Here is a 143,601-nt window from a genome sequence, read left to right as displayed (position 1 = left end):
ACTTTGGCAAACTGTTGCTCTGTTCAGTTCCAAGAGAACAGTCATATTTACGTTCCCGTGTGCCACCCAGTACACGTGGAGACCCTGGCAAACCCTAGGGGGAGAGAAACCAGCCATGGTAGAGAAATATGTTCTGTCTTAGATACGTATTGTCGGCATTGAAATTACCAGCTTTGTTCCTCTCTGTGAATCATATGAATTGGGATAAGGAAAATATCTTTTTATCATTTTTAGTGAAGCTAGAAGTTATCTTATTTTTAAGGCAAGATGCTTTTGAATATAGCTAGATATGAAGGTGGATAATGATAGTTTTGTCACAGCTGAAGAAGCCTTTTGAAGCCCAGACATTCTGCAATCCTCTTTATTCTAGAGAAATTTGAGAGGGTTGCCAGGGACTAGGGGTACAGAGGTGACTAAGATGCAATCCCTGTCCTCCTTGGTACCTCAAAAAATAGGGCTACAGAACCGTACTCAGGCTGTAATAAAACTTATCAAGTGTGGTGGTAGATGTGTGTGGGAATACAGAAGCAGTTTTGAGAAAGGATTGGGGTGTTTGAGCTGGGCCCTGGAAGATTATTTGATTTCAGCAGATAGCAAATGAGGAAGGAAGGACATTTTAGACGGGAAGAAGCACACGTGCGGGGAGCAGGGCACATCGGGCACAGAGAGCGGGGTGGGGGGGGGATGAAGCTGGAAGGGAGGCCATGGCCGCCTATTAAGGTCTTTATCCATCCGCCCGGATATTATCCTTCAGACAGAGCCTTCAAAGTGTGCTGAGCAAGACAATAATCTGATGAGATTTTATTTTAGGAAAATAACTGGCGCAGTTAGGATGATGGCTTTAGGGAGAGGCAAGGCTGGAGGTGGGAAGACAGGATTAAAATGTGTGTAGTCATCCAGAAGAGAGCTGATTTTTGTCAGTGGCCTGAAGTTTGTCAGTGGCTGTTGGGGTGGAAGGTGGAGGAGGACACACTTCCAAGGTCGGAGCCAAAGATCCTGGTGTCAGGAGTGGCAGTTGCTGATAACAGAACATGTGCCAGACCCTGTGCTGGGCACTTGTGCAAGTATCATCTTGATTAATTTTCACAATTCTGTAAGTACCGTCTTCATTCCCATTTTATGAATAAGGAAACTGACATTGAGGCGAGGAAAGAAACGTGCCCAAGGTTGCACAGCTAGGAGCGGCGCAGCTGAGAGACCCGAGCAGTCCGGGTCTAGATTGTCTCCGGTCACTGAGGCTGGGTTGAAAGGCAGCAGGGGGAGGTGGCGCTGGGGACTGAGCTTAGGGTGACGACGAGCTGGGTTCTGAGCCCCCCATCTCTGGAGTCTCTTTGGGACACCAGGCAGGACTGTCCAGGACCCAGCTGTGGAAGGACCTAGACTCACACAGGGAGTGGGAAGAGAAGAATGCCTGGGGAAGGCCACTGCTGAGGGGGTGGGTGGAGCCGAAGGGAAGAGTGTATGAGAGGTTTAAGACACCTGCTGACCTGTGACAGAGGGCTGGCCTGGTAGTCTGGGGCTCTTTCTGTTCCTGCCTCACCAGAAGCCTGTTTCACCTATCTGCTGCTACATAGAAAACACTCCACACTTAGCAGTGTGAGGCAACAACCGTGTTATTGTGCTCATGAATGTGATGCATCAGGAGTTCAGACAGAGTGGAGCAGGGGACTCTGGGACCTCAGCTGGGAGGACTTGGACAATTGGGAACTGAACTCTCTGGAGGGTTTTTTCACTTCCCTGGCATCTGGGCTGGGATGACTCAGAGGCTGGACTCCACAGACCTGAGCACCCACATGCGGCCTCCCTGCGCGCTTGGGGCTTCTCAGCGCGGCCACTGACTTCCAGGAGGGAGCTCCCGGGAGGGAGGAGCCGGAGAGCATATGTCAAGGGGCTTTGCCTTATTTAAGAGTGACTTTGTGTTTGGGCTTCCCTGGTGGCGCAGTGGTTGAGAGTCTGCCTGCCAATTCAGGGGACACGGGTTCGTGCCCCGGTCCGGGAAGATTCCACATGCCGCGGAGCAGCTGGGCCCGTGAGCCATGGCCGCTGAGCCTGCGCCTCCGGAGCCTGTGCTCCGCAACGGGAGAGGCCACAACAGTGAGAGGCCCGCATACCGCAAAAAAAAAAAAAGAGTGATTTTGCATTTTACCTTTGCAGCTGATATGAGTAGGTTCTAGGGAAGTGTAGTTAAGTACTCTGAATTGTGTCGGTAATTTACGTTCGTCATATATTCTGAGAGTGAGGAGGGCTCTCCTCTCAGGCAACCTTGGCGGTTGGTGTTGAATCTGCTCGAACCCTCCCAGGACGCCGTCTCATCAGATAGTCCTTTCTACAGTAGCTGTCACTGTTAGAGCCTCCTTCCAGGGAATGCAACAGAGTTCCTTCCTGAAACTTCTCCCCTTTGAGTCCGGAAGGTACAACTCATCTGCCTTTTGTGTGGGAAGATGACAGATGCCCGAGGACATCATCCAGAACTATCCCCCCAACCCTCCCAACTTCATTTTTCATTTGTTCCGGTCAAAATTAAAGGTGTCCTAAACTCTCAATTGGGAGCCGTGCTGGCATGTCTAGGCCCCGCCCAGGGTCATTGTCATGGAAGAGGAAAGCCTGTTCTGCAGGCCTCCACAGATGGGAGGCATTGGGCCGCCTTGGAGCCTTTAGTCACATCCCCAGCCCAGTGGACCTGCCCTCAAGGGGACTGATTGCTAAGCCTGTTAGTGTGGGCACATACGTTTATTAATTATTGAGAGATTGACTTGATTTTGCCCGTAGTCCAAGCTGCTTTGTAGGACACCAGCTGTCACACCCTCTCCCCCAGAGCTCTGTGTGTGGTGGTGTGACAGGTGGAGGCAGCCAGTCCTCCCCAGGGCGCCAGGCTGGAGCTGCCCCTCAGAAGCCTTCAGAGAAGGTGGGAGTTGATGAGGCTTGTCTCAGTGGGAAGGGTAGGGGATAAGAGCGAAGCTCATCCCTGGCTTTTTAGTCTTTTAGTCTTGTGTTCACATGTGTTCCTTTTTTTTTAACAGTTTAGAAACTTTTTCATAGTTTTTATGTGTGGATGTACTTTTAGGACATCAGGCAAGATCCCAGTTCTTTTTGGTGACAGTGAACTCAGAGAACTAAGGCTCGCTGAAGGTTCTGTCCACTTGTGTTTCTTCTCTTCTCAGACCCCTGACCAGGGGCAGCTCGAACCATCTCTGGAAGACGTGGAAAACATCAACGATTTCGAGCCCTTGTTTTCGGAGGAAACGCCCGAAGTGGAGAAGCCGGTGACCACGGTCCAGGTTGGCCTCCCGTAGCCTCCACCTTGCTTATGCTTTGAAGCTTAACATAAATGACCAGTCAGGTTTAGTCTGCTTCTTTAGGAATACTTTTCCCTAAAATACCAGTTGTATTTTCTAGAAGGGAGAGTCCCAGTACCGAAAACTTCCAAAGTCAGGGTTTTCCCCCGCGCCGTGGTGATTGTTTGGGGTTCCAGCACTAAGCTCCGTGAATCTGTGAGAAACAGTCTCCTCGGTGGAAGCATTTGGGCAACTAACTGGGGACTTTAGACCTGAAGACCAGCTTTTAATGATTTTATTTACATTTAAGCCAGTGTCATAATGCTTCATCCTCATTTGGGTCTGTGTTTCTGTCATTACGATGGCAGCCAGGTAGACTGGCGTGAGGCTGAGACACACCTGGGAGAAGGCCTTCTCGGCTCTGTGGGCACTGGGGACTGAGCCAGGCACTTGGTCTTCCAGTACCAGCCTTTCTCAGCTGCTCTTCACCAAGTCTCTTTCCCTGCATCTCAGGGACCATTTCATGAAGCAGATGTGTAGCGGTTTATAATCCAGAGGTTGAAGAAGGTAGAAAATTGAATGATCAAATCAAGAGAGTTGGGGAGAGGTTATTCTGTCACAAAGGACAGAAGCTATGTTGGACTAAGAAATGCAGTTAGAAGAAACTGGCAACTGGGATGTTTGTTCTCATGGCCTAAAAATACCTTCTAAACCTTGGGTTTTTAAAGCCCGTGTTTAACTTGGCAGCATATCATCAGCTGTTTGTTGGGACAGAAAGAATTCGAGCTCCAGAAATTATCTTCCAGCCGTCTCTCATCGGAGAGGAGCAGGCCGGCATAGCTGAGACCCTCCAGTACATTCTGGACAGGTGAGACTGACACTTCTTTCTGTTACTTCTATTTTCCTGAACCATTTCCTTGAATTTTGAATTGAACAGTGGATTTGTTGGCCGGGCATCTCCTTTTCATTGACTTGCTGCACTCAGATGGTATTCTTTCTCTCTCACCAAGCGTGGCACCGAGTTAGGGCTCTCTAATTCATTTCTGAACGTGTAAATGCTCAACGTGTAAATGCTCAACGTGTAAATGCTTGATTTGAGGAGCTTTAAGAGTTTCTTTCAAAAATTTGGGCAACGTGATATATGTGCATTGGCTTTCCTATAAATCTTCACATTATTGCAGACTAGTGATTCTAAATCACCCTAAAAACGTGCAGAACTTAGTTTTTTTCCCCACCTTGCATTTTATTTATTTAAGAGTTTGCATTTCTACAAGAACATGCCTCCCCCACACCCATTTATACAGGTATTTTCCTGCAGTGTGAGTTTTCCTAATACAAGTTGAACAGGTAGGGAACACGATTTTGTTGTACTCTGGTTGCTATTGGTTAAAACAGGGTGGAAACTTACACCTAGCAAGGAAGAAAAGCCATTGCAGCTACTTAGTTTGAGTGGCTTTGAGTTTTGTCTAGCAGTGGGTGGGAAAGTGAGCAAACACAAATAAGATAAAACTAGTAGTAAAAAAAAAAAAAAAAGCCCAAGTGGAGGGATGGGTCCTCAAAAGGAGAGGCAGAACTTCTGGGGGTGATAGAAATGTTCTGTATCTTGGTTGTGGTGATGGTTACTGTGTAATGGTTACTGCTGTTGATGGGTATATAAATTTGTCAGACTTCATCCAAATGTATTTAAAGTAATCCTCAATAAAGTCAATTTTTTAGAAAAACATGTATTAGAAAGACATAATATTTTAATCATGCTAAGGAAATGGATTGACCATTCAGATTAAGGTTTTGGCTAGCTATTTGGCATTCTGTAAAGACACAAATGAAAAATGGAAGGCTTTTTTTTTAACTTTTTGTGTAGACATTTTCTGTTTTGTACTGAGAGCTTGCATTTCCACATCCATATTCTCTTCCAATATTCAAGTTGGAGGGACTAGAGCAGAGGAATCGTCTTGTCCCCAGGTACCCAAAAGATGTTCAGGAGTTGCTGGTTCAGAACGTTTTCCTCACTGGCGGGAACATGATGTATCCTGGGATGAAGGTCAGAATCGAGAAGGAGCTGTTGGAGATGAGACCCTTTCAGTCTTCCTTTCAGGTACCAATTGTCCGTGTAACCAGCTGTTTCGAAAATAGCCTTATTTGTTTTCTGGTTACAAAAGTAGTAAAGTGTAAATGAGAAAAATTACTTGATAATTCCATCATCCAGAGATAGCCACTATTAACACGTTTGTGGCTTTCCTTCTGGTTTTCAATCTATGGTTTTTTTTTTTGTTTGTTTGTTTTTTTTGTGGTACGCGGGCCTCTCACTGTTGCGGCCTCTCCCGTTGCGGAGCACAGGCTCCGGACACGCAGGCTCAGTGGCCATGGCTCACGGGCCCAGCTGCTTCGTGGCATGTGGGATCTTCCCGGATCGGGGCACGAACACATATCCCCTGCATCGGCAGGCGGACTCTCAACCACTGTGCCACCAGGGAAGCCCTATGTTTTAATTTTTTTTTTTTTTTACTTTTATTTATGTATTTATTTATTTAATTTTGGCTGTGTTGGGTCTTCATTGCTGTTTGCGGGCTTTCTCTAGTTGTGGTGAGCGGGGGCTGCTCTTCGTTGCGGTGAGTGGGCTTCTCATTGAGGTGGCTTCTCTTGTTGTGGAGCATGGGCTCTAGGCGCACGGGCTTCAGTAGTTGTGGCGATGGGCTTAGTTGCTCCGCGACATGTGGGATCTTCCCGGACCAGGGATCGAAACCGTGTCCCCTGCATTGGCAGGCAGATTCTTAACCACTGAGCCAGCAGGGAAGCCCTATGTTTAACTGTTAAAGCAGAATGGAAATCGTATTTTAAGTATTTCTTTGTTTTAATTGACAAAGGAAGGCCTGCATATAGTAAAAATTCAGAGAGTACAAGAGTGTACATTGAGAACAAGGCATTCTTTAGGAGACTGGCTGGGGAGGTTTTTCTTTCTTTCACATATTTTCTGCACATTTGAGTGTATACTGCTTTGTAACCTGAATTTCTTAACCTGTCGTGAACATTTTCTCCCATGTCATTATTCTTCTAAAATACTTTAAAAAATGACTGTATGGTGTGGATGCCCCACAATTTATCTACCAAATTCCCGATCACCAAGAAACATGGTCTGAGCTCCTGTTGCGGACCAGGCACCTTGGGATGCTGAGATGTCCTAGACACCAGATGCCCTGGCCCCAAGGAGCTTGCTGTCCGAGGGAGCAGCAGTCAGATGAATAGGCCAGGATAACCCACAGCGTGAGGGGCATACAGACGTAGGCACCTAGGGAAGGCTTCTTGGAGGTGAGTCTTCTGAGGATGAGGAGGTGTTTGCCAGGTAGAGAGTGTGGAGGGCTGTGGGGTGGAGGGAGCACTCCGGACAGGGCCTAGCACGAGCAAGGGCTCGGGGGCCGCGAACTTGTTGAGTGGTGAGCAGCTGGGTGTGGCTGGGGCTCACGGCTGTGAAGAGGGGTGGGGGAGGGGAGTGTGCAGGGCACACGCGGTGCAGAGCTTCCGTGTCCTGCTGGGGGCTTGGCTGTGGCCCCCTGTGCCGCACGATGTGTTGTGCGCTCAGGGTGTGGTCTCTGGGCTTCGGTCCTGACTCCGGCCCCGCCGTCGCTGAATTCTGCCAGGCCTCGGTTTTCTCCGCAGTATGAAGGGCTTCGTCCGGGTGCGTGTTACCAGCACTCAGCGCATCTTGCCTGTCAGGTGCTCAGCACAGAGCCTGCGTGTGATAAACAGACATCAGCTGCTGTGCTGAGGGTTCCTCAGAGCACTCCAGGTTCCACAGTTCTCTCGAAGGACCCACAGGATTCAACACGTAGTCCTCATGATTTATCACAGTGAGCACTTCCCCGGTGCAAGGATCAGAGTGAGCGCCTTACACTCCTTCTGTCACCGACACTTGCTAAGCCAGAGCGGGCGGGGCTTTTGTGACCCTGATTTTGTTGATGGTCCCTTCTCGCAAGTCTCACCTCATCCTCCTCCATCTGTGCTGATTCCACCTGCCCTTTACTTCAGAAAGTTCCAAAACCACCATTCCATCCTGGGACTTCTATGGGTGGGGCAGGGAAGCGGGAGGTGGGAGGTCAGACAGGCGACTCCAGAGAAGAGGAGGCCCGATCTGAGTTGGAAAGCGGTCTGCCCAGTGCTCAGCTCAGCCTAGTTGAGGGACACTCACAGGACTGCTGACCCTGGCCTTGCTCCCCTAATAAGCCATGGAAACCGAGCGCTGGCAGTATCATGGAGAGCCCAGGTCAGCCTCTCTGCTCTCATTTCTCCTGAGGCTCCTTTGCCCTCGTGGCCAGAGCCACCTCGCATCAGCCTCTGCTTCCCTCTGTTGGCAGAGAAGGGATCAGGTCCAGGAAGGCCTTCCCTCCAGGTCTCTCCACGTGACGGCTTGTGGTCTACAGCACGGGGCAGGAGGCAGGGCAGCTGGTCCCTCTCCTGCCCAGAGTGGCAGGTCTGACGTTGGTAAAGTAGCTCATAACCACGTATCCGGTGAGGTCGTGTCCGGTGGGCTCTGCCTGTTTGCGTGATTTCTTGAAGAGTCTGGAACATTTCACTCAGCTCTCCTTGGAGGGTGCAGAGGTAGTCCTGCCCCGTCTTGGAATTAAAGGGGGCCCTCCTGCGTGTGGATAAAATGTAGGGGCTGTAGCTGGCCTTGCTGAACATTCAGCCCTCGGACCCTGATGGGAGATGCCTGTCCAGTGACTGCTCTGCTCACGTTTCAGGTTCAGCTGGCCTCGAACCCTGTGCTGGATGCCTGGTATGGTGCTCGCGACTGGGCCTTGGACCACCTGGACAACGAGGACGTCTGGATCACCAGGAAGGAATATGAAGAGAAGGGAGGAGGCTACCTCAAGGAGCACTGTGCTTCCAACGTGTACATCCCCATCCGCCTGCCCAAGCAGGCTTCGCGCTCCACAGAAGCCCAGGCATCCGGCAAGGGCTCGGGGGCCAGCGGAGGCGGGGCCGGCGAGCAGGCATAGCAGACGGGCCCCTCCAGGGACCTTGGGCCACGTCAGCCAGTGTGACAGGACGGTGACTCTGCCAGCTGTGTCCAGCCCGAGCCTGCTGGGAACATTTGGCTGCAAGATGGATTTCTCCTGGGGAGAACAGCTTAGCGCCACTGGGAGTTACCCTCTGCAACTGTGTTCTTTTGGGGGCGTTGGCGGTGAAGGGACTTTAGGTGGCCTGCTGTCTTTGCTGAGCCATGGATGAGCCGTGGCCTTCACTTCCCCCAGCAGTGAATGAAGACAGGATGGGGGACGGAGGTGTACAGTCTGCACAGGCTTCCTTACCACATTTTAAAGCCTTGTTTTTTTAAAAAAATCCTTTAAATTTTATATTGTCAGTGTAGATAGTCTTCTAAATTTATTACAAAATTGTGTGAATGCCCAGCAGGTGGAGTTCTTTCACATACAGGTAAAAAGGTAACATTTGTGTCCTAAGAACAATCAACCACGAACTCTCAGGGGCTAGAAATATTTCCCTCCTTCTTCTGTTTCTGCTTAGAAATAAGGAAAAGGGGGCCCAAAGAGGGGAACCGGATAGTACGAAGTCACTCCGTTAGGGCAGGTGCCCGGTGCCCACTTCTGAATGGGCAGGTGTGGGGCTAGTGGCCCGACTCTTCGTACTTTCTTTGCTGGAAACTTTTCCACGATGTGAGGCCTTCCTACAGTTTTTAAAACTTCTCTTCCTGTGACTGTGTTGGCTGCTTAACTTTTCAGCTCTTTCCGAAGAGAGAAACAGACTGGAAAAGGTGAGCTGTGGAGCCTTTTCAGTTTAGCCACAACCTCACATTCCCTGGACCTTTGCCGCCTCATTGTACACAGACAGATAACCCCTCTCTTATACGGAGATTGCTTGGTGAGAATTTTAACCCTCAAACACACCCAGTGCTTGAGCCCAGAAGGCTCCAGAGCTGCTAGCGTCCTTGTCACAGAATCCGTACGTTTAAATCCCAGGGGATGTCTGGCCCAGCCCTCTGAGGAGGCCACTTCAGAACCAGTCTGCTGCTGCAGTTCACCAAAGATGGTCACCTGCATCTCCAGCTCTCCGGGGCTTCGAAACTGAAGACTGGGAAGGGCCAGTGGTGGTGGAGGAGGAAGCACAAGATCCAGGCCAACTCAGGGCCCCCCACGGCCCTGCCGGGGAGCCCCAGGCCGTCCACAGCTGGGCCTGAGGCCGGGTGAGATGGTGAGAGCAAACAGGAGCTGCTGAGAAAGGACAGATATGAAGAAGGCAGGCCCCGCCTCCTGGGAGAGGTTTCCATGTCACGTTTCTGGGAAGAGGAGTTGTGCTGACTGCCGTAGGCCTGGGGAGACAGGGGTCTTTCTCCCACAGTCAACATTTTAAACAGCCAGAACAGCAGTGGTGAGGTGGAAGGATTGCCCTGGAAGTCCAGCCTTAGTGAGGAAGGACCATGGGTGGCCAGGTAAGCTGGGCTACAGCGTAGTCCAACAACAAGTGTGAAGCCGGGCCTAGTCGGGGTGCCCATAGCCTGGAACTGAGGAGGTTTGGGGCTGCAGTGAGGCTGGACCTTGAGCTCTCCTGCTTTATCTCGAAGCCCTCACACTGAGCTTGCCGTGACCTCTGCCGACACCTCTCGGCCCTTCCTCACGCAGACCACCAGCAGCACTCATCACGGTACCGAGAGCTTTTTCTCTGCCCCCAGATGGTCTCTTATAGACTGTAAAGCGTTCCCCAAGAGCAGGAAGAGGGTTTCATTCAGCTTGGAGTATCAACAGTCCAGTGCTGGGCCTGCAGGGTGCTGTGGCTCACAGGATTTTGAATGAATGAACAACTGGTTTTGTAGATAAGTGAATGACTAAATCTGTGAACAAAGGCGATTTGAGACTAACTCGTCTGCTCTGTTGAGAGGAACAAATCAGGGGTCCACACTGAGGGCTTCCCCTTAGCTGGGGAGCCCTACTCATTGAGACATCTCAAGTCTTCCCTGTGACCCTGCCAGGGCTGTTCGTGGGGAGAAGGTGGGTGTGACTGTAGCTGAGTGATCTGAGGGCAGCCGTGAAGGAATAGATTCCCATAGCCCAGCTTCGGGCTTCTGTCTGGGTTGTGGGAGGGAGAGATAGCCCAGGGGAGGGAGAGTCTGGCATGGGGGGTCAGCCCGGCTCTGGGTTTGAGTCAGAGCATCCCTGAAGGTTGGGTGGCCACCTAGGGCAATTAGGGCCTCTCTCCCCAGCTAAGATGTGGTAGGGGTGTCCCTCCTTTTGCCCCCACTGCCTTCCATTGGTATTTCTGGAAATAAAAAGTTTTACCAAAGTAACAAAGAAGGCAAAAAGGTAAAAAAATAGAAGTTAAGAGTAAAATAAGTGTTAAAATATAGGCAGAGAACACTAAACCAAGAAATGGAGAAACTGAATTCATACAAATACCATATGCAAAGATTATTTCATGCCTACCTAAGGGATTAAATGAATAAGATGAAGTTTATCATTACAGAACTTTGTAATTAAATCATTTCCAGATAATTAGAAAATGGTAGAACAGAGGATTAAAAAATGTAGGCAGAGAGACTGGCTGTTCACTAAATCCATTTCCCTTTCCTTTGGGTACACAGCTGCACTACATTTCCCAGCCTCCCTTGCAGTCAAACAGGTAGCCACTTGACTTACGGCTAGTAGGATATGGACAGAAGAGATATACACCATTTCCAGGGCTGGCTTCCATGAACCTCCCACAAGAGCCTCTCTTTCCATATCGTCTGGCTGAATAGAGAGCCGTCTAAGGCCCAAGAGGAGCACGAGGCCACAAGATGGAGGGAGCCGAATCCTTAAATGACTGCTTGGAGCAGAGACCCTGCAGATTCTTCAGTACGTGAGAAGTAACCTTACTGTGTTAAGCCACTGAGAGCTTTGGCCTAATCTGTTACAGCAGCTAGCATTATTCTAACTAAAAGTGTAGGTTAAAAATAAATAAAAATAAAACCCATTAACTTCTTGTTAATTGGGGATTTGTTAAGGAGGAAAATTTTTTAAATAATATGAAACAAAGAGAACAGTGTGACATAATTATCCCCTAATTTAGGAAATGGGAATAATTCCTTTTTTTCCTGTAGTAAAATTAAATGAGATAATGAAATCACCTAAGGATTTCAGGAAAGTGGCAGACAAAGCTCACTCAGAAAGACCCCCTTGCACCTGCTACAAAGCTATGCAAAAAGTGGGGATAAAATAGAACTTAAAAAGTTGTAATGCTGAACTTGGAATCATAGATATCACAGAAAACCTTGGAAATCAGAAATGAATATAAAAAATCATAGCCAGATTGGTAACCAAAAGTTGGCACTGAGGCAAGCCTGAGGTTTCAGGGATTATTTGAGAAGTAAGCCCTAAGGGCAGGTAGGGACTACAAGTTTTGAAATGCCTAACCAGGGATCAGATACGTAGCCTGGGCCCTCATGAAATGAGGAACCTGGGGTAAACTCCCTGAATAAATAATACTAATGCAGCAAGGGTAACCTCAGAGAGACTAGAAATAGAGCATGTAAATATAAACATTAGGGAAAGCCAAATCCAGTAGTAGAAGGAAAGTTTGGGAGTGGGTGGGGTGGGGAGAAGAGGTAGCCTAGTTAATAAGAAGTACAAAATAAAATGGTATAAATGAGTTCAAGTATTAATCATAAAGTAAATGGGCCTATCAAAAGAGAAACAAAAGAAATAGATTGGTTTTAAAATACACATATAGTTGTAAGCTGTTTGCAAAAGATGCTTTGAAAACTTGATACAAAGATAAAAGGTAGGGCTTCCCTGGTGGCGCAGTGGTTGAGGGTCTGCCTGCCGATGCAGGGGACACGGGTTTGTGCCCCGGTCCGGGAGGATCCCATATGCTGCGGAGCGGCTGGGCCTGTGGGCCATGGCCGCTGGGCCTGCACGTCCGGAGCCTGTGCTCCGCGATGGGAGAGGCCACAACAGTGAGAGGCCCGCGTACCGCAAAAAAAAAATTAAAAAAAGTTAAAAAAAAAAAAGATAAAAGGTAAAGGGATGGAAGGTAAACCAGGCAAATGAACACTGAGCAACTTATCTGCTATAGCAATAGTAACATCAGGAAAATAGTCTTTAGAGCAAAAAGTATTATTAGAAAGAGAAACTTTACTTAGTAATAAACAATTCGCAAAAAGAACGAGCCTGAACCTAACCTATATGCCCCTGATAAAATAGCCTCAAAGTGTATAAAGCACAAATCGACAGAATCATAAAGTGAAATTGACAAAGAGTGCCTGGCTTTTGGGAGATCATTATTTAGGAGCTGTGATGAAGATGAGATCCAGGAATGGGGTGGGTCTGGTACTTCTAGCCTCTGGGCTAAGTCCAGTACCTTGGCAGAGCAAAGGAGAACGTTAGGCTAGGCAGCTGTATCTGGACTCCTAGCCTCTCCCTAGGGCCCTCCCAAGGACTGGGCCCACTGAAATGCTGGGATGGGAGTTGATGGTCTTCGGAGTGGCTGTGCTCAGGAGGAAGGGAGGACCCTGAGCTGGAAGCCACATCCTTTCATCCTCTAGCAACAGGTTTACCTCTTCTCCCTCTGGCCTCTCTGCTGGCCCTTCTGGCCCTCAAAACCCTGTGAGTCATTCCTATAGAAGCAGGCATATGCAGAGGCTGCTGGATAAAACCCAATAGGAAAAACAGGCAAATAATTCCCTCAAGTGCCTTCTGGTAACTTGGGGATTTCTGGGACTTGAGCCTTCCCCTTCCCCCCACTTCATTCTTTCCATTGCTTCTCCTCATTCAGCCTCCTGCAGCCCTTGGCAACCAGGGCAGTCCCAGGATTTCCCCTTGCCCAGCAAACCTCTGTCCTCTTGTCACTCCTCTGCTTGGTGGCTAGGAGCCTCACCTTGGAGAGCAGCCAAGGTCAGGGAGGCCAGGTGAGCATCAGAACTCGACTAAGACAGCTGAGCCCTGGGAAGTCACAGACAGACTCTGGTGTTTTCCTTTCTGTTCCCTTGCTTCCACAAAGCCCTCTATTCTCCAGTTCAGCTTCTGTTTCTGAGCACCCACCGTGGCCCAGGCACGCTTCTCTCTGCCCCTCGCCCATCTGCTCCTTTTCCTTTCGGGCCCAGGGAGCCCCGTGGAATCCAATTGTCCTGGTGACTCAGGAGACATCTCCCACATTTTCGTTGACCAAAGTCACCATGAGTTCAAGATGAGTCTGTGCTATAGGGAAAGTCAGGGTGATGTATGTAGTCGTTTGAATTGTGTCCCCTTTTCCCCCAAATGATATGTCCAGGCCCTAAGCCTGTGAATGTGAGCTTATTTGGAAATAGACTCTTTGCAAATGTAATTAAGTAAGGGATCTTGATAACGATATCCTGGATATAGGGTGGGCCCCAGATCCAATGAATGGTGTCCTTATAAGAGGAAGGAGAGGGAGATTTGACAACAAAGGGACAAAGGCCATGTGAAGACAGAGGCAGAGATGGGAGTTACGCCGTCACAAGTCAAAGAATACCAGGAGCCACTAGAAGCTGGGAGAGGTGAGGATGGCTTCTTCCCTAGAGCCTTCATAGAGTGTGGTCCGATGACACCTGATCTGGTATCCAGAACTGTGAGAGAATAAGTCTCTGTTGTTTTAGGTACCAAGCTTGTGATAATTTGTTATGGCCTCCCTAGGAAACTAACAGAGATGGCCAGGTTGAGTCTGGGAATGAATCTTAGTATGGATGGGAAGTTGTTAAGCTATAAAGAAGCAAATAAGTTGCCCATAAGAGGGAGGAGTCCTAACAATATCAGAATCTGGATAACAACAAAGGTTTATTCCCCGGTAAGCACTGGCAATGACGGAGAAGAAGGGGGCTTGCAAAGTACACAGGACCAGAGCAGACAGTCTTGGAAAGGCACCCCTTCTGGGGGTGAGGGAGGCACTGTGGAAGCCAGAGGTGGCGTGAGGGGAAGCACAGAAGGGGCTGGCAATTCGAGACTTAATAAGGCAAGTTTGGATCAGAGGAAGCCTGACCACAAAAAGGTGCCAAGTAGTAAAGAATTTGTCTCTCCCTATAGCACCAGGAGGGGGAGCCCTCGAGGAAACCCAAACCCTCTCCCTGCCCCGCTCCTGGTCCGCATCCTCCTGCTAATAGCCGTTTAAGTAAATTTAACATGCCCAAATATGAACATTAATAAAACTGCGGCACTCTTATGGGGATACAGTAAGAAAAGACCAAAACTTTTTAGCAGATAGAACAAAAAAAAAAAAAAAAGAAAAAAAAAAGAAATAGCCACTACAGGCAAAAGAAAACTGTAATGCAACATTCCAGCATGAATTAAAGTTAGACAAGCCAGGGAATTCCTTGGCGGTTCAGTGATTAAGGCTTTGCCTTCCAATGCAGGGGGTGTGGGTTTGATCCCTGGTCAGGGAGCTAAGATCCCACATGCCTCACGGCCAAAAAAACCAAAACAGAAAAGAGGCAATATTGTAATAAATTCAATAAAGACTTTTAAAATGGTCCACATCAAAAAAAATCTTAAAAAAATATTAGACAAGCCAATGCAAATGAAGTCACAAAGCAAATGAAAAACTTTGAGCAGAGGTAGATGTGAAATGGGAACTGGAAGGACTCAGCAAAGAAACTGAATAAAACGGAAAAATTATCTCATAAACCTAAATTCAAGATGCACAAGGGTGAAGATATCCAACTGAAAAGAAAGGGGAAAAAATTAGAGAAAGTTATAGGTAAGGAAAAGAGGCAATGGAAATTGAATCAAACTGAATATAGTCGAAGAAGAAAATTCAACTATATTGACCTGTATTGAAGAGGAATTGAAGAAAAACAGTGGAACAAAATTAATATTTAAAATGGTAATTCAGGGACTTTCCTGGTGGCGCAGTGGTTAAGAATCCACCTGCCAATGCAGGGGACACAGGTTCGATCCCTGGTCCAGGAAGATCCCACAGGCCGCGGAGCACCTAAGCCTGTGAGCCACAACTACTGAGCCCGCCTGCCACAACTGCCGAAGCCTGTACGCCTAGAACCTGTGCTCCGCAACAAGAGAAGCCACCGCAATGAGAAGCCCATGCACCGCAACAAAGAGCAGCCTTCTCCTCGCCGCAACTAGAGAAAGCCCGCGCACAGCAACAAAGACCCAACGCAGCCAAAAATAAATTAATTAAATAAAATAGTAATTCAATAAAACTTTCCTCCCTCTGAAAGGAAAACTCCCTGAATATAAATACTGTAAAGACATACTATGTGCATGGCTGGGAAAACTGACTCAGAAATGTTAACTCTAAGAAAAATCCTAGCAAAATTATTATGTCAAACTCTAAGTGCTGGTAAAAAAAAGAAATCCTCTGGCCTCTAGAAAAAAAAAGACAAGATGACTTACACAATAAAGAAAAATTAAATGGCACCCAACTCTAACAGAAATGTATAAAACCAGAAAGTTGATAAAAGAAACTGAATAATTTAAAAACAAAAATGGTAAAATAAATCAGCTGTTATTTTTTTTTAATTCAACACAGTTTAAGAACTACTAGAAAACCTACTAGGAAAAGACCAACAAAATTTTAAAACTACTAGAAAGAATAGAGAAAGCACAAATACACAAAATAAAAAGAAACAATTATCAAAATAGGAAAAAAATATAACTACCTTGCACAAGTCTCAGCAAATACATTTGAAAATCTAAGTGATAGTTAATTTTTTAGAAAAATGTAATTGGTCCTAATAGAGATACATAACGTCCAAACAGACCTACTTCCATAGATAAAGAAAGTTACCCCAGAGCTACCCCCTGAAAGAAAACTCCAAGTCCAATTAAGTTCACAGAATTCTATTAACCTTTAAAGACTAGATATTTCCAATGTTCCTTAAACTTTTTCAGAATGCAGGAAACAGAAGAAACCATCTAAATTATTTTTATGTAGTGAGTATAACATTGTTATCAAAATCTGATACATTACCACCACCCCCCGGCCCCCAGTTCCACACACACACAAAGAAAATCATAGCCCAATCTCACTTAAAGATATGAATGAAGTAAGCACAAGTAAATTATTTACAAACAGAATCTACCAGCACATTAAAAAAAAATACTGTATGGTGACCAAATGGATTTTATTCCCGGAATGCAAGTGTATCCATCAAATATCAAAAATCTCAGAGGCTTAATACAAGGTTTATTTCCTATGTTGTGCGTTCAGTGAATGTCAGTGTGTGTGTAGGTTGGGGGGAATTGTTGCGCACAATCACTGCACACCATCTTTGGATCCTGCCATCTCAACACAAAGCAAGAAAAGAGAACATCCAGAGTCAAGTACCGGCTCCGAAATGCTTCCATCCAGAGGTAACACATGTCACACCTACTCAACTTTCATTGACCAAGACACATCATTTAGCCACGTGTAATTTCTCAGTATTCCATTTCATCTCTATCTAATTGTGCCTCTCTATATTATTTGTTTGGTAGTTCCAAAGATTACAGTCTACATCCTTAATTTGTTACAGTCTCCCATGAATTAATCTGTAACACTTCACATACAGTGTAAGAATGTTACCATGTATAACTCCTTTTGCCGCATTGGGAATTTGCCTTTGGTATCGTGTTTTACTATTACCTATGTTCTACTTATGTTTTACTATTACTTATATTTCTATTACTTATGTTCCACATTACATTGTTAATATCGTTTTATTTAGTCAATAGTCTTGGAGAAATCTAAAAAGATGGTCTTTTACGTTTACCTCCTCGTCAGCTCTTCCTGGGACAGGAAAGTTGGGACAGGAGGAGGACATTTCCTTGGCCACTAATCTCAGCCTGCACATTCTTCTCAGGAATGCGGAACAGGATGGGGGAGGGGGCTTCCCCTCTGGCTGGTGCCTAGCTGTTCCAGAGGAAATGCAGTGGGATTCTCCTGACAGCCATTCCTCGACCTGGACAGCAAGAATTGGGGGATGAATTCAGCTGCTTGGCACTCTCCAGCCTGCATAACGTTTTGATAAACATCTGACTGAGGGTGGGCTATATCTTATCATGCCAGACCTTTCCCAGCCGGGGCAACCATCTGGGGATTGCCTGGGAGTCGGGTTGATGGGCATTCCCCAGCCTGGACAGACTTCTGGAAACTCTTTACTTTTAATGGTGGAGGGAGGTAAAGCTCCTCTTTACGTGCTGGATCATTCCCCAGCTTGGGACACTTCAGCAGTAATTTGGATTGGATTTCATCATTGTTTTAAACCTGTAAGGCTTTATAGTCCAGCAGTATCCGTGCCCTGGTCATTATTCATAGTAAAGGGCATTCCAAGAGTATGAACTAATCCTTTTGTTGATAGCGATCCTGTCAGCTTTTGTCATAGTCTTTTAGCCATTGTGAGAAGGTACGCCCAAACGCTAAAACAGGCTGGGTGCGGAGGAGGATGACCTTCCCTTTTTCTTGGCAGCTTTTCCCACATTCTGGATCTGACAGTAGAAATCTCTTACAAGATTATTGAGATACACTGGGAAATCTGGGGATCTACCAACTACACCCAGTTAATCCTAGCATCCCCTCTGTGTGTGCCAAGGCATGGGTTATGAAACAGATTCTTTGGTACCACCTAGCAGCTTTCTGGGGAGCATCAACGATGACACAGATGCAAAATTTCCCAAAGGTTCTTTTCTGAATTGGGGCTGATTTTGGAGAAGGACCACATTTTTAAAAGTTTCCAGAGAAATCTGGTTGGATGAAGAAAGAGCAGAGGTGTATCTTGGGAACCTGAAATAACTTGGTTTTAGCTCTTTGTGAATTCTGGAGGCAGAATCTTAAAACTTTTCATTGCCCTTTTCTTTCACATATTCTGAGTTTGAGTTTGCTCTTTTCACTTCCTGCTATTTAATGGGATTCCAGGGCTTTGGCCTTGAGACTGGAGGTCCTCCTTATTGACAATTCCTAGTGAAGAGTATCTCAGATAAGAAAGATGTTCCCTTTTCCCCTGCCAGCTTGGAAAAACAGTCTCCTGAGAGCCGTAGAAAACTGGCCCAAAGAGCCTGTTCTGAAAAAATATGGGCTCTCATCCTGTTCCGAATTTGGTTGCAAATGTTAAATGTAACAAAGGATTCTTTTAAGTCACTTGGGTTTTAGAGAAATGTAACCATGTACTGTTTTTTAAAAATCCTAAAAAAATTGGTATCTATAAAAATTTTTTTAATCTTAAAAAAGATTGACAGCCTTGCTTAATTATATGTTGCCCTAGTAATAACATTTTATCTGACAGCTCTGTTTTTAAAAATGAAGGTACAGCTGTTTTTAAGTTGTCTGTATTGGCTAGAAGAGCTTTGCAATTTCCTTCTTTCTCCTATGACTATGATTTTAAATTAACAGTGCATGCTTTCTATATTTGGCTCTGTAATCATGTATATGTTATACACAATTATGAAACAAACCAATTTCAATTGAGATAAAAGCACAAGCCTTAAAAATCAGAAGCAAAGTAAAACAAATGAAGCTAATTATTAGATATCAAGTTGGTAGCTTACTCACACAGAGAGGTCTTATTTTAAGTCTTTAATTAGGTGACTTTAATTAGGTGACTTTACTTTAAGTGACTTTTAGAAAAAAGAGAAAAAAACCCAGTAGTTGAATGTACATCTTTAGTAGGGTATATATCTTTAGTAGGATATATTCTAAGAACAAAAAAGAACTGCAAAGAAATCTTACTGTTTTCAGTAATTATGTTGTTAGTAATAGCATTGGTATAGTTACTGTGAAGATATAAATATTTATGTATATATATGTAAATAATTATGTTAATGTGTTTAGGAACCAAGATTTTCAGCATAAGTTACAAGGCATAAAAATATAAAATCAATAAATTAAAGTCCTGTAATCCTAAATTTGAATCATGAATATCAGTAAGAACACATGATGTATTTTCTCTCTAAAACTATTAATTTCTTAGCTGAAATATGATCTAGAAATAGTGAACAGCCCAGTATCAAGGAATATCCCTCATGTGGCTTCTCAAATACCATTTCTCATTAAAAGGAACCAGGGCTCCTTGGAGAAATGGCTGATTCCAGTTCTGGGGCAGGAAATATACAAGATGAGCCTGGAATATCTTGTTGCATCGGAAAGTGAGGAAACGGGGCTTCCCTGGTGGCGCAGTGGTTGAGAGTCCACCTGCCGATGCAGGGGACACGGGTTTGAGCCCCGGTCTGGGAAGATCCCACATGCCGCGGAGCGGCTGGGCCCGTGAGCCATGGCCACTGAGCCTGCGCGTCCGGAGCCTGTGCTCCGCAACGGGAGAGGCCACAACAGTGAGAGACCCGCATACCGCAAAAAAAAAAAAAAAAAGAAACGATCAAAGACTCCTGAAGACTCCTGGGATCACATCAAAAGAACTCAGTGGCTCCCACCCACTGGCCAAAAAATGGGACAACTTGAACATCAGAAAGAACAAAAATGAAGGGTTAAAACATCAAATATTGAAATCCATGAATTCATCATCGGTTATCTTTGGAGGATCCAGCTCATCATTTGAAAACTGATAAAGAGAAAGAAGGGAAAGAAGCAGGCATGGATCCTGCCTTTCCTGTACAAACTGGACCCCATGGTAACCATGTAGATGGTAAGGGAATTTTTCATTATAGAGTTTTTCCAGCTAATGAATGAAGAAAGAATGATAGAATACCATTATTTTCTAACTCCTGGTAATGGCAAGAGACAGAGATCAACGACAGCTGAAAACCATTTGGCAGAAAGCTGACGGGGATCTTTGTAGTGGATGGATGTTGTGTGCCTTCTGATGTGATACGATGTAGCATATTGAACAACATCCATGAAGTATTCTTACAAAAAATGTTTAGTCTGAATCTGATCAAGCTTCCGACTTAACTGCCAGTTTACTGAAAATACTGGAGACAGAGAAACCTTGTATAAATGAGTCCCAACAGGATGCAGATGGTGCACTCAGGTTAGGAAAATGAGAAGAGGGTTTATTACAAAGGTGAAGGCAGAACGTGAAGGATAGCGCAGGATCCTGGCATGAGGGACAGAGAAGCCTTTGCCAGTAGGAGGGAGAAATTACCAGAACCTGGAAGGGGAGGCAGTTGTGTGGAACAGCTGTCTTGAGAGGAACAGTTACCTTCAGTCAAGAAGCACAGCCAACCCAAGGTGGCCTTGCACAGAGGGAGTCGGGGAAATAAACACTCTGACCTAATTCTTCTCCCTCCCTCCCATTCCTACCAGGGCTCCCTATTGGCCAAAGCCAACTGAAACCAGAGGGCAGGAAAGCCTGGATGATGAAGCCTACTGGGGCAGAGCAAGGTGAAGAAGGGTGGAAGGTGGACCTGAATGGGGCAAGTGAGCAAAATCTCACAAACATAATGATAACACCATAGGGTTGCCATCAGCAAAATCCAGAATGCAGAGAATTCGCCAGGATAAACAATCTTCTTCTTCTTCTTTTTTTGTTCCATCAAATTACTTGCACAGAAGGGAGGAAAGGGACAAAGTGGGAGAACCTATAAATTAAACATTTTTCCCCTTAGCAAATAAATTGCAAAGGGGATAAGAAGAAGGGGACCTGTGTATTAAAAGACATTTGAACCATAACACAGATACAAAGTGTAGACCTGCAGACCCCAGTGCTAATAAATCACCTGGTAAAGAAGATCAACTCCTGGCAAAATCTGGGAAGGCTGAACAGTGTAGGGATATTTGATTGTATGAAAGAATTATTGATAGGTTTTAATTTTTAGATATGACAGTGTATGGAGAGAGAGAGAGAGCGAGCTTATGGAGGTACATACTGAAGTATCTGCAGATGAAATGGTATGTCTGGGATTTGCTCCAAAATAATCAAGTGGGGTGGAGGGGAGTGGGAGGGAGGTATAGATGAAACAAGAATAGCCATGTGGTTTTTATCATGAATAGGGGGGATAGGTACATAATGGTGCACTATACTTCTCTCTCTACTTTTTGTATGTGCTTGAAGTTTTCCATTAAAAGAAACAAAAGTAACACTACTCTTGTCTAGCTTCTTTTGTTTGTCTGTAGCGGTTTGTTGTAGACATCACTCAATATCACTGCATGTGGAGTTGCTTCTCTTCCATCCTTTAAAAACATGTGCAAAAAAAAATGTGTGTATATCTGCCACAAACATGACAAAAAACACCAGGAGAATGCATCCAGGATATCCACATACACATACACTTTTTACACAAATATTAGCACACTATACAACAGTATACCTTGGAGATCACCCTACATCAATACAAAAACAGCTGCCACATTCTTTTTTCCCTGTCTGTATTTTTATGTTATGTTTAATGAATAATGCATTCACAAGATTCTGGAAAACCACCCTCTAATCCTCTGCTCTTCTATACTAAGAAATACGATATAATTGCAAACATTTTCCCATAATGGGTGTTTGTTGTTTGACTTTGTGGAGGCGTTTTTCCATGCAGAATTCGTTATGGGCTCAAATCAAGCAATCTTTTAAAATTGCTTTTGGGTTTCATGTTATCCTTAGAAAAGCCTTGCTCACACTGAGAAAACAAAAAACAAAACAAAAACAAAGTCCTACTTTTTCTTCCTGTATACTTAGTTATTGTAAACATTTTTATGTAAAAAATAAACTACATAATGGCATAAACATAAATGGGCAACCTAACAAGTTGTAAAATGAACAGTTGTGCCGTCACAATGGTCAAGAAACAGAACATTGCTACTCGCCTTCCCCACCAGGACACTCCAGTATGATCTTTCTCGATCAAAATCTCCTTTCCCCTTGTAGGAAACCACGATACCAATTTCTATAGTATTCCTTTCCGTGCCCTTTATAGTTTGACCACCCAATTATGCATCTCTAAACGTTGTCTTTACTATGCATCCATGTTGCACATAGCCATGGTTCATTCATTCCCATTGCTTATAGTATTTTGTTGTGTGCTCGTACCATGATTTATTTATCTGGTTGGAATTCATCTTTGTGCGGGTTTGTGGTAGGGCTCCAGTGGAATTTCTTTTCGGATGACTAGTCAATTGTACTGACAGTATTTATTGAGTAATCCATCTTTTCTCCACTGATTTAAATGCCATCTTTATTATTTATTAAATGACCTTATTTTTTCGGTCTACTTTCAGGCTCACTCATCTGTCCCATTCATCTCTCTGTCTATTCCTGAATTCATAATGAACTATTACTCTCACTTTATAATACACTTTGAGATGTGGCAGCGTTTATCTTTTCAAATATCTCTCTCTCTCTCCAGGACTTTTCTTGATTTTCCTGCATAATCTTTGGAGTCAGTTTGTTAAGTTCCAAAATAATCCTGTCAGACTACTTATTTGCATCCCATTAAAATTGTAGATTGAAAGATGAAAGATGGTGTCTTTTCTTTATTGAATCTTCTAACCAAAAATGGGAATGTACCTTTTTCCTTTATTCACATAATAGACTTCGAAAGTTGCATTCATATATTTCCATTCTTTGTGAAGCAACCCATTCATTTAAACATTTGAATGGTATTCCATTATGTTTCATGCCATAATTTATTTAATGATTCCACTTTTGAATGGCCTATTAATAAATGTTTCCAAGATTATTCTCTTACAAATAGTGCTGCAGCAAACATCCCTGCATACACACATATTCAGGAAGGATACACTACCACAAGTGAAACTCCCAGACCAAAGGAGATTTTGAATGTTGACAAATATTGCCAAATCACTGTACAAAAACAATATCAATTTACACTCTCCCTAAAGGTATCCACCCATTTTTTCACACTTTGACCAATCCTACATATTTACAATTTTAAGTGCTCTTTCTAATAATCAGTAAATTATATCACACTGTGGCTTTAGTGAATACTTCTTTGATTTCTGGTCATTTATATTTCTTTTGAACATTCCCCATTCACATCCTTTGCCTGGTTTGATAATGGGATATACATCTTCACATGGATTTTGTATATGTTCTTTATTTTGTGTACTTTCCTTTTATTAAATTATGAAACATTTAAGTTTCTTTTAATGTCTCACATTACAGTTTTCTAATTTTCCCCATAAAGATATCATGCAGGTTTATTCCTAGACACCTTGTAAGCTTTTATTGTTATTGTAAATGGCATCTTTTGTAAAAGGACATTTTCTAATTGTTTGTTACTGGTATGTAAGAACATAATTGATTTTTATCATTGGTGTTTGTTTATTGATGTTTTATCTAACAACCTTGAAGAACTCTTATTAGTTCTAATGACCTGAATGGAGAATCTATTGGATTTTTTAAAAATATTTTTTTCAAATTTATTTTGGCTGTGCCAGGTCTTAGTTGCAGCACATGGGATCTTCACTGTGGCATGTTAAGTTGCAGCTTGTGGGATCTTTTTAGTTGTGGTATGTGGACTTCTTAGTTGTGGCATGTGGATTCAGTTGCAGCATGTGGACTTCTTAGTTGCGGCATGCAGACTCTTAGTTGTGACATGCATGTGGGATCTAGTTCCCCAACCAGGGATTGAACCCAGGCCCCCTGAATTGGGAGCACAGAGTCTTACACACTGGACCACCAGAGAAGCCCCACTACTGGATTTTTTTTTTAATTTACTTATTTTTTTTGGCTGTGTTGGGTCTTTGTTGCTGTGTGCGGGCTTCTCATTGCAGTGGCTTCTCTTGTTTCAGAGCACAGGCTCTAGGCATGCGGGCTTCAGTAGTTGTGGCGCACAGGCTCAATAGCTGTGCTCACTGGCTCTAGAGCGCAGGCTCAGTAGTTGTGGCGCACGGGCTTAGCTGCTCCGCGGCATGTGGGATCTTCCCGGACCAGGGCTCGAACCCATGTCCTCTGCATTGGCAGGAGGATTCCCAACCACTGCGCCACCAGGGAAGCCCTGGATTTTTTCATGTATAAAATCACAGACATGTGTAATGTCATGTGGTCAACAAGTTATTAAGCAAGTCTTGTGACGCAGGAAATGGGGAGAGGGAGACAGAAGTGCAGACACTGGAAGAAAGTGGAAGAAGTTGGAAGGAAAAGAGAGAGACAGAGAGAGAGTCAGAGGAGAGAGAGGCAGGAGGTGGGCAGAGGGCAAGGACTTTGGGCATGTGAAGTAAGTGGACAGGGCAGAAAAGAGGGTTCAAGTAAGTTTCTGGGAATTTTGTATTTCCCTTCATGGTGTTTGAAAAAAAAGTCGAGTTGTAACATTTGGGGGTGGAGCGGGCTGGACTGTGCTTGCATGATCACAGCAGTGTTTTGAGGCTGGACCTCATGGATCTGGATTATACCTGCTACAGACATGCACAGACCAACCATAAGACTGGCTCTAGAGCAAAAGAACAAGAGAAAAAAGAAAACATGCAAAATACTGTATTGATATAATGGAACAGAGAACTGGACTGCAGAGAGGCAACATCATGGCCGTTCCAACCTAAAGAGAAAAACCAGGAAATTAAAGAATAGTTTACGATCATGAAAAACATAGAAAAGAATTTGGTGATAAAATTATAAAATACATTAAAATAAAGTTAAAATCTATAAAGTCCTTGATATACAGTACAGGATTAGAGCAAGAATGTGAAATAAAAATTATTGTTATTTTATAATAATTAATAAATAACATTATTTAATAATGACAATATTATTGTTGTTGTAGTTGTTATTATTATAGCTTTCTAGACAGATCTGGATTGAAATTCTGGATCCTCCACTCACAAGCTGTATGAATTTGGGCAAAGGAAGGCAATCCGTGAGATTGCGAGGCCAGTGAAGAAGGCAAATCTGTGATAAAAACACAGGCTTGTAAAAACAAGACAAAACATGCACACTGGCTTAAGACCATGGGACATCTAGGCCTCAGCTGGGATTCCTGGACCAGGAGGCGTGGCCACGGTGGGCTTGGTCTCTCATCCTCAATCTACCCCAGTTTTGTCCACAAGGTGGCAGTGTTCCAAGAGAGCCAGGCTCAGTACACAAGCACTTTTCAGGCTCCTGCTTTCATCGCATTTGCTGATGTCCCACTGACCACAGCGAGTCACACAGACAAACCCCAAGTCAGTGTGGGAGGGAGCTACACAAAGGTGTGGATATCGGCAGGTGTGGTTCCTTGGGAACCATTAGCGTAACCATGTAATGTAAATACACTGAAACGTGCAAGGCATGCTTGGCCCTCAGCCTGTTCATAAGCTCAGGTCAGACCTTCCCTGGAGCAGCCCAGGCATCAGCAGGTGAGACCAGCAGATGGGACCAGAGCTGGTGCGATGTGAATTATTGCAGGGGACTGATGCTTTGATGAGAGGGTTGAACCAGGGGTGGGAGCGGCACAGAGGAGGTAATCAAAGGTCCAATAAGGAAAGAGGTGACAAACACAGGCTCTGGAGCAGGCAGAACTGGGTTTGAGTCTTGACTGTGCCACTTACGAGTTCTGTGGCACTGGGCTAATAACGTCCTCACTCCAGCCATTGGTTTCTTCATCTGTAAAACCAACCTCACAGATGGTTGTTAAGAATTAAATAAGATCAGTAGAACTTAGCCTGGCACAAAGAAGCAGTCCATAAATGTCAGTGGTTGTGACAAGTGTGACAAGGCTGGTGGTAAAGATAATGGTGGTCAACTGGGGACAGGGTCAGGGATGCTCTGGATGGGTGAATAAGAGTGTGCATTAGAGAATGGCAGGTGAGGGTGTCCCAGGCAGAGAACACAGCGTATTCAAAGGCATGGGGGTAGGATGAGTACAAACTCTGATGCCATTGGAGTGCATGGGGCAACTGAAGAAGGGGTGCCAGGGCACACTGTGTTTCCCCAAGATACCTGTAGTAACATCTCCGACCCCACATAATCTTCTGACAGTGTGACTGTTATGGGCTGAACTGTGTTCCCCAAATTCATATGTTGAAGTCCTAACCCCAGTACCTCAGTGACTGCATTGAAGATAGGGTTTTAAAGAGGTGACTGGGCTTCCCTGGTGGCGCAGTGGTTGGGAGTCCGCCTGCCGATGCAGGGGACACGGGTTCCTGCCCCGGTCCGGGAGGATCCCACATGCCGTGGAGCGGCTGGGCCCGTGAGCCACGGCCGCTGAACCTGCGTGTCCCGAGCCTGTGCTCCGCAGCGGGAGAGGCCACAGCGGTGAGGGGCCTGCGTGCCGCAAAAAAAAAAAAAAAAAAAAAGAAGCCCACGCACCGCAACAAAGAGTGGCCCGCGCTCCAAGCAACTAGAGAAAGCCTGCGTGCAGCAACGAAGACCCAACGCAGACAAAAATAAATAAAAAAATTAAATAAATAAATTTATTAAAAACAAAACAAAAAAAAGAATTAATTAAAGAGGTGACTAAGTTAAAATGAGGCCATTAGGGATCAGAGCTCTAAACCCATCTGACTGTTGTGCTTATAAGAGGAGGAAATTTGGACAGACAGAGACACAGGGTGTGTGAGCACATGGGAAAGACTACGTGAGGACACAGCAAGAGGGCAGTCGTCTGCAAGCCAAGGAGAGAGGTCTCAGGAGAAAACAAACCTGCCGGCAACTTTTCTTGGACTTTTAGCCTCCAGAACTGTGAGAAATAAATTTCTATTGTTTAAGCGGTATTTTGTTATGGCAGCCTTAGCAAACTAATACAGTGACCTTGACATTCCTCCCATCCAGTGGAGGTCTATGTCCTCTCCCCTTGAAGCTGGGTGGAGACATGCATGCTTGAACCCAGCTGTCGTGCTGTGAGGAAGCCCAAGCTAGCCCACACAGAGGGACCGCATCGAGAGAGCCTATGTAGGGGCTCCTGCTGACCATCTAGCTGAGGTCCTAGCTCACAGCCAGCACCAATCGTGAGACATGTGAGTGAAGATGCCTCCAGATGATTCCAGCTCCCAACTGTTGAGTCCTTCCAGCTGATGCCCCAGACACGTGGAACAGAGACAGGCTGTCCCTGCCATGCCCTTTCCAAATTTGGAATTTGGCACAGAATTCATGGGTATGAGAAAACGGTTGTTTACCCCCCTAAATTTTGGGATAGTGTGTAACACAGCAACAGCAATTCCCAAACACTCTTCCAGAGCAGCTACCACGAGCCCGGCTTTCTCATATAAAAGCAAAGAGCACCATTCTCCATCCAGTACAACCCAACCCACCGCCCAGCCCCTCCACCAACTTTGCTTGAGAGCTATTGCTGCCTCCTGGTGGCCAATAGAAAACATGCACTGTTTTCTCTAAAGAGAAACATTTTCATTCATTCTACAAACATTTCACAATTCCTGCTGGTGGTGGGTCAAGTGTAGTGTAATCTAACGTTAGTGTTTTTTTTTATGCTTTCATCTTTGGTCATGAGATTTCATTTATAACTCCACAATTCCTTACATTCTCTTCCAAAATCCAAAATTCTCTGAAAACTGAAAGGTTTTTCATCGGTTTACAAAAGCTCACTGAGTAGCTAAACCTAATCTGAACTGACATAAGGCTATTTATATTCTTTCATTAACATTTCACAGCAGAAATATTAATGTTTGGTTATGGGGTGCTGACCTAGGGATGTTATATAGTAGATCGCATTAGTTCTCAAAGTGTAGTCCCCAGGCCAGCAGCAGCATCAGCTGGGAACTTGAAAAACATAGGAATTCTCAGGCCCCACCCTGGACCTATGGAATCAAAACTTCTGGGATGGGCCTCGGACTTCTGTGCTTCACCGAGCCCTCCTGGTGATTCTGATTAGTGTTCAAGTATGTGAATCATTGATATAAAGTACATGCAACACATTACATTTATAAAACCCCAATTCCAAAGCACATTTGGCTCCCTTGGTTTCAGATGAGAGATTTCTTGTGGACCTGTATTTTGAAATTTCAAGTCATATTAAAGGGAGCCATGAGAATTTTATGTTTAAAAAAGAGGGGGAAAAAAAAAGAAAGAGGGAAGATGTTCTTTGAAGGAATGGACAAAGGGTGTGATTAATAATAATCCAAGCTAACTTTTGCTGAGTGTTTATAACGTACCAGGCACTGTGCCAGGAGCCTACCCTCACCAGCTCCACACAATGACCTTAGGAGTAGGTATTTTTTTGTCATGCCCATTTTATGAATGCAAAAGCTGAGGCAAGGGGAGTGAGCAATTACCAAAGCTTGGAGGGGGCCACCACCAGGAGCCATGGTCTTCAGTAGAGGGAAACAGCCAACTCAGATGGTCTTGTTTCTTCTGCCCACTGATCTCCTGCTGGTGCCTCCCTTTGGCCAAACCCTAAAAGAAGCCAGAATACAAGGGAATCCCTACAGCTTAACCCCCAGTGATGCAGAGCAGAGTGAAGGATGGAGAATGGATCTGCAGCGGCCATTCTACCGCCTGTGTAATTTCATAATTGGATGCTATTTTGTTCTGCAAATATAAAAGTATCACACTGAAAGTATCCATTTGCAACTTGCCTTTTTTTTCCCACTCACATTTTGTTTTCCAGATTTATCTATATTGATACAGGTAGCTTTATTTCAGTTCATTTTCTCTGTTGTTTAGAATTCCGTCATATTAAAATACCCCTTAATTCACTGGTGTCCACTTCCTTATCGGCAGGCATTTAGAACGTTGCCAATCATTTGCGATTTCAGACAAAGCCGCCAAGAAATACCTGTTCCTACACAGGTGGGAGGCTTTCTCCAGGCCAAGTACCCTAAAAGTGGAGTTGCTGGGCCACCCTTCCTAAATAATGCTAAATTCCTCTCCAAGGCGGTGGTACCAGTGTTTTGGTCTCCTAACCCCAGAGGTTCCTTTTTTTTTTTTTTCTTTTTTGCGGTACGCGGGCCTCTCACTGCTGTGGCCTCTCCCGCTGTGGAGCACAGGCTCCGGACGCGCAGGCTCAGCGGCCATGGCTCACGGGCCCAGTCGCTCCGCGGCACGTGGGATCCTCCCGGACCGGGGCACGAACCCGTGTCCCCTGCATCGGCAGGCGGACTCTCAACCACTGCGCCACCAGGGAAGCCCAGAGGTTCCTGTTTCATAGTCCTAGCCTGTCCCAGTATGGAAAGATCTTTTTTGTGGCCATTTCTGACAGCTGTCAGCTTTTCTCTCCTGGATGTTTTCTTTGCATTTCCCTAATCATTCTGAAGTTGAGCATCTCTTCAACCAATCTGTCATTTGGGGATAGACATCTTGCCTTCTTCCTCAGGTTTTACGTCTTTATCTTCCAAGCCTAGATTTCGAGAATTCCGAAAGACCTTTCCTCTCTTGTCCAAGGCAGCAACATGTGAAAAGCGCATTGGCTTTCCAGTGACTGCCTGGGTTGTGAATATTACAGACTCCCTTTGCAATTCAGTCCTGAGGAACCACTTTTTTCCCTTTGGGTGTTGTCTGTCCTTCCCCAGAGGCAAAGAGTAACAAAACAACAATTGAGGGAAGACAAACTAAACCTGAGTTTATAATTTACAAAATATTATCTAGCTGCATTTTCAAGCGCTGTTTACTGAAGCCCTAGTGTAAGCCAGAACCCGTAATATGTTTTCCCTCAACAGCCTTGTAAAAGGTCACATCATTCATTCAACAAGTCCTTCCTGTGCTCCTCCCGTGTGCCGAGCTTTGTTAGGCCCCGGAAATTCAGCGGTAAACAAAACAGACATGGTTCCTGATCAGAGATGCTCACCATCTATATATGAGCTTGTTAGGGCTGCCATAACGGAAGACCACACACTGGGGGGCTTCAACAGCAGAAACTTATTTTCTCACGATGCTGCAGGTTAGAAGTCTGAGATCAAGGTATCAGAAGGGTTGATTTCTTCTAAGGCCTTTTTTCTTGGCTTGTAGATGACCATCTTCTTCCACTGTCTTCATGTGGTCTTTTCTCTGTGTCTAGTATCTTTTTTTTTTTTTTTTTGGCCTCACCACGTGGCTTGAAGGATCTCAGTTCCCCGACCAGGGATTGAACCCGGGTGCCGGCAGTGAAAGCCCAGAATCCTAACCATTAGGCAACCAGGGAACTCCCAAGTCTCCTCTTCTTATAAGGACACCAGTCATACTGGGTGAGAGCCCAACTCGAGGACTTTATTTCCCCTTCATCACCTCTTTAAAGGCCCCATCTCCAAATACGGTCACATGCTGAGGTACAGGGGGTTAGGACTGCAACATATGGATTGCATATGGGGTGGGGACACAGTTCAGCCTATAACATTGTCAGATGAGAGAAGCAGACATGAATCCAACAGTCACAACCCCGTGAACAATTACAGCTGTGGCTTCTGGGACCATGAGAACCCAAACCAGGGGATTTGACTGAGGGGCTTCTAGGAAGCCTCCTCTGAGGAAGTGACATTTGGGCTGAGACCTGCAAAAGGGGTGGAGGTTAAGCAGAGAACGAGGGGACGGCAGGCCAGGCTGAGGGAATAGACTGTGCCAAGAGATGGTAGCACCCGGCGGGGCATTGGAGGAACTGAAAGGCGGCTAGAGGAGGAGGTTGCTGGGGGCACATTTTGGGATGGTGAAGCCTTGGGCCAGATAAAAATCTGCCCCGCCTGACTCCCGGCCCGCCTTAAAAAATACAGATCCCAGGCCTCACTCTAGATCTACTGATACTAAACCAGAATCTCCAAGGGGAGGGCCTCAGGAACCTGCATTCCTCCCCACACCCTGAATTTTTTTATTTTGAAAAGATACCCCACTTGCAGAGAAATTGAAAGAAAAGTACAAGGAACCCTTGAATACCCTTCACCTAGATTCACCAATTGTTAACATCTTGGCCCATTTAGGCTTTTCTTTCTCCTTCCTTCACCCTCTCCTCAGCAGGCATCCCCTAAGAATATAAGAATAAGATAAGGACCTTTTCCTCCGTCACCACAATACCATTATCATGTCTCAGAATATTAACATTAATTCAGAAATGTCATCTAATCTACAAACAACAGTTCAATTCTCCATAGTCCAGAAAATTTCTTTTATAGCTATTTACTTTTTCAATCCAGGATCTAATCAAGGTCCACACATTATATATCTACTTTTGGTTATGTCTCTTTCATCTCTTTTAATCTAGAAGAACTCCCCACCTTAGAAAATATTAGCTTTTTAAGAGAGAGTCCAGGCTTGTGGAATGCCCCACATTCTAGATTTGTCTAAATTTTCCTCATGATTAAAATCAGGTTAAGTATTTTTGGCAAGAATATGACATAGAAGATGTCAAGTACATCTTATTGCATCACAAAGGGGCACACAATGTCAGGTCGATGCTAGGTTTGATCACTGGCTAAGGGGGAGACTGCTGGGTGTTTCTGTTGTGAAGGTACACTTTCCCCCTTTTTAATCAGTAAATGATCTGATTTTTGGAACCATGTGAATATTCTGTTACCCAACTTTCTACCCAATGGCTCTAGCATTTGTGGATGAATTGCCTCCTAAATCGATGATTAAGTGGTTGTAAAATGGCATCTGTATTTTTAATAAGTGCCCGAGGCAACTATTCTACTCAGGGAATTTGGGAAATCCTGGGGTGTTACTATCAAGGCAAATGGAGACTTTGACTAAGACAAATTGGTCACGAGAATCCATCAAATACACATCGCTAGGCCCCATCCTAAACTCAAGAGTGAGAGAGGGGTGCAACGGACAGGCCTAGGAATCAGCATTTAACACCCTCTTTCTTTCCTTCCGTGGGGTGATTCTGTGCTCCCCAAAGTTTGAGAAGCACAGGCCTAGAGGGTGATCCTCAGCCTGGCTGCATATTGCATTTTTAACAACCCTGGGGAGTATTTGTGATCTGTGTGTATGTTTAAAAGTTAGAGCCCCACCTCCAGAATCTGATTCAAACCGCCTGGGGGAGAGCCTGGGCATCGACATTTTTAAAAAGCTTCCTTATATATGGATAACTGAATCACTTTGCTGTACACCTGAAACTGATACAACATTGGAAATCAACTACACTCCAATATAGAATAAAAAATTGAATTAAAAAAAGAATAAATGTGAATCATTAGCCATTATGGAAAAAAATAATTGCACACTGTGATATATGGATTGTTAACCTGACTTTAAAGCTAAGTAAACAAATTTCTTTTTTTTTTTTACATCTTTATTGGAGTATAATTGCTTTACAATGGTGTGTTAGTTTCTGCTTTATAACAAAGTGAATCAGTTATACATATACATATGATTCCAACGTGCTGTCAAGTTGAGAGCTGCTGGGCTAAGACGGTTCTCTCTAAACGGAATATAAAAATGAAAACCCTGCTTCCCCTTCTCCTCATTCCCCTTGAACACACAGCAACACAGGACTGAGCTCACTTGCCAGCCGAAAACATCTGGTGTTCTCTCTACTCCACTTATGCGCTCTTTCTTTTGGGCGCTTACAAAACAGGTCAAAGAAAGGTCACTTCCCTCAAAAGCACGGGGACATGGGAAAAAAGACACACACAAAGACAAGCAAGTATTGTACAATCAGAGCTTCACAGACCAGGAAACCGACACTCTGGAAGGGGAAATGACTGCCCAGCGAGTTCACGGCAGAGCCTGGACTCCTAACCGGGATGCCTTTCTCCCACCTGGTCATCTTCGCTTGAGCCCACGGGGCACCCTCTGCACTTCCTGCACTTCGGTTGGTTGGGCCTGGCCTGGAGCCAACATCTTCACCAGCGGAATCAGCCACTTATCCAGGCTTACTCTGGGCCAGGCACTGGACAATTGAAGTATAGTTGATTTACGATGGGGTGTGTGTGTGTGTGTGTATTTGAGAATCATTTTGCTTTTTATTTATTTATTTATTTATTTATTTATTATTTTTCGCTGCGTTGGGTCTTCGCTTCTGTGCGTGGGCTTTCTCTAGTTGGCAGCGAGCGGGGGCTACTCTTCGTCGTGGTGCGCGGGCTTCTCATTGCGGTGGCTTCTCTTGTTGCTGAGCACGGGCCCTAGGCATGCGAGCTTCAGTAGTTGCAGCGCGTGGGCTCTAGAGCGCAAGCTCAGGAGTTGTGGAGCACGGGCTTAGTTGCTCCACGGCATGTGGGATCTTCCTGGACCAGGGCTCGAACCCGTGTCCCCTGCATTGGCAGGAGGCTTCTTAACCACTGTGACACCAGGGAAGTCCCCATTTTGCTTTTTAGATTCTTTTCCATTATAGGTTATTACAAGATATTGAGTATAGTTCTCTGTGCTATACTGTAGGTCCTTGTTGTTTATCGATTTTATATAGAGCGGTTTGTATCTGTTAATCCCAAACTCCTAATTTACCCCTCCCCCACTTTCTCCTTTCCCCTTTGGTAACCATAAATTTGTTTTCTATGTCTGTCAGTCTATTTCTGTTTTGTAAATAAGTTCAATGAACCATTGTTTTAGATTCCACATAAAAGTGACAGCATAAGATATTTGTCTTTCTCTGACTTACTTCACTTAGTATGATAACCTCTAGGTCCATCCATGTTGCTGCAAATGGCATTATTTCATTCTTTTTAATGGCTGAGTAATATTCCATTGTATATATGTACTACATCTTCTCTATCCATTCATCTGTTGATGGACATTTAGGTTGCTTCCATGTCTTGGCTATAATAAATAGTGCTGCTGTGAATATTGGGGCACATGTATCTTTTTGAATTAGAGTTTTTGTCTTTTCCAGATATATGCCCAGGAGTGGGATTGCTGGATCATATGGTAACTCTATTTTTAGTTTTTTAAGGAAACTCTATACTGTTCTCCACTGGATTAAGTATTTGTTGAGTGAATGAATGCAGCCAGCCCAGCACCTGCCCACCGGCTGACATTAAGAACCAGTGGATCAAATAACTATTAAAGTGAATCCCTTTGAGGCTGGATTAGCTCATTTTTTCACACTCAGAAATCTCTAGACCTTCCTTCTTCTGGAGACTTTGCGTCACATCACAGCAACCATATAATTCACCCCAATTCTATCTTCTGTATAATTTATATGTAACTATGAGTTGGCATGAGTTGCAGTTGACTGGTTGACCCAAAGTTGTGTAGATATTTAATTCTATATTTGTAAACATCAATGTTGTAGTTTTTTTGTTGTTTTTTTTTTTTGTGGTACGCGGGTCTCTCACTGTTGTGGCCTCTCCCGTTGCAGAGCACAAGCTCCGGACGCGCAGGCTCAGCGGCCATGGCTCACGGGCCCAGCCGCTCCGTGGCATGTGGGATATTCCCGGACTGGGGCCCGAACCCGTGTCCCCTGCATCGGCAGGCGGACTCTCAAACGCTGCGCCACCAGGGAAGCCCAATGTTTTAGATTTTATATGTTGGAGCCAATCCATTTATTTTCAGGTCCTCCAACATTTTTCATAGTCTGTTAGAATGTTCGTTGGCATTAGACCATACCCTAATGTCTAATGGACCAAAGATGGCCTCAAAATAAAAGGAGGGACTTTCCTACCTGGGGCAGAATAGAGAGGTTTAGACATGGTCAGTGTTGCTTTCAAGGACCAGAGTATAGTTTGACTTTTTTTGGGGGGGGGGCGGGGGTAAATACTTTATTGAGATGTAATTCACATACCATATAATTCACCCATTTAAAGTATACAATTTAATGGTTTTTAGTATGTTCATAGTCATGTAACTATCACTCCAATCAATTTTAGTACATTTTCATCACACCAAAAAGAAACTGGTTATATGTCAATTATATTTCACTTAAAAAAAAAAAAAGAAAACCCGTGCCCATTATCAGTCACTCTCCATTTGCCCCAATACCCCCTCCCAACTCTAGACAACTACGAATCTACTTTCTGTCTTTATAGGTTTGCCTCTTCTAGACATTTCATAGAAATGGTATCATACAATATGTGGTCTTGTGACTGGCTTCCTTCACTTGGCATGTTTTCAAGGTTGTGGCATGTATTGGTACTTCCCTCCTTTTGACTGTCAAATAACATTGCATTGTATGGATACACTATGTTTTCCAGATCCATTTATCATTTGATGGAGATTTGGGCTGTCACCCTTTTTTGGCTATTATGAATAATGCTGTCATGAACATTTGTGTACAAGTTTGTGTGGACATTGTTTTCACTTCTCTTGTGTATATACCTAGGAGTGGAATTGCTGGGTCAGCCAGAAACTCTATGTTTAACATTTGGGGGGAACTGCCAGACTGTTTTTCAAAGCAGCTATACTATCTTAGATTCCCACCAGCAATGTATGAAGTTTCCAATTTCTCCACATCCTTGTCAACATTTGTTATTTCCTGTCTTTTTGATTATAGCCATCCTAATGAGTTTGAAATTGTATCTCATTGTGGTTCTTTTGTTTTTGTTTTGTTTTTGTTTGGCCGCATGGCTTGTGGTATTTTAGTTCCCTGACCAGGGATTGAACCCGGCCCTGGCAGTGGAAGTGCCAAATCCTAACTACTGGACCCCCAGGGAATTCCCTCATTGTAGTTTTTTTTTTTTTTTTTTTCTTTTTTTTGCGGTACGCGGGCCTCTCACTGTTGTGGCCTCTCCCGTTGCAGAGCACAGGCTCCGGATGCGCAGGCTCAGCGGCCATGGCTCATGGGCCCCTCCGCGGCATGTGGGATCCTCCCGGACTGGGGCACGAACCCGTGTCCCCTGCATCGGCAGGCGGACTCTCAACCACTGTGCCACCAGGGAAGCCCTCTCATTGTAGTTTTGATTTGCATTTCCTTGATGGCTAATGATGTTGAGCATCTTCTCATGTACTTATTGGCCATTTGTACATCTGCTTTGGAGAAATGTTTATTCTGATTCCTTGCTCATTTTTTAAATTGTTATTTGCCTTTTTATTACTGAGTTGTAAGAGTTCCTCATATATTCTAGATACCAGTCAGATAAATGCTTTGCAAATATTTCCTCCCATTCTGTGGGTTATTGTATTTGTTTGCTAAGGCTGTCATATCAAAATGTCACAAACTGGGTGGCTTAAACAACAGAAATTTATTTCTCACAGTTCTGGAGGCTAGAAGTCCAAGATCAAGGTGTCTGCAGATTTGGTTTCTCCCAAGGCCTCTCTCTTGGACTTGTAGATGACCGTCTTCTTCCTGGGTCCTCACATGGTCTTTCCCCTGTGCAAGCATCCCTTGTGTCTCTTCCTCTTCTTATAAGGACACTAGGTATATTGGATTAGGACCCCACCCTCAGGGCCTTAGTTTGACTTAATCACTTCTTTAAAGACCTTATCTCCAAACAGAATTATTGATAGAGTCTGAGGTACTGAGGGTTAGGACTTCAGCCTGTGAATTTTGGGGGAACACAATTCAGCCCATTACAGTTATCTTTTCACTTTCTTGGTGGTGTCCTTTCAAGCACAAAAGTTTTTAATTTTAATGAAGTCCGACTTGTCTATTTTTTCCTCTGTTGCTGTTGCTTTAGGTGCCATAGCTAAGAAGCCACAACTTAATCCAGGGTCACAACTTATGTCTATGTTTTCTTCTGCGAATTTCATGGTTTTAGCTCTTATGTTTCAGCCTTATCTGTTTTAATTTTTGTATATGGTGTGAGGTAGGGGGGTCCAACCTCATTCTTTTGCATATGGAAATCCAGTTGTCCCAGCACCATTGGTTGAAAAGACTATTCTTTAAATTGTCTTGTCACTTTTGTTGAAAATCAATTAGTCATAAAGATAAGAGTTTATATCTGGATTCTCAGTTTTATTCTGCTGATCCATGTCTATCCTTATACCGTACTGCACTGTCTTGATTATTGTAGCTTTGTTGTGAAATCAGGAAATGTGAGTCTTCCACCTGATTCTGAGTATACTTGAACTTTGGATATCAAACATTGCGAGCAGTGTAAATGAACAGCACAGCATGGGGATTTGGGCCCATACTCAAGGCATCATTTCAGGAAGCAGGCTCCAAGTTCTGCGCATGCCTTGGAGAGATGGATTCCCGCCCTCTCAGCCCACAGCTCTTCACAATAAATCAATGGAAACATTCTGCAGCGAACAATGATCCCCTTGGGTTATTTTAAACATCACTTTAAGTCTTCCCTACCTGTCCTGCTCTCTAATTGCTCTTCTGAAACGGTGTCGTTCACAACTGGATTATTAATGATCTGAGAGGAAGCCAGGGGTCAAATTGGGGAGGAGCTTTCAGAGAAACTGGGGAGGTTGGGGGCCCAGAATAAGCCCAATCCAGAGGTTTCCACTCCCCCAAGAAAGGTCACAGAGTTTCCTCAGCAAACAGGAGATCACTAAACTCAGGTTATACTGTCAGCCTCAGAAGAACATTGCTATATAATAATAAGTAAGGGATTTCTTTGAACAAGAAATTGAATTAATTGGATATCACCCCGAAACTCCCCAAACTTAAACCTTCTCTGTGCCCCACTGGCTGGCCCTGGGGTGCCTAGGGTTCTAGTCTGGAGGCTGTGAAAGCTCAGGAAACAAGGCCCTTTGTGCAGAAGAGAACTCTATTGTTCTAAAGCCCCTGTTCAGTGAGTGTGGATTCCAGAGAATGTTTGGGGATGGATTTTTTCCCCTTTTGTTTGTTAACTTTCTCTCCTCTTCCTGGGGGGTGGGGGTGGGGTGGAGAGAAGGGTCTTCTCAACAGCAACTTAAAGACAGTTAAATCCACTGTCTTGTAAAGAAAAGATGGTGCTGAGTGGAGGGGTCTTCAGCCCAGGAAAGAGGATTGAATTCAATGATAGGAGCCACCGGGTGTGTATTACTTTTTATCTCAGGGAGGCAGCCCCCTTCTAGATCCTGTACCTCCCAAACAGTGGCAGACGTCAGTCAGTGGAGATACGACCACTTCCTTCCTCCTTCGCTTCACCTCCTTTCTTCCCAGAAAGAGTAAATGACGCGATTCTACGTCGCAGGCCACGGCCCCCATACTCCCACTAGTCTGGCTCTCGTCTCCCACCCCTCAGCTGGGGGACCTGATCCCACAAACCTGCCCCCAGGGCAAGGCCTGGTTGGGCTCCTTGACGTCCTAGGAAGCCTTCTGACTCAGGCTTCAAGGTAGGAGACTTGAATTGCTGGCACTTGTACTAATGCTGTGTGACCTTGGGTGGTGTACTGCGGCTCTCTGGGCTTCCTGATGCCCTTCCATCAAATGGGAGCACGAATCCAGTCCTGGGCTTCCCCCTTTCCAAGCTAGTAGTGTTGGAGGGTGGGAGGAAGCCCGTAAGGAAAACTCTTCCGAACCCTGGTCGCTTCTCATCTGCCTTCAATTTCCAGCTGCTCAAAGGGTAGGGTGGTGAAGGGGTGGGGAGCACACAGAGACGCGAGGACCCTTCCTGGAGCTGCCTTGTCGGCCAGGCAGAGTAGAGCGCGCCCACTCCCTTCCCACGAGCTCAGGCCCCGCCTCGGGGGAGGAGCCGAGGGGCGGGGTAGAGGCTCGCGGTTGTGCGGAGCAGGCTTCTGTCGCCGCACTGGCAGCTGCGGCTCGGGGACGGACGGACCGAGCCACGGCCGGGAGCCGCCCGGGGCAGGGCTCGGGAGAGCGGGTGAGTTCCCCCGCGGCGCCGCCTGCTTCCCTGCGTTCTGCAGCTCGACAGGGCGGGGGATGAGGATCGCGGTGAGGAGGCGGTTCCAGCCTCTGAGGGTCTGGCTGGGGGTGTGTGGGGAGCTTTGGCTAAGGGCTGGCGGCAGAAGGTAATTTGGGGGTGGGGGGAGCCTGGAAAGGCGGGTACCGGGAGCGCAGGACCCGAGAGTCGGGCTGGGATGGGGGCGTTCTCTCGGGTCTTGTGCGCCAGAGATGAGGCCGGGGTACGGGGCGCAGTGGCAGGTTGTTGGCTGGGGCCGCCGTGGCCGGATCTTGGGGCGGGCAGGGGTCTCCTCCGGGGGTTCTGGGCTCTTGGACCGCCGTCTGCCGGGGGGGCGCAAGGCCGGGCAGAAGGAGCCACAACCAGCACCAGACAGCCCCGGCGCCCAGCCTCGGGCCCGGCCCGGGGGCGCCGCCCCCTCGCGTGGCGGCGCTTGTTCCCCGCAGGCGGTGGCAGGGCGCCGGGAGGTCTCCTGCCTGGGCGGGAAAGGTCCCCAGGGCAGGCGCCCCCGCGTGCAGACCCGCCTCCTGCGGGATCCAGCTGACAGCGCTCCGCGGCCCCGGGGAGACCCCGCGCGTGGTTGTTCCCGGCCTCTCCGAAGGGCAGCCGTGCGCCCGCGGCTCGGTCCCCCGCACCTGGAGCGCTCCTCCCCTCCCGAGTCCCGCGCATCGACTCCTGCCGGAGGAGCGCCCCCGAGCGCCTAGGATGGGCAGAAACTGTGCAGCCCTCCCCGGAGAGGTCGCGCAGAGGGGTCTCCCCAAGGTCACCCGGAGCGCCCAGACTGAACTGCCCAGAGCGTCCCGAGTGGAGAGCCAGGGGTGGGTGGGGGGGCGTTCTCTGCCCGCCTCCTTCCCTGAGGCCGACTCCCCGCCTCCTCCTTCTCCAGTCCGGACCGGCTTAGCGGGAGATGCTGATGATGCAGCTCCCAGCCTCGGGCGGATAATTGGAGCTTTGAATCTGGCCCTCCCGGGAGGGCGGCGCGAAAAACCCGAGACCCGGTGCTCCCGGGCATCTCTGGAGCCCAAGGAGAGAGACGCGGCTCCATAAGCGCTTCTCAGAACCGAAAACCGAGCTGCTTGCGCGCCCATGTGACTGGATTCCACATAATGGGCCCCTGTTCTCACTGTCAGAAGCGCCCACCAGCTCTCAGCGGCCCCGGGCACCAGGTGCCGCCTCTGAATCGCCCTCTGTGGAGGACCCGGACCCCCGAGGTATCAGGCGCCCTTGCCCGCAGGGCGCCCCCGGGAAGGGGCCTGCCGTTGGCCACCTCGGCCAGCGGGGGTACTTCCCTGTGGGCCCTGCCATTGCCTGTGTCTGGTGAAGCACCGGAGGAAAACCCTCCATCAGGGAGGCCTCCTCCGAGACTGGTCATAAAGCTTAGCTTCTTAGCTCAGCCAGTGTGACTAGCTCTCTGCCCGAGAGCGAGGCCCTTGGCCTCGGAGCCTCAGTTGCCTCTAGGAAACGGGGCTAATCAGGCCGTGGGAGGATGGGGAGAGGACCGTGTGAGGTGCTGGGTGCAGCGGAGCTCGGCAGCGGGAGCGCTCCTCTGTTAATACCAGTGCCTCTCAGAACGGTTTGGAGTGGGGCGTGTCTCTTTTTAGGCAGGAGCTGAAGTGGAGCCCTGGTGGGTGGTTCTGCAGGGGCTGGGGGAGTTTCCACATCTTCCTCCCTCCGCTCTGTCATAAAGAGGCAGCTTGCGGGCGGCTGGTGGGCGCTGGTGAGCCCTTTCAGCTCTCAGCCTGCTCCCGGGCTTTCCCACACAGCCCCCCAACCCCTCATCTCCCACCTGCCGCCAGGATGTTGGAGGCAAGATGTCAGCCAGACACTTTGGACCTTCAACTTCGTACTCTGCTGTGAACTGGAGTCTACCCAGCAGCGTCCCCCTCCCTGGAACCTTCCTGACCCCTCTCCTGGTCCCAGCTCTCGCCAGCCTCTGAAATGTCTTCCTTCAGGAAGACCACTTGATCCTGCTCACCACTCTTTTGGTCTCGGCGGGCTCTGGGTCGGGGCTCCTTGCGTCCTTGCACCCTCTGAATCTTCCCTGGCGTGGAGGGACATGGCAGGCAAGACCCAGTGCATGCTCAGACTTCGTTCTCTTTGGTAATTGATGCTGGAGTGGAGGTTACATTTCTAATCCAGCTGTTAAGTCTGTTCGGGAACCTGAGCCACAGGGCTAAGAGGAGGCTGACGCAGAAAGGTGGGGTTTTCCCCAAGGCAGTAACCTTCTACAGAATTTATTTGGACTCTTTGGAAACTAGGGCCCCAGGTTCTTCTCAAAACCTGCTCCATACCCAGCGTCAACATTCCCTAACCACAGAGACTGCAGCCAGAATGGTTTTATGGATCACGGAAGGCACATACCTGGATTCCTGTGCTGTGTTTGGACCATCAGGAACCTCACCCAACCTTGACCCTTTTGCCAATCTAGCCACCCCCACCCCCGTGCCACCTGCACCCAGGACTTGAAGCACTTGGTGTACAGTGGGTCCCAAGTGGCATTCTTCCAGCAGAGGCTAGGATGACCTTCTTTATCCTGAGTACATCCTAGACACTGGGATTTAAGGAGGACTTGGACAAGCTTGCCTCCTACGGAAAGCCACAAAGTTGGAAGAGCAAGGGAGTCAGATAGGCCTAGTTCAAATTACAGGTCTCTACTTAAAAGCTCTGTGACCTGGGTAAATTATTTACTCTCTCTGACTCCTGGTTTTCTCACCTGTAAAATGGGTGTAATAGTGATGCCTGCTCTGTGGGGTTGTGAGGATTCTGTGAGCCCGTGATACACAGGAAGTGCTTAGCGCAGCACCTGGTATGGGCAGGGATGCAGGATATGATTATCACCACCATCACCACCATTTCCTCCTTTGCATTGGGCTCTCACATGTTCCCCCCTCTCACCCTCACTCCCCCACCCCCACCCACCCCGAATCTAGGGGAAGTCAGAACTCTTCTGCCTCTAGCTAACAGGACAGGGAAAGCCCCTCAGCCTGGAGGGGGTGGTGCTGATTTCTGGGAATCCAAGTCCAGCATGGGCCTGTCTCTAGGAAGTCTGTCATTTAGCTTTTCTCATCTGGCTGCCATTTTGCAGGATTTGTTGATTCATTCAACAGATGTTTACTCCATTCTAGCTATTGTGCTTAGCGAGGGATTTCAAGATGAATAAGGCAGCTCTCAGGTTTCTCAATCTAGGGGCAAAAGGTGATAGTGAGGACCCAGCTTCACTGGCAAGAAGAGGAATGAAGAGTAGAGGGATGGATGAACAGGTGGACTCAGCTAACGAACCCAGGTTTCATTCCTGAATCTGCCACCCTGTAGCTGGGTGGTGATGGACAGATGCATTCCCTCTAGGGTGGTGATGTGAGGAGAAAAGTGAGGCCACATGGGCAAAAACCTCAGCTCAGAGCCTTCTAGATATTAATCAGTGCTTGCAAATGTTGGCTGCTATTATTATTAGTCTGCAGTGACCAATTGCAGGTGGGCAAATTTTGCAGTAGGGATACATCTGAGCCCTTCAGAGACAGTTTTCCAGGTGGTGGCTAATAGGGGGGTGGGCAGCCTGAGCCAAGAGAACAGCTTGTGCAAAGGCACAGAGGCTTAAAAGTGCTTGGTGTCTCAGAGAGCAGTGAGCAGGAGTTACAGCTGGAGCACCGTTACCGTAGGGTGTGACTTAGGGAGGGGCAGGAGGCAAGGCCAGGGAGCAAGGCCATCCTGCCAAGGGGTCCCGAATGATTAAACGCTTGCTCACCCGAAGCAGGCCCCCGGCAGCTAACGGAGATGTCTGATTGCAGTCTAGAATTAACTTCTGCAGGCGAGGAAGGGCTGGTCTGTGCACGTTTGCCAGTACAGTAACTGTCCTTTCCTCTTCCTTCTACCTGGAAAGCACAGAGGTCCCCTCCTTCTTCCAGAGATGCTTTTGCTACTTCTGTGCCTGTTTCTCTCTTCCTGGGATGTTTCTCACTTGAAGGAAGGGGATGTGGGTGGAGGAAGCGTCACGATCTCGTTCCCTTGACCATAATAAGGTACCAAGTACTTTTCTGGATGCTGGTCACTGTCCAAGGTCTTTGCTCGTATTGCCATCGAATCCTCATAGTGATTTATTGAAGTAGATGCATTTATCCCCACTGAACAGAAGGGGAAGCTGAGGCACAGAGGATGAGGTGATTTGCTAAAGGGCACTCAGCTTGTAAGTGGCAGGAACTCATGTCTAGAGGTCTCCGAAGTTGCTCTGTGCTATGTGTACCACCTCACGCATGCCCTTGGTAAATATCTAAAGCTGACTGCAGAATGTCTGGCTGTACCCCTGGATGCTGGGCTGTAGGCATCTTGGAGATGGATCACAGTGGGGTGTGCTCCAGGTACCTGGGGACGGCCCCATTCTCTCCCAACCCTGATTTTTGGGAAGGCCCCGAGTGCAGGCACTTGGCAATGGGGAGCTGTTCTTGGATGTTTCAGAATTCAGGGCGTCCTTCCTTGGCCCGCTAGGCCCCACGGACGTGCCTTGATGCAGGCAGTTTGCAGCTTGATTGATGTAGCAGGTGGCAGTTGAGCTCCACGGTGACCCCAGGAAGGAATGAGTCTTTTAGGATGGCTGGTTAGAGCATCACGTGACCACACACCCTACCTGTTTACAGAAGACATCAAAACAAAGGCTCGAATTTCCTTTTCTACAGGAGGCAAAGTTCAGGGCCATGGTTCAAATCCTGCCCCTGCCTTTCACTAGCTTTTGGGTGTTGGCCAGTTTCTTCACTTCCTTGCACCTCAATTTCTTCAACTGGAAATACAGATCATACACACACACACACACACACTCACACATATACATATATATGTATATGTATATATATACAATTCAGAGTTGTCATAAGGATTTGTAATCATGCATAGAATTGACTTCCACATCATAAATATATTGGTATAATATCCACAAAATTTTCCTCCGTGGTACTTACCATGATTGTGATTATATGGCTATTTGTGGTCATTATTCTTTTACTCTGTCTCCCCCCACTAGGCCAGTGGTTCTCAAGTGGGGGCAGTTTGGCCCCCCAGGGGTCATTTGGCAACGTCTGGAGACATTTTTGGTTGTCACAAGTGGGAAAGTGCAGAGGGGGCGGGGAGCTACTGGCATCTGGTGGGTCAAGGCCAGGAATGCTGCCAGATACCCTACAGTGCCCAGGGCAGCCCCCCAGAACAAAGAATTGTCCCATCCCAAATGTCAATAGTGCCGAAATTGAGAAAGCTTACACCGGACATGAGGCCCCTAAGGTCAGTGACTGTGTCTGATTCATTCAGCCCTGTGTCCCCAGTTGCCCAGCATGATGGCCGGCACACAGGAGACAATCAATATGCATTAAAGGGATGAATGAGTACTTGGAAGGCCTTATGTCCCTTGGAATCCCAGAGGTTTGGCTTGCAGGACATTTTGAATGGACAGAAGCGATTCAGATGAACTTGAATGACGAACAGCCAACTGGTCATTCAGGCCAAAGAAATTCAGACCAAGCTATTTTCCTTCCCGAGCAGGTGCTAGGGGGCCCGAATTATCAGCTACAATCACCGCTGCATTTTGCTCATATAGACACAGGACCCACCTTTATCTGGACAAGCAGGCTGGGGCAGGGGAATGTAGGTGCTCATAAGGAACGCCCTGTCAGCTGGGCCCTTGGGATTTGCCAAGCTGGGGCGCAGCTGCTGTCAGCTTCCTGTTTTTTTCCCTTTCTGGTGGAATGAAGGAAACCCACTGAATGGCTATTTTTCCACTGACATTTACAGCAATGTGATAGGCCTTGGATTAATGAGGTCAAGCTCCAGTGTGAAATCTGCCTGATAACTTGAAGCTTGGCCAATAGGAAGACATGGCTTGTTTTCTTTGGGCATTTGATGTCTTTGGATGGCTTTGGCCAGGGAAGTAGGGGTCACGACTCTATACAAAAGAAGGGAACGTTTTACGCCCCAGAATCATAGAGGCCAGCGTTGTTGTCTCTTTTTCAATTTAGTGGGAAGGTTTATTTTCATGTGAGCTTTGAAATAATTCATTAAAGGCAAAGGTTCATCATGAACCCCAGGCTCCTGCTGAGCCTAGATCTGGGCTATTGAAAGGACCAGGCTGTTTTTCCAGAGCTCTCTGGGAGTTTGAAAGAAAAGATTGGCCCCAAAGGGTGTTTGGACAGGTTAGAGGTGCGCATGGATTAGAACTTATTCTGACGGGGGAAGGGATCTTGAGCACAGGCCTCAAACCTGCTCACAGCCTTTGGGTTTCTGTAAAATGCAGAATCTGATGCATTAGGTCTGGGGCCTGAGCATCTGCATTTATAACAAGCTCCCAGGGGGAGCCATTCTGCTGGTCTGTGAACTGCACTTTGGGGAGCAAGGGTCTGGGGAAGCCCAAGTCTACAGGTGAGGGGTCCCTGGTATCACCCACTCAAGCAAATTCAGCCTGTCGCGCCTGTTCGCCCAGCCATCTGCTCTGCAGGCTGGTTTGCAGGGGAGCAGACTTACTGCTTCTTTTCTCTGTGTGCCCAGACCTGGGACCAAGCCTGAAGGAAAGGCTGCTTGCCCGCAAGAAGCAACGGAAACAGCCAGAACAGGCGTGAGGGGCTTCTAGCCCTTCCAGAAATGTGTGTCAAGGGACACACTATTCCTGGGTCACCTGGTCACCTGGGGCTTGTTAAACACACAGATCCCTTGGCCCTAGCCCAGCCTACCTGAGTCAGAACCGGCCAAGGTGGGACCCTGGGAGTCTGTATTTTTAAAAAGTGTGCCAGGTGATTCTGATTCACAGCCAGGCTGGCAGAGGGGAAGCCAAGAGGAAGAGCTGGCAGCACGTGGAAGTTAATTGCTCAGGAGGCCCGGTGTAAAGTTGTAGCATTGTGTATAGCCTGGTGGCACACGGCTGAGGGAGAGACCTAAAGCTAGCCCGCTCCACTTGCCTAGCTCTGTACCCTGCAGGGTTGCATCTACCTGGAAGGCAGGGCATCTTTTTCTTAATATTAATAATAATGGTTAACATTTAGTACTTATTATGATCCAAGCACTATTTAACTTTTAGTTCTCCTAGCAACTCTAAGAGGTGACCCTACCACAACCCTGATTTTACGGCTGAGGAAAGTGAGGTTCAGTGACTTGCCCTTGTCACACAGCCAGTAAGTGGTGGAGTCAGGATTTGAATCCAGGACATCTAGCTTCCAAGTCCTTTAACTTAATCATGACGCTCTCGGACTTAGGGCAAAACATGCTGTTGCACTTCGTAAGCTGTCCCTGCCCTGAGGGAGTGCCTTCCTCTAGTTCTTCCCCAGATGGGGGAAAGGCTAGCCGTGACCTTGGCTGGCTCTGGAGTCAGACCTCAGTTGGATCCCTGCCTCTGCCACTTACTGTAACCTTGAGAAGCTATTTGCTAACTTTGCTGAGCCTCAATTTACCAATGTGTAAAATAGGCATAATAATCGTATGAGAGGCTATGATTATTTAGCCTGTGGCTGGCACATAGGATGTACTCGATACATACCAACAATGATTATTACATTAGTGTCAGTGAAGTCAGTCCCTGGGAGTCATAGCTTCAGAGCAGAGGGGATAGGCGAGCAGAGCCCTGGGTCCCTTACATTCCAGGGGACTGGGTCTGTTGTTTTGTTCACCCTGGTTACTTATGTCTATTACTTACCTAGGCATTCCTAGCCTTTGCTTCTTGGCGCTGGTTACAGGCCCCAGTGTCCGTGCCAGCCTGGTGAGTTCTCAGAATTTCTTGGCTCCCAGAATGTTTCAGAATCTCAGTCAGAACTGGCTTCATTTCCTGTCATCCAAGAGCAAGTAAAAGGCACACATTCTCACACTTACTTTCTTCAGGGCTCTTGGGTCTTCGTGGTGACTTTTCCTGTCCCCAGATTCCTTTCTGGAACTCTGTAGTCATCATCGGCCCCCCCATGAACTGGGCAGAGAAAAAACGCTTTAGAGTCATTGCCTATTGCCTTATTAAGAAACAGGGAAGGGCTTCCCTGGTGGCGCAGTGGTTGAGAGTCCGCCTCCCGATGCAGGGGACACGGGTTTGTGCCCCGGTCCGGGAGGATCCCACATGCCGCGGAGCGGCTGGGCCCCTGAGCCATGGCCGCTGAGCTGGCGCGTCTGGAGCCTGTGCTCCGCAACGGGAGAGGCCACAGCAGTGAGAGGCCCACGTACAGACAAAAAAAAAAAAAGGGAAGAGTTTCTCCAGAATTTCATTTTTTTTAACGTATGAAATCAAGCTTTTGTTTTCTTATTGCTGTATTTTATGCTTTTTAATTATAAAAAGAAGACAAACTCATTATTAAAATTCAAACCATACAGAAATGTGGGAAATGGAAAGGGAAATTTCCCCAATCATCATCCACTCATTTCTTTTTCCCCAGAAGAAATCCCTGAATGTTTTATGTCTTTCCATAAATTTCTTATGCATATACAAATCCACATGCATTTACATGTTTATCCTTTTTTCTTCTTTTTTCTCTTTTTTCGGTACGCGGGCCTCTCACCGCTGTGGCCTCTCCCGTTGCGGAGCACAGGCTCCTGACGCGCAGGCTCAGCGGCCATGGCTTAGGGGCCCAACCGCTCCGCGGCATGTGGGATCCTCCCGGACCAGGTCACGAACCCGTGTCCCCTGCATCGGCAGGCGGACTCTCAACCACTGCGCCACCAGGGAAGCCCCCTTTTTCCTTTTTAACACATCTGTACAACCCTTTTCTGAAACTTCCCTTTTCAGCTAATTTATCTTAGCATATGTCAACACATATAGATATACCTCAGTCCTAAAGGCTACATGATATTCCCGTAATAAAAATTTACCATAATTTGTTTTCTAGTCCCTTGCTGGCAGTGAAGATTATTATTATTTTTTTCCTACTACAAGTGTATGATGCTATGACATCCTTGCTTACACAGCATGTATCTTTGTACACTGGTATGATTTTATCTGTAAGGAAAATTCCCTTCAGTTTGAACTGTGACATTGTCAAACTGTCCTCCCAAGAGGCCAAACCAATTTCTTTTTTCTTTTTCTTTTTCTTGGCACGGCATGCAAGATCTTAGTTCTCTGACCAGGGATCAAACCCATGCCCCCTGCAGTGGAAGCGCGGCATCTTAACCACTGGACCTCCAGGGAAGTCCCAAAAACCAATTTCTATTCCCTCGACCATGTGTGTGAATGCCTATTGCCCCAACCCCTTCTCCAACACTGAGTAACTTTAATTTTTGCCAGTCAGAAAGGAATAAAATAGAAAGAATGTTTCTAGGTCAAGTTCCACAATACTTCAGATTTTATGACCCTTTAGACCGTGGCTACATAAAGATTGTTAAATATTCAAGAACTACATTTTACTTGGCTTGATGCTTGGAATTAGAGACATAAAATTAAATTAAACCAGCTCCTGCCCTTAGGTTGGTCCCTGTCTCCTGAAGGAAGCAGACAAGTGGGCAAATAAAATAAGAACAAAGCTGTGCTAGAGAAATGTATAAGCTAAGTTCTGTTTGATAAACTCTTCAGGACTATCATAAACGAATTTGTAAAATACAGCGTACACTATGTCCCGGTGGGAGGGGGGATACTTGAAATCCTCAGAAGAAAATGACTTGTTAGAAGCAGAAAAATCATGCTGCTTACCCCTAGTGGTGGCAGCAGAAGAGGTGGGCAGCTAGGAAGGGATAAGTAATTTTGAAATAGACTTTTTGGTGGTTTCCATGTTTACTAATGAGGTTTGTTTGAGGGAGGCTGTGCAGAAACCCAGCTGAGTTTGCAGCTGGTGCTGATTACCAATCACTCGTACCTGGGCAAATGTGTATGTTAGTCCAGAAAGAGTGAGAGCAAAGGAACAGAAGTCTGGCTTTAAAAATCCGCAACCTTGGAGCTCACAGAAGTTGGATGTGGGTGGCATGAATTGGCGGGTACTCCAGGGGTTACAAGGATGCATGCTCTGAACAGTGCCCACTGTAGATTGGGTGCACAGAATGGGCGTTCAATGAATGAGTAAGCATCAAAGATGTCTGTGTCTTGTGAAAGGGCCTCCTACTCATAAAGAATAGATACATTTAGAAAGGGGTTATGACCACCTGATCTTCCCACCTGCGGGAGCCACGCCTTAGCTATGCATTTTCTTTGGGCTACCTGTCTCGGATAGCTCTTCATTCACTGCGATACCTTAAGAACAACACACGGCAAGGAGCAGCTGAGAACATCTGAAACAGTGCTGTGGAATGAAACTAACCATCATTTTACAGCAAAGCTTCTAAGCCAGGATCTCTGGAGCCAATTGCAAAGCATGCAGAGTTGAAAAAAGACTGTGGAGCCAGAGACAGTCCTAACTCATCCTTTCATGGATGGCAAGGCAGGGGCCAGGTAAGGTACATCCTGGGTCTGGCCCCCACGTTCCTCCAGCAGCCAGGTCTATTTTGTCTGGTTTGATTCTATAGCTCTGGCTCCAAGCCAGAGGACCACTCCCTATGATACGGCTGATGGAATAATGTCAGTGAATTTCAGTCTCTTGGTCTCCCACCCTCCTGTCTACCCTCTTCCATTTATTGAAAATCTACCACATGCTGGGTGACTCTAGGGGGGGATGAAAAGGTGAATAACATCTATTCCTCGTCTTTCGAGAGCATCTAGTCCAATGGAAGAGGCAGTTCTGAAACTAACAGTTACTAGTTGAGAGCCACAACAGAGAAGTGGTCAAATGCTTTGGAACTAAAGAGGAGAGAGAAACCCATTGGGCACAAGGCAGATAAAGAACAATTCGGAGGGAATAAAAGGAGCATGGAGACGATATTGTGTAAATGGGACGAGGCAAGTCAAGTGCTGAGCAGGGTGCCTGGAAAGCACTTAAGACATGATAGATATTATCATTACAGCACTTGGGCTAGCTCTCAAAGAACAAGGAAAAGCTTGCCAGGTGGAGGGAAAGAAGGGTACTGCCGCTCCATGGAACAGCATGAATGAAGGTGAGGTGGTGAGTGAGGCAGAGAGAACACTCCATGGGCTTTTTGTAGAGGAGAAATCTAAATCTGTGTTCAAATTCTAGTTCTGCCACTCACTAGTTGTGACTTTGGGCATGTCAAGATGAGCCTCCATTTCCTACTCTGTCTACTGGAGATAATGAGACCTGTTTTTAAAGGCTCCTTATGGGGATTAAAGTTAATTTATGGGCAGTACCTGACACATAGCAGAGTCTCAGCAAATGGTGGGTACCATTGTGGGGTGTGAATCCACCAGACCTATTAAGTGTAGCTGGAAAATTGAGTGTTCAGTGGACTTGGGGGGTGGTGGTGGGAGGGAGGTTAGGACAACCAGAGGTAAAGCTAAACATGTCAAGGCCAGATACTGGATGGTCTGGTCTCTGAGAAGCTAAGAAGTTTAGACTTTACAGGCACTGGGGAGACATTATAGGCTTCCCTACAAGGGAAATACAGGATCAGACTTGGGTGCAGAATGAAAACTCTGCCAGTGGTGTGGATTGTGGGTTGGAAGGTGAGAGATGGAGGCAAGGAGACCATTTTGGGAAGTGTTGCCTCCCATGTTCCTGTCTGGACAACCCACAGCTCACATTAGCCAAGTGGAAGCTGTCTTAAGTTCTGCAGACAAGTGCTGCCTGGAGAGGCAAATCAGGGCAGTGGTTCAGAGCATGGGCTTCAGCGTCAAGGCCAATGTGGATTTGAATCCTAACCCCGTCACTTACTGGCTGTGTGACCTTGGGCAATTACTTAACCTCACTGAACTTTAGTTTACTCTTCTGTAAAATGAGGATTAATAGTACCTTTCTCATAGGCTTATTGTAGGATTAAATGAGATAGTGTAGATAAAGCAGCTAGCTTAGCTCCAGGAATGTAGTAAGCGTTCAATAAGAGTTAATCATTAAAAATTTAAAAATTGTTTATTTCACCACGGAACCCTTTTTCCATGTAACACCTGTTAACCTCCTCTGGAGCTACTAATGTTCTACAGAAAACATCCTGCTTTAAACTTTCTGGAGAAGCAGCAGCACTTTCTGCTCCAAGAAATAAATAGTCAAGAGGGTTGCCAGGTTCTAACACTGTGGTTCTTGGATGCATATTAGACCCACCTGGGGAGCTTTTTAAAAATTTCAATGCCTGGCTGCACCCCAGACCAACTAAACTGGAATCTCTTGAGATGGGACCCCGTATTTTTAAAATTTTAAGGGTTTATTAAGGTAAAACAAACACAGAAAAGTACTCACATCCTAAGTGAATGAATTTTCACAGCCCAGGTAAGCCATATCCTGCTCAAAAAACTGAATGTTACCAGCACTTCAGAAGCCCCTCTTCAGTCCCTTCCCAGTCACCCCCACTCCAAAACCACAATTCTGGTTGATAACAACATAGATTCCTTTGGCCTGTTGTTGAATTTTACATAAATGGAATCATGTAGTATGCATTTTTGTGTTGGGCTTATTTTGGTTAACAATGTGAGAGATCCAGATTGTCAAGTGTAACTGTATATTACTCATCCACGCTGCTGGACTATGTTCCATTGTGTGAGTACACCATAATTTTTTTTCCAAACTACTGTTGGTGGGCATTTTGGATAGTTTACACGTTGGGATTATTACAAATAGTGCTGTCAACATTCTTGTAAATGCCTTTTGGTAAATGTATATAGAAATTTCTGTTGAGTATATTCCTAGGAATGAAATTGCTAGATTATAGGGCATCATATGTTCAGCTTTAGAAGATAGTGCTTGAGCAGTTTTTTAAAGTGGCTGTACCAATTTATATTCCCACTCAGTTTATAAGAATTCTTGCCAACCACTGGTATTTTCTGTCTTTTTTTTTAAAAAAAGGCCACTCTGGTGGACATATAGTAGTCATGCTCTGTGATCTTAATATGTTCCCAGCATCTCCAGGTGATTCCAGCTTTGTAGCCAAGTTTGAGAACCTCTTTCCTGACAGGTTTTGAAAAAGCAAAACACGCATTAATGGAACGGTATAAAGAGGTGTTATAATGGCAAGTGCCTCCCCATTGACTCTCTTTGACGTCTGTACCCAGAGTTTTTTATAGATCTGATCTGTCTAATCAGCAGGGGAGGATGCTTTTGCTGTGGAAGGAGAATGTAGAGGTGTATTAAACCTGACAGCCTGTACCTCATTCATGTGTGCTTTATGTGGGCAAATGGTTCCATCAGGAGTGATCTGGAAGCTGGGAAGAGCCCATGACAGGACTTCAATCTCTTCTTCCAATTTAAGACCTGAAAGAGAAGGGAGGACATGAGAAGTGACAAGTAGTCTATACAGATGTCATCAGATGAAAATATCTGGTCTTCAGGATCAGGATTTAATATTTTATGTTGTATTTTTGCTCCCCAAAGCTCGCCCAAGACCTGGCACTTGGAAGGTGCTCCAAAAAAAAAAAAAAAGTCATTGCAGTCAATATTAGAACTATGTAACTGGCTCTAGTGAAAAGCACAACTCACATGGATGCAGAGAAAGGTGCTGGTGTGGATTAAGCTAATCTGATTAATAGTTTCACTTCTCTTCTTTGTGGTTTCTGTGTTGTGGCTGGTATTTCCTATTTGTTCATTTATTACAAGCATATTTTCCTTTATACCCTTAAAGGAAATAAGGGGTCATTTTGCGGATAGATCTCTATTGTGCCTTTCTTCTTGAGTTTGAGTCATATTTTCTGTTTTTGTTTTTGTCTTTTTTTTTGGCCATGCTGAGGCATGTGGAGCTTAGTTCCCCGACCAGGGACTGAACCCACACCCCATACAGTGGAAGCATGGAGTCTTAACCACTGGACCTCCAGGGAAGTCCCTTTCCTGTTTGCTTTAAAAAAAATTTTTTTTTTCTAGTAATTTTACGTTACATCTTGAACATCATGAATGAGACTTGAAGAGACTCTTGGTTCTATTATGTTCCTCAGAACAGTAATGACTTTTAAAAAAATCAGTCAGTTAACTTGACCAAACAAACTCTAAATTCAGTTTCCCCCTGGGTAGGCAGCAGCTGAAATCTTTCTTCACTTCTTTTAGCCTTAGTTGGGCTGCTTGGAACCTGCCCTGCAACATTCAGAGAGATTTGGACAGAATCTATACTCAGCATTTGGGGCTACCATCTGTGACTCTTTTCTGGGATGCTTTCTCCTCACTTCCCAACTGTAGTTACCTGAACTCTGTCCTTTAATTCCTCAAACGTAAGAGCAAAGGTTCTCATCCAGGTTGTAGCCAACAGGTACAACACTGACTGGGGCCTGCCCTTGGATAAAAAGCTACAAAAACATGGAATTCACCTAGTGCAAATTTCTTTCTTTCATGTGTTGACTCCCCTCTGGTTTCTGTCTGCTTGTGGTTGAACAACTTTAGTGCCTTCCAATAGGTTATGTGTGTGTGTGTGTGTGTGTGTGTGTGTGTGTGGTATGTAGAGTTCACAGTAGTTATATGTGAGGGGGTGGGTCCAATAAGAGCTACTCCGCCGTTACCAGAGCAGAACTTTTCTGATCAATAGTTTTGTTCATTAAGGGACCCTTAGGACCCCCATGCTTTATGACTTAGCACATAGTAGATGGTAATAAATATTTGTTGATTGGTTAAATGAATGCAGCTTTAAATTAAAAGTGGGAGTGAATTAGAGGAGGAAACTGCCAGAAGAAAATTGTGAAATTAGTTACTTGTTGATGACATCAGGCATAAAATAGAAAGTGTTTAGCAATTTGCTGGAGAAAATGATGAATGAGAGAATTGAAATTATATTAGGGCTCTGAGTGTAGACCAAAGTCTCTAACAAAGTGAACCTGAGATTTCAACATGAGGAGATAAGTTCAATTGTGATGGTAACATCACTTTCATGGGATTGAATCTATGGCTTATGGAGAATTTTCAATGGAATAAGGGGTCAGAGGGGAAGCAGAGGTATGCTTGGAGTTCTGTACACCCAAGAGGAGCCAAGAGGAGGGAATCAAAGTGAAGGGACTTTGGCTGGAGATCAAAGAGAGGAGGAACGAAAGCAATGTAAAGGCAGGTTACTACAGCTTGCTTCTCTCTGCATGGTGACCTGGAAGGTCACAGATCCCATACAGAGAGACTTCAAAGCCTGTGTATTGGATGGAAACTTCATTTACCCAAATGCAGAGGGTCTGGAAACTTCCTGATTTATTCTACTGACAGCTTCTTCTCCCAGAAAGTAGAGGAGAGAAGACAGTTGCTGTTATGAATCTGGTTTGGGAGCTGTTGGGTAAAGTGAAAATGAGAAAGTGCTCACCAAGAAAGGGAACAGTAGTCATAGGGGGCTGAGCTCATAGAGTTTGGAAGGCAGAGTTTTATGAAATTTAGGATGAGATACATATATTTCCTGCCTAAGCCTCCAAAGGTGATGACAGCTCCAATAGTAAGGGAAGTTATGACTGTAATCAGTTCTCCTCACTCTGCATAGATTTCATTTATCTTCCTGCGAAGAGTTCTCTTCTTGCTTCTAGTCGTGCTTTTGCGGGCCATCTTTCCTGTCTGACATTTTCTCTATTTTCAAGCAGGGGAGATGGTAAAAAATACTTAACCATCATGGCTTATGATTGAGCAATCAGAAAAGATGCCAGCTATAGACAACTGGAAGAGCCCTACTTATGGCTTCCTTAACCTCTCTGAGTCTCAGTTTTCTCCTCTTTGAAATGGGAACAACGCCTACCGCAGAGTTGGCACAATGATTCCAAGAGATGTTACCTGTAAAGAATTTGACCCATGGAAGATGTGCTGTGCACAGAAGCTGCTATTTTTACCCTGCATTCTTTATCTCTGGGTTCATTTCATCTACATATTTTATAGATTCTGAGATGCTTATGTTTTAGTTTTGCTTTTTTTTTTTAAGTGGATCGGTCTTTTTTTTTTTTTTTGAGGGGGGGCCCACACTATGCAGCATGTGGGAGCTTAGTTCCCTGACCAGGGATCGAACCCACGCCCCCTGCATTAGAAACGAGGAGTCTTAACCACTGGACTGCCAGGGAAGTGCCACTTATGTTTAGTTTCATTAAGCATGTTTTTACTCTATACTGATTTCAGCAAGTATTTGCTTTATTACCAATTGATCTGTCTGGTTTGTTAGTCGAAATGTCCTCTTATCTCCTTGATGATTAATACCTTGGATTTTCTGAAATCTTCTTGTGTTTCATGAGGAAGACGTTTTAAAGTACTTGTGGTTCTTTTAGAGTTTTCTCCTGGTTCCTTCTCCTTTAATATATGTAGACAATGAAATTAGATGGACCTGGGTTCGGATCCCAGCTGCACCACTTACTGGCTGTGCAGTTAATTGGTACCCATTGTCTGCATTGCTCTAGCCCTTTGTCTCCTCATTCTTTCTTCCTTCCTCCAGGGTAGGACTTTCTCCTTTGAGTCCAACTCTCTGTTTTTTATTATCCTTGTTTCCTTGGAATTATTCTCCAAACCTCCATGAACAAACTATATGAAAAGCTTTTTAAAATTCCCATCCCAGCTACTTCCTAACTGGCTAAGAACACCCCTGGCTCAAGGGAAGGAGATAGCTCGCTAGGGATATCTTTGAGGTTTCTGAAGTGGAGAGAGGGGCTTCCGCAGACCACAGTCGCCTTCCTCCTTTATGTTGGTAATGCTGTGAAACCCAGGATGCCTAGGATGGATGAGAGAGTGATCCCTGGCTGATAGTGATCCCTGCCCCTCCCTCTTTAACCCCATCCAGTTACCAGCAGGACACTTACCTCCCTACTTTCCAGGGTCAGGGTTGGGAGGGGTGACAATTCCACAGGGGCTGCCAACCTTTGCTTGAGTTGGCTCAGCATACTGCTTCCTAGAACCAGGATCCAGTCAATTTAAGGGGATGGAGTCATGGAGGACAGGTCTTCATTCTACCCCCTAGTGCAAGTTATTGGAGAAATTCTTACTAGAACCTGACATATTCTTTTTTTTTTTTTTTTTTTTTGCGGTATGCGGGCCTCTCACTGTTGTGGCCTCTCCCGTTGCGGAGCACAGGCTCCGGACGCGCAGGCTCAGCGGCCATGGCTCACGGGCCCAGCCGCTCCGCGGCATGTGGGATCCTCCCGGACCGGGGCATGAACCCGTGTCCCCTCCATCGGCAGGTGGACTCTCAACCACTGCGCCACCAGGGAAGCCCCCCTGACATATTCTTGATTCCTGTCTACCACTGAGGCCACAGTGACTTCTGTTCTTGGTTGAATGATATATTGATATTGAGGGGCCCTTCCACTCAATCTGATAATTTTCCAGATGTCTGTGTTTGAGACTAGAGGATTTTGAACAATGGGGCAAAGGCAAGTATTGAAATCCAAGTAGGCAAGCGTGATGCAGAACAGAGTTGCACGCTCAGTATGCATGCAGCCAATTCCCACTCCTTTATCTGTGGCAGACATTACTAATCAATCACAGCCCTCATTCCTCCTGTTATCACATGTGGCCTCATAACCTCTGTCCTCAAAGGGCTCCAAGAAGCCACCACCAACCAAAGAGTTGGCACAACAGAGGAAAGCTCGTCCAAGGATGTCATGCTGAGAGAGGGAGGCAGAGGTGGCAGAGGCCACTCCAGCCTTAGCCAGTGTGAATAACCATCCCCTATTTAATAAATGTGTAAACCAGGAGGGCATTCTGTGGCCACACGGAATGTGGCCTCCTTTTGAAAATGATCCCTCTAGCTGCAAAGGGAGTTTTTATCTCTCTGCAAGGGAGGGGGTGGACCACACTCCCCCAAGCCTGAAGAAGCAGTATGTGTAATTTGACTCCCGTTTCCCCGTGCTTAGCTCTTACATAAGCTTCTTTAGGAGACTGGCTGGTTTAGCACCGTGACTGTGACTGACTAATGTGTTCGTAGACATCATGTCATCTTTGCATGTGCCCCATCCTTGGCACCTTTGTTCTGTCCCCTGCAGCCTCCTCCACAGTGGCATTCTTACCCATAAGTAGGTGGGCCTCTCTGTGGGTTCAGGTTCACGGAGAGAAGCTCAGCATGGAAGATGGTTGTGTTCACGGGTTTTCCTTCACCCCTTCGAGCTGTGGCTTCCTTTGAAGTTTTCTCAGAGCAGAGTCTGAGACAGCTGCCTCACCTTCACAAGTAGAAATGAATCTGAAACATCGTCAATCAGTATCTACTTGCAATGGTTCTTCCACACTGTCTAGCCTGGTGGTTACCAAGTGCTGGGCTGCAAATATACATGATAGAGTCTTCCTGCTAATACAGATGATCTGTCTGCCAGGTTGGGATTGGGGTTCACTGAGCCAGTCCCACCTCCAACCCAAGGGACCTTCTCTCTCTGCAGCCTCATGAGTGACCACGGAGTTCCTGGTGGTGGGGACCCCAGCATCACACCATGGCTGGGCTTTGTTTTTTTTTTTTTTTTTTGCGGTACGCGGGCCTCTCACCGTTGTGGCCTCTCCCATTGCGGAGCACAGGCTCCGGATGCGCAGGTTAAGCGGCCATGGCTCACAGGCCCAGCCGCTCCACGGCATGTGGGATCCTCCCGGACCGGGGCACAAACCCGCGTCCCCTGCATCGGCAGGCGGACTCTCAACCACTGCGCCACCAGGGAAGCCCCATGGCTGGGCTTTGAATCACCAGTGTTAGACAGTTCTTCCTCATTCCAGGCTGATCCTACTTTTTTTTTTTTTTCCCCTGTGCCACGCAGCATGCAGGATCTTTAGTTCCCTGACCACGGATAGAACCCACGCCCCCTGCAGTGGAAGCATGGAGTCTTAACCACTTTCCACCAGGAAAGTGCTGGGCTGATCCTACTTCTTCATTTTGCCTGTTTATGATCCCAACTCTGCCCTCTAGAGAACAAAGCTAATCCTTTCATTCATGGCTTTCATTAAGGCCTGGTCCTATATTACCAAAATGGCCCAGCCAGTTCAGACAGAGGTCAACTGGGCTATTATCTCAATGCTGGACATGATTCTTTCCTGAGAGAACTCAAGATGCTTTCGTTGCTTGATCGATCACTCTGTTCTTGTTGAACTTGTGGTTTTCGAGTCCTGCCCCCCACCCCCCAAGGTCTTGCCAAATTGGGTTATAGTAAGTGGGCTTCGGAGAACAGTGACAAATCAAGGCCAAGCCCAGGGCCACCACTCAGAGGTCTGAATGAAGGAGCACAGCTGGGAGAGGCAGAGCTAAGGAGCAGACCCTCAGGGACCCGAGTCCCACAACAGATTTCAAACCAGGATGTCTGTCTAGGATGACTGTGCACGAAATCTAGAAGGTTCATTACAGCAGGGGTGGAACAGAAAGTCTACAAAATCCCATGAGAATGGAGTTGGTGGGGGGACAAGGCTAATTTCTAATTCAGATGTTGGAGCACCAAGGGCCCCAGAAGTCTCTTTGTTCATGAGTAAAGCATCTTTATACTGGGGGGTGGGGAGTGAGCAGGAAAGGGGAAATGACGCTATTATTCAAAGGAGCGTGCTGTGGGAGGGCGGAGGTGTGCATCCTTCAGGAGAGAAAGTGGGTCCCAAGTGAGCTCGGAGCAGGGAAAGCCGGTGCAGCGTTTTGTTTTGCTTTTTCCCTCATGCTCAATGGTACAGGAAGCACGAGGCGCAAGCACTCACGGCCTTCCTCCAGGGTGCTGCCAAGGTCCGGTGGAGAAGAATAGCTGAAGAACAAGAAAAAAAATCTTAACGTTTTCTGTTAACAGTGTGAACTTTGAGGCACTGTCTGACTCATGTTTTAAAGTCTCTTCAATTTGAATTCACCTTCCTTCGTGTTGTTTTTCTCAAGGCACTGGGCTCGAGCCCAAAGATGTGTCAACCAGCCGCTCCTCTGGGATGGAGGCGTCGCAAGGCCTGGGTCCCCTTCCCCCTATCTCAGGGGGCGGGGCTGCCGTGGAAACCTGGCTTTGGCCTTCCCACCCTTCTTCAAGGCTGGCCCTCAGCTTGGGCCTGGAGGGCCATAAGATGGCCATTCTAGGGGAAGTGGAGGTATCTGGTGATATGCCCCAGCAAGAGACCATTCATTCTGATTCAGGCAACACCTCCTTCTGGGGCTCCCCCATTCCTGCATCCCTAAAAGTAGCATAAATGTCTGTTAGGGTACTTTTGGCTACAAGTAACAAAATCAATTCAACTGGCTTAAATAATAAAGGAGATAAAGTCCAGAGGTCCCTAAATTAAAGGACCGTGTTTCCCTCCTCTGACTCCCGAGTATTGGCGTTATGCAAAGGCCGGCTTCCAGCCGCAACTAGGGTTCATGCTTCCGGTTCATGGGCGGTGGGAAGAGACAGCTTCTGACTGGTCCAGCTTAGGTCATGTGCCTCCCCCCAACCAATCACTCTGGCTGGGCTTAGGCCGTTGCTCATGGACTCTGGCCAATCAGCACAGAGTGATACTGAGGGAACTACACAGACCATCACCAGGCTGTGTGTTTCAATGGGCCCGTGCCTTTCTTCTTCTCGTTTCCTCAGAGACATACCATCCCCCAAACAACACTCTTATATAATAGCCTTCTTTTCATTTTGGGGAGGGGAGGGATTCTGTAGTGCACCCTGTCCAGCCCGCCTCCACCTCGTCCCCTGCTTCCCTACACTGCTTGTTTTCCCTTTTCTGCTTCAGCGAGGGTTAGTGGATACACCAACAGGAATCCAGTTCAGCTTTGTCAAACAGTAGTCAGAGGCTGAATCAAGGCTTACTCCAACTGCCTGTACCTGCCTCACTGAGGGTCAAGGGCGTTGGCCTCAGACTTGGGGCTGCCCAGAATCGGGCTACTTTGGTTCATCCACCCAGACCTGACACAGCCACTTGTTGGAAAAATTATCAAGTACCGTACTTTGTTTTCCCCTTGCTTCTGATTCCTCTTTTAAGAGCACACACACTTCCTGGATAACCTCGCCCCAACCTGGCCTCTGCGGACCCCTCCCCCACCCGCGTCTCTAGCCCAGCCATTCCATTATCTCGCGTCCCCACATCATGCCCAGTTCTCTTCAAGATGGTCCATCCGGATGCTCCCACAACACACTGGGCTCAGTATGTCTCCGTAGAGCTGGTTTTCCTCCAGTGAGGTCCTCCTTGGGGATCTCCTTTAAGAGTTAAGGATGCCTGGAATTCTCTGGGGGTCCTGTGGTTAGGGCTCCAGGACGCTTCCACTGCAGGGGGCATGGGTTCAATCCCTGGCAGGGGAACTAAGATCTCGCATGCCACGCGCAGCGGCCAATAAATACTAAATAAATAAAAACTCTCCTACCCTTAAAAGAGAGAGAAAAAAAAAAGAGTTGATAATGCCATTGCTCTCCTGGGTCCTGGCAGTTTGGGCTGTGTCCCCATCACCAACCAGGGCTATCTCTGGAACTACGGGCAGGGGCACCGGGTCTCACGAGGGAGCCAATCCACAGCTCCTAGGAGCCAGGACTTCTGTGGGCTGCCCCAGCACCCAGGCCAGTGCCCTGTCTTGGGGGCTGCCCAGCTGCTTTGTTAACAGCACTGATGATGGCAATTCTTTAATTAGACCAAGCAGGGTTTTCTTGGACGGGGGTGGGAGGAGGTGTGTGGGTCTATTGGGGGAAACTAGGTCACCTGAAAACCAGCAGTCAAGAGGGAGCTGTCCTGGAGCCCCAGCTCCAGGGAACCCAGAGGGGCGAGCAGGGTGGGGGCTGGCAGAGAGAGCAAAGTCAGAGAAAATGTGCTCTGGCCCCCTTTTTTGGCCCTTGGGAGGCATTGTTCTCACCTTTCTCCAGGGGGCTGGGCAACTGCCCTTAATTCCTTTACCCAAGCAAACTGTCCAAGCCAGGGAAGGCACAGCAGTGAGTGCCTTCTGTCTGCATGGGGCCCACCACCCTGAGGCCCAAGGAGGGAGCACTATACTGGGAGTCAGTCCCAGGGTTCAAGTTACTGCTCAGTCTCTGTATCCCGTGAGTGTGTCCTCCACTCCCTTGTGCCTCTGTTTTGTCATCCATCCAATGGGTAGGGACTGTACCTGTCTTTACCCTGCCGTATACCTAGCTCTCAGTGCAGTCCTGGCCATGTGATAGACGCCCAGTAAATATTTTACAGATGAAGTAATGAGCTCCTATGAGTGCTTCTTTTATAAGATTGTTGTCACTGAGCATCAGTGACCAGGACGGTTTCCCAAACGTCCATCACAATTTTTGCCAGCACGAAATACCATCATTATTTAATTTTTCCTTGCTACCACCTTGTAAGATTTCCAAATCTACTGAAGTAGATTTATTTAAAAAGGAAATTTTGGGGCTTCCCTGGTGGCGCAGTGGTTGAGAGTCCGCCTGCCGATGCAGGGGACGCGGGTTCGTGCCCCGGTCTGGGAAGATCCCACGTGCCGCGGAGCGGCTGGGCCCGTGAGCCATGGCTGCTGAGCCTGCACGTCCGAAGCCTGTGCTCCACAGCAGGAGAGGCCACAACAGTGAGAGGCCCGCATACTGCAAAAAAAAAAAAAAAAAAAGGAAATTTTATTTCACTACCGTAAATAAACACTAACTGTGAAACCAAATCCACAGGGGAAAAAAAATCATTGTTATTACATTCTGTCTTAGATACGGTTTCTTGCCCAAGGCTATTAGCCTGAGGCCTGCTTTCTCTTTGTTTTTGAGGGAAATTGACATGGTTCTAAACACGGTTATAAAGATGTCTATTAGCCACAAACTATTAGCTCTTTCTTCTGGAGACAATCTGGTAGACTGAAAAAGAAATGAAAAGGAGGTAACTTGGTGTCTCTGATTCCATGTTATATTAAGTCTTGTCCTGAACTTTTGAAAATTCCCTCGGTATGGGTTCTCTCTCTACACTTAGGGAAGCACCTGGCTGGGATGATGGCTGAGGAAGTTCTTGGAAAAGGATGAACGGCTTTAACAGGGTGATTGATATGATTATTCTTATCTTCAGTCTTAGCATGTTTTTTGGTACCTACCACTTAGTAGGTGATCAGTGAATACTTAATAATGAAGAAATGAGTAACCATCTGTGTACAGAATCTTAGGGCTGAAAGAAACTGTACAGAACACTTACTTAGGCTGATCTGTCATCAGTAGAAATTGTATTCTCCGGTGAGTGACGGAGAATTTGCCACCTCCAGAGACAGCCACTGGACCACAAGCCCTTGTTCAGTTGCTTGTTGGACAGCTCTGGAGGCCAGGTGCCTGTTTTTTTTTGGTGCACACCACTGTTCCCCTATGCCTTGGTCCTGTTCTGCACTGGGGAGGCTCACAGACTATCTTCTCTTTCTTGTGCAGATCGGACCTGTGGATATTTGTAGACCGCTATCTCATTCCGCCTAAGGCAGGGCTTGCAAACGGAAATGACCATAGGAGCAAGCAAGTGATGCCAGTTAGTGAAGGAGTTCAGGTGGGAGTAATGGGGGGTAGTGGGGACTATGGGAAATTAGATGGGCCCCATCTAAAGGGACAGTCCTACTCCAAACCTGCTGATAATTGCCACGTGGCCAGGTACTGAGATGTTCTAAGAAAAGCCGAAAATCTGACTTTGGATACAAAATCTTCATGTTTTAAAAGTTAGCAATGAATGACAATACTGTAAATCATGGTGTGGGCCAAAAACCAACCAAGCAAACACACAAACATGATGTGGACCACAGGGGACTTTCTGGTTGTCTGGCCTTGTACCACAGGTTGCTCACTGCTTCCCACAAGACTTCTGTTCCCATTGGACTGGGCAGTCCCATCCACTTCCAGCCATGTTTGTGCATGTTGGTTCCCAGAATTTCCTCCATGGTGTTCAGCCCCTCTCCATGCCTTTGTACATTGCCAAGCTCCCATGTCTGCCCTCTTCAACTGGTGGAGTACTCATCCTTGGAGATTCAAATCAGCTGCCTTCTACTCTGGAGAGCCTTTTCTGATAACCTTAGGCAGAAAAGGTCTTCCATTTTCTAGCTGTGTGATGTAGGGTAGTTTACTTAATCTCTCTGTGCCTCAGTTTTCTTATCTGTGAAATGGGGATGATAATAGTACCTATCTCATTAGGTCATCAGAAGGATTAGATTAGTTTACAGATAGATGACAGACAGGCAGACTTGGGTTTCCTAGAAGGCAGAGCTGTTATCCTCAATCCATCTCTGAACCAGGACTCATCACAGGGCAGATTTCACTGTTTGATTCCTTGAAGAAGTGGGGGAAAGTAAATATGTGGTCCACTAGCTCCCAGTGAGTTCTGACCATCATGATGATACAGCATGGTTGTGAATTCAACTCTTCTGAGCTCCTTAATTTAAAAAAGGAATATCTATCTAAATGACTAAAAAACAGTGAGCACGCCAAATTCTGGCAGAGAAACTGGATCACTCACACATGGCTGGTGGGAATGAAAAAATGGTACAGCCACTTTGGAAAATAGTTTGACAATTTCTTATGAAACTTGTACCCTTGGGTATTTACTCCAGAGAATTGAAAACTTATGTTCACACAAAAACCTGTACATGAATATATTAGCCCCAAACTAGAAACAACCCTGATGCTCTTCAATGAATGAATGGATAAACAAACTGGGGCACATCCATAAAGTGGGGGTACCACTCAGCAACCAAAGAGGAATGAACTACTGTTATGCAAAACAACTTGGATGAATCTCAAGGGATGTTGAGTGAAAAAAGTCAATCCCAAGAGGTTACCCACTGTCTGATTCTTTTATATAACATTTTTGAAGTGACAAAATTCAAGAGATGGGGAATAGATTAGTGATTGACAGGGGCAAGGACAGGAGTGCATTGGGAGAGGGGGATGAGGGACCCTTGTGTGATGGAACTGTTTGTATCTTGACTGTGGTGGTGGATACACAAACCTACACTTGTGACAAAATTGCTTAAAACTAAACACACACACATACAGATGAGTACATATAAAACTGGGGACATCTGAATAGATTGATAGGTTGTATCAATGTCAGGTTCTTGGTTTCAACACTGTACTTTAGTTTTGCAAGATGTTACCTTTGGGATAAACTAGGTAAAGTTTGCACGGGATCGTTCCACTTTACTTGTTACAACCGTATGTAAATTTATAATTATCTCAAAATAAAAAGTTTAACTAATTGAAAAAGCATTGCAAGATACTCAGAACAAAACAAAAGGCAACCAAGGGCAGTTTGCTTGTTTCCTGCTGAGCCTTGCCATTGGCTTATGTTTATCCTTTTTTTTAAAAAAATAAATTTATTTACTTATTTATTTTTGGCTGCGTTGGGTCTCCACTGCTATACGGGGGCTACTCTTCACTGCAGTGTGCAGGCTTCTCATTGCAGTGGCTTCTCTTGTTGTGGAGCTCGGGCTCTAGGCGCGAGGGCTTCAGTAGTTGTGGCGTGCAGGCTCAGTAGGTGTGGCGCACGGGCTCAGTTGCTCCATGGCGTGTGGGATCTTCCTGGACCAGGTCTCGAACTCGTGTCCTCTGCATTGGCAGGTGGATTCTTAACCACTGTGCCACCAGGGAAATCCCTGGCTTATGTTTATCCTTGAGATCAGGTCCACTCAGACCCCAGGAGCCTTTGCCCTCTGAATATTGCCAAGCCAACCCCTTTCCCAATCCTCCTGGGTATGCTCCAGTCTCTTCAGGGAGAGACCTGAAGAACATCCTGAGCTCCTGAGGGTCCAGCCGAAGGCTGAATCCTGGTCTTTAGCCTCCTGAGGACCAGCAGCTCCAGAGTGAAGCAGGGAACCCAGGAGATTAACAATCACTTGCTGAAGCCCAGTGCTATGCTGATCCCCTTTAGGACAGTGAGCATTTCCACAGCACATAAATGTAGACCTGTACCCAGCATCCTGCAGTCTTCCACCAGCCTTGCCCCCATGGGTTTCCAGATGTGCTGCGTTTACGTGTCCCTGCTTTTCTTCCTCCAGGCTGTTTCTCTTTGCTATAACTTGTTTCTCTTTGGTATAAATTTTTTGGTCAGCTCTTTCTTCCTTGAACATCCTGTAAATTCTAGGAGGTGGATACAAAATTATACAGGTGGGAAAACAGGCTTAGAAAGGCTCACGTTGTTCCAAGAACTTTTCCTTCTGCATCTGAGAGCCCATAGGGTCTGCGCTTACAGGAAGACAGCACCCACTTGGCTTCACACTGAAATTTTGTTGACCTCATGTCTCCCAAGAACTGATGAGAGCAAGAGGTGTGAATTTTTTTAAAAAAAGTCATCCAAAGAGGAAAACTTCAACTAAGGTTTTCTAGGTCCCAATAGCTCAGCAGCTATTTGTGGGTCTTAGGACCCCTTTATACTCTTAAGATTAAGGTTCCCAACGAGCTTTCGTTTATGTGGATTATATCTGTCAATATTAACCTATTTTGTAATTAATACAGAGACATTTAAAATATAATCCTCATTCCTTTAAAACTAACAATAAACCCCTTCTATGTTATAAAAATAAACCCCGTATGTGTTATAACAATAGAACAACCTTATATGAAATTACAATATGACCACTCGAAAGTAAGGATTATTATGTGACCATGATGGAGGTGTTAGCTAACAGTAGTAATCATACTGCAGTATATCAAATCAACATGTTGTACACTTGAAACTTACACAATGTCATAGGTCATTTATATCTCAATTAAAAAAATAAAAATAATAAAATAGGGGGAAAAAAGCATTTGGAACATGGGGCCGGGTGACATCATCAGATCGGAGTTTAAGCCTGACAAGCATGTCCATGTGTGTCTCTCCCCTTCCCCACCACAGGCTCCAGCATGCGGCCCCAGCCCCGCAGGAGCCCCCATGCTGCCCCGGCCCCCGGCATGCTGTGCTAGCCTCCAGCCAGGGCGCGGGGAGGCGCGGAGGCCATGGCCAGCCACGTGGACCTGCTGACCGAGCTGCAGCTGCTGGAGAAGGTGCCCACGTTGGAGCGGCTGCGCGCCGCCCAGAAGCGCCGGGCTCAGCAGCTGAAGAAGTGGGCGCAGTATGAGCAGGACCTGCAGCATCGCAAGCGCAAGCATGAACGGAAGCGCAGCACGGGCGGCCGGCGAAAGAAGGTGTCCTTCGAGGCCAGCGTGGCCCTGCTGGAGGCCTCGCTTAGGAACGACGCCGAGGAAGGTAGGTCACTCCTGGTCCTGGTTGGTGTGTGGCCACCTGGGCCCCTTGGATTCTGGGTTCTGTGCCAGTGGAGGGGAGAGCAGGGTCGGTCTGGCCCTCGCCCACGTTTGGGCAGCCCCACACACCTTAGGAGGTGGATGCTCCTAGGAAGGGCTCTGAAATCTGAGACTTCTTTTTGAAAACAAGAATACCGGCCTTTGGCTAATGAATACTCACTTTCCTTCCCTCCCTCTAATATTGACTGTCAACCTACATCTTGTGCATTACTATTCCAGATATGGTGGTGAACCAGTTGGATTTGGTTTCTCTCCTCCAGGAGCTCAGTACTCACAGGACTTTGCATTTCCTAAGCTCCTCCTCTGTACGGCAGAACTGTCTGCTGATCCCTTTTATTCGATCTTCACTTTAGAGGTAGACGGTTTAGAGGGGTGGAGAGCATAGGCTCTGAGATTAGATGACCCAGGTCTCAAGCTGGTTTTGTGAATTATCCCCTGGGTGACCCTGCCAAGTCTCTCCAGCTCCCTGTACCTTAGCTTCTGCCTCTGTAAAATGGGGATAATAATAGTATCCACCTCCAGGGCTTGCTGTGAACACGAAAATAGAGAATACCTGCAAGTCCTTGACATGGTCCCTCCTACTGTGTAAGTGATTAGTATGTTTTAGTTTATTATATTGTTACTATATTTTATTTCATTACATTTATATAAAATTATACTTGTATAAAATTATTTATTTAAAGAGTGTCCAGCAAGTCTAGAAACAGAGACGCATGTACACAATGTTGTCTAGGACATTTTCACTCTGTAAAACGGATGAATAAATAAATATGAACACATATATGCATTCATATAATCTGTTTCCAGATTTTATGGATACCCTGTACTTGTTATATTTTATTTAGTTATTGTTATTATGTGTCTTATGATCCAGAGATCATGATACCAAAGAGGCAGGTATAAAAATACCCATTTTACAGATGGGGAAACTGAGACCCAGCAAGGTTCAGAAACTTGACCAAGGGAGGAGAGCTGGAATCAGAACTCCCAGGATCCATGCTCTTGTCCCTGGCTTCATGGCCTCGTGGGTTTGCTCCCCATTATAAGAGTGAACAAAGGATCGGTGATTTGGCCAAAGCCCTCTTCGCTGAGCATGCTCTGAGGGGTCATGCCTGCTCACTGTCCAGCTGAGATGTGTCCATGCATCCCGTGTTCCCCTCAGCAGGCTCTGGTCCCTCCCTGTATATGAATCCCTTCTGCCTGTCCTTGGAGGGACCTAGCCATGTTTCCTGGGTCCCTCTGGCCTCCTGTCTCCACACCCGCCCCCCCCCACAACCAGACACTTGGTGCTAAAGCAGCCAATAAAAGAACTGAGGGGTGGAGGCATTTACCACTCCAAAGAGTCTTAGGGTTTACAAGAGTATTAGGGTCCTCAGGTTCTAGAACCCTCTGAGAAGCACACTTCCCTTTCTGCCCTGGTTACAGAGAGCTCTGGGAACTGAGTAGAGAGGCATTCCCATTCCCGGAACCACTCGGCTGCAAAAAGCGCAGCCAGAGCCTGGGGCTGCAGCCTGGGGTGAGCAGCCCCTGTGAGAGAGGCGTGAAATCTCAGGCTCCAGGGACGTGGCCCTGCGAGGCTACTTCCCACGTGTCATTTGCCGGGTGATGCGTCGGGTCCCTCCCACTCAGTGGGCGGCACGTCATGACGTCTGATTTTGTCGTGGGCGGCGCTGCATCAGCCCTCCTTTCACACTCATCTTCCACCCCCTTCTCCCCTGACGGAGGCCCCTTTCCCCTCGCTGAAGGGGCTTTTCGGAGGCTCTGTGAGCTGGACGACCGGCTGCTTCGGAGCATCCGTACCTCCTCCCGCAGCCTTCCGCTTCCCCACCCCAGGCCCCCGCCCCCTGGCCCGCACCGCGGTGCACTCCCACGGGTACAGGTTAGAAAGAGTGCTGGGCTTGGGTCCAAGGTCCAGGGGCCCCTCGGCCCTGCATGTGACCTTGAACAGCTTGTTTCACCTCTCCGTTTCCAGTTTCTTAATCTGTAAAAGGGGTTTTGAACGCTTGCCCTCAAGGGGGTGTAGCAAGAATTAGACAAGATCCTGGATGTCATAGGTCTCTGAAAAGTGACCCTGAACCCTGCACCAGCATGGTGATCATTTTAACACACTTTTCCCTCTGTTGTTTTTTTTTGTTTTTTTTTCAAGACTTTAATGTTTTTAAGAACCCAAATACATGCTTCTGGTAAAAATCAAACTACATAGAAATGTAAAAAGTCCCATCCATCCCTCCTCCCTTCCTCCCTCCCTCCCTCCCTCCCTTCCTCCCTCCCTTCCTTCCTCCCTCCCTCCCTCCCTTCCTTCCTCCCTTCCTCCCTTCCTCCTTTCCTCCCTCCCTTCCTCCTTCCCTTCCTCCCTCCTTTCCTCCCTTCCTCCCTCCCTTCCTCCCTCCCTTCCTCCCTCCCTTCCTCCCTCCTTCCTCCCTCCCTTCCTCCCTCCCTTCCTCCCTTCCTCCCTCCCTTCCTTCCTTCCTCCCTTCCTCCTTTCCTCCCTCCCTTCCTCCCTCCTTCCTCCCTCCTTCCTCCCTCCCTCCCTTCCTTCCTTCCTCCCTTCCTCCTTTCCTCTCTCCCTTCCTCCCTCCCTTCCTCCCTTCCTCCCTCCCTTCCTCCCTCCCTCCCTTCCTCCCTCCCTCCCTCCCTTCCTCCCTCCCTCCTTCCTCCCTCCCTTCCTCCCTCCCTTCCTTCCTTCCTCCCTCCCTCCCTTCCTCCCTCCCTTCCTTCCTCCCTCCCTCCCTTCCTCCCTCCCTCCTTCCTCCCTCCCTTCCTCCCTCCCTCCCTTCCTCCCTCCTTCCTCCCTCCCTCCCTCCCTTCCTCCCTCCTTCCTCCCTCCCTCCCTCCCTCCTTCCTCCCTCCCTCCCTCCTCCCTCCCTCCCTTCTGTGATTACTGCTGCTCTTAGTTTGATGTGTTTCCTTCTAGGCATTTTTCTTACTTACGTATTTGTAGACTTGGCGAAATAAAGAGCTAGTTTGTGATTTTTGTTTGTTTTGGTTTTTATGTAAGTGATGATATACTCGATACAGTATTCTGTAGGTATTTATTTTTACCCAACAGTGTATCTTGGAGGTGTTTTCATGCCTAGTACAATGGGATAATAGATCTGCATTCTTCTTTCTTATTGCTTCGTAGTATTCTGCAGTATGGATTCACCAGCATTTTTGAACTACTTCCTTTTTGTTAGTCATGCAAGTGTTTTCAGTAGTTTTGCTTTTTCCACAGTGAATGTTTTGTGCACACATGCAAATGGTTATCTGTGTATTAAATCTGAATAAGAAAAGTGATAGATCCCCCAGGCTGGTCCCCTGACAGCCAAGTGAGAGTGGAGGGCCAGAGCAGTGCGCCCCGTGGCAGGCAGTCGGAGTGCGGTGAGAGGTGCCCCTGGGGTCCACAGTTATCTGGGCTTTGAGCGGGGGTGTGGAAGCTGCCAGCCGCCAGCAGGCGCTCTCACCAGACTATGCTCAGCTTCCTGGCAGCATGACCAAGCCCGGTGCTCCCAGCTGGCTAGGGTGGCTTCTGCATGCTGGGGAGCTGGTGCTGGGGAGTTAGCTGACAGTGGGATGGGAACGTGGGGTAGCAGCTCCCCCGCTCCCCTGAGCTCACAGCAGTGGCTGAGTCAACCTCCTCCACCTGCCAGGGTGATGTGAGTCATTCCTGGAGTAAGGCAGTGCTGGGGAACTCACTGACTTTCCTTCTCTGGCTCCGCATCGTCTCAGGCTAATGTCCGGGCACCAGGGACCTTCTGTGGCCTTGGACTTGCCTGAGCCCCATGTTCCCACTGCTGGGTATCAGTTCCAGCCACCTCCACCTCCTCTGGCTTCCTGCCCAAGCCCTGCGTTCTCTTACCTTTCTACTTTTCCATATGCGGTTCCTTCTATCTGGAACACTCTTCCCCTGACTAAGTCCTACACCCTTTGGGTTTAGGTCCTGTGGTACCTTCTTGGGGAGCTGTCTCTGATCCTTTTCTGGACCTTTTCCCCCATCACTAGGTAGAGCAGTAACTCAGTACACAGCTGACGTTTACTGAGAGGCAGTGCAGGGTCGTGGAGAGAAGCATAGTCTCCGGAGCTAGTTATCCAGGACTCCCCATCCCAGCTCTGCTGTATACTAGCTGCGCAACCTGGGAAAGTTCATTAATTTCTTGGTGCCTCGGTTTCCCCCATCTGTAAAAACAAGGATGATATAGTACACCTGCCTTAAATTGGGTTGACACATGTGGGAGTGGTATGGTAAGAAGTACATATGCTATACATATGATATCACTTATATGTGGAATCTAAACTATGACACAGGTGAACTTACTTACAGAACAGAAACAGACTCACAGACATAGAAAACAAACTTATGGTTGCCAAAGGGGAAAAGGGAGGCAGAGGGATAAATTAGGAGTTTAGGATTAGCAGATACAAACTACTGTATATAAAATAGATAAACAACAAGGTCCTACTGTATAGCACAGGGAACTATATTCAATATCTTGTAATAAACTATAGTGGAAAAGAATATGAAAACATATATGTATAACTGAATCACTTTGCTGTATACCGGAAACTAACCCAACATTGTAAATTAACTATAATTTAAAAAATTTAAATGAGAAGTACATATGATATAAATTGTTGTTATCCTGCATTATCTATTATTCTACACTTACATAATCTATTATTAGTGTATATTCTGATTGTCATCATGATTATTATTTACCAAGGGCTTGCTTTGTACCAGGCTGCCTGCTTTACAGGCATTATCTCAGCTAATCCTTCCAGCAACCCTCTGAGGTAGAGAGTCAAACTCCATTTTTAAAAACAGCTCTATTGAGGTTTAATTTATATATCGTCAAATTTGCCCATTTTAAGTGTACAGTTCAATGATTTTCAGTAAATTTACAAACTTGGGAATCTATCACCACAGCCTAGTTTTAGAATATTCCATCGCCCCAAAAAGAAACTTTGAGTCCATTTGTAGTCATTCCCAGTTTCTACTCCAGCCCCTGCCCCAGGCAACCACAAATCTATTTTTTGCCTCTATATATTTGCCTTTTCTGGACATCTCATTTACATGGCCTTATACATTATGTGATCTTTTGTGATTGGCTTCTTTCATTTAGAGTAATGTTTTCAAGATGCATCTAGGCTGTGGCATGCATCAGGACTTTATTCCTTTTTATTGCCTTATAGTATTCTGTAGTATTGATGTGCCACATTTTGGGGACCCATTCACCAGTTGATGAACATTTGGATGGTTTCCATTTGGGGTTATGATGAGTAATGCTGCTAAGAACATTTGTATGCAAGTCCTTTTGGGGACATATGTTTTCATTTCTCTTGGGTAGTTACCTAGGAATGGAATTGTTGGGTCATGTGGTAAATTTATGTTTAACATTTAAGAAACTGCTAAACTGTTTTGCAAAATGGCTTCACAATTTTACATTCTCAGACTTCATTTTACAGGTGAAATTGTACATTGTATCCTTACATTGAAGCTGTGAGAGGCTATATCACTTGCCAAGATCTCATAGGTTTTAAGTGTCAGACCTGGGACTTGAACCCAGATCTGTTGTCCCTGAAGCCCATGCTTTTAACCACCAGGTCCTGGCACCTCTTGCTTTTTTTTTAAAGAAAATAAGAGAACCATTCACTTGTGGTTCTGATCTGTGTCTCTGTGGGCCTTAAGGACCCTGGTGTTTCTGCTGGCTTCTGCTGACCCCCCCTTAGTATTGGGGGGGTCCCTGGATAAGCTCTTCATCCCTATACTTTCTTTCCATGGCCACATGAGCCAGCCTCTCTTGAAACCACCAAACACTTATTAAGTTGTCAGGGTTTCTGTTCTTCCCTCAGAATGTGTAGGGTTTCCTTTATGGAAACTCTGTTCACATTGAGGAAAAAGTTTGAGTGATTCTTCTATAGCCTGATTTTAACTCTTCAACTGTTATTCGCATGATAAAGTCTTTCAAACTTTTTTTTAAGTGGAAACTTTTCTTTAAATGAAATATTATGCAGAAACCCAATATGTAAAGCACATGAAGGAACTATTCTGGCTGAGGTAGGCGGGGGGTGCTGGCTCCTCAGCCACCTCCCCTCCCCCACCCCACCCCCACAGACTTCTCCCCAGCTCCCAGGTGCGTTGGCGGACACCTGGGCTCTGCAAGCCAAGCTTCAACCATTGACTCATCTAAAGAAAACACAGCTCTAACTTTCACTTTTGATGGTTTTGAAAAGGGAAGTTTCTTTTCTCCTAATTATAAAAACAATGCATCCTTATTTGCAGAAAAAAATTAAAGTACAGAAAAGAAAACATTAAGAAGAAGATAAAATCATGTCCTCCTACTGAAGAGCAACAATCATTGATAATATTTTGGTGTCGTTCTATCAGTCAGAGTCCTGATCGGAAACAGAAGTTGCTCTCACGTGGGATAATTTGAGAAAAGCTTAATAAAGGAGCAATTTGCAGAGTTTAGGACAATAGTCTTCACACTTTTTGGTCTCAAAGCCCCTTTATATTATTAAAAACTGAGAACCCCTAAGAACTTTTGTTTAACTGGGTTCTATATCAATATTTACCATATTGGAAATTAAAACTGAGGAATTAAAATAAATGTGTATTCACTGACTAAAACATAAAAATAAATTCATTAACTGTTGTACTAGTTATCTATTGTTGCATAGCAGATGAGCTCAGAATTTAGAAACTTAAAACAATAAATATTTACTGTCTTACACAATTTCTGTGAGTCAAGAACCCCGGAACAGCTTAGCTTGGGTGATTCTAACTCAGGGTCTCTCATAAGTTTGCCATCACCTCAAGGTTTAACTGGGGCTGGAGAATCCACTTCCAAGATGCCTCACCCACATGGCTCTTGGCAGGAGGCCTCAGTTTCTTGCCATATGAGCCTCTCCCTAGGGCTGCTTGAGCATCCTCTCAACATGGCAGCTGGCTTCCTGCAGAGCCAGTGACCCAAGAGATAGAGCAAGGAGGGAACCACAGTGCCTTTTACGACCTAGGCTTCTAAGTCACATACCATTGCTTCTGACATGTTCTATTCATTAGAAATGATTCACTGAGTCCAACCTACACTCAAGGGGAAGGGAGTTAGGCTCTACCTCTTGAAGGGAGGAGAATTTGTGGACACGTTTGAAAACCACCACACATGTTGACATAAATCTTTTTATGAGAAATGATATTTTCTTTTTCTTTTTTTTTCTGGATTATCCATTTATTTTAAGGCAAAGGTTTCTTAAAACTGACTCAGACTTTGAATATATAATTTTAATCAAAATATTTAAAAAATTCTACTAAATATTCATATAAGAAAGTAAATTAGACTTTTTCACAAATAATCAAGAAATGATATTTTCAAAATGAAAAAAAATAGTGAGGAGAGTAGCCTTGTTTTATGCTTTTGCAAATCTTTTAAAGGTTTGGCTTAATAGAAGACAGCTGGATTCTCTCATCCACTTCTGAGTTCAATCTGTTGTGATATGTTATTTTGGTTGAAGTAAATGAAGAAAATCTTACCTCACACAGATATATAGTTGGAAAAGGGAGGAAATATTTTAATTGCTTTTTCAGATAAATGTGGATATTCTTTGAAATCTCAATCAAATGCAACAGGTATTAGTTTCTTGAAGGTTAATTGCAATGTGGAATCTGCAACTAGATCAATTTTTAGCATTTCTTATGCTATTACATTAAAATCCATTGGTTTGTCTTACATTCTGAATGGCTCTCTTTTATACATGCATACTTTTTCAACATAGCATATTGGACTGTAGAAAGTATTGGCTCACTTTTTTGGATATGACACCAAAAGCAAACAAAAGCAACAAAAGCAAAAGTAAACAAGTAGGACTACATCAAACTAAAAGGCTTCTGTACAGCAAAAGAAACGACTAATAAAATGAAGAGGCAACCTACAGAATGGGAGATAATATTCGCAAACCATATATCAGATAAGGAGTTGATATCCAAAGTATATAAAGAACTTATACAACTCAATAGCAAAAAAGCTAAATAATCCAATTAAAAAATGGGCAGAGGACCTGAATAGACATTTTTCCAAAGAAGATATACAAATAGCCAACAAGAACATGAAAAGATGCCCAATATACTAATCATCAGGGAAATGCCAGTCAAAACCACAATGGGATATCACCTCATACCTTTTAGATTGTCTGTTAATCAAAAAGATGAGATAATATGTGTTGGTGAGGGTGTGGAGAAAAGGGAGCTCTGTGCACTGTTGGTGGGAATGTAAATTGGTGAAGCCACTGTGGAAAATAGTATGGAGATTCCTTTAAGAATTAAAAATAGAACTACCATATGATCCAGCAATCCCACTTTTGAGTATATATCCAAAGGAAATGAAATCACTACCTTGTAGAGATATCTGCATTGCAATATTCATTGTAGCATTATTCACTACAACCTAAATGTCTATCAACGAATGAATGGATAAAAAAATGTGGTATACACACACACACACACACACACACACACACACACACACACACACGGAATATTATTTGGCCATAAAAGAGAAGGAAATACTGCCATTTAGGACAACATGGATGAAACTCGAGGGCGTTATGCTAAGCAAAATGTCAGAGAAAGACAAATATTGTATGATACCACTTTACATGTGGAAGTAAAACAGCCAAACTCATAGGAACAGAGTAGAATAGTTATTGCTAGGGGCTGGTAAGGGTCGGGGTCAAAGGGTATAAACTTCCAGTTATAAGACAAATAAGTTCTGGAGATCTAACGTACAGCACGCTGACTATAGTTAACAATAATATATTATATATTTGGAATTGCTAGGAGAGTAGATCTTAAATGTTCTCACCACACATATGCAAAAAGGGTAATTACCAGAGATAATGGAGGTGTTAACTAACCTTACTGTGGTAATTATTTTGCAATGTATATGTATCAAATCAACACGTTATACACCTTAAACTTTCACAATATTATATGTCAATTATATTGCAGTAAACCCGGAGGAAAAAATAAAGAATTTGTTGACTGAGTTATACAGATCTTCTAAATGTTGACACATTTCATTGTACAATATAAAAAATTTATACTTTCTAACCTATATGGAATATAATCTGCAAAATAAATAAATGAATAAATCACTGTGCTGTACACCAGAAACTAATACAATATAGTAAATAAACTATACTTCAATAAAAAACTTATATTTTCCACACTAATCTCACCAGAAAATTCTTCCAAGTACTGGGAAACTATAAGGTCATGGTGGTGAAACAAGTTTTTGCCTGAAAGCTCAAATTCTATCATTAGCAATAAACATTATCAGTGAGAGGATCTCTTTGTCCTTTTTAGAGAAAGAGACTGATAGCCATTGTTTGTCCGTGTTCTGGGGGGCACACACGGGGTGTACTCAACCCAGTTGTGTTCACTCTTGGTATCCGCATTCAAACACAGAGTGACTGTGTGTGTATTTACAAAATAACTTTCACCCTAACATTTGTCAATTCAACAAAATTAGTCATCTACTCTGTGCTTTGAAGAACCTAAGCAAAGTAGTGGTATAAATAAGGGCCGGGGTGGGAGGCCGTGGGTAAGCTATGACACCAGGGAGAGTGCCTCTGAGGAGGTGACTTGGGCTGACTTTGCATGTGGAGAAAGAGGCAGCCACCTGGGAATCTGGAGGAAAGGGATGAAGGCATGGCATGGGAATGAACTTGAGGATGGAAAGAAGATGGAGGCAGAGAGGTAGCCTGGGGGACATTGACCCCTGAAGACTGCGGTAGGACGTGTACATTTAATTGGGTTGAGATGAAAAGCCACTGGTGGGTTTTGAGATGGGTAAGCATGTGGTGAGACATAGATTGTTGGCTGCTGAGTGGAGAAGAGACAGTAGGAGTCTCTTCCTATGGGAGCATGAGTGGGAACAGGGAGGTCTTATCACAAGCTATCTCAGAGGCTTAGGTGAGAGCCTGAGTGTTGGCCGTGGAGATGGAGAAACAAAGAGGTAGAGCCGCCAGGGCTTGTGTGTCAGGTGACAAAGGGAAGGACTTAGAGATGACCCTTGGTTTTTGACTTGAGCACCTAAGTGGATGATGGTGCTGTATTTTGAGACTGGAGAGACTCGGGTGGGAGGGAGGTGGGAATCTGAAGAGAATCGAGAGTTCTGCAGGGCCATCCAAGTTGACGTGCCTTTTTAACATCCAAGGGGTGGTCTCAGGGACGGATTTCAAAATTTGAGAGTCATCAGCTTACAAATGCAACCTTTTTAAAGTGAAGGGACTGTCTGAGATCATGTAGGAAGTAAGACAGAGCAAAGAAGGGGCCCCAAGAGAAAGCCCTGGGCCACCTCAATAGCTACATGTTAAGCCAAGAAGAAGAGAACAAAGCGGACCAAGAACCATCTGCCAGGGAGGAAGAAAGAAAACTAGGATGGTGTGGCATCTCAGAAGCCTAGGGAAGGAGGTGTTTTTAGAAGAAAGGTCTGTCTGCTGAGTCAAATGTTGCTTAGAGGTTGACTATTTTATTCTGTCTTTATATAGTCTTCGGAAAAGAGATTTTAAATGACAACCTCATACAGCTCTGTCTGAGTGTACCATAATTTATGGAACCACTTTCCATACTATTGGATTTTGAGGTTGTTTCTAATTTTTGCTACTATAAATTATGCCATCGTGATTATCATTGTATAAAAGTATTTGTCCACAGCTTTGATGATTTACTTAGAGTAGATTCTCAAAGGTTCAATAGATCCAAGGATATAACATATGCAAAGCTTCAATATAAACTGCTTATTTGGTCACCAGAAAGGTTGCATCAGTTTACACCCCTATCAGCAGTGGGTACCAGGCCTGCCTGACCTCTGCCTTCCCCATCAACACTGGTCAGTGGCACTAAAAACACACTTTGCTGATATATTTGATATATAAAAAATAGTTCTGTGGTCCTAATATGCATATAATTGAGATGTTTGAGGTTGAATACCTATTTATAAGCTTACTGGTCATTTCTTCCTCTGTTTAGAGTTTTGTCCATTTTTTCTACTAGTGTGTTTCTTTTTCTTATTGATTTCAATGATTGTATATGTTTGTGTGTGAGGGGGAGAAGGAAAGGGGAAGGATGAAAACAGAGGGGGAGATGTTAACTTTGTTGTCATGTATGGTGCAAATACTTCCTTCATTATGTGTGTGTGTGTGTGTGTGTGTTTGCTTTAACATTTTGTTTATCGTATATATATATTTTATGCCCTGGAGTCCTTAATTTTTATGTAGCCAAACCTAATGATATTTGCTTTTTTTTCCCCAATTATTTTGTTCTTTGCTTTTATCCCTCTAAAACAGGGGTCAGGAAACTATGGCTGGAAAGCCAAATCTTCCCACCATCTGTTTTTGTAAATAAAGTCTTATTGACACACAGCCACAGCCATTTGTTGACATACTGTCTCTGCTTTCACAGCATAATGGCAGAGCTGAGTAGGTGCAACAGAGACCATAAGGCCTGCAAAGATGAAAATATTTACTCTCTGGCCCTTTACAGAAAAAGTTTGCTGACTCTTGCTCTAAAGTGTTTCCTCATCCAGTGATGTATATTAACCTTTATGTTCTAGATTTTTGGGACCTTATTTAAATAAATTAAGTATGTAATCCTTCTGGAATTCATTTGAATATAAAGTAATAACTGAAAAAACTGTCTCTCTCTATATTGTTTCCAAAGAATTATCAATTGTTCAGCATCTTTCCCTTCCCCATGAGTTTGTGATGCCACCCTCATACTCTAGACCCTTATCTGTGAAGAAGGGTAACTTTCCAAGCTGTTTATTCTGTTCTAACAATCTGTTTCTGTGCCAGTTTTGCACTGTTTTGATCCTTTTAGTTCTATATTGTGGCTTAATGTATGATAGAAAAGTCCTTCTTCATATGGCTCTTCCTTCTCAAAATGTTCCTGGTTATTTTTGGCTGTTCACATAATATTTAAGACCTTTTGGGTTAGTTTTCCCTGCAAAGCTCAAAAATAGATTCCTCCAAAATTGATCAGTATTATAAATGGACACAGGGCTTCGGCTTTTCAAAATGAAAGGAGTTCTGAAGGTGGATGGTGGTGATGGTGGTGAATATATTTAATACCAATGAACTGTACACTTTAAAATAGTTGAGATGGTAAATTTTATGTTATGTATGTTTTACCACAATAACAAAAATTGAAAAGAAATTTAAGCAGGGACTGATGGGAAGGGAGAAAGAGACATTATTTTCTAATGGGTACAGAGTTTCAGTTTGGGAAGATGAAAAAAGTTCTGAAGATGGATGATGGTGGTGATAGTTGCACAACAATGTGAATGTACATAATACCACTGAACTGGACACTAAAAGTTGTTAAAATGGTAAATTTTATGTTATGTGTATACATACATATATATATATATATATATTTATTTTATTTATTTTTTTTTTTGCGGTACACGGGCCTCTCACTGCTGTGGCCTCTCCCGTTGCGGAGCACAGGCTCCGGACGCGCAGGCTCAGCGGCCATGGCTCACGGGCCCAGCCGCTCCGCGGCACGTGGGATCTTCCCAGACCGGGGCACGAACCCGTGTCCCCTGCATCATCAGGCGGACTCAACCACTGCGCACCCAGGGAAGCCCTATGTTATATATATTTTATCACAATTTAAAAAGTTAATTTGGGCTAAACTGATCTTTGTCATAGTGAGTTTTTCTAAGTAGGTGAGTAGTACATGTCTCTATTGGGAAAGTATTCTTTTATGTCCTTTAGGAAAGCTCTAGGGTTTTCTTTTTCTTTTTTTTTCATGTAAGTTCTGCTTATTTCTTGAAAGGAGGGCTTTAAGTTTTTGTATATTAACTTTGTATCAGGCCACTGAGAGCCTTAGTCTCAGCTTTTCAGTAGGTTCCTTGGGGGTTTTCTGTGTAGAAAATAACATTATTTGCAGATCGTAGGGTTGTCTGTTTATTCAAACCCTGTTCATTCCAGGGTTTCATTCAGCCTGTCCTGCCTGTATCGTGTCCTCCCATCTCTTCTCCCCCTGACTATTATGAGATGTGACTTTGAGATTTGTGAACATGCTCTACTTTGTCTATATCTTTCCCCAAAGTCTTATCTGACCCACCCTAGGTTGAATGGCGCTGTCAGTTTCCTCGTTCAGGTTGAGTGTGTCTATTAGTATGACTAAGTTTCCATTGGCTTTTTGGGCAGCCACTGTTGACTCATATTGAGTTTATAAGAAACTAAAGCTCTCGGGTCAGTGTTCCATTAGTGGAGTTACATCTTCCTTATCTGGTCCTAATGCAGTTGATCTTTTTTTTAAAAAAAACTATTTGTTGAAGTGTATTATTCATACAGAAAAGGGAAAAACTGGTTGCACTTTCATATGCTGAGGATCCCCATGCAACCAGCACTCAGATCAAGAGGCAGAACATCAGCAGCACCCCAGCAGCCTTCCTGGACACACAGGTGATTTTCAACATTGAAGTCGAGGCTCTAAATTTATCTTGTTGAGTTTTGTTTTGTTTTGTTTTTTTGCCTGTGTTGTGCGGCTTGTGGGATGTTAGTTACCAGACCAGGGATTGAACCCGGGCCCTCAGCAGTGAAAGCGCAGGGTCCTAACCACTGGACTGCCAGGGAAGTTGCAATCTTGTTGAGTTTTGAGCCCATTATACACCTGCTCAAATAATTTGGATGTCTTGAATGATAAATTAAGACTGGTGACAGGAAATCCAACTCAAACTAACACATGTGTATACAGGGGACTACCAAAAAATGTCTCTGAGTAGATGACTGCCAGCAGTTTGAAGTATATATCCTATCTTTTTTGCAACACCAATAGGAATTATTTCTCCTCTCAATCATGTAGTAGGTTCAACAATCCCAGAACTGAGTCTCATTGGCTGAGATTGGCTATATACTTACCTCTCAGCCAATCACAGTGGCTAGAGCATGAGTACAAAGCTATGATTGGTCTGATCTGAGTCATATGTCCACACTTGGAGTCAGCTCCTCCCAAAATACATGGACTGGTGCTTGCAGGCATGTTGTACCTACCCCAGGGAAAATTGGGATGCTATTACCAGAAGGAGGGAAAATGGATGCTGGCCAGGCCATAGTTAAATATGTCTACTTCAAATGAAATATTCATCAACAGTTTCTACTCCATGTTGTTCATAAATGCAATGAACATTTGCCTTCTAGTTCAGAATTGTCCAGTAGAACTTTTTCTGATTATGGAAATGCGTTGTCCAGTATGGTAGCTGCTAGTCACATGTGGCTATTGAGCACTTAAAATGTGACTAGGGTGACTAAGGAACCAATATTTCGATTTTATTTAATTTAAAATAATTTAAGTAGTCAACTGTGGTTAGGCTGGAGGCTACTGTATAGGACACCACAGGCCTTGACCATTATTCAAATCCTTGACAAAAATGTTGAACATGGCCAAAGACAAGAGCTTGGGAGCACAACCTCAGAGACCGCCTTCATATTAAGGTATCACAGGCAATCATCACCCACTGGGGATATTTGTTCAACTGAAATGAACTTAAACTGTACTGTTATTTGTAGTTGGTATGTGGGAACACCTTCCTTTTCTACAGAAACTTGAAAGAAGAGTTCTCTCTGAGGATTAAATTATAACAAAACATGTCATGAATCAGAGTAGAGACTCTTGCACAGACATTCATAGAACACAGTCTGGACATCTTCAGACCAGCACTGGTGGTTCAATAGTGAATAAGAGACCAGGCCAGGCCAAGCTGGAGCTGAGTCTAGCAAAGTCATTTTGGAGAAAGCACAGTATTCACATGCTTCACAGTAGATAATGTTATAAAAAGAGCTTTGTCAAGAACAGATGCCTAGATTATTCTAAGTGAAATAAGTCAGACAGAGGAAGATAAATACAGTATGATATCACTTATATGTGGAATCTAAAACAACCAAACTCATAGAAACAAAGACTAGAAGAGTGATTACTAGGGACTGTGAGATGGGGGAAATGGGGGGAAGAAAAAAAAAGAAACCAGTTTTCTCTCACCTTTTATTTATTTATTTTTAATTTTTTTTAATGGTATTTATGTCAGGGAATTAGGATTATAGAGTTTTTTTTTTAATGACATAATTTCTCCCTCCCTCCCTCCCTCCTTCCTTTCTTTTTCTTTTTGGCTGCGTTGGGTCTTAGTTGCGGCATGCGGAATCTTTTCGTTGCAGCGCATAGGCTCTTCATTGCGATGCACAGGCTCCTCTCTAGTTGTGGCACAGGGGCTCCAGAGCACGTGGGCTCTGTAGTTGCAGCACGTGGCTCTCTAGTTGTGGTGCATGGGCTCAGTAGTTGTGGTGCGTGGGCTTCGTTGCCCTGCAGCATGTGGGGTCTTAGTTCCCAGACTAGGGATCGAACCCGCGTCCCCTGAATTGGAAGGCGGATTCTTAACCACTGGACCACCAGGGAAGCCCCTCTCTCACCTTTTAAAAAATGTAATTTGTACACTTTGATAGACAGACTTGCTTATTTGTCTGATTTTTAATAATATCAATACTTCTATGCAAAGAGAGAATTCAATGTGTTTTTCTACAGTAGAAAAAAATTGAAGAGCAAAAACTGAAGTTTCTACAGATTGTTACAATATATTCCCTTAGTTTTACAACAGTTATGAAAGAAGTTATGATCTTGATATGCTTCTGAGTTTGCTGAAGCCAGTTTGAAAGCTCTTATTCCATTCCCTTCAACATACCTCTGTTAAACTGATTGATATACTGAATGTCATTAGAACAAAACAAGGAAGCATCATAGGTAAAAGTTATGCCCTGCAATACTGTTGCTGTCAATTCAACTTAGGTAGATATGTTAATAAGCAAGAAGCAAGCTCATTTTTTACATTAAAAGCTTTAAATACAGATATAATAGTGTTTATTTTTTCAAAGAGTGTATATAGGCATTTAATATGGGGAATAACTTTTTGTTTTATTATAATTGCAAAAAGACAAAAAGTTCTAAGTATAACAGTGAATCTTTTTTTTTAATTTTAATTTTATACTGGGGTATCATTGATTAATAATGTGTTAGTTTCAGGTGTACAGCAAAGTGATTCAGTTATACATACACATTTATCTATTCTTTCTCGAATTCTGAGTATAACAGTGAATCTTTTAAATCAACATATATATACACACTTTCAACAATGTGTACAGTTTTGTCCTTTTTTCCTTTTTACCTCCATTGTTAGTTTGATTACATTTATTCAAGTGTAATTCTATGTCTATTGAATCCAATTATAAACATTAGGACTTAAAAAAAAAAAAAAACCCAGGGGCTTCCCTGGTGGCGCAGTGGTTGAGAGTCAGCCTGCCGATGCAGGGGACACGGGTTCGTTCCCTGGTCCGGGAAGATCCCACATGCCGCAGAGCGGCTGGGCCCGTGAGCCATGGCCGCTGAGCCTGCACGTCCGGAGCCTGTGCTCTGCAACGGGAGAGGCCACAACAGTGAGAGGCCCGTGTACCACAAAAAAAAAAAAAAAAACAAAAAAAAAACAAAAAAAAACCCCAGATGCCTAGAAAAAGGAGGCTAGGGGATCATTTATGAGCAGTGAGATCTAAATACTGTCCAAGGGAGAGGACAGTGTGACCAACAACTTTGAAGATTACCATCCAGTTGCTAAGGACAATCTGATTATGGAAAAGGAGACTTCAACCCATGTTGACGTAATGCCGTTAAATGGGATGATTATGTATCTCCTTGAAACCCTCTGATTATAATTTGGTGAGCCAGCCAGGTCTGCCTACAGATGCAGAATGAGTCGACCATGCTTAAATGAATTTCTGACGTGCAAGACAATTCTCTTTCTCACGTGAAACTGGCATTGTGGTTTTATTCAATAGCCTTATATGCTTGGATAGTGTGAGATTACTCTTGGGAGAAGAAACCACTTGTAATAGACTGATAAACCATGGTGATGCCATTCTGGGGGCTTCAACCAATTCGGTGCTCTCCTGGAACCTTCTTAAACCTGACACACCATGACACCAGCATTTCGCTGGGTGTTGATATGGAGATATATGAGAGGCTTGTCAAATGCTCACTGAAGTCTAGACACTTCCTAACATTGGCATTTGTCAGTCTAGTGACCCTGTGGAGGAGATAAATGAGGTATTTTTAGCATGATTTATTCTTGCTTGGCTTCTAGGAACCACTGTTTCTCTTCTAATGGAGTGAGAAAATGGTATTTCTGTCAAAGAAACTCAGAGACTCTTTAAATGCACAAACCCTAAGCCCTCTCAGCAATCACCAAAGCCAAGTCATCAACCATGGGGAAGCAGGTTGGGGTTTGAAAAATAGAAGAATGTTCCAGAATCTGCTCAGAGTATTGCATTGTCTGGTGCCTTCATCCCATGATTGTGCCAACAAACAGAGCTGGTCTCACTGCCCACCCTGTCTACCATATTTGATGGAGGAATTTGTGTCCAGAGCAGAGGGGAAGACTAAGAAAGGATAGATATGGAACCCACTAAGTCCAGGAGAGGGAAATGGAACTTTTGTCATTTACATGGAAAAAGCCAAATGAAACCTAAATCCTGATGGAGGAGTGAGGGTTCCCAGTCCCTCCAGAGAAACCCTAGGATACAGGCTTTGTGGCTTAATGACTCTTTCGGGTCCCTGGGCACCATGAAGATAGTAATGGCAGTCCTCTGGGTGAGTCATCATCAGGAACTATGCTGTACTGGTTGGTTGCCTATTATTGTATAACACACCCTGAAACAAACCACCTAGTGGCTTAAAACAGCTTATTATTTTTCCATGATTCTTTGGATTGACTGGGCAGTTCTTCCACCAGTCTTGGCTGGGTTCACTCATGAGGCTGCAGTTAGCTGCCAGGTAAACCAGTGTTTGGGCTTAGCTGGGATGGCTGGGCTGCTCTCTCCATGTGGTGCTTCATCCTGGACTTCATCTAGCATGGTGGTGTCAGGGTTTCAAGAAGGCAAGCTCTGATACACAAGCGTTTATCAAGCCTTTGCCTGCATCGTGTTTGCTGATGTCTCACTGGCCAAAGTAAGTCACATGGCCAAGCGCAGAGTCACTGTGGGAGGAGTCTATACAGCGTGTGGGCACTAATAAGGCATGATTCATTGGGGGCCGTTATTGTTACAATCTAAACACATTCTAGACTTTGCTTTGCCCTAGACTGGAATTCTAGCAACACAATGTGATTACCCTGGACAGGGATCAAACACTGTGATTGGCTGTTGACTTCCCTGGAAATGTCTGGGATGTATTGGGTGCACCAAACGCTGTTACCAGAGTCCTCTATCTGGGAACCCTGGGTCCTGGGTTGAGTATGCCAGGTATGTGATTGACATTGACTCTAAAACCATGTGGCAGTCAGAATTCAGTGCTGGGGAACAGTGCTTATGCTTATTTAATTTTATTGCTTATTAGCCACATAGCCATGACTGATTCATGTGATTTCATAATATTATGTTGAATCCCCAGTAATTGGGATTAAAGTTTGGATCAATGTTGAAACAGAAACAGGAACAGAAAAATAATCATCAGCCAGATGGAACAAATTATTAGTTCACAAATACAGTGTGCTCAATAGATAAAATCTTTCAAAATGTGGATGGCATAGGGGAACTGAATCAAGTGGGGGACCTTGGTGGAAAAGTTGGGAAGTTTTGCAGAGAGGTAGGTAGGCTTTGGAGCTTAAGAGCAAGGAGGCAGACAAAACTAAGTTTTCATCTCTATTTTGTGACCTTGGGTGAGTTACTTAATCTCTTTGTGCTCAAATTCCACATCTGTAAAGTGGAGAGAATAATAACTGTGGTGATGGGGCCGTGAAGTTTAAAGGCTGGACAGTGAACATAGCCAATGTGGCTGTGACTGTCATCTGCCACTAGCTTCATTCACAGTGGACCAGAGGCAAGGTTAATATCTCTTCCTTTTTCTTTCTAATCTTTCTTCTGCTCACCCTTACTGCTGTAATTACTCTCATTTTCTCTATCTCTGTTTACTCAGTGCCAGCCTCTTATCAGTGATTTACATGAGAATATTCTGGTTGTAGTCATTTACACTTTAGTGTAAAAGAGTTAAAAAAAATTTTTACATCAATTTTCATTGTAAGCCAGTGGAAAGTGAAAGGCTTTGGCCACCCCACATAATGTAACACTTAAAAACTGCCTGCATGAGGGAGCCCTTTTAGAGTCCCTAAAATGAAAGGACCTGCCCCCTGAAGAACTTCTGTCAGACTATTGACTGAAACCATAGGACTCAAGGTGCCCAGGACTTCCTGGTTTCCGTGTGTCATCTCTTAATTCGTTTTGCTTGGCTTGAGCCATTTAAGTGTTTAAAACCCATCTATAATTACAAAGCTCTTTGGAAGGACCTTAATTGGCTTCTATACATTGCTTTCTCTAACCCTTAGGAGTTAACATGATCTGTTCCTTTGTCATTAAAACAAAACAAAACAAGATGAAAACCTGTATATTATGTCACAAAAGTTCTCCCGAGTTATTTGGCATCTAACGTTTTGTCAAGGAGGCATGGTGGCCAACCTTCATCTGAATGGGCTCGGTTTCTACACAGTCATTTCTTCCAGCTCATGACTCTTCTCCATTTGCTGCCCACGGATGCTGAAAATAGCTTGCTTTCTGGCAAGCTTGGGATGAGATTCCTTATGATTTAATCAGATCCATAATGAAGCTCTCCCAGCTTTTAGGAGAGAGCATCCTGAACTGCAGGGATGGTTAGGGGCAGGGCCCTGGTGATGGGGAGGAGCCTCTTGCCTCAGCATCCCACCTGGAACCAGCAGAGCTGCTCCAAGGCTATGCCAACCAACCCGCCAGGTTCCTCCTGTGTGGTGGAGACTCCTGGCTCTGCCTGGCAATGTTCCATGACTTTGTACCATGTGGGCTCTGCTTTCCCACTCCCTGTCACCCAGACCAAAGGCCTCTAAGATAATAGGCAGGAAACATTCCATCTCTAAACATCAGCTGCTTGGTCCAGGAAGAGACAGTTTCCTGCAAAGATAAGTATATATAGACTAGGACAGATTTGTCCCAACAAAAGCCAAGATTCCCTTGATTGTTCCAAGTTTGTGTTAAGTTAGAAAAATATAACTCTAGATAATATGAGGGTGAGAGAGAAGCTGGGGAGTGGCAGAGTAACTGTGGGATGAGTGACCATGTGAGTGAGTGACAGAGAGTTCAATAATGAAGGAGCAGCTAAGGGAATGGGGAAGTAGCGGGAGAGAAGGGGAGTAACTGAGTGATGAGGGAGTAGCTGGAGGATGTAAGTAGATAATGAAGGTGAAGTACAAAGTGGGAGTTACTGCAGTGGGACAATAGAAGAGTCCCAGACCTGGAGTGGGAGCAAGTACTATTGGCAGTTCCATTTTACAGATGGATAAACTGAGGCTCAAAAAGGTCTAGTAACTTGCCCGGGTAAGAGGCAGAGCCAGGACTGTCTGACATCAGAACCTGCACTCTAAGCCTTATCCTGCAATCATGGATCACACCCCTGTGGAGTGTTTATCCCTCTTCAAGAGGCTAGTCCTCCCCATTCACCATTTAACAGCACTTAGCAAGGTCTGGGCCAGGAATGAGGCCTCAGGGAGAGCGCCCTGCTTGAGGAAGGAAACTAAGAAACAAAACAAGTGCCCATGGCCCCTACCTGCGAGTGGATGCAGCTGCCTAGCAGCCATGTTGCAAACTCATTCCTAACAAGTTCTGTCAGATGAAGGCACAATTAAGAACCAGTCTTGGGACTTCCCTGGTGGCACAGTGGTTGAGAGTCCTCCTGCCAATGCAGGGGACACAGGTTCAATCTCTGGTCCAGGAGGATCTCACATGCTGCAACTGGGCCTGTGTGCCACAACTGCTGAGCCTGTGCTCTAGAACCTGCGTGTGACAACCGCTGAAGCCCGCGTGCCCTAGAGGCTGCACGCCGCAACTACTGAGCCCGTGTGCTGCAGGTGATGAAGCCCGTGCGCCTAGAGCCCATGCTGCAAAACAGGAGAGGCCACCGCAATGAGAGGCCCGTGCACCACAGTGGGGAGTGGCCCCCGCTTGCCGCAACTGGAGGGAGGCCACGCACAGCAACGAAGACCCACCTCAGCCATAAATAAATAAATAAATAAATTAATTAATTAAAAAAAAAGAACCAGTCTTTCCCAGGGCACACCCACCACTGGCAATCAGACCTCATTTGCACTGAGACATTTATAGTCGATGGTGAATTTCCATCATCTGTATAGGATGAGACATAGGAAGAGAAAGCTCCCGGGCATGGAAAGTTTGTTCTTCTCTCTTCTGTCCTTTCTAGCACATCTTGAGACAGACACCCTGTCAAGGGTCATACCTAGCTGATGTTTTCAAAAGCATTTTGTGACACCAGGTGCCTGGAAAATATTATATGGCAATAATTCCAGGCCTCAGAAAAAAATTTTAATTCAAAATCTACATTTGGGTCCTAAAGAGCCTGTTCTTATTTCATGAAAGAATGCAATCATGCCATCTATGACATGGTGTCCTATTGCTGTCTCCAAGATAGGCCACTCACTCTGGGAAGCTCTTCGTTGGTAAAACTGTTTTTCTCTATAAAAAGCTTAAGGTTAAGCTCTAATTAATGGAAGGGGTTGGATTTTATACAGATAGATCGGTAGGTAAGTTTGGGGACGTCAAATATTACCATCTTTGTCTCTGTAGCTGAAAATATATTCATAAAGCCCACATAACTCTGTAGATTTCTTCAAACTATGTTTCTGGTCTTGGTGTGCTCTGGCTAATAAACAGGTTCTGACTAATGGCACTCAGTGACTGATCATGGCATTGACCTGGGTGTCTCCCAAGGCATAGCGGATGGGGGTCTCAAATCCCCCAAGTCATTTGAGCCCAGTCTCCTGGTGGCCATGGCTTGGGGACTCTGTCTTGTCAGCTCAGGATGCCATAGCACAATACCATAGACTGGATGGCTTAAACACCAAAAGTTTATTTTCTCAAAGTTCTAGAGGCTTGGAAGTCCAAGATCTGGGTGCCAGCATGGTTGGTTTCTGATGAGAATCCTTCTCCTGGCTTGCAGACGGCTGCCTTCTCACCGTGTCCTCACATGGCAGGGAGAGGGAGCGAGCAAGCTGTCTGGTGTGGCTTCTTGTAAGGGCACTAATCTCCTCATGACATGACCTCACCTAAACCTAACCATCTCCCAAGGGCACGACCTCCAAACACCATCACGTTGGGGTTTGGGGCTTCGACGTATGACTTTGATGGGGGGACACAGTTCAGTCCATAGCAAGCACTTTCAAGTTGTCAGGCCAGAGGGCTGGCTTCTTTGGTGCTGCCGAGGTTTCTTGCAATGCTGGAGAAGATGGTAGGGATTTCCCAAGGGGGGCCACAGAAATCACCCAAGGCTGGGTGGGGGTGGATTCCAGAGGGTCGGCCATGTTGGAAGAAAGCTCACTGCTGATTGGGAGAGCTCTGAGGTCCCTAGATCCTGGCAGACTCAGGATGCATCATTTTGAGGGGAGAATCCCAGTCAGAGGGAAAGACTTAAACCCAATTTATTGGGCAAATGAATGGGCCTGGTGGCCGACACCCTCTTTGGGTCATGAGATTTTGAGGAGGGGGATGTGATTCAGGTCCACAACACCATGGAGAGGGCAATGGGCTTGTTCATCAAATCTCTGAAGTTACCCAGAGGGGTGTCTGGCTCTCATTGGTCCCCTGGGGCTTAGAGACTGCCATGGCTCTGGGGTCATGAAGTAGAGACTGTTTCTGGACTCTCCAAGAGGTCGAGGACTAGAGCCTGCTAGCCACGGGGGCCCCTTGGAAGGCACCCCACCAAGGGGTCTCCCTGGATGTGAGTTGCCCCTCCTGTCCTTCCCCACCACAGCACAGAATGCAAAAGGTGTGGAAAAGGAGAAGTTCCCCGACTTCCTGGTCCTGAGGCAACCCTGGTCTGACCACAGAGCAACGATGTGCCTCTTATTTCCCCTCTGGCCTGTGGAGCATGACCTTGGCTGGTTTCCTTCTGCCTCAGCCTAAAGGTCCCTGTTGACAGGTTCAACTCCCTGCATGACTGTGGGCTCCTGCAGAGCAGGCCCCACTGCTCCAGGTGAAGGTGAGGGCGTGGGCTTCTCACGCTTCCATTTCTGTCTCCCTGCCCACCCCCCAGCCCCGGCCCCCTCCCCGTGCCCCCTTTGACTCTGATGATGGAAAGAACCAGAAGTTTTCCACGTTCTGTCGTGTTCTGTCTCCCCGATACATTATGTGCGTGACTCTGGGCCAGTTGCTTTTTCTGTCTACACCTCAGTTTTTGCATCTAGACAGTGGCTATAATAATAATAATAATAATAATAAAATTTCTCCCAATGAAATTGTGAGAATTAAATCCAGCTGTTCTTCCATAAGGAACCAGTAATTCCACTCTCAGGTATTTACCCAAGATAATTGAAAACATATGTCCCCACGAGTACATGTGCATAAACGTTCATAGCCACAGTATTTATAATAGCCCCAAAGTGGAAATAAGCCAAATGTCCATCAACTGATGAGTGGATAAACAAAATGTGGCCTATGCACACAATGGAATATTCTGCCTTAAAAAGAAATGATACATGCTATCATATGGATGAACCTTGAAAACATGCTAAGTGAAAGAAGCCAGACACAAAAGGCCATATATTGTATGATTCTACTTGTAGGAAATGCCCAGAAGAAGCAAATCTATAGTGACAGAAAGCAGATTAGTGGTTATCTGGGGCTTGGGGTGGCAGTGGGGAATGGGGGGTGGCTGTGATGGGTATGGGGTTTTGTTTCGGGGTGAGAAAATGTTCTAAGATTGATTATGGTGATGGTTGTACAACCCTGTAGACACAGGGGAAAAAAAATCATTGAATTGTACCTTCTAAATAGGTGGATTGTATGGTTGTGAATTATACCTCAAGAAAGCTTTTTAAATATGAAAAGTTGGGGCGAAAAAAGAAACTTACCAGCACTTGCTCTGTGCCAGAAACTTAAAGTGCTTCATAACTATTCACCCATTGAATCCTCATAACGATCTAGGAGAGGTATCGTTGTCAGCCCCCTTCCACAGTTGTGAAAACAGAAGCACAGAGAGGTAAAGTAACTTGCTCAAAGTCACACAGCTAGGTAGTGGCACATCTGGGGACTGAACGCAGGCATTCTGATATGTGCCCTCATTGCCACACCAAGCTGCCCCCCTTTTGCAGCAATCCCAGGTCAGACTGTGCATGGCAGAGGGGTTCACAGGCCCTCCTCAGCCTGGAAAGACCTCCAGGTTCCCACACACCTCTCACAAGGGACCTTCTGGGTGGGCTGTGGCCTGGGAGCAGTGCGGTAGGGGAGCTATCAGCTCGCACTCATTTTGCTGTTGCTGTTGTGCTTTCTCAGTGGGAAGACGTGCAGATTGTACTGCTGGTTTTGTGTGTGGGGGGGCAGCACCTGAGCAGAGCGATGCCCATTATTCGTCTCCAGTTTCCCTCTCCCGCTCTCCCAGACTTCGCTGTCAGCTCTCACTTTTGTTCTCACCCCTCCCACCTGCAGCCTCTTAGAATCTCCCCAACTGGCCAAGAAGAGCCAGCCTGTACCCTCAGCTTGCAACACCCCTCAGGCCAAACAGCCACCATTGCCCCCGGGTCAGCTGGTTGCCCTCCACTGAAAGTTCCAGCTTAGCCAGGTTCCTTTGACTTACTTATGAAGCCCTCCAAGTCCCCTTGGAGCCCGACTCCTTGTCACTGTCTCCTTTGGACACGCCCACACGCATGAGGCCCACCCTCGTTGCATCCCCGCTGGACAGGGCCCTGAGCCTTAGGGTATGTCCACAGGCTCCCGCAATGTGACTGTGTTGAGCGCTGACCCCAGAGGCTCGCCACACCGACTCAATTCAGAGTCACATCAGACTCCAAGGCTTGGTGAAGCCCTCGCAGACTGGTTGGCCACCGAGGATGCACTGTGAGATTTTTTCCATGAGCCAAGAGGCAGGACAGCACATGGAGGGAGGATTTGCGATTCAGCCAGGCCTGGGGTCCAACCCTGATTTTGCCGTGGCCTCAGGCAATTCACTCCATCTCTCTGGGCCTCAGTTTCACCATCTGTAAAATGGGGACACTAACAGGAAGCTGCGAGGTTTGAAGAAGGAAATGTATGTCATGTGCGTGGGCACACTTCCTGGCATACAGCAATCCCTGATAAACAGAATTTTTTATTACTATTAGGATGTCCCCAGCATATATCTGGACCATGGTCGATGGCTTCTGTTAAAGGCCTTGTGTAGCTCTGCCCTCAGCCTGGACCTTCCAGCTGGTAATTTTTAGCCCCCAAGATGCCACTTTTGGACTTTGTTTCAGGCTGGTGTGTTCTCTTCTCATTGGTGAACTCAGTGGGTTCTGCTGGGCCCTGTCCATGAGCTGGGCTCGAAGCCCCAGAGACCTTGACCCTGAACTGTCCATGACACATGGTCATGTCCCCCAAACCTTACCCCATCCCCCCACCAGCTGTGACTTTAAACTCACCCTGAGGGCTTCCCTGGTGGCGCAGTGGTTAAGAATCTGCCTGCCAACGCAGGGGACACGGGTTTGAGCCCTGCTCTGGGAAGATCCCACATGTCGTGGAGCAACTAAGCCCGTGTGCCACAACTACTGAGCCTGTGCACTAGAGCCCGCGAGCCACAACTACTGAGCCCGAGTGCCACAACTGCTGAAGCCCATGCGCCTGGAGCCTGTGCTCCGCAACAAGAGAAGCCACCCAATGAGAAGCCTGTGCACCGCAATGAAGAGTAGCCCCCGCTCGCCGCATCTAGAGAAAAGCCCACGCGCAGCAACGAAGATCCAAGGCAGCCAAAAATAAAAATAAATTAAACAAACAAAAAAACCCAGCTCACCCTGAACCTCTGAGCCCAGCTTTTTGGGGAGAACCGGGGGATCAGCCTCTCCGGAGAGGAAAGCAGTGCCCACTGGGGTGGGCTGGGCAGTTGGAGAGTCAGACCTCGGTCAGTGACCTGAACCCGGGCACCAGGGTGGGGAGGGTGTGGCGCCTAGATGTGTCTGCAGAGAGCCAGGCTCTGAGATGCAGGTAGGAAGTGGGCGTTTCCTAGCGATTCTGAGGGACTAACAGTCTCTGACCCACTTTGGGAGCTCCTGGCACGCAGAAATCGATTTACAGACTGGCACATTCCACTTAATTAGCCTGGCCTCCTTCTGGCTGGGAAAGCACCATTTAATGGGTTGGGTTGGCCTGAAATCATGCCGGTGGCCCCAGCCTCAGTCCCTCGGGGCTATCTGTCTCTCAGGCTCTGTCCCCTTAGCCAGGCTGGAATTCAGGACAGCCCGAGTTTCTGATTTGGAGCGTGAGACAAATTCTACCCTTGTATGACCCCAGGGAAACACCTACTTGAACCTGGCAAGTGTGAGACGGCCGTGGGTCCTGGGGTGTGAGGGGACCAGAGGAAGAAGTAGGAGCTTCGCCCCAGCACACCCTGTCTCCCCAGGCCCCTCCGCCTGCTCCCTGCCCTGGGACGCAGATCTCTGACCTCTGACAGACACCTACCCCGCGCCCTGCACGCTGCTGCATTCTTTGCAGCACCGTCTGTGTACCAAAGCCCTTTGACTTCGCAGATGAGGGGACCGAGACTCATCAGCGAGGGTGTCCGTTGCCTAGAATTCACACAGCCAGAAGTCAGTGTCTCTGTTCTTCCCTCCAGGGCTCCTGGCTTCTAGTGCAATTCCAACCTGCCCCTGCAGAGCCTGTCTGTATTTTGTCTGTATTTTGAGAGCAGCACTCGTGTTTCAGAAGCTTGTGAAGGCTTGATTCCTGCTTCTGGTTTTGGAGGGAGGGTGATCACTCAGGCTATGGGCCCCTGGGGAAGAGAGGAAGTTTCAGATCCTGGGTGTGCGGTCCTCTGTCGGCCGAGTGTGTGTGCAGTGGGAAGGGAGGTGCCCACGGGTTCTAGTACTTACTTGCTAGGTGAACTTCAGCAGTGAACTTGATTCCTCTGAGCCTCTTTCCCTCCTCTGTAAAAACGGAGTAACAGCAGCACATATCTCAGGCTTCTGGTGAGGATTAACTAAGATGACATACCCAGCGCCTTGTACTTAGTAAGTGTCCCCCAAACAGGCAGTGGCTCACCAGTGCTCTTATGGTGAGCTTCTGGGGACCTGGCACAAAGCAGGGCCGCTTGCTTTCCTCTCACCCCATGGACGTCTGAGGTGCAGGCCGAGTAAAATTCATATAACATAAAATTAACCATTTTTATTTTTAAATTTTTGGGGGGCCATGCCACGCGGCATGTAGGATCTTAGTTCCAAGACCAGGGGTAGAATGCATGCCCCCTGCAGTGGAAGTGTGGAGTCTTAACCACTTGACCACCAGGGAAGACCCTAAAATGAACCATTTTAAAGTGTACAAGTCAGTGGCATTTAGTGCAGTCACAATGTTGTGCTACCTAGTTCCAGAACATTTTCATCACCTCAAAACCCCATACCCCCCCAAAAAATCCCATACCCGTTAGTAGTTACTCCTCTGTGTCCCCCTCCCCCCAGCCCCTGGCAAACATCTGCGTTCTGTCTCCATGGATTTGCCTATACTGGACGTTTCGTGTAAATGGAGTCATACGATATGTGAGCTTTTGTGTCTGACTTTATTCACTTAGTGTGATGTTTTCAGGGTTCATCCATGCTGTGGTGTGTGTCAGCACTTCATTCCATTTTATGTTTGGATAGTAGTCCACTGAATGGATATGCCATGTTTTGTTTATCTGTTCATCACTTGATGGAGAAACTGCTGTTTTTAAAAGGGACTTGAGGAGAGGGCAAGGCTGGGCCCAGACACACACACACACACACACACACACTGCACACGAGCATGCACACACACAAGCTGCAGCCCACCCTAAGGCTGATGGTCAAAGTGCACTGTGGTCACAGCTCCTCTGGCCTCGTCAGCGCGTTAATGCTCAAACATTCAACCTGGTGCTGATGGGGATGACAGAGGAAGTGGTTCCAGGGGGTGGGGTTGGTTAAAAATCCACCAGGCACAGAGGACCAGCTTCCTGTGTGTTCCAGCCTGGGAGTCACCGAAGTGCATGGGTCAGACGCGGGGCTCTGGACCGAGACGTTCTGGGCTCAAATCCTGGCTCCGCTGCTTTCTGGGTGACCTTGGGCAAATCACTCAACCTCTTGTGCCTCAGTTTTTCTTTTGGTTAAATGGAAATAATAATACCTACTGAAAATAGTTGTACTGAGAACTAAATGAAGCCTGGCTTTAGCACGTGTCCACCACAGAGGGAGACTCCAGTACGTGTCAGCTCTCAGCCGTCATCATTCTTCGGTTATACCGGGAGATGTTAAGCCCTAAAGTTGCAGGCTTGTGGCCGTACTGAGCCCCTGACTGGGCTGGGTCCCTGCCATGCATCCTCATGGCATGGTTCCCTCTATTTGAATGGTTGTCTGGTTACCATGCATCCTGGTGACCCTCCGCAAGGCAAGGGCTGGGTCTGGTTTGGCTCAGCCCAGTGTGTACATCTGGCAAGTGCCTGTGACCAGCTGCATGCCCACGGCACTTCTGCCCCTGATCTCAGGAGTCCAAGGTCCCACCCCAGTGGATGAATCCCATGTCTTGTTATTCTGAAATAATTTAAAATTCACATGCAGACTGAAAAAATAACAAAGAGATCCCTTCTACCCTTCACCCAGTTTACCCCAATGGTAACTACATCTTACAAAACTATAATAGCACAAGCAGGAAATTGACATTGATACAATTCATCAAGCGGACTCAGTTTTTGCCAGTTTTCGTACCCTCATTGATGTGTGTGTGTGTGCGTGCGCACGTGTGTGTGTGTATTTAGCTCTCTGCAATCTCTTAAAATCACCGATGTAGACTTGTGTGACCGCTGCACACACAGTCAAGATACAGAATTTTAAAATATTGATGACACACTGAAATGATAATATTTTGGAGTGAGTGGGTTAAATAAAATATATTATCAAAATTTCACTTGTTTCTTTTTTAATGTTGCTACCAGAAAATTTTAAATTACATATGTGACCCACATCTTGTATTTCTACTGGACAGTGGTGGTCTAGAACATTACCATCACTCCAGAAAATTCTCTCATGCCCCTTCCCAGCTGGTTCTCTACTTCCTCCCAGGCAAGTACTGTTCTGACTTTTTTTTAACCATTACAGGTTAGTTGTATTTTTGGTTTTGGTTTGGGGTTTTTTGAAGTGAAATCCACATAACATAAAATGAACCATTTTAAGGTCAACAATTCAGTGGCATTTAGTACATTCACCGTGCTTTGCAACCACTTCTATCTAGCTCCAAACCCTTTTCATCCCCCCAAAAGGAAACTCCGTGCCCATTCAGCAGTCACCACTCATTCTCCCCTCCTTCTAGCCCCTGGCAACCACAAATCTGCGTTCTGTCTCTATGGGCTTACCTATTCTGGAAACTCCATCTAAGTAGAGTCATGCCATATGTAACCTTTCGAGTCTGGTGTCTTTCACTTAGCATCCTGTTTTCAGGGTTCGTCCACACTGTAGCATGTGTCAGTACCTCATTCCTTTCTGTGACCTAACGTATGTACACACTGGGGTTCTTACTACCTTTTGGCTATTTTTTGGGCCACTGCGAATAGTGCCGCTATGAACATGACTGTATATACATTTGTCTGAGTTCTTGGGGTTTATATTATTTGGGGTATATACCTAGGAGTGGAATAGCTAGGTCACCTGGTAATTCTACGTTTAACCTTTTGGGGAACCACCAGACTGTTTTCCACAGCAGCTGCACCATGTTATGTTCCTACCAGCAGTGTATGAGGGTTCCAATTCCTCCACATCCTTGTCAGCACTTATTACTGTCTGCTTTTTGATTATAGCCACTCTAGTGGGTGTGAAGTATACGGTTAGTTTTGCTTGTTCTAGAGCATCATGCAAACGGAATCACAGCCTGGACTCTTGTGTATGAGGCTTCTTTCTCTCAGCCTATACATGAGGAGACATGAGGTGTGCGGTTTAAGTGACTGAAAATTCCTGTCATGATCCATGGAGTATATTAAAGGGGAAGATAAGATTCTTTAAGGCCAAGGTGGCAATTCACTCCCCTACTATGAAATTCCCTGCTATGAAGGAACAGGTAAGGTTGCTCTGGTAAAGAAAAAAGGACTGTGACATGTTTAGTAAGGTCAGTCAGGGAAGTTCTCTCCAAGGAGATGACCTTTAGGAGACCTGAAGGATGAGAAGCAGCCAGCCATGTGGAAAGATCGAGGTGGAGCCAGAGGAGAGCATTCTAGGCAGAAATAATAGCATAAGCAAGGGCCCTGGGGCAGGGAACGCCTCCAGTGGTTCAGTGGGAGGTTGGGAAGGGTGTGAAACCAGTGGGAAGGCATCAGGGAGGTTGCTGCTGGCTGCTGGGCCATGGTGCAGTGGCCATGACCTTGTGTTAGCAGCAAGTGGGTCCCGGGGACACGAAAGGCCACGCACTGTGCCAGCCTTCTTGCCGCCTTCCCAGCTCCAAGGAGCAGCTCCTCCACAGTGACTCTTGTCCAGGGTCCAAAGCAGGCTTGAAGCCTGGGTCTTACTGACCCACATGTACCCTCACCCTCCCAGGCCCCTGGGGGCCGGTTGTGGTTGGGCAGGGTGCAGCGTTTGGCTCCACCTCTGCCCTCCCCTCCCTGGAGAACTTGGCACTAAAGCTCCAAGCCCAGATCCATGCCCTGGCCAGCCTCCTGGAGCTTCAAGAACAAAGTGTATTGCACTCAGAGTCCTGGCACTGGGACATGAGGGCACCTGAGCCCCAAATGCAAGAGGAAAGCTGACCCCAGCCCCGAGTTATGTAACGACCTCTTTGGAATTTGGCTGCTTTTGAAATGAAATGGGAAAACTACACCCAAACAAGCAGGTATGGGAATTAAATAGGAGAGAAACTCCCCCAGGGTCACCTGTTGGTCAGTCTGCATTCTGAGCATTGACTTACTCATTCAGCAGATGGCTTGGCACCTACTTCGTGGCAGGTCTCATGGTGGGAGTCTAGAGCAGATGTCCAATAAATGTTTGTGGAAGGGAGGAGGTGGAGGTTAGAATTCGAGGAAGGAAGGAAGGGAGAGAGGGAGGGAGGGAGGGCGGACAGAAGGAAGGGAGGAAAGATAGATGGACAGAAATGCCCCTGGAGCCCGTAGTCCTGGGACTAAATATTTACAACCCACTCAGTGCTGGTCGATAGAAAAAAAAATGTGAGCCACATACTTAATTTCAAATGTTCTAGTAGCACCTTCAAGTGGAAAAGAAACCGGTGAAATTAATTTGTATACTTTCTTTAACTCAATCTATTCTTTCAACATATAATCGGCACAAAAAAATTATTGAGACATTTTCCCCATCTTTTTTTGGTACTAAATCTTCCAAGTCCGGTGCGTGTGTTACAGTCACAGCACAAATATTTCAATCCGGGCTCTGCACATCTCGAGTGCTCCATGGGCCACCGTGAAGGGTGCCGGGCGCTCCGGTTGAGGTGCACACGGCCTGCTGAGGGCACTTAATTCAGGGTCGAGGAGGTGGTGCATTCAGTCACGTATTCATCGGCTCATTTAATGTTTGCCTCGTGATAGCTGAGCGTCTCCTGCACTGGCGTGAGGGCCTGGGTGGGGATCTGGCTGGTGGGAAGAGGGGAAGAATATTCCAGACTGAGAGCAGGGCGGATAGCAGGCTTGAGGAGAGCAGAGCTGGTGTCTGCCTTGTTCACTGCTGTGTGCTCACACCTGGCACAGAGTTGGTACCCAGTGAATATTTGTGGGTGGGGGAGGGGGAAGAGAAGTTGGGTGTTTCTAGAGCACAGAAGACACAGAAAGGAATGAGGGGAGAGGAGATGGAACGTCAGGATCGCCGGGAGCACGTGTTAAACCATTGATTGTCACACCTTCCCCCCCCAACTCCTGATTCAGTATTTCTGAGGTAGAGCCACAGGATTTATGCTTCTAGCAAATTCCCAGGTGCTGCCATTCCTGCTGGGACCGCACTGTGAGAACCACTGGGCTGGCTTCTGACAGCGTGGAGGCAGTGGGGAGCCATGAGAGGTTTTTGAGCAGGAGAGAAGCACATTCAGGTCTGTGAGTTAGGAAGCTGTATGTGGCCGCTGTCTCCTCCCCCACCTCTCTCCAGCCAGGTCCCTGATACCCTCAGCTCAGGAAGGTGCCTCGAGACCTGGTCCCATCCTCACACAGTGGGGAAGATGGGGTTGTGCCCCTAGGACAGGAAGGAAATCCAGGTGATGACTGACGTGTTTTCAGCACTGTGGGCAGAAATAGAAACCCTTAGTCAGCTGTACGGTTTAGCGAAGAATTTCCCTGGTTAACAGAAATTTGACTGACTCCGAGGGGAGAAGGCACAGGTTCTAGGGCATCTAGGAGGCCTGGGCTGGTAGCTGAGTGGTGCCCACTCAGGGTGCCTCCCGAAGTTGCCTTCAACATGTAACCCAGGTTCCCAGCATCCGAGGGCTTGTCTGCGGCTTGAAGCTCTTGATTCCACAATGGCTTCAACGTGGCTGTTGGCCAGAGGCCTCAGTTTCTCATGATGAGGTCTTTCGAAGGCCGCTTACGTGTCTTCACAACATGGCAGCTTCTTCTCTAGAGTGAGTGGTCCAAGGAGCAAGATGGGACCTGCAGTATCTTCTGTGACCCAGCCTCCCAGGTCACACGCCATCCTATAATGACCCATGTCAGTCAGTCCTGTTCAGTGTGGGAAGCAACTGCACAAGTGTGTGAAATCTTAGGAGGAAGGGATGCATCTTGGAGACTGGATGCCACACCCAGGATGCCCTTTGGCTCTACCTTGTGGTCAGCTCACAAGATCTCCAAAGGTGTCCACCACCTGGAACCACCATTCAGTGCCTTGGAGCTTGAAGACTGGGCTCCACGTCCCTGTGGGATGACTGCTGGGATGGGAAGAGCCAACTAGCTAAATACTACGACTACTATTGTTATTTACATCAGTACTCTATAATCTACTTCTCAGATGCCCTTATGAGGTTATGATTCCTCTTTTACAGGTGAGGGAACTGAGGCTCAGATAGAGGCAGTGACATGCCTGAGGTCAGATCACTGGGAAAAGGGGTCTGAATTCTTAGCCACTCCACCTGTGTTTTCATGCCAGGCGCAATGCTTAGGTAGATTGCCTGTCCCTCAGCGGTACATTCTGGTGGCTTCTCTCCAGGGTAAGAGTGATTGTAGCAAAGGACAGACTAGCCCTTTTATCTGTCTGGCTCAGAGCCTGGTGCTGGGTGTGATGGCAGAACAGGGATGCTCCGGGCTGCAGATCCCCAGCTCTTGAGACCCAGGGTCAGGTTTAGTTCTAAGACATGAAATCATCATGGTAGAGCAAGCCCAGAGTTCAAGTGTGGGGCTACTGGAGTCTCTTACCAGATGAGTGGCTCTGGGCAAGGTAATTAAACTCACTGTGCCTCAGTATCCCTGTTTGTAAAATAGCATCCATCAGAGCGGCTGCCTCCTTCCTGCCCAGGGCAGTGGTAGGGCTTCAGTGAGCTCATTCCTGCACGGTGCTAGGCACACAGTAAGTGCTCAATAACGTGAGCTCCTGCTATCACTAACTTGTTAGACACTGATGTATCTGCTCTCTGTTCCCCCATCTGGCTGAGTCCGGGGGACAGGAGGGTTGAAGGCAGTCCCTTTTTATCTATTGCTGGGAGCTCCAGCAAACGATCCCCAGGTCCCATGGGAGGACATTCCCAGCAAACGACTCCCAAGTCCCAAACTAACCACCTCCAGCAGCTGCCTTGGTCCTTCCGCACCCAGGCCTTGCTAAGGACAGTGGGTTCCAGAAGCTCTGGAAAACCTGCAGACTTGTTCCCCTCCTATAGCCCAGCCAGCTCTTCTCTGATAAGAGAATGGAGTTTTCCACTTCCTGCAGCAGAAATGCTCCTGTTTTCCCCCTGCCCATCCAGCTGCCCTGATTTCTGCTCCTGAGCAGGCAGAAGATGGGTATGTCAACATCACAGGAGATGGTGCAGCAGGAGGGGAGAGTACAAAGGACCAGGGACCCAGGGGGCAGGTGGGCCTGGTGGCAGGCAGCATACCCTATTGAGGACAGACATCTCTGTTCTGATGTGACAAGGGAGAGAGTCTGTATCAGAAACGACAAAACAGAACACCAGCAAATAAAACCCCCAGCCAGCAAACAGGAAGCAGGGTCCGGATAAAAATACCATCTTTTTTGCAGCTGCAGCCTTCACTATGCAGGTTTCAGAAGGTCACACTCTTGACAGGAAACGCGACTGCTTTTAGAGGGCAGAGGCGACTGAGTTGGGGCTGGGGGTGAGACGGTGGGGAGGAAGGTGAGTGACAGCTGGCTCTTGGGGGCTTGTGCCCCCTTCACTCCTTGGCAGGTGAAGACGTTGAGCCTGATCTGCTCACGCACCTCCTGGCCACGATCCCACGCTCCGCCTTGGACATTCATTGATTTCTTCCTCTCCTACCGGAGACTTTTATCGTGAGAATTAAGTGACTGTGGTTTTCAACCTGCTTTGTTAGCGGAAAAGCGTTGCACCAGAGATCAGCAAACTTCTTTTGCAAAGGGCCAGATAAGAAATATTGTAGGTTCTGTGGGTGGTACAGTCTGTTACCACAGAGAAAGCAGCCACAGGCAATATATAGAGTATGTGTTTCAATTACATTTCACTTATGGACACTGATATTTGACTGTCATGTAATTTTCATGAGTCACAAAATATTCTTCTTTGATTTTTTCCCCCAACTATTAAAAAACACAGAAAGCATTCCTAACATGTAAACCATTCCAAGTGGCAAGATTTGGCCATTGGACCATAGTTTGTGAACCTCTTTGCAATACCAACAAAGGGGTTATTATTATTGTTGGTTGACTTCCTGAAGCGGGAATCCCAGCTTCAGCATTTCCTTCATGGGGTCAGCCAGCTTGAGACCTCACTTCTGCCCTAGAAACTCCTAGCAAAAGTATAGTTCTTGGGCTTCCCTGGTGGCGCAGTGGTTGAGAGTCCGCCTGCCGATGCAGGGGACACGGGTTCGTGCCCCGGTCCGGGAAGATCCCACATGTCGCGGAGCGGCTGGGCCCGTGAGCCATGACCGCTGAGCCTGCGCGTCCGGAGCCTGTGCTCCGCAACGGGAGAGGCCACAACAGTGAGAGGCCCGCGTACCGCGCACACACACACACACACACACACACACACACACACAATATATATATATATATATATGTGTGTGTATATATATATATATATAGTTCTTACCATTTGCCTACCATTCTGTTTATGGTTTTAATTTTATAGTGAAATTAGAAAATCCTGATTATAAAGGTAGTCCATACATAGTTTTAAATGTTTGGAAAATTCTGGCAACCATAAATAAAAGTCACTGATAGCCACAGTTAATATCTTAATTTTTTTCCCAATGAGAAGTGTGTGTCTGTGTGGACACAATGCATTTTTCCTTTCCAATCGAGAGTGCATTGAATGTATAGTTTTGATTTTTTGTCTTTCCATTCTATGTTATATATCAAGCATTTTCCTATGTCATTAAAAATTCTTTAAGATACCAGCTGCAGAATATTCCATTATATGGATGTTCCATATTTTACCTAAGCAGTCTCAAATGTTTAAACATTTGGGTTGCTTCCAATATTTCTCAATTATAAGCAGTGTATATAATCAATGCTACTGTGAACATCCTTGTCAGTAAGTCTTCCCCTCCCGCCCCCCACCTGATCTTTTCTTTAGGGTGTCAAAATTGTGGTTTTGACTTATATACTGACAATTTGTGTTGCACTGAATTTTGCTTTACTGATTATGATTTCATAAGTTTTCCTAACTGATAACAACTTCGCTTTCCCCACCTCATCAATAGCCCCGGGCAACCACTGATCGGCTTTCTGTTTATGATTTTATTTTGAAGTATTTAAAAAAAATCAACCTAAAGTTAATTACCTCCTCTTCTTGCCCTGAATTCTATTCTGTATCACAGTGATGTCACCACCCCCGCATTCCTTGTGTTTGCATTTGCCTGTTTTATATTTGAGCATCCTTTTATTTTCAGTCTCTCTGTTATTTTGTTGGGATGTATCTCTGGTTAGCAGCACATAGTTGAAATTTTTTCTTTTAGGCAACGAAATCTCTACTGCTTTATAGAGGAGGATAAATGATTTTGTTTATTGTTATAATGTTTGTATTTTGGTCATCTAATTTCATGCTTTGTGGCATTTGTGTTTCTGTTGTTTCTTTCATTTTGTGACTTTCATGAATACCACGTTTATTTGCTTTTATCTTTTCCATTGATCTGGAAGATATAAATCCTGGTTTTAATTTCTCTGAAAAATGTTCAAAGATCTTATTTAATTTCTTCGGTCAGACAGGCGGAAGGAAGCCCAGATTGTGATTTGTCCCTCTCCTGTATAACTCTGTGTTGAGCGAGAGAAGCAAGACACAGCATCTTTAGGGAGAAATTGGGAACTGGGCAGACAGCCGTGGGAAGTGAGGGGCTTTGGGACAGCAGAGGGGGATCAGGGAAACCAGATGGAAGGTTCAAAGTGAGCAGATGGGAGCTAAAGGAATTTCCCCCTTCATAGGAAACTTGTTTTCTCTGCCTAAATATTGATAGGAATGGATTTTATTCTTGGTTATATTTGGGTGAGGATCTTTTGTCACTAGTTATGCCGGAACCACCAGTCGTGCCTGGAATCACCCAGACCAGAAATGAGTTTCAACACTTATTAGCTAAGTGAGCTTGAGCAAATCATAGTTTTCTTTTGAATCCGTTGATAATAGCACCTAAGTCATAGGGTTGTTGTGGGGATTAACTGGGGTGAGACATGTAATGTCTCAGCATAGCGCCTCACACGTGAAAAATATTCAACAAATGCTAGATATTGTTCTGATGGCTGTGAAGCCATTTTAGTGTTTATGTGTATGCAGCGCCTACCTGCAGGCCTGGAAATATTTCTTATCTATTGCTTCCCTGGAGATACGATATAATTGGGCTATTTAAAAAAATTAAGGAGAGAGAAGCAGAAAGAGCAATGAGGTGAGAGAGGTGGAGTTGGGGAAGCAACAGGAATTCAAGAAGAGGAGTGCAGGGCATTTGGGGAGAGGGGAATTGGGATCAAAGGTAATACCTTGGAGAGTTCCTGGGTGGCCAGGCTCTGCAGGGTGGAAGGGAGATGGGGTTCCTGGGTCTGCAGGGAAGCTGCAGGAGGAGCTGCTGGGAGAATTCTGGAAGCAGAATTAGTGAAGAACAGGGACCTGGCACAGCTGGGGTCTGATGTGCTCATGAATGCAATGGGGAAGTTCAGGGTCGTGCTTCTGGCCCAGCAGTATCCTTGTCTTGAGTCCCTGAGATAAATTCCTATGGGGGTGGGAGGGCGGGGAGGCCACAAGATACCTATGGGGTGAGGGAGCTGACAGAAGAGGAGGAAGAGAGAGGGACGGAGGGCAGTGTACACAGGCACAGTCTGGAGATTCGATGGAGAAACCTTGCAGACCCATGTCTTCTTCACATTAGATGAGTTAAATGTAGTTCTCCATCCCTTGGAGGAAATCTAGTACATAAATGTCTGCTCCTACATTATGAAGAGATTCCTTTCCCATCCTCACGTTTCAGAAAGACTATGCATTTTTCAAGAGGATTAACTGTAGCTTATCCCTGGTTTCTTTTTGTTTGCTTAGTTATTTACTTATTCTTCATTTTTAAGAGCAGTTGTAGTTTCACAGCAAAATTACGGGAAGGTACCGAGGTTTCCCATACACCCTCTGACCCCATACACACATAGCCCACCCCCATTATCAACAACACCCATCACAGTGGTACATTCGTTACCATTGATGAGACTACAAGGACACATCACAATCATCCAAAGACCATAGTTTACATTAGGGTTCACTCTTACGTTGTATATTCTGTGGATTTGGACAAATATGTAATGACATGTATCCATCATAAAGGTAACATACAGAGTATTTTCAGTGCCTCCCAAAGCCTCTGTGCTCTGCTTCATCCCTCCCCCTTCCCCAGCTCCTGGCAACCACGGATCCTTTTACTGTCTCCGTAGTTTTGCTTTTTCCAGAATGTCATACAGTTAGAATCATACAGTATGTAGCTTTTCACTTTCACTTAGTAATATGCATTTAAACTTGATGGCTTATTTATTTTTAGCACTGAATAGTATTCCATTGTCTGGATGTACCACAGTTTATCTATTTACTTACTGAAGGACATCTTGGTTACTTCCCAGTTTGGGTGATTATAAATAAAGCTGCCATAAATATCTGTATGTGGGTTTTTGTGTGGACATAGTTTTCACCTCCTTTGGGTAAAGACCAAGGAGTGTGATTGTTGGATTGTATGGTAAGAGTATGTTTAGTTTTGTAAGAAACCATCGAAAGTGACTATACCATTTTGCATTCCCACCAGCAATGGATGAGAGTTGTCTATATTTATGTGGGTCTATTTCTGGGCTCTCTATACTATTCCACTGATCTATTTGTCTATTATTTCACCAATATCACACTGTCTTGATTACTATAGCTTTATACTAAGTCTTAAAGTCAGGTAGTGTCAGTCCTTCAACTTTATTTTTCTCCTTCAATATTGTGTTGACTATCCTGGATCTTTTGCCTCTCCATATAAACTTTAGAATCAGTTTGTCAGTATTCATAAAATAACTCATTTTTGATTGGGATTGCATTGAATCTATAGATCCAGTTGGGAAAAACTGACATCTTGGTAATACTGAGTCTTCCTATCCATGAAAATGGAATACCTCTCCTTTTATTTAATTTTTAAAATTTCATCCATCAGAGTTTTGTAGTTTTCTTCATATAGATCTTGTACATATTTTGTTAAATTTCCCTGGTATCTTCAGTTTTATCTTCTTATAGAAGAAAAACAATTTTTCTTGTTCATTCTCTCAACAAATATTTGTTGAGCTCTTACTCTAGGTTCTGGATACCCCAGATAAGAAGACGGACAAGATTTGCCCACATAGAGTTTATATTCTAAAGGGTCTGAAATCATTTTTCTGGCACACACGTAATACTAGATATAAGTTACATATGTCCAGAGACATCTGGGTAGCTGATACGAGTCTCTGTCAAAAACTCCTGCCCAGCTCAGCCATGTGCCCTGGGCATGGAGGCTCTAGAAAAGAGAAGATTATAGCTTCATGTCTGGTGCACCCTTGGCCATCTTGTCCTCACAGTCTTGTGGACATCAGAGATGCTAAGACAGAAACTGGCCTCTTTGTATTATATAAGCCAAGGGATGAAGATTCTCTCTGAGATGGAAAAGTCTGTGGCCCAGCCCAGCCTGGGAGCCTTGTTGTCCAGAGGACAAAGCATAAAATATCCCAAGGGAGGATGCTCTGGCCAGTTCTGAGGATTGAGTAGGAGCCAGGCAGGCTCTCCTGACCCCTGTAATCCTCACATATTGACCAGGAGCCTATGTCACAGTAGCTAGAAAGTTTGTGGTTCCTACTCCTCCACCCCTCCATAGCTGATAGTCTAGTAAAGACCCAGACAAATCCATACACAACTACATTATGGTGTTAAGTGTTCTTGGGGAGGGAACAGAAAGCACATGAGAAGGGTACTTGGCCCAGCCTGGGGAGGCTTCGTGGAGGAAGTGACACTTAAGCTGAAACCTGGTTGAGAATTAGCCAAGTGAAGTGAAGGCAGAAAAAGACAGACAGAGGGAATAGCACACAAGAAGGCTTACAAATGCAAGAGAGAGAGTGGTGCATGGGTGGTCCTGAAAGGGTCCATGGTGGTGAGGACAGATGATGCCAGGAGAGGTGAGCAGAGGCCAGATCATATACAGCCCAGTGGCCAGTGGCCTCCTCCTTCCTTCCCTTCCATTAAGTAAAGGTTGAATACCTACTGTGTACTGGCTATCATCCTCGGCCCTATGGGTACAGTGATGAATGCAACAGGTGCCGTACGGACCTCACAGATCTCCCAGGCTGGCAGGGGAATGAGCTTACAGCAGGATGCTCAAGGTCAGCTTGGAGCCCCTTGCTCTCCTTTTAAAATTGAGGTATCATTCACATACTACACAATTCCCTCTTAAAAGTGTGCAATTTGTGGTCTTTAGTACATTCACAAGGTTGTACAACAATCACCACTAACTAATTCCAGAAAAATTTCATCAAAAGGATACCCTGTATTCATGAGCAGTCATTCCTCATTCCCTGCTCCCTTCAGCCCCTGACAACCACTGATCTACTTTCTATCTTTATGGATTTGCCTATTCCGAACATTTCTTGTAAATGGAATTACACAATATGTGGTCTTTCATTACTGGCTTCTTTCAGTTAGCATGATGTTTCAAAGGTACATCCATGGTGTAGCACATATCAGCATTTCATTCCTTTTTATGGCTACATAATATTCCACTGTGTGACTATACCACATTTCATTTATCCATTCCTCCATTGACGGATATTTGGCTTGTTTCCACTTTGGGGCTATTGTAAATAATGCTACTATAAAATCTGTGTACAAGTTTCTGTGTGGACGTACGTGTTCATTCCTCTTGGGTCTATACCTAGGAGTGGAGTCACTGGGTCACATGGTAACTCCATGTTTACATTTTGAGGAACTGCCAGACTGTTTTGCACAGCAGCTGCACCATTTTACATTCCCGCCAGCAATGTATGAGAGTTCCGATGTCCCCACATCCTTGCCAACACTTGTTATTGTCTGACCCCTCTTCTTGAATGGGCCCTGGAGGGGGGCTACCTAAGGAAGAGCAAGGCCTGGCTCCTGGGGCCTGGGCCTGCGGCTGTGACTTTGAGTCCACCCTCCACCATGGCTGAGTCATCGCCCGGGATCCAGGGGTGAACTTCCTGTGGGATGGGCTGCACCAGTTCCTGCAGAAACCATTAGACTTGACTCCACCCTCAGCCCAAGGTGGCTGGGCTTCCCTAGAAGCAGCTATTTCTGGCTCTTTCTGCTCCAGGGAGGAGCAGTGGTGGGTAGAAAGGTTGAAGTTGCTCAGTGGAATGATTTGGGAAGCGCAGTGCACTGAGGACCCGAGACAACCTTGACTTGGGAGGAGAGGAATGAGGCTGAGAGTGCCAGCCCTTCTGGCGTGTTTAAAGCAGTAGGCTGGGCCCCCTGCAGCCCTGACAGCACCCTGAGGAGGGGCAGAGGGGGAGGGAGGGCCAGAGGAGTTGGTTTGACCAGACCCCAGGTGCTGGACCCCATGAGACTGAGCAAAGCAGCCCTGGGATGTGAGGAAGGGGAGGAAACAGGGCCAGCAGGGGGCACGACTTTCCATGGAGGAGGTGCAGCCTAGTGGGTGGGGTGCAGCAGCTGGAGGCCGGCCATGAGGATGCTTGGCATCAGGGATGGGGTGGGGTCTGCCTAGAATGCAGAGGCAACAGGAAGACAAACAGAGGAAGTGGTGGAGCTCAGGCTCGAGTCAGCCCCCGAGTTGCCACTCATTTGTCACGAGACCTCAGGCTAAGTGTTTACCTCCTGCCCCAGTGTCCTGTCTGCAAACTGCTCTAACAAGAAGGTTCTGGGATGACTGTTAGCAATCACTGTCTTTATTATCACGTACTGAACACTGAAGTATTGGCAGTGGTCTTGACCTTTCTTCTAGCTTTTTGTCAATGGCTCTCTTCACGCTGACATCTGCATCCATCTTGCACATCTCTTTGCTGCCCACCTTCCCTTCCCCGTGTCCTTGTTTGACGCAGTTTTAGCAAAGTGGTTAAGTGTTCAGCCTTTGGAGGTGGCCAGACCTGGGTTAAAATCCCAGCTCTGCCATTCCCAGACACGTGCCCTTGTGCAAGTCATTTCACATGTTCAAGCCTGAGCCTCAGTTTTCCCATGTGTAAACTGGGGTGATGATAACAGGCTGTTAACTTATAATAGCAGGTCATTAGTCCTCATAACTGGCTTAGGAAGACTAATGGATTTGATAGACAAAGCGCTTGCTGTACAGTCAGTGCTGGGTTGTAGAAAGAACACCAAAGGTGCAGGACAGAGGGAGTGAGGACTGGGATCCTGGGTGGGAGGGTCATGATGGTGCCTGGGGCCTGGCCTGGAGGTGGGCTGAGGGACCCCTACGGTCAGCTGCCATGTCTGGCTGTATCGCCACTGGAGGCTTGGGGAGGGGTATTCGCTGCTTCATTTCTGTGCAAAATCCATGCCTGTTGCTTTTCAGTCCTCAAGTCACACTCTTTGTGTTGTGTCTGCAGGACTATGCACGTGTCCCCAGGGAGAGACAATGTCCCACCGTCCCAAGGCCCCCCTGAACAAGCAGCTTTGTGAACCCCCAGAGCTTTGAGCACTCCCTCCATTCCTTCCTACCTTTGTTCATTCACACAATAGATTTTTAAAAATAAAAATTGTATATATTTGGGCTTCCCTGGTGGCGCAGTGGTTGGGAATCCACCTGCCAATGCAGGGGACACGGGTTCGAGCCCTGGTCCAGGAAGATCCCACATGCCATGGAGCAACTAATCCCGTGAGCCACAACTACTGAGCCCACATGCCGCAACCACCAAAGCCCACGTGCCTAGAGCCTGTGCTCCGCAACAAGAGAAGCCACAGCAATGAGAAGCCCACGCACCGCAATGAAGAGTAGCCCCCGCTCTCCACAACTAGAGAAAGCCCATGCAGCAAAGATGCAACGCAGCCAAAAATAAATAAATTTTAAAAAATTAAAAAAATTGTACATATTTAAGGTACACAATGTGATGTTTATCTGATTAGTATAGTCAAGCTAATTAACATATCCATCTCCTCATAGAGTTACTTTTTTGGGGGGGAGATGTTGGCTAAAGGGTACAAAGTTGCCATTATGTAGGATGAATACATCTATAGACCTAATGTGAAGCATGATGATTATAGTTAATAATGGTGCTGTATTGAGTACTAGAAATTTGCTAAGAGAGTAGATTTCAGGTGCTCTCACTGCAATAGATGTTTCTTGAGCCCCTGCTCTGAGCCAGGCTCCATGCTAGACACTGGGGACACCAGTCAATGGGGTTCCCTGCCCTCATGGAGCCCCCAAAACTAAACAAATCACTATATAATTAATATATACTAACTAATGACCCTATAATTATAAATTGCCATAGGAGCTACTGTGAAGCAGAAATGCAGGGTATTATAGGAGAGAATAACTCAGGCAACTCGATTGAGATTGGGGTGATCACAGAAGGCCTCTCAGAGGAGGTGACATTTCAGCTGGAACTGGAAGGAAGAAGAGGAGTTTGCTGGCCCAAGTATGGGAAGAAAGAGGGCTCCAGGTGCAGGAAACTGTGTGTGTAAAGGCCTTGAGGAGCTCAATTTTTGTTTCGTTTTGCTTTAAGAAATGGAAGAAACCAGTGTGAGTGAATTGGTGAGGGTTTCGGGGAGGGGGGTTTGGAGGGTGGGACAAAGTAGGGGTGTGGAGGGTCAGAAACTAGATCTGACGTCCTAGGTCAGCGCCTAGGAGGTAGTGGGAGGATGAGGCTTCGTTCCTGGGTGTTGGGTGGGAAAGGAAGCGAGATGGGAAGGGAGGAGGGCTTGGTGAGTGGGTGTCCCGTGAACGTGATAGTGGAAGTCATGTGGCCAGGCGACAGCAGCTCAGCCCCAGGGCGCCCCCAGCAGGTGTAGATTGTCCAAGGTCCACCTCCAGGAAGCAGACACCTCTGCCTTGCTGTCCCTGATCCCCCAGGGCAGGAGCAGGACCCACACCTGTGGTTGCACATCATTCACCAGCCCGAGGTCAGGTGGTCTGCTCTGTGGGGTGGAGTGGGTCAGGTGGCAAAGAAAACACAAGCTTGTCAGCAGTGATTTCTCCCCAAAGGCAGACGCCACCAGCTTCCTGCCGAGATGGGCCGGTTCAGCCTCGCTCGCTACAGCTGGAGACGGAGGGGAACAGATGGCCCTGCTTGGCCCAGATTCCAGCCAGATTGCCAGGGAGGTGTGGGTGGAGCGACGGGCTTGGCGCCAGGAGCAGGAATACATAAGGGGAGGGCGGGAGCCACCTCTTTGCCATCACAGAGGGGTCTTGACTTCACGGGGGGTGGTGGGGACATTGGCTGTGGCCTCACTGTGGTCCTTGAACCAGCAGATGCTCGGAGCTCCCTGAAGAGAGATGACCTCTGTCTTTTAGGACCAGGCAAGGGCTCTTGGGAAATGCAAGATATCCATGATTACATCTCCAGCACCCAGCACAGCGTGGGACCAGGCAGGAGCTCAGTGGTTGTTTTTTATTTTTATTTTTATTTATTTATTTTTTTTGCGGTACGCGGGCCTCTCGCTGCTGTGGCCTCTCCCGTTGCGGAGCACAGACTCCGGACGCGCAGGCTCAGCGGCCATGGCTCACGGGCCCAGCCGCTCCACGGCATGTGGGATCCTCCCGGACCGGGGCACAAACCCATGTCCCCTGCATTGGCAGGCGGACCCTCAACCACTGAGCCACCAGGGAAGCCCTATTTTTAATATAAATGATAGTAGTATCTTTCAGGCATTGTCTTACTTAATCCTCACAGCATCCCCACAAAAAAGATGCTGTTGTGATCCCCATTTTACAGATGAGGACACTGAGGCACAGAGAGAAGGAATAACTTGCCTAAAGCCACAGCTAAAGAAATGTGTGAGGACAGAGGGTCACTTGGACAAACTGATGGGCAAGCCTAGTGTGGGTGCTTTGGGGGCAGACCTGAGGGTGGGCAATCAGGAAAAGTGGTGGACATGCCCAGCTGGAGAGGAGAGCATGCCCTTCTTGTCTTTGTCCTCTCTGAGCCCCAGCCAGCCCCTCAGATCCCCCCAAGCCAGTTACGTCCATTGTGCAAGGTGCTTGGAGAGCAAGAGGAGAGCCTGGAGGGCGAGGGACACAGGATGGCTAGGTCAGGTTGAGCAGGCTGCACACTGCACAACTCCAGAGCTAGCCATTCCCATAGACTATGCTGAGAACAGTGCCCCCCGGAATCGTGCAAGGTGGTAGCCCTGTAGGTGGACCACACCATGCAGGACCGTGAAGACCAGGGTCATCACATCTTTTCTGTAAAGGGCCAGATAGTAAATATTTTAGGTTGTGCGGGCCATACATCTCTGCTGTAAGTACTCAACTCTGGTGTTGTAGGGTAAAAGCATTCATGGGCAATATGTAAATCAATGAGTGCGGATGTGTTCCAAGAAATTTTAATTTATGGAAACAGGCTGCCTGCCAGATATGGCCCTTGCATCATAGTTTGCTGACCCCAGTGAAGGCCAAGGAAGGATTTTGAACTCTATTCTAAGAGCAATGTGGAACCACCAGAGGGTTTTAAGGAGGGAGTGAGAGAAGGCGACTTTGTGTTTAATTTGGCCCCTGAGATGTCTGACCATGACCCCGGGGCTGCCATGTTTCTTCTGTCCTGGTTGTGGATCCCTGAGCCCTTCTGTCTGCAAGAAGAGGCTTGGCCTGGGACTTGAGGGCCTCTGATGCTTGCCGAGCAGAGGTCACCTTGTCCACTCTCCTTTCCCCCTCCTCCCCATGCCAGCCCTCAGCCCGGCTCTGGTTACTCCAGCAATGCTTGTTCGCATTCCTGGCCTCAGGGGCAGAACAGAGCAGCCTTGTGGCTAAGAGCCTGGGCTTAGAAATCAGAGGGTCTGATTTCCTCCACTAGGTTGCACGTGGCTGTGAGCTGCACTTCCCTGACCCTCTGTCTCCTGTTCTCCGTAAGAGGAATAATTAGACATGAACCCATGAAAGAAAGTGGTTCTGCATTGACCTGGGCACATAGGAGTCATCCAGTAAGAACACACTGTTGACAGAAGAATCATTTTTCTTGCTGAGCCCCAGAGGCAGAAAAACATGGCCAGGCCCTGGGGGGTGGGGTCTTTGCTCCAATGAGTTGTGTCCAGAGCCAGGCTCCCAGCTAAAGCATTAGTAGAACCACGGAGGGGACCTTGACTCATGACTATTGACAGCTCCTTAGAGACAAGGATGACTTGTCCCACCTCTTGGGCTGAAAATAACTGCCCAACATTGGAGTAATTACATGTCTTAGGCTCCCGTGCCACACGGAGAACACCCCAGTAATTACTGCACACAAAGGCTGCTTTTGGCAGCTGATGCTCAATTTTTGCCTCAAAGAGTGTCTCCTGGACTGGAAGCCTGGTCCACCACCCACCCCCAAAGGAGAACCTTCCAGAAACCCATCCTGCACAGGGACATCATGGTCACTTCTACTCTCCCAAAGGCCAGCTGTCAGGCCCAGGACAACCCCACCAGCCCGTGGACAGGCTGGGCCACAGTGATCAGTGGCTTTGCCATAGTCTTCAAACATGGCCTTGAGGCTGAGAACAGCTACCATCCATCCTGGTAGGAGGACCCTGCAGGCAGCACTGCAGACTCCAGATGCGAGCCATACGGGTCAGCACTACAGGGTGGTCTGCCGTGCTCGGAGATGGAGAAGCTGTGTACTTGGACTGAGCTAAGGGGCTGCCAATTAGGTCAGGGTCCTGGAAAGGTTGTTGAAGATTTACCATGTGCCAGGCCTTAAGGAAAGAGCAGTAAGTGCCAGGTCACTGTCCTGCCCTACAGAGGCAGACCCAAAGTCTACTATAATTACTCAAATTGTTAAATAATTATGGTTGTGATAGGCTATATATGAGATGTATAGAAGCTCAGGGCATGCAGACCAGGGTGAGTGCCTTCGTCTGGAGAGTTTGAGGTGAGATGTACAGGATGAGGAGTGAGACAGGTGTGTGTGTGTGTGTGTGTGTGTGTGTGTGTGTGTGTGTGTATTAGAGATGGATGCATGGATGTGGGTGGATAGATGGTTGGTGGATGGGTGGAAGACTGGATGGATGCTTGGATGAGGGTGGGTAGATGGATGGTAGATGGGTGGATGGATGTATGGATGCGTGGATGAGGGTGGACGGATGGATGGATGGGTGGATGGATGGGTGGATGGGTGGATGGGTGGATGTATGGATGGATGATTGCATCTTCCAGGCAATGGGAACAGGCTATGCAAAACTCAGAGGCCAAAGGAAGTAAGGTGACTCTGTAGCTGACAAAAGACCATTGTGGAAGGTGTTTGGAGTTAAAGAAGTGAGACTGGAGAGGCAGGTAGGTTAGGAGTCCTGTGTACAGCTGAGCAAGCTGTGCACTGCTCTGCCCTGGGCTGGGGGGTGCCAGTCTCACAGACCACAGTGTGAATGGTTCCCCCTGGAATTGTGCAAGATGGAGGCCTGCAGGCAGGGAACACATTGTGCAGACCTATGCCATAGTAAGAGCTTTGGACGTTGTTCCCAGAGCAATGGAGAGCCACAGAAGGGTTTTAGCTCTTGGTGATGGGGCTAATTTCCATGTATAATGCCCCAAAGCAGCACTGTCCAATAGAAATTTCTGTGAAGATGGAAATGTTCTATTTCTGCACTTTCTAATATGGTAGCCACCTGTGTCTGTTGACCACTTGAAATGTGGCCAGAGCGACTGAGGAAGTTGAATTTTGAATTTTTATGAGTTAACATTTGAAAGCCATATGAGCTAGATGTCGCTAGTGGTTCCAGAGGACCCGACTGTATCTGGTATAAACTCCTGTCACTCTGACCCCCAGCAGCAATGAAAGCATCTAGGGCAAGTCTGCCGGAGATGTCACCTCTTGCCAGGAGGCTGGGTGGAGGCCTCAAGCTCCCCTTCACAGGGGCCTCTGTTCACACTCAGGCCAAGGGTGCCACTGGGGCTTTGGGTCTGGGAGCTGGGACTACTGAAGACGGCCCCCATCTCCGCTGCTCCAGAGACCTCATCTTCTTCCCCAGCACCCGCTGGGGGTGCGGAGCAGGTATTCAGCCTGCAGAATGGATGGCCTTCCCTCCGCCCTTCACAGGTCACTCGAGTTTGTTCCTCCACAGCAGAGGCAAATCTAGGAGGAAACCACTGCGTCCCTGCCCCATCGCGTGGGTGGTGGGCTGTAGTGTGGAGATAGCGCCCCCAGCGGGCATCAGGGGCTGTGCAGTTTGGCTCGTGCTTTGAGGAAGCCAAACTGGGTGGGAGTGGGAGGGGGCTCCGAGGGGCCAGGCCCAGCCTGCTTCTCCCATTTGCAGGACCCAGGCCTCAGTCCCTGGCATCATGAGGGCCTCACACACAAGCCAGCTCGTGTATTCATGTTCCTCCATTTGCTCTGCAAACAGCCACCCCTTGGTCACCCCTTCAGCCTAGAGGTGTATTTTCCCACTGCATGGTCCATCCTTGGGAAGGTGGATCTGGGGAAGAGACCTGTGCAGTCCCTACCTTCGGGCTTGGAGCCATTTGAACAGGGAAGGGTAAGATGGGTCAGAGGAGGAACCATGGGCTTCAATGGACTCATCCCATTGGCCCCATGGGTGCCTCACCCCATGGAAGCTGTGCAGCTGGAGGCTGGCCAGAGATGGGTATCCTAAAGCTTGGAGGCCAAGGCAGGGGCTCCTGCTGCTGGCTGGAAGGGGCCTGCAGGGCTGGTGGGTTCGCTCGTTTGATGTCAGTCTCCTGCTACCCAGACTCTGAGCCACACGAGGGCAGAGCCCATGTCTCTTGCTCCTTGGTGTATCCTAGCATCATTCCGCATGCTGGCATACAGTAGGTGCTTAATATGTGTGTACTGACTTAATGAATGAACGCACTGAAGACTCCCTGTGCTCTGGCCCAAGTTTCTGAGCAGGTGGACTTGAGTATATTGATATGATGATGTACTACCAGTATGTGTGTGCTGACCCTCCCTCTTTCCCTTTGCCCTTGGGTCCAGGATGGGAACTAGGGCTTGAATGGGTTGGGGAGGATGGAGAAGGAGGGAGGGTCCCCTTGGAAGAGGGGAGGGAGGGGTCCTAAGCAAGAGGGATTGGAGTCTGTGGCTAGAGTTCACTTTGCCCTCCCATGCCCCAGCTCCCTCCCCACTCCCACCATCCCTGAAAACACACACACACACACACACACACACACACACACACACACACACATTAGACAAAGGTCTCAGGATGGAGGGCAGTTCAAGCCTCTGCTTTAAAGCCTCAAGGCTCAGTAGGGCCAAAGCAGGGACATTTGACACTTATGGGTGCAGGGACCTGCAGTGTTAATAAAAATAATAACAACCTCCATAACAAGTGCTGACATTCAAACCATGTGCCAGACACTGTGCTAAGACCCTGCCACAGCTCACCTCAGTTATTCCACATGATGTCCTGGTGAGGTGGGATTAACATCATCCCCATTTTATAGAATAGAAAACTGAGGCACAGAGAGGGAAGTGTCTTTTTTTATTAATAAATTTATTTTTGTTTATTTATTTATTTTTGGCTGCATTGGGTCTTCGTTGCTCCGCATGGGCTTCCTCTAGTTGCAGTGAGCGGGGGCTACTCTTCATTGCAGTGCACGGGCTTCTCATTGTGGTGGTTTCTCTTGTTGCAGAGCACGAGCTCTAGGTGCACGGGCTTCAGTAGTGGCACACGGGCTCAGTAGCTGTGGCTCGTGGGCTCTAGAGCGCAGGCTCAGTAGTTGTGGCGCACGGGCTTAGTTGCTCCGCGGCATGTGGGATCTTCCCGGACCAGGGCTCGAACCCGTGTCCCCTGCATTGGCAGGCGGATTCTCAACCACTGCGCCACCAGGGAAGCCCCAGAGAGAAGGGTCTTGACTGAGATTGCACAGCCAATAAAAACAGCACTTACATTTGAACCCAAGCCATTGGACACCAGAGTGTATGCTTTCAGTGACTAGAATGTTCTCCCTCTGGACAACAAATGTAAATCGCTTAGCTCTGTGCCTGGCGCACAGGAAGTGCTCAATAACCATTAGCTCCTGTCATTATTATGCAGAGTAAGACAGGCAGTGCTCTCCACCTCTTGGAAATCCTGGACAAGAGATCTGTGTTCTGTGCCTCAGTTTCCTCATCTGTGAAATGGGGAGGTTTTGACACTTACCTCTCACCCCTGTTGTAAGAGGTAAACAAGACTGTTTGTGTCAGGACCTGGGGGAGAGCGGGTCTTACCTGGGTCCCCCGCATCCCTGCACACCTGAAGTGTGACAGGACAGTCACTCCTGTCCCCTCTGTTGCAGTGCGCTACTTCCTGAAGAATAAGATCAGCCCTGATTTGTGCAACGAGGATGGACTCACAGCCCTGCACCAGGTAAGGACCCGCTGGGGCCCTGGTTCCCTGCTCTCCACCTGGACAGGTACCCCATCTCCCTGCTTTTTCCTGCCCAGAGCCCTCAGGGAGGAGGGGGAGGGGAGCCGCAGCTACCACATCTGAAGGGCTCTTGTCTGCTTTGGAGACGAGTGTGTCTGTTACAGGCACGCCCACAGAGCCCTGTGCCCACATGCGCGGCACACACACAGCCTCCGCGGACAGGGAGCCTTTGTACGCTGCATCCTCACTGCCTGGCCAAGGGTTTGACAAACAAAGCAAGTTTGTCTGGAGCTTGACAGTTTACGAAGCACATTTGTTCACACCCACCAAGGCATCCATCCACCCCCGTGACAAAAGTGATTGACAGGGGGCTTATGTGACCTTCCTAAGGTCACACAGCCATGAACTCTGGCCAGGAATCATGTGCTATCAAAACACACATCCTTTTTAGGGCAGCGAGATGGGCCCGGGCCCCTTTGGTTAGGGAGGGGCTGCTCTGGCTGTCATTTGTCACCTGGATGCTGCAACAGCCCCCTAACTAGTCCCCAGCATTCAGGCAGCCCTGCCCCTGCTTCATCCTCCAAGCAGTGGCTGCAGGGATGCTCATACCCAACATTTGCTGATGCTACTCAAAGTGCTCTGGTGTCTTTCCATAACGCTGGGGGTAAGGAACGCCCCGTGCCCCTGCTGAGCCCACCATGTTTTCTGGCTGCCTGGCCTCCAGCCACTTGACTTTTCCGTCCCTTGTACACACGGTACTGCTCCCCGTCGCACTTCACCCAGCGCTCTGGTGCGTGCACAGCAAGAGCCTGAGAGCTCTGCTGCTATATCCATGTCCTTTCTTCTGAGCATCCCTTTGTCATTTCATCCATTAGCGTGACTATTTAATGCTGGTCTCCCGTTACCCAGACTCTGCGCTGCACAAGAGCAGAGCCCACGTCTCTTCTCATCGGTGTATCCCAGTCTTGCTTCCCATGCTGGCATACAGTAGGTTCTCAATATGTGTGTGCTGAGTTAACGAGTGAGCACGCTGAGCCTCCCCATGCTCTGGACCAAGTTTTTGATCAGGTGGACTTGAATGCAGCCTGGCGGGTGGGAGGCCAGGCTACTGGAACCCTGGGCTGGGGAGAGCCTCTCCATCTCCCTCTGAGGGCAGGAAGGGTGGGCAGAGACTGGCCATCCCCCTACCCATAAGCCCTGGGGACAAGTCTCCACCCTCAGCCATCAGCCCAGGGGCTCCCCATGTGTCCTCTTGGCTTCTCTTCCTGTCCCGCAGGGCTTCATGCATCTACAAATTCTAGCTGTGTGACCTTGGGCAAGTTCTTTAAGCTCTCTGTGCCTCACTTTCCTCATCTGTAAAAGAGGAGTAACAAGTATCCATCTCATTTGGTTGTTGTGAGGGTTAAATAAATACACATAAAAACCCTATAAGCATCACTTGACACTGGGTAAATATTAGTTATTATTATTATTAAAATGGGTCACATGTTCACTTCTCGGCAAAGCCACTTCACTTATGTGAAGTGTGGTTTGATCTGCCCAGCAATTCTTTGAAATATTATTATCCCCATTTTACAGCTCAGGAAACTGAGTCAGGGCAGCACTGTCCAATAGAACCTTTATGGTGATGGAATGTTCTGTGTAATGACACTGTCCGGTACGGTAGCCTCTAGCCCCACATGGCTAGGGAGCCCTGGAAGTGTTGTTCTGAGAATCAAATGAGGCAATGCATGGCTAGCAAGATGCGTGGCCATAGTAACGCCTCTAAAAGCATTAGCTCTTATTATTGACAGTGTGACATATTATTACTGCTCCTGCTGGGGCTGTTGTTATAGGTGTCATCATTATTGTCACTACTGCTCCAGTACAAAGAAGGAGCACAGTAGGGAGAGCTTTCTGTGGGTTTTCTGCTCTTGGCAACAGGGAGCCTTTCAGAGGTTTGTAAACTGAGAGCAACGTGGCTGGATTAACAAAGAAGCTCTCTCCGGCTGAGGTGTGTGGAAGGAGAGTGACAGGGAGGCAGAGAGAGATGATGAAGCCTCAGCCAAGGCAGTGGGGATGGGGACAGCGATGCAGGAGATGGAATCCACACCTGGTGCTAGATTGGACGTGGGAAGTGACGGGGTGGGAGGAGTCATCCAATGCCAGGTGTCATTGCCCACCTTGGGGAATGCAGGAGAGCAGGCCAGCCCACTCCATCACGTACCAGCCCCCATTTCACTCCCGCATCCAGGTCCCAACCCAGCCCTTGCTCAGGTACAGACTGGCCCAGCCCATGGGCATCCTTCTCACACGACTGCAATTCTGGATGCATAATCCCCCTGCCGCCCACCGCCCCGCCCATCCTCATGTTTTCTGCAGCCCTCAGGGTGGGATCTCTGGCCCTTCTGTCCCCTGATCCCAGGGGCTGGGCTGCTTCTCCTCCTATGAACCGGGCCATCCCAAACCCATCTCCCGGTGACAGCCTGGGGACCCACGCCTTTCCCCCGACGCCTCACTCTGGTGCCTTTGGTGCCCTCTGCCGGCGATGCTTTGTCACTGCATGGTTCTCCCGACTACCCGAGGCTCCACTGGGTCACACACGCCCCTGCTGTCCGGAGAGGTGCCCCCAGAGCCAGCCAACCCCAGATCGGCTGGTGCAGAAAGAGAACCTGGGTCCTTGGCACCATCTGTGCAAATGGCTTCTTCTTTCCCATCTGTCCCTCTGGCACTGGCCCCTGGTTCTGCTGAGAATAGGGGTGGAGGCCATGGTGCCGCCCCATCTCCATCCCCATCCCCATCCGCACACCCACCTGGGGCTGTGGGCTGCCACAGGTGCCCCCGCTCCTTCTGTTGGCATCCAGTCACCTCTCCACAGGCCTACGGTCACTTCTCTAGGTTGGACCACCATCATCTCTTACATGGGTGATTTCAGCATAATTCCTCACCATGCCTCTTCACCCCTGCAAAGCTTGTCATCGCAATCTCTTCTCCACATGCAGCCAGAGGAGGGATTTTTTAAAAAGCAAGCTTGACTGTTCTTCTCCTCCGAGTATAACTCTGCAACGTCTCCCATTGCACTGAGGGGTAAGCGCTTCCCTGGATGGGCAGTGCTGAGCGTTTTGTCCCCTGCTGGCTTCTCCAGAGGTCACCTGGGATGCATCCTGTAGTCTGTAAAGTGGTTTCCTGTCTTCTACTTCCTCTGTCCTCACTTTTCGCTGCTCATGGCCCTGGCTTGACGTCCCTCTGTCCGCTTGGAATCTTTCACCCTCCGTCCCTGGAGTTTGGGAGCTCCAATGGCTGTTGGAGCCCTGCATCTCTCTGGGGGCTGCCTTCTCCTTGGGGCTGCCCCACGTGTGGACAAGCAGAAGCACAGACATGGCTGTCTCCTCTCAGGGACTGTTTTAGGACCCCTTAGAGCTTCACACAGAGCTTGGTTTTGAGGGGCGAGGCTTGGTTACTTGGGACTTCCCCAAGAACTAGCTTCTGGGTCAGAAATTCTTAAGTCAGAGATTCCAAACTGTGATCTAGGAGGTCACTGCTGTCAAGGGGTGTCTCCCCCATCACCCCCATCCCCACCCAACCAACACATGCCCCTGCTTCAGCCCAAGCAGCCCTGCTTGAATTGATTGGTTATCTAAGTTAGAGTTCTCCACACAGTGTTGCTGGAAGGAAGCCCTCTGAAATTAAAAAGAAAAGGTTTTAAAGCCTCATTCCAAATTTCATCCCATTCCACCAACATTTGCAAAACATCTTATAGACGACTTTATTTTTGGATTGTCTTTATATTTTTATCTTGTATATTATTAACTTACTCACAAGGAAACAGACTCAGAAAGGTTAAGTGGCTTGCCCAAGACCACACAGCATGTATGTAATGGAGCTGGATTCAAACTCAGGCAGCTTGGCTCTGCTGTCCTTCTTGTGGCCTCTCGAGGGGGAACTTGGTGTGCCCTCGTCACGACCCAGGGCCCTGCTGGGAGCTGACCCTGCCTGTGTCCACCTTGCAGTGCTGCATTGACAACTTTGAGGAAATTGTCAAGTTGCTCCTTTCCCACGGTGCCAATGTGAACGCCAAGGACAACGAGCTGTGGACGCCCCTGCATGCCGCGGCCACCTGTGGCCATATCAACCTGGTGAAAATCCTCGTTCAGTAGTACGTGCCCCTCTCTCCCCCAAGAACCGCCTTCCCTCTGCCTTTGGTTTTTTCCAAGTTCTTTTTTTTTTTTTTTTTACTTTCATCTCCTCTCTCTCTTTTTTTTCTGTCTCGTTTGGTGCCTGCCACTCTTTCTCTTTCTCACCACATTCCCTTTCCATCCCTGTGTCTTTCTCTCTCGTTTTCTCTCCATCTCTGTCTCTTTCCTCCTTGGTATCACTCTGTCTTTTCCACTGTGTCTCTCTTAATTCTCTCTCTCTTTCCTTTCATTCTCTTTCTTTCTCCCGATATTCTTGGGTAAAATACACCTAACATAAAATTTACCATCCTTGGGACTTCCCTGGTGGTGCAGTGGTTAAGAATCCTCCTGCCAATTCAGGGGACACGGGTTCGAGCCCTGGTCCGGGAAGATCCCACATGCCATGGAGCAACTAAGCCCATGGGCCACAACTACTGAGCCTGTGCGCCTACCTGTGCTCCGCAGCACGAGAAGCCACCGCACTGAGAAGCCCACACTCCGCAACGAAGAATAGCCCCTGCTTGCTGCAACTAGAGAAAGCCCATGTGCAGCAACGAAGACCCAATGCAGCCAAAAATAAATAAATAAATTTATTTTAAAAAATTTACCATCCTTGTGTTACAGGCATACATCCCATTTGGCCACAGTGTATAATCCTTCCAATAGGCTGCTGAATTTGGTTTGCTGGTTTTTGTTTTTTGGGGTTTTTTTGCCCGTGTTGGGTTTTCACTGCTGCGCACAGGCTTTCTCTAGTTGCGGTGAGCGGGGGCTACCCTTCGTTGCGGTGCGCGGGCTTCTCATTGCAGTGGCTTCTCTTGTTGCGGAGCACGGGCTCTAGGCGTGCGGGCTTCAGTAATTGCAGGACACGGGCTCAGTAGTTGTGGCACGCGGGCTCAGTAGTTGTGGCTAGCAGGCTTAGTTGCTCCGAGGCATGTAGGATCTTCCTGGACCAGGGAACGAACCTGTGTCCCCTACATTGGCAGGCAGGTTCTTAACCACTGCACCACCTGGGAAGTCCCTGCTAGTATTTTCTTGAGGACTTTTGCATCAGTGTTCATAAGGGATATCAGTCTGTAGTTTTCTTGTGGTGTCTTCATCTGTCTTTGTATCAGGGTATCATTTTCTTTTTTCAATCTCTTTTTCTCTGTCTGTCCCCATGAGTCTGAATTCATCTCCTCCATGGTTATGTGTCGTTGCCATTTTTGTTTTTCTTGCTGTAAAATAAAAAGCAAGCATACTTCCTTGGCTCTGCCCGCCCCCACCCCGCCAAATCATGTCCACCTGCATTTCTTTGGGGCAGAATGGGCTTTGGGGGACACCACGTAACAATGCCTTTCCCAGGAATAAGGCCATTTCCCTCTATAGAGCTCTGACAGTCTCCTCCCATGCTGAAATTCCTTCTAGTCTGCTTAGTTTCTATAAACACACAGAAAAGGCACCATTCAATTTCAAGTGTATTTAATTGAATTCATCTAATGATTGGAGGGCAGTTAAGCTGGGCCAAGCCCTGTGCTGGGCACTGAGCACTCAGGGATGCTAAAGTCCTGAGGAACCACACAGGAAATCAGGTGATTTCAGTACCAGAGCCAAGACGGAGAGAGACCCATGGGTTGGGGTCCCAGGAGAGCATCTGAGTGCAAGGATTCAGGAATAGTGGCCGAGTGCAGGTGACCTTTGGCAGAGGTCTCAGCAGAGCAGCCAGGGCCCATGAGGTGGCTACTGGAGGGATAGAGATGCAGCCCTGGCTCAGAGAGGTGGATTAGCTTACCCAAGGGCACACAGGAGCTCAGAGAGGTCACAGTGGAGGGCTGTTAGGCCAAAGGACTGGCAGGTGGCCCATGCCCACACCTCCGATGAGAACCTGGGTGTGGTTAAGTCTACAGGAGCATCAGGTGGCCACAGTCCAATCTGGGATGGTGCGAGAGGAGAAGGGAGTGGTGCCAGCCTGGTACAGTGGGTCCCCAGCACCGATGTGTACCGGAATCATGGGTTTAAAATACGTAATCCTCAACCCCACCCACCCCACCCCCGAGAGACTCTGTTTCAGGAGGTCCAGAGTGGAGCCCAGGAAGCTGCATTTATTTCAGTGGTGCCCGGGTTATGCTGCCGCAGGGCATCCCAGAGCCATGCACGTAGGAGCCAGTGGCCCAAAAGGCAGATTCTGCCATGGAGCCTCAAGGCTCTGTCCTGTCCCTATCCTGGCCAGCCTTTTGGGCAGGGACTTAGAGGAGGAGGTAGGGGATAGCTGAGGGTACTTCTGCACTTGCTCCAAGACTGAAATAGGACAAGGAGAAGTGAAAAGAGCTGGCCCATGAAAGGGCCAGGTTTGAGTCTTGGCCCTCCCACGTCCTGGCTGTGTGACCTCAGACAAGTGACTGAACCTGTCTGAGTCTTTGTTTCCCTTTCATGAGATGGGGCCAATAATACTGAACCAAGAAGACTATTATGAGGATTATATCAAATGATGAGTGTAAAGGGCTTAGATCAAGCCTGGCTCTAAGCAGATGCCTGGGAAGCAGTGTTGCTGCCATTAATGTTGTATTTTCTTATTTGACATCTGTGCCCCAGTGCCTGCCTGCTGGTTCAACAGAGCGAGAAGCTGGGGGAAGTCTGCTGGCACAGCCCTTCTGGGATTTTCGTCCCTTCCCACCTGGGGCCCCTGAGATCCTGGAGATGCTATCCTTGCTGGGCTGCACCGTGGTCGGGTTGTGGACGTTGGGGTGCATAGTGGGGTGGGAGTGAGAGGCTGGGTGGTAGAGGCAGCCAGACCAACCCTCTGCGCATATAGCTGGCCCTCACCCTGGCCCTCTCTCTGCAGTGGGGCCGACTTGCTTGCCGTCAACTCCGATGGGAACATGCCCTATGACCTCTGCGAGGATGAGCCCACCCTGGATGTCATCGAGACGTGCATGGCGTACCAGGGTAAGGGCAGGGCCGCCTGCGGTGAAGTGGGGCTGCGGCTCTCTCACATCAATGCAGGTGAACAAGCTACCTAGCAATGTGCCCACCGCCTGCTCAGTGCTCAGGAACTGGGATGGGGCCCCACAATGGTGGTTACCCATGTGATGGGCAAGATGCGGACACAAGACAACCCTGGAAGACGTGCTGTGCACAAGGGGGGCGTTGCTCTCATCTGTGTCACCCCCACACACGGGTGGCCTCAGCTGGCCGGGTCTCTTCGTGAGCCGTGACAATTTCAATTCAATAAACATTCACAATAAAGATATATTCCCATTTGGGAAAAATAATACAAAGTCAAGAACATTCGCGGCTGCCTGCTCTGTGCCAGGCACCACGCGGGCTGCCAGGGACCTTGGATAAACAAGATGTGGCTGTTCTCAGCTTACAAATGAGCTTCAGAGAGGAAATGAATGCAGCAATCAGAGAGATCTGCCCACACTCGCCACCCCAGTGCATACCCCTGAAGGACCTCCTCTTTAGAAATAAATCTCAAATCCAGACCCTGGACTGTAGTCCAAGGTCCTGCCCAGGCTCTGTGCTTGTGTTTCTTCCCAGATGGCTGCGGGAACTGCCCTTTTGGCCTGCCCATTCCCTGGCCCTGGCACTTTCCTTGTTCACCTGCAGAACTTCCTAACAATTTTTGTGCCAATCTGGTGAGTCTATGGACCCTTCTCACAATATTTTTAAATGCAGTTATCAAAGCCATAGGATTATAAAGGAAACCACTTCTATTAAAGTAGAGCTCCCCAAATATTTTTAAATGTGTGAAACAGAAACGTTATTGATTCGTGAAACAATAAGATAACATGATATGAAAATACCTACAGTTTCTGTTGGTGACAAAGCCACAGGCACTGCCAATTCTACTGTGAATTTGGCGTACGTTCTAATGGAAGGAAATGCTACATTTCATTGAAACGTTAATGAAAATAAACAGGTCATTCTTTTTCTCTTTCAAGTTTATAGACCTCCCCTGAATTCTATCCAAGAATGCTTGATCTCATGGACCTTTTTTTCAGAGCAAATCCCTCTCTCCTTAAATACCATTAGCAGCTGCTAGTAACGCTTAAATTTTTAGCCAGAGATTCAGGCTTGAAAATGTGTTTCTGTGTCCCTCAACCTCGATTTCTTCAGCTCTCCATTCAAAAGCTGTATGTTCAGTAATTCAGTCATTGCCGTAATAAAGATTCATTGAGCATCGTGCCTGGTGCTGCAAACACAGCTGTAGACGAAATAGAAGAAATTAACAGAGACCTGGTCAAACAGAGTGGTCAGGGGAGGCCAGCTGAGGAGGTGGTCCAGGCTGGACCTGAAGGATGAGATGGAGCCAAGTATTTGAGCAGTTGGAGGCAGGTAGGTGGATGGTAGGAACAGAAGGACTGTGTGTGTACCAGTAATCGATATCACTACAATGCCGACTGGGTACCAGGCAGGAATGGACCTTGTTTGTGGCCCAACACGTGGTGTTTGTATTCACTGGGCCTGGGAGAAATGACCTCTGAGCATATCTATCTACCCCCTTGACTGGCAGACCCTCGGGGACAGGAGCCATGCCTCCCCAGTCTTCCCCCCCTCCCCTCCCCCTTGGGTTCTCTGCCTGGGAATGCTGACTCAATCCCCCCTTCCCCACTGCAGGCATCACCCAAGAGAAAATCAATGAGAAGCGGGCAGCTCCTGAGCAGCAGATGATTTCGGACATTCACTGTATGATTGCAGCCGGCCAGGACCTTGACTGGATAGATGCCCAGGGTGCCACACTGGTGAGGAGAGGGGCCAGGCTGGATTGGGCTGGGGGGTCAGGACCAGAACCCAGATCAGCTAGAACTGAACTGGGCCAGTGCCGGTGGAGGCCAAGCCTATACAGTTGGGGCCTGCCCATGGCTTTGGACCTCCCCCACCTCTTGGGGCCAGGGGTGCCCCTGGAATGTGGGAAGTTAGTAGAGCGGGGCTCAGTGGCTTTGAGAAGCTGGGGCTGGGAGTCGGGAGCCCTGGGTGGGAGGCTTGGCTCTGCCATTCGCCTCTTCTGTCTCTAAGTTTCTCCTTTACCTCAAGCTCCAGGTGTCCATCCTGAGTTCATTATTTCCGCCTCCTCCTGTGATGTCTCCTGCCTAAGGACTGGTGCCCTGTTCATCTGCTCACCCAGGCCATCTTGCTTTGCACTGTTCCTTCCCCTGCCTTAGTGTCCCCTCTCCCACCCCAGTGCTTTGCCTCGCTGGCTGTCCCTGATGTTGCTACAACAGCCTCTCCTCTGGGTTCCCTGACTTCAGAGCCCAGACACCCCCAGGCACCCATTCATCACTGGTTCACCCATCCCTCCATCGGTTCGCCCACCCATCGACGTCCTGTATGCCGCATGCGGGACTAGACCCTGGAGATGGAGAACAATGGAACCTTCTCTCTCTCTCTAATCTGCCTCGTTAGCTCCACTCACCCTTTCAGCTCAAGTGTCAGTGACTTGGGAAACCTTCTTGATCTTTCTTCATAGGCTCTCATAGCATGATACAGCTCGGTATTGCGGAAGGTCTGCTTCTGCAGCCTCTAAACTGAAAATTGGAGCATGGCCTTGGAAGCCCACGCCACCACTCCCAACCTTGCCCATGGCTGGGCCCTGCCCTAGGCTTGTGGTCTGTGTGACCATGAGAACTCAGGGGTTTCAGAATCTTCAGCTCACCAGGTAGAGCTCAGCAGTACCAGGTTCCCTCCCCGTCCCTCAGGCCTGACCTGGTGGCCCAGGTGTGACAACTGGGCTTCTCCTACCTGTTCCTGAGCCCTACCCTCTGCCTCATGCCCTTTTCTTTTTTTTTTTAATTAAAGTTTTTTTAATTTAAAATTTATTTATTTATTTTATAGTTAATTTACAATATTATATTAGTTTTGGGTGTATAACATAGTGTTTCAATATTTTTATAGATTATACTCCATTTAAAGTTCTGACAAAGCAATAGCCAATATTCCCTGTATTGTACAATACATCTTTGTTGCTTATTTATTTTATACATAATAGTTTGTATCTCTCAATCCTCTACCCCATCTTGCCCCTCCCCTGTCCCTCTCTATACTGGTGAGTCTGTTTCTGTTTTGTTATATACATTCATTTGTTTATTTTTTAGATTCCACATATAAGTGATAACATATTTGTCTTTCTCTGTCTGACTTATGTCACTTAAGCATAATACCCTCTAGGTCCATCCACATTGCTGCAAATGGCAGAATTTCATTCTTTTTTATGGCTGAGTAATATTCCATTGTCTGTATATACCACACCTTCTTTATTCATTCATCTTTGATGGACACTTAGTTTGCTTCCATATCTTGGCAACTGTAAATAATGCTGCTATGAACACTGGGGTGCATGTATCTTTTCACATTAGCGTTTTCATTTTCTTTGGATATATACCCAGCAGTGGAATTGCTGTATCCTATGGTAGTTCTATTTTTAGGTTTATGTACCTCATGCCCTTTTCTATGAACAAGGTCCCTGCTCAGATCACCTGCTCAGCCCAGAACTCAAGGATAGATTCATGTAGTTGGATTGAGCACTGCTGCATGAATGCTGTATGAAATCATGGCCAGGCTGTATCAGGGAGTTGCCCACCGTAGCTGGAGCTCCTCTGGGTCTGTGGCTCAGCCCTCTAGACACAGGGGTCTACTCCGCTTGGGCTAGCCTCATAGTGGCTCACCCACATGAGCCGGGCACATACTAGGTCTCAGGTCTTCCCAGTAAAGTGGGGAGATGAATAGTATCTTCCTTAAGCATTGTTGGGAGGACTAAATGAGATTCTGCATGTAGGTGCTCAGCACAGAGTCTGTAAATGCTCAATAGATGCTAATGATTAACACATTATTATTACTAACATTATTACTCTACTGTATATAAAATAGATAAACAACAAGGACCTACTGTATAGCACAGGGAACTATATTCAATATCTTGTAATAACCTATAATGGAGAAGAATCTGAAAAAGAATATATATATATATATGCATGTATGTATAATTGAATGACTTTGTTGTACACCTGAAGCATTGTAAATCAACTGTACTTTAATAAAACAAAAAAACACCAATATTGCTCTCCCAGTCATACCTTTTTATTCCCAGCCATGTATGTGACCCCACAGCTTGTAATGTCTGGCTGTCCAGCTGTGTGTCATTCTCAACCACTGGCAAGCAGCAGATATTTATAAATCAGATAAGGATACCAACTTTCACGTGTGCCTGTACCAGATCACACCCTGAGTCTTTTCTACAAATTAAAACATAAAGGAAAACCTCCATTTGCCAGAACCTTACAGCAACCTGACCCCAGGATGATGCAGCATCTGGCCATCAGGGCTCTGTTGTGAAGGCCGTGCTTTCCCCGTCCCACTGGCTGAGGCTCTGTTGCCCCTGACCTTGGCCCCCCCGAGAGCCCTCTGATTTCCTCCCTGCCTGGCTTCCGCTGGCCTCCTTGGGCTCTTACCTGTCTCCCACCTTGGCTGGGCATTTGGTTTCTCTTTGCCTCGTCTCCTTCTCGCTCCTCCATCCATTCCCACAGTGCATCTTGTCATCACTCATGGCTCTCTAAGGATGTTCATCACTTACTGAGGGTTCATCACGTGCTAAGCACTTTATGTATTTTCTGGGAGATTGGGCAAGTGGACAGCTGAGGTCTGCAAGGTGGTATCCATCACCAGAGGCCTTAAATGGTGCCAGGTAAGAGAGAGGGGGCCTCAACATGAGCTTTCCCTTATTGGATGTATTGGGTACCTGTTGCTGCGTAACATACTAACAAAACATGTAGCATCTCAAAACAACAATAAATATTTATTATCTCACATCGTTTCTGTAGGTCAGGGAATCGGGAGCAGCTTAGCTGGGTGGCCCTAGCATGGAGTCTCTCATGAGGTTACAGTCAAGATGTCAGCCAGGGCTGCAGTCATCTGAAGGCTTGACTGGGGCTGGAGGACTCACTTCCAAAGTGGCGCACTCACACGGCTGCAAGTTAACACTGGCTGTCAGCAGGAGGCCTCAGTTTCTCATCTCTTAGTCTGTCTCCTTAGGGCTGCTTAAGGGTCCTCACAACATGATGGCTGCCTCCTCCTAGAGTGACTGATGCAAGAGAGCCTAAGCTGGAAGCAGCAATGACGTTTATAACCTCAGAAATCACACACCACCACTTCACCACATCCTATTTGTTAGAAGTGAGTCACTTGTTCTGGCCCACATTCAAGGAGGGAGGCATTAAGCTTCATTTTTTTTTTAATTAAAAAAATTTTGTTTTTGGCTGCACCACGTGGCTTGTGGGATCTTAGTTCCCCGACCAGGGATTGAACCCAGGCCCTTGGCAGTGAAAGCACGGAGTCCTAACCACTGGACCACAGGGAATTCTCTAAGCTTCATCTTTTAAAGAGAGATGTGTCAAAGAACTGGTAGACATACTTTAAAACCACCCTATTGGACCTCTGAGACCCCTTCTAAAGGGCTCAATGAAGAGTAGGGACTCAGTAAATGCTGTTGCCATAACTATAGGGCTTGAAGATGGGAGAAAGGCTCGCCTGTCTGCTTTACCTTCTAGTTCCATGTTGCAGACTTGTTAATGCTCTGTAACGTGGCTGGTATTTCCACCTCATTCTATTCCATTCTGCTGGTCCCAAGTATGATCTGGGACTTGGGTCAGGGAACGGGCTCTCCTGCCTCCAAATGAGGGACCAGCCCCATGGGGAATGCTCACGTCTTTCCTCTCCTTCAGCTGCACATAGCTGGAGCCAATGGATACCTGCGGGCAGCCGAGCTCCTCCTGGACCACGGGGTGCGCGTGGATGTGAAGGACTGGGATGGCTGGGAACCCCTGCACGCGGCTGCCTTCTGGGGACAGGTAGTTGTCACCCACAGGGCTGTGAAGGAGGCCAGCACAGGGTCAACCTGCTGTCCTTTGGGCTGGAAGTTGGTTCAAAAGAACACAAGACCCACTTAGGGTGTTGGCTACGGCTAGTATGTGGGATAAGAAAAGACCTAGGGAGTTTGCAAAAACGATTGGCGAGTTGTGTCCTAGCAAGACGACAATCCAATTTGCTGGGAAATTCCCCACATTTCTGCCTTGAATAGTTTCTCCATTTGTTTCCCAGATAGAAATCTCTGTGGCTTTCACCATTCCTCTTTAAACACCTGACAGCTCTGGAGTTATAGCTGACTCCTTCTTCTGTCCCTTGGTATGGCCCAGACACGCTGGAGGAGGTGTCAAGCCAATTGCATTTGCCGGGATTCCTGGCTTTAGGGGGCAGAGCCTTCCCTGGGAGTCAACTTTGCCCCACCATTCTTTGGATCACATCCTAAGAAGCTTTGAACACTCTCTCCACCTCCTAGGCTTTCTGAGCCCTGGGCAGGGGGGAACCTCGGCTTCTTCCTGTGTTTCAGATGCAGATGGCAGAGCTATTGGTGTCCCATGGGGCCAGTCTCAGTGCTAGGACATCCATGGATGAGATGCCAATAGGTAAGTTCAGGACAACACGTGGTATATACATAAGCATTCATCGATTTTTTGATGAATAGAGGATAAAAGGTTAAATATATGGTTGGATAGATGGTGGGTTGGTGTGTGGATGGATAGTTGGATGAATGAATAAATTAATGGGTGGTAGATTGATGGATGGATGGATAAGTGGATGAATGTATGTATGAATGAATAAGAGGATGGGTGGGTAGAGGATGAGTCTATGGATGGGTGACTGGTTCAGCGAATAGGCAGACGGCTGAATTAAAGGATGAGGTGGATTGAGTGGGTAGGGATGTATGATTTCAGCATCTTTTCATAAGTTCTTGCTTGGGCTACATGGGGTACCTGCTTGATTCTCTTGATACTTTTTGTGGGGAATTAGTGTCTCCTCTTGGAAGCAATCAAAGGTGTCTGAATCCTTCAGTCATAACTGGGAATTGGGACTGTACATGGGACGTGGGTTTCCTCTTACACTCCTCTAAGGACTGAGTCGTAGCCCAGGAAATAAGGCTGGCACTGTTTTCTCCCCTCCTCCCATGTCCCAAAAGATGCTGGGAGTTTTCAGTGGGTTGGCGTGGCAGCTCCTCTGGTCTGGAGGGCCCTCAGGGGCCACAGCCCCCTGCACTATCCCCCACCATGGGCTCCTTTGCCCCTTCAGACCTGTGTGAAGAGGAGGAGTTCAAGGTACTGCTGTTGGAGCTAAAACACAAGCACGACGTGATCATGAAGTCGCAGTTGAGGCACAAGTCATCCTTGAGCAGGAGGACGTCCAGTGCGGGCAGCCGCGGGTGAGTCAGGGGCAGGGCAGCCGGGGCGCCCGAGGATGCTCCCACCCATGGCTCCTGGATGCAGCCTCTCAGCATCCCCCCTCCCCAACTCCCCGTAGGAAGGTGGTGCGTCGAGCCAGCCTGTCGGACAGAACCAACCTGTACAGGAAGGAGTACGAGGGAGAGGCCATACTATGGCAGCAGAGGAGCGCAGCCGAGGATCAGCGGACCTCCACCTACAATGGGGACATCAGGGAGACCAGGACAGACCAAGAGAATAAGGACCCGGTGAGTGCCTGCCTCCTGCCCGGCCCCGCTCTTGGTCACTGCCGTGGGAGGGGGACAGGGCCCCAGCCTGGTGTTGCTTCTTCATCTCAGAGCCTTCAGAGGGAGGTCAGCTGGCCAGTGCCCTTAAACCAGCTGGATCCTGTCTGATGTGGGCAGCTACTGTGGTTAATGGGGCAAGCATAGGGTGTGTTCTTGTCGGAGCTGGGAGACTTGCACACAGTAGGGACTCATAATTGCCAGGGAGTGAGTGATCACCATGTGCCTGCTTGGGCTCCAGCAGGAGAGAGATTTAGTTCTGGGCTTCCCAGAAGAAAGATTTAGTAGGGCAGCCACCCTGGGAGAGAGGGCACTACAACTTCTTCGGGGGAAATATAACAAGATGTTGAGAATTGTGTTGAGACATCAGGTTGGAAGAAAATTTTTGAAAAATAGTAAGGGGCTGGCAGGACGTCTAAGAAGCCGGCTCCAGGAGGAGCCAATGGTCTGGGCATTAAACCGCTTTCCTAAGAGGATGCTGTAGTAGTTCCTGAGAGCTGCTGTAACGAACGACTGCCAACTTGGTGGCTTGAAGCAACAGAAATGTGTTCTCCCCCAGTTCTGGAGGCCAAGCCTAAAAATCAAGGTGTCAACAGGGTTGGCTCCTTCTGGGGTCTCAGAAGGGAAATCTGTTCCATGCCTCTCTCCTAGCTTTTGACGGCTCAGACATTCCTTGGCTTTTTGCTAGCAGGCCTCCAGTCACTGCCTCTGTCTTCACATGGCCTTCCTTGTATATGTGTGTGTATCTCTCTTTTCTCTTAGAAAGATACCAGTCATTGGATTAGGGCCCACCCTCATCCAGTATGACCTCATCTTTTTTTTTTTTTTCCTAACATCTTTATTGGAGTATAATTGCTTTACAATGTTGTGTTAGTTTCTGCTGTATAACAAAGTGAATCCGCTATACGTATACATATACCCCCATATCCCCTCCCTCTTGCGTCTTCCTCCCACCCTATCCCACCCCTCTAGGTCTCATCCAATGTGACCTCATCTTAATTGAACTGATTACACCTGCAAAGACCCTACTTCCAAATAAGGTTACATGCAGAGATGTGGGGTGGGTATGAGTTTTGGGGGGACACTATTCGATTCAGTACCGATACACTCAGGTCCATGCATGGCTGCAGCCTTGCTGAGAGGAGTGAGCAGGTTTGGGACCAGAGCAGAATTGCTGGGGACAAGAAGGAAGAGGCTGACCATACCAGTAGGGGTCTGCCTTTGTGGTTCTCCCATTACACGATGAGCAGCTGAAAACATTTCTAGCAAGTGTTGCTTTGGAGAGATGCAAAATGTCTCAGTGGGGCCCTGCTTCCCTGCCTGAAAGGTCACATGAGGGCTTGTCTTGCCAGCTGGAGAGAAGGCACCTATTCGAGATAATCCCCATCAAAGCACTGGCTGGGATGAAGCCGGCACACGTGGAGCTTTTGTCTTCCTTCTTCCCTAAGCTTGGGAGTTGGGAGAGAAAAGAGTTGTAGATCAAAATCGAATCACATTTCAAATGCCTCCCAGCTAGGCTTTAATTATTTTTTCTTTGTGATTGATGTGTAACTTGTGTAAGATACACAAATCTTAAATGAATTTTTCAATAAACTTACAAACACATACCTTCCGATGAAAGTATAGAGCATTTTTGTCATCCCAGAAGGCTCCCATGTTCCCTTTTCCAAGGACTTCTCCCACCCCAAAGGTAGCCACTGTTTAACTTGGAGCACTAAAGATTAGTTTTGCACCTGCATCTGCATATGAATGGACCCAGGGAGTCTATGGTCCTTTGTGTTTGGTTTCTTTGTGTCTCCGAGATTCCTCCACGTGGTGGCATTCAGCAGCAGTTCATTCTTTTTCATTGCTCCGTAAATTCTATTATTTACATATTCTACAATTTATGTGTCCATTCGTCCGTTGGTGGACATTTGGGTTGTTTCCAGCTTGGGCTATTTTGAATAAAGCTGCTCCAAACATCCTTGTATGTGTCTTTTGGTGGACACAAGCACTGTTTTCTGTAGGGTATTTACCAAGGAATGCGGTATGAGTCACGGGGTAGGCGATATGTACCTTTCAAAGATCCGGCCAAGCAGTTTTCCAAAGCAGTTGTACCTGTCTGCTCTCCCTTCAGCAGTGAATGCGCCTTTCTTGCCCGCCGTTGGTATAGTTAGTTCTTTTCGTGTGAGCCATCCTGGTGGGGTTACTGTGTAGCTCAAATTTTTAATTTGTTTTTCCCTGATGGTGGATGATGTTGAATATTTTCTTATGCTTATTGGCCAACTGATTATCTCTTTGTGCTTCATCTGTTCTTTAGCCCTTTTTTATTGGGTTGTTTATCTTTTCCTTATTGATTCATAGAAGAGACTGAGATTCTTAAAGAAAGCCTCAGGGAATCAACCACCCCTCCTCCACGCCTGCTCCTTTCCGTGTGTTTATTCAGATCTCACAGGCCCCAGGATTCTCTCAGAAGTGCTCATTGATGTAGAATTTCATGAACCATTAGCCCTGTAGGGAATAGGGTGGGGGGATAGGGATGCTGGAGACCAGCCTGAGTTAGGCCTGAGTTTGTTGTTGTTGTTAATTTCTGGAGATTCCTCATCAAGGCTCCAGTTTGTTTGGAGTTGAGTGAAGGCAATCAGATGGGCCACTTGGCCTCAGGGGCTGAGGTTTCAGACCAGGGAGGAGAAGACAGGGTACAGAGATGGCATAGCCAGAAGCAGGCAGTCCTCTCCCAGGTGCTCAGAAGTCCTGTCCCAGGGAAACTGTCAGGGCCCAGGGTCCCTGTCCCAGCCCCAGAGGGAACAAGGAGATCACAGGATACAGCTACAAAGCTCAAAGCTCCTTCCTTTTTTGTTCCTACTACCTTTCAAGGTCTTAGGTGCTGTCAAGGACGTGATAGTCTATAAGGTAGGGATTCTCAAAGTGTGGTCCCTGGACCAGCAGTGTCAGTGTCACCTGGGAACTTGTTAGAAATGCAGATTTCTCAGTCCCCGCCCCAGATGTACCAAATCATAATCCCTGGGGCTGGGGCCCAGCACTCTGTGTTTCAACCAGCCCTCCAGAGGATTATGATGCATGCGCGAATTTGAGAACCACTGATCTAAGGGAGTATTTGCTCAGCCTGACTCCCAAGTCAGGTTTCTGCCAAGGCTCTGTGCTGTTAACCCCCAGGGCTGGCTTGGGTACATAGTTTTGGCAGAGCCGATTCACTGATAGCAGGCACAGCAGTAGTAAGACAACACCGTCTCTTCAACCAGTGGTTCACACTCTTAACAAGAAAATCACCTTGGGGCGGTGTTTTGTTTTTGTTTTTAAAAAACCTGATGTCCAGGATGCAGTCCCAACTGATTAAATCAGAATCTCCAGGCTTGGGACTCAGGCATTGTATTAATTAATTAATTAATTAATTAATCTTTGGCTGCATTGGGTCTTCATTGTTGCGCGCGGGCTTTCTCTAGTTGCGGCGAGCAGGGGCTACTCTTGGCTGCAGTATGCGGGCTTTTCATTGCGGTGGCTTCACTTGTTGTGGAGCACGGGCGCGTGGGCTTCAGTAGTTGTGGCGCGCGGGCTCAGTAGTTGTGGCTCGCGGGCTCTAGAGCGCAGGCTCAGTAGTTGTGGTGCACGGGCTTAGTTGCTCCGTGACATGTGGGATCTTCCTGGACCAGAGATTGAATGCTTGTCACCTGCATTGGCAGGTGGATTCTTAACCACTGCACCACCAGGGAAGTCCCTATTTATCTATTTAATGAATAGACTTTATGTATTTATTTACTTTTTGACTAGTTTTAGGTTTACAGAAAAATAAGTGGGGGGACTTCCCTGGCGGTCCAATGGTTAAGACTCCACACTTCCACTGCAGGGGTATGGGTTTGATCCCTGGTCGGGTAACTAAGATCCCACGTGCTGCGATACAGCCAAAAAAAAAAAAAAAAGAAAAATAAGTGGGAAGTACAGACAGTTCCAATATACCCTTGTTATCATGCCCCCCTGTTTCCACTATTATTAACCTCTTGCTTTAGTGTAGTTTACACGTTATCATTGATGAGCCAGTATTGATACATTATATTAACTAAAGTCCATAGTTTCCATTAGGGTTCACTTTTCTGGTTGTACGTTCTATGAATTTTAACAAACATATAATGTCATGTGTCCATTATTAAAGTGTCATACAGAATAGTTCCATTGCCCTAAAAATCCCTGATGCTCTCTATTCATCCCTTCCCAACCCCAGGCAATCACTGATCTTTTTACCGTCTCCAAAGTTTTGCCTTTTCCAAAATCATGCAGTATGTTGATTGAATCACACAGTATGTTGCTTTTCAGTTTGGCATTGTATAAGTGTTTAAAATCTCCCAGATGATTCCAATATGCACTCAAGGCTGAGAACGAGTGTCTTCCATCCCTGCTACTCAAATTATTCGCAGGAACTTGTTAGAAATGCTGAAATTTGGGTCCCAACCCAGACCTAGTGAATCAGAATATACATTTTAACAAGAGCCCCAGGTGACTCATATGCACATGAAAGTATGAGAAGCACTGATTTAGACCATCAAGAATCTGCATCCTCCCATCCCATATGTCATCAGTTTGCCTGCACAGTTCAGAAGAAGCCACTGAACAAACAGAAGAAAGACACACACATAAATGGAAACTTTCTATGGGAAGCATCCCTCTCCTTACCATATTTTAATCTAATTATATATTTCTTGGAAATCTTTCCAAGAAATCAGATTCTTGGAATCACAAGTCAGCACATAGAGACTTTCTTCATTTTTTCCTACCAGCTCCAGAACAGCCTAATACAAGTACTTGCCATAATTTCCCACCTGCCTAATGATGGTTTTCATGCTCCCCTGAGGGAATCTATCTGTGAAACAAAGTCCTAGAAATGGGCATGCTTGTGCAAAGTATATATTTTTCTTAAAAAACAAATTTTTTTTTTTTTTTGGTGGATGGTGTGGCATTATCCTCCAAAGAAGTTGTGGCAGTTGACACTCCTGTCTACTTCCCACACCCTTGCAAGCACTGAATAATAACAAACTTTAAAAATATTTGTCGGGAATTCTCTGGCAGTCCAGTGGTTAGGACTCTGCGCTTTCACTGCCGAAGGCCCGGGTTTGATCCCTGGTCAGGGAACTGAGATTCCACAAGCCACTCAGTACGCTTCCCCGCCAACCAAAAAAAAAATTTGTTGGGACTTCCATGGTGGTCCAGTGGTTAAGAATCCACCTTCCAATGTAGGAGACAGAGGTTCGATCCCTGGTCAGGATCCGGGCAACTAAGCCCGCATGCCACAACTACTGAGCCCACGTACCGCAACCAAGACCCGACGCAGCCAAAAAATAAATAATAAATAAATAGATAAATATTTTTAAAAAATTTGTCAATGTGATGGGTAAAAATGATATTTTGTTGTTTAAATTTTTATGTCATTAACTATTTGTGAGATTGAATGTTTTTCCTATATTTATATGCTATATAGATCTACATTTTGCTGTGATCTGCATATTAATGTCCTTTGCCTGTTTTTTCTGTTGGGTAGTTGGGCTTTTTCAAATGGACTTTTAAGAGCTCTTTATACATTTGGAAATTAGTCCCTTTTCTGTCTTATAGGTTGTAAATATATTTCTAGTTTTTCATGTGTCTTTGGACTTTGTGATTTTTGCTATGCTTTATCTTTTTGTCACTGTCAGATGAATCTACCTTTTAGTCATAGCTTCTAGGCTGCAGCCACTTTTAAAGCTCTTATTACCCAGGGATTTCTAGGTATAAAGGATCTCTGGGTAAGAGCCTCTTCCATTTGTGGTGGAGATATACCGGGGGCTAAGAGGAAGAAGTACAAGTGACCAAAAACCCAACTGAAATCGACTTTTACACAAAAAAGAGATGCATTGGCTTCTGTAACTGGGAAGTCTGGGGCCAAGTGGATCCAGGGGCTCAAAACATGTCATCAGGATGCAGTCTCTCTCTCTCAGTCTCTGTTTCTCTCTCAGTCTTCCTTAGGTGCCGGCTTCACAGCCAACTAGACCCTTTGAAACGGTATCTCCCCAGTACATCAATCTTACCAGCGTAGTTCCTACAGAAATCGATCTGCTCTTTCCCAGCTTTTCTAGCACAAGTCCCAGGGTTGAGTTTCACTGAACCAATTTCAGTCAGGAACCCACCCCTGAATCAATTCCTGTAGGGAGTTTATTGATTGGCCAGGCCTGGGGTCATGGTCTTTCGCCGGGAGCAAAGGTGGCAAAACCCATAGATTGGTGAGTTCCCCAAAGGAAAATAGAAGTCTTATTACCCAGGTAGGGAAAACGGATGAGGACAGGCCCAAACAATCATGCTTTCAGCAGAGGCACAAGTGGGGTATGGGTTCAGATCTTCCAGCCAGCTGGTAACGTTGTCCTTCTCACCCTCAAGAACCCCAGGCTAGAGAAGCCCGTGCTGCTCTCCGAGTTTCCTACCAAGATCCCACGAAGTGAAATGGACATGCCTGTTGAGAACGGCCTCCGGGCTCCGGTCAGCACCTACCAGTATGCGCTGTCCAACGGGGACGTCTGGAATGTGCATGAGGTGCCAGACTACAACATGGCCTATGGCAACCCTGGCATGGCCGATGCCACCCCGCCCTGGAGTGGCTACAAGGAACAGAGCCCCCAGACGCTTCTGGAGCTGAAGCGGCAGCGGGCTGCAGCCAAGCTGCTCAGCCACCCCTTCCTGAGCACCCATCTGGGTAGCGGCATGGCCAGGACGGGTGAGGGCAGCAGCGAAGGCAAGGCCCCCTTGATCGGAGGCAGAACTTCCCCGTACAGCAGCAATGGGACCTCGGTGTATTACACGGTCACCAGTGGAGACCCCCCACTCTTGAAGTTCAAGGCCCCCATGGAGGAAATGGAGGAGAAGGTCCATGGCTGCTGCCGCATCTCCTAGTCCCTGAGGGATGGAGGGGAGGGATGCTTTGGGGAGAGGGTCCCTGGAATCCAGGCCAGCCCAGCAGCCCCGGCTGGGGAGGCTTCAGAGGGCAGCTGGGGGGATGGGCTCTGCTTTCCAGAGGAACGCTAACCTCACCTCTCAGCAAGCTGCCCATAGCATCACCACATCCCATGGTTCTGCTTCTTGCTGCATTGTCTGCCATCAAAAACAAGGCCCATAGTGGCTTCCTGACTCATCCTGCTGTCAGATTTCGGGAGGGCGGGCTGGGATTCCAGTTCTGTTGTTGGTAAAGGCTTCTCTGGACCAGTACTCACATGTGACATATCAGTACACACACACACACGCACACACAATCAACATGTGTAGGGATGACACAGCTGGGCTCATGGGAAGCAGGTGGGACTGAGGATTTGTGGGCTCTTCCCAAGAGGACTGAAGTTAAGACTCAGAGTTTTGTCGCCACTGCCAACATGGCTTTAGCAGGGGAGGAGGCCTGCTAAGCTGATACCTGTCAGCCTGCCCAGAGCCCTACCAGGGTTTGGTATCGTCATCCACATCCGGCAGGAACAGGAGGTCCTCTCTGCGTCCAGAGGGAACTATGCGCCCATGTGGGGTGGATGACGCGGGCGTAGGCCTGCTCCCCACAGCCTTGCTCGTGCCAAGTGCCAGCTGTGTGAGTGCCCAGGGGCCAAGGTGGAAAACCTGGCTATTCCAAATCATATTTTGCTCTTGGGTGGAAGCATCAAAAAATGGAGGGGAGGGGGCTTCCCTGGTGGCGCAGTGGTTGAGAGTCCGCCTGCCAATGCAGGGGACACGGGTTCGTGCCCCGGTCCGGAAAGATCCCACATGCCGCGGAGCAGCTGGGCACGTGAGCCATGGCCACTGGGCCTGCGCGTCCGGAGCCTGTGCACCGCAATGGGAGAGGCCACAACAGTGAGAGGCCCGCGTACCACAAAAAAAAAAAAAAAAAAAAAAGGAGGGGAGAGAGAACAAAGGTAGTGTTTCCAAAAGTGCATTTGATGAAAGAATTCTTTTAGGCTACAAAGCTCCAGGTTGGGAAGGGGATCCACTGAATTCGCTTTCTTTCCTGAGCAGTATCACAATCACTAGGTTTTACTGACTGGTATTGGACAAATGAAGCTAAGCGAGAAACTTCAGTTGGAAGGGCTTTTCCAGGGAGAGAGGTGAATTCATGTTGTTAATTTCTGCAGACATCTCTGGTAACCATGACAGAGCCCAGCGCTCTGGCCAACCTTTGTGAATATTCGGCTGATTTCAGTCCAGCCTGTCTCAGCCTGCCCTCCTCAGACTAAGCCATCAGAGTGAGCAGTTGGGGGGCTGCTGGGGCCCCTACCTCTCCCAGAGTGAATGCACAGCACTCCCAGCCCAGCTTTGCTTTTTCTGGAATGCTTGGTGGAACGGGTTTGCCAGTTGGCCCTTGTGAGTTCCTGTCTGGCCCGGGGCCTCCCATCCTGCTCCTGCCAGAGTGGTGACAGCCCAAGGCTGAAAATCCAAGGTGCACGTGGTCCAACACCCTGCGCTGCATTCAGGAGAGCGGTGGTGGGGCTGTAGTTGCGTCTTGCCCCAGCTCTACTATTTCATAGCCCCAGTCTTTCTGATGCTGGGGAGGGAAGCCTATGAGGGACAGGCTGCCTGCCACCTCTCCACTGCATTCTCTCACGAGCCCCTTTGAAATTGTTGCCCATGAGTTGGGCGCTGTCTGCGGGCTCAGCCAAAACCTTCTGGTATAACTAACGAACTGCAGGTTTGTTTCCTGCTCTGTGCACCCTTTACTTGTCTAAAACTACCTCTTTAGAGCTCTGAAGGGGCCCCTGAGGTCCAGATTCTGGAATCTGGGGGACAAATCTGGGTTTCCTTTAACCCTTTTCTTTCTGAGCTTATGAGAAATTCTCACCGAGGGACATCTGGGCCAGAGGCTGGGGCTGCAGGAGCCCCCCTGTGCCACAGTCCTAGTAATGTTTGTCCCGGTCCTCCACTGTGGCCGCCATGGCTCCCATAGCCCAGAGGCAGAGCTGGATCCCAAGGGCCTTGCTGATGCTTTACCAGGAGCAGGGCAGCTGGGTCAGAGAACAGTGCTCCTGGATGCAGGGAGAGTCACAGCACCAGGCCACTCCCATCCCAGCTCCAGGACAGATCCAGTCCAGGGTGGAAAGGCAGGCCAGGCGACTGCAGACAGGTGTGGGTGACACCTGCCACATCCCTGGGGTCTGGGGCTGACTCTCCATCATCTCATCCTATGGCTGGAGCAGGGCAGGGATGATTCAAAACACACATACCTTTTAGGCTTTAAACTAGTGTTCAGATCAGACTGACACTGAAATTCCTCTTGAGCCCACTTGAGCTGCAAGCTGGGAGGTGCTGAGGGAAGACACACGCTCCTAGGAGAGAGCTGTGTACGTTTTCAGATCTGTTTGCTCAGGGGCCAGAGACTGAAGGTATTTATTGCCCGCTCTGAGCCCTTCTGGCTACTCCCTCCTTCCTCCTTTGCTTCCTGCCTCCTGGGCCATTCCTCTCCCACCCAGAAGGCTGGGAGTCCCAGCTGATCCCCTAACAGGAGCCAACGGCAGACTCTTGGGCTTTAGCTCATGTTTTCAGTCGGGGATAAACCATTCCCTTCAGGTACCTGGGGGAACTTTCCCTGTGGGTCTCCTCGGTGTCGAGGGACAAGCTGGGGCCAAGGTCATTCATTTATTCACTCATGTAGTTTATTGAGTAGCTGTGACTCACCAGGCACTGTATTAGGTTCCAGGGATAAAGGAGGAATGAGAGAGTGAGGAGAGTGCTCTTTACAGTTCTCATCCTTTGAGGACCATGAGCATCAGCAGCCCCGTTCAGTTCACCTGAGACAGAAGGTCTGCATCCTAGTCCAGCAACCCTTTGCTTTTCTGCTCCTAGAATCCCTAGCGTATGAATTCCTTTAGCTGGGAAGCTGCTGACATCGCCACCCCTGGATAACATTTGCCACTAAATGGAGATGCTGGATCTTGGGTTCCAGGCAGATACCATCCCAAGTCCACCTGGGACTTTCAAGGATAACTGCCTTTAGGCCAGCATCTTTCAGCCACTGTAGAATACCAGTTTGAAGTCAGTGTCTAGAAGAACAAGGAGTCTGGAATTTGTTGCCAAATGCATCTCAGGTTCTTAAGCTCATTGTCTCTTCCTCATTTTTGCTCATTTATTACCTAGTCCTGCCCCACCAACGGATATTGGGAGGAAAAGGAGCTTCTCCTTTAATATCGAAAGCTTTCCTCATGAGTCTGCCTCTATTCCTGGCAGGTGTGGATCAAGGAGCAGGGAGAAAGCTGGCAAGGTCGACCAGATGCCCAGCTCCCGCTTAGACCCAGGTCTGGTGGCAGTTCCTGGCAGATTAAAGGAGGCTACTTCTAAAGCATGTGCCACGTGGCTCCCTGTGAGCTCTGGCCCTTGCTCCCACCTTATGCCCCAAACAACTGAAAATTGGTGGCTCTCACCAGAGAGTGAGTTTCTGGCCTGAGAGTAGCTCCAGGAAGTTGAGTGCACCCTCAGCCCAGGTCTTCTGAAGACTTCAGGATGTAGTTCTCCATCAAATATGCAGCATTGGTGAAACTGCTCTGTACTGTTTGATCAATTTCAATAGGCTTAGAAAAGTTAACAAAGCTGTGTCCCCTGTCCTACCCACCAGTTTGCTGGCCTTGTAATGAGACCATTTTGGTTCTTGGTGTCAGATATCTTTTGATCTTGAGGTCTCCCTCCCACTTGCTTTCCCAGAGCAGAATACTGGGACACTTTCCAGAAGGGCGCTCCTTACAGGATGCCCAGAAGGACTGTATTTAACTCTTGCTATTGTGGCTTGGGGACAGCCTCCCCTCCCCCAGGGCACATAAGAGCAAAGAGTCATGTAGTCAGTGGGTGACTCCACAGAAGTGACCGCCTCTGCTAGAAGCTTTCCTCGACAGTCTCTTGTTGGCCAGTTGGCCGGAGGGCCTGCTTCCCATGGGCATTGCAAGTGCCACAGTGCGGGGCCTGGCTCTGTGCACCCAGGAAAAGTCTGCAGACCCACAGCCCTCCGCAATAATTCACCAGACCAGAAGCCACTGATGTACAGAGAACATTTAAGAAAAATGTATTTTATGTGAAAAAAAAAGTGAAAACTCTGTATACTGTATCAGCAGCTTTGTGTAAAAATGGCAATCAAGAGAGTCTAATATATTTAAAACTTTTTTAAAAAAAAATCCTTGTGGATCTTTGATATTGTATTGAAGTAACATCCAGGTAGCACCACGCCATGCGGCAGTGGTGAGCCCCGTGTTCGAGAGTGTGGCTCGACCACATCCCAGAGGGGCGCCCCCCTGGAGTTGCTTCCAGCTGCCAAGGCCTGTGACAGAATTCGCTGTTAAGAGTTTTTAATTAAGATTATTAAATTCCTTTTAATAACACCTGTTTAGTGTGGCTGTGGTCATTGCTATGAGCTCGCTTGAACCCTAATGATTTGAATTCACAAAACGGTAGTGCCTGGGATAAAGGGCAGGGGAGGGCTCCAGGTCCCTGATCCCACAACAGAGGGCTCTCCCAGTTGGCCCCTGAATCAGAGGGAGCTCTGAGGGCTCAGATACAGAGAGGTATCTTTCTAGACTGCAAGAAGGTGAAACCTGGTGAAGTCAAGAAAAGAAGGGTGGTTGAAAATGAGCTTCACTCTGTCAAATGCTTCTTTTGAAATTAACATGGAGCCCTATAATAGCTCATATAACATTTTTCCCCACACTTTCAAATGGTTGTCTGATGACACATTTTTATGTAACAGGGCTGCCCTTCTCTTCTGTTCTCTTCTTGGAGTGCACTGACCTGTCCTATCCTCTTCCCCCACTCCACCCCAGTCCTTCTCCTCATACAGTTTATAGTGGGGAAGTAAAATACTACATACTACTTCCCATTATTATAACAATTCAGCAGGTGAGACCGTGGTTATTCTCACTTCTGACCTTAGGCAATGGAGAGATTGACAAACTCTAGGATTGCACAGTCCCAGACAGTGGTCATTGTTTTCATCGCCTACAGAAGTTGGCTGGTGTCTTGGAAGAGGATGAAAAAGGATGCTGTCTTGGACCCTTCTGGATGCTGGCTGCCAGAGCAGGGACACATAGAAATCTCCACACCTGGGCTTGAAAAATTTCATAAACAGGCTGGGTATGGGGAGAGAGGGGAAGAAAGGAAGTATCTTTGTAGCAGCGGACATTCATCCATTTAAAAAAGTATATTGAGGACTTCCCTGGTGGCGCAGTGGTTAAGAATCCGCCTGCCAATGCAGGGGACACAGGTTGGAGCCCTGGTCCGGGAAGATCCCACATGCACGGAGCAACTAAGCCCGTGCACCACAACTACTGAGCCTGTGCTCTAGAGCCCGTGAGCCACAACTACGGAGCCCACGTGCCACAACTACTGAAGCCCACGTGCCTAGAGCCTGTGCTCTGCAACAAGAGAAGCCACTGCAATGAGAAGCCCGTGCACTGCAACGAAGAGTAGCCCCTACTCACCGCAACTAGAGAAAGCCCGCACGCAGCAACGAAGACCCAACGCAGCCAAAAATAAAAAAAATAAACTTATTTTAAAAAAGTATATTGATACATGATAATGGTAATGTCTCACATTTACGAAGCACTTTACAGTTGTATATATGTCTTCTCATTTACACAAAGAAAATGAGGCCTAAAAATCGGCTATTAGGGCTTCCCTGGTGGCGCAGTGGTTGAGAGTCCGCCTGCTGATGCAGGGGACGCAGGTTCGTGCCCCGGTCTGGGAAGATCCCACATGCCGCGGAGCGGCTAGGCCCGTGAGCCATGGCCGCTGAGCCTGCACGTCTGGAGCCTGTGCTCCGCAACGGGAGAAGCCACAACAGTGAGAGGCCCGCGTAAAAAAAAAAAAAAAAAAGGTCCACATCAAAAAAAAAAAATCTTAAAAACAAAAGAAAACGATCAGGGGAGAGAAGAGAAAGCTACCTGAAGGTGTAATCAAAGGAGTGGCTATTATGACAGACCGGTATTTTTGAACGAATGAATGAATGATTTCAATGCTGGGGAGTGGCTGGCCTCACCCAAGCTCTGAGAGACCCGGAGAAGCACGGTCAGTGGGTCAGTGTGCCCCAGCAGGTCCCAGCCTCTCCTCCCAGTTCACATTCCTGACCTCCCTGGGCCTTGTAGGGCCGCGCTGTGGGGCGGCCGGCAGGGGGAGCGCGAGGATGGCTGTGGTCGGGCTCTCTGGCTTCAGTTC

At 47.1% G+C, this 143,601-nt stretch overlaps 2 protein-coding genes across 4 annotated transcripts in view; both read left to right on the top strand.

The window, feature by feature from the left end:
* Positions 1-8,678, top strand: part of ACTR5 (actin related protein 5) — a 20,422-nt gene extending 11,744 nt beyond the window's left edge. Inside the window, exons 6-9 of the mRNA XM_082643749.1 lie at positions 3,162-3,278; positions 4,004-4,143; positions 5,238-5,370; positions 8,012-8,678. Coding sequence (XP_082499875.1) covers positions 3,162-3,278; positions 4,004-4,143; positions 5,238-5,370; positions 8,012-8,269 — 648 coding nt within the window. The 3' untranslated portion in view covers positions 8,270-8,678. The remainder of the gene's footprint in view (positions 1-3,161; positions 3,279-4,003; positions 4,144-5,237; positions 5,371-8,011) is intronic.
* A 29,850-nt stretch (positions 8,679-38,528) lies between these two features.
* Positions 38,529-141,773, top strand: PPP1R16B (protein phosphatase 1 regulatory subunit 16B). 3 transcript variants are annotated; one of them, XM_082645567.1, is made up of 11 exons: positions 38,529-38,570; positions 65,222-65,572; positions 115,676-115,746; positions 119,736-119,881; positions 122,719-122,822; positions 124,497-124,621; positions 128,594-128,719; positions 129,259-129,334; positions 129,996-130,125; positions 130,224-130,392; positions 136,825-141,773. In XM_082645567.1, the coding sequence occupies exons 2-11, from the start codon at positions 65,323-65,325 to the stop codon at positions 137,332-137,334; spliced, it is 1,707 nt and encodes a 568-aa protein (XP_082501693.1). In that variant the 5' UTR covers positions 38,529-38,570; positions 65,222-65,322; the 3' UTR covers positions 137,335-141,773. The 3 variants fall into 3 exon arrangements, 2 of the variants coding, with proteins under 2 accessions (XP_082501693.1, XP_082501692.1); XR_014296116.1 differs by lacking the exon at positions 38,529-38,570 and having other exon boundaries at positions 64,937-65,572; positions 136,825-138,332; positions 140,635-141,773; XM_082645566.1 differs by lacking the exon at positions 38,529-38,570 and having other exon boundaries at positions 64,937-65,572.
* Positions 141,774-143,601: the final 1,828 nt, after the last annotated feature.

This window comes from Mesoplodon mirus (assembly GCF_964341445.2).
Source record: "Mesoplodon mirus genome assembly, chromosome: 15".
Lineage (NCBI taxonomy): Eukaryota > Metazoa > Chordata > Mammalia > Artiodactyla > Ziphiidae > Mesoplodon > Mesoplodon mirus.
Note: the sequence above shows the minus strand (reverse complement) of the source record. Positions and strands in the feature narration are given on the sequence as shown.

Bases quoted from the DNA above. Each gene is read 5' to 3' on its own strand.
- PPP1R16B (XM_082645567.1), top strand. From the start codon at position 65,323: ATGGCCAGCCACGTGGACCTGCTGACCGAGCTGCAGCTGCTGGAGAAG. The intron at 119,882-122,718 runs GTACGTGCCCCT...CTCTCTCTGCAG, and splicing joins GTGAAAATCCTCGTTCAGTA to TGGGGCCGACTTGCTTGCCG. The intron at 129,335-129,995 runs GTAAGTTCAGGA...TTGCCCCTTCAG, and splicing joins CATGGATGAGATGCCAATAG to ACCTGTGTGAAGAGGAGGAG.